This window comes from Lissotriton helveticus, chromosome 1_1 (assembly GCF_964261635.1).
Source record: "Lissotriton helveticus chromosome 1_1, aLisHel1.1, whole genome shotgun sequence".
Classification (NCBI taxonomy): Eukaryota; Metazoa; Chordata; class Amphibia; order Caudata; family Salamandridae; genus Lissotriton; species Lissotriton helveticus.
This window is the reverse complement of record NC_136057.1, coordinates 1480581355-1480725533: the sequence shown is the minus strand read 5'-3', so window position 1 is coordinate 1480725533 and position 144179 is coordinate 1480581355. Positions and strand designations below refer to the sequence as shown.

Below are 144179 nucleotides of genomic sequence, written 5' to 3'. Positions count from 1 at the left end.
TACTATAAAAGTCTCTAAATGTATTCAGTTGTTCAGGGAGGTTCCTATGTATGATACCTTGCGAATCTTGTATTTCTGTTACACAGTTGGAAAATGTAGGGGGCCTGGTCGCAGTTGCCAGAGCCTTCCCTGGTCAGTCGCCTTCACCATATACCCTTGCCATATGAGGTTTCCCCCAAAATTGACCTTCCCTGTCAGCCAGCTCTTTGTATTCTGTTAGCGTATTGCGCATGGTGGCTCTAAGTGCGTGTTCGTCAGGGTTTGTGCTGATGTCATTTTCCAGCTTTTTAAGTTTCTTTTCTAATTTGGAAAGGTCGTTACGCAACGTTTTAAGGATGCCTCCCCCTTTGGAAATGCACCACCCTCTGGCCGTGACCTTGAACGCTTCCCATACTATTGTGATGCTAGAGAGAGATTTCACATTACGTTCGAAGAAATCTTGTATATCTTGCTCAATTTGTTGAAAATTAGTACGTTTTGGTGAACATTATCTGCGCCATCTTGCCTCTTCCCCTGATGCCACACTTTTGTCGTGCACACCCGCCATTTTAAGATGCCCCGATCAGAACGAACCCTTTTGCATGCCGCTGGCCCCTGACATAGCCCTTCGCCTTCACTAAACCTGCACGCTGACCAACCCCCTGCTTGCACCTGCCTAGAATCATAAACCCCTCTTCGGCGCTGCTCTGCCCCAGGCCCTCATCCTGTTCCCAGCGCGACACCTCCCTTCTTCCCTTTCATGATCTCCGGCCCTTAGATGCAAATCCCCTTTTTCCCCGTGTGCCCGTTTGTCTTCCCCGTTCCCAGGCCGACACCCAGCTCTGCCGATACCATTCCTTGCCCCTCCCTGTACAATAGAAAGCTTCCCCCATCAAAGGATCCCCGGGTTGATCAAAGCCCCCACTCCATGAGATCCGATCAAACCCCCCACGTTCCGTGAATCGACGGAATATCCAGCTGCGCGATACTCATCACCTGGTGTGACTAGGGTGGGGACTTCAACTGTAAATGCGTGTGGGAACGGGCCCAAAGGGGAGTTCCGGGAATGTCTTTTCCATACATCAAAGTTTTAACATGAATATGTAATCTGCAATAAAGTCATAAAACAGTGTATAAGAGGCCAGGCCTCAGAAATGTAGTTAGAGCACCTCAGAACGATACCTTCTGCCCGTTTTGTTGTGTTCTCCTCCGGAGAGAATAAAAACCTTGTTTCCTGCCTTCCAGTCTCCAGCGCCTGCCTCTTCATTGATTAAATAACTAGAGGGTCACAGAGGCAATACCGCCGGGCAAATACCGATTGTCCCCGACCCACACCAGGTTCAACAATTGGCGTCCCAAGCGTGGGGCCCATCAGCGACTCGTGGATCCAGTGGGAGAGGTCCCGACGACAGAGTGAACGACTGCAACGATCGGGAGAGCTCTTGCCCAATAGACCCTCGTCTGGCAGCCGATCATCCGAACTTCACTAGTTCCGAACAGACCTCTCTCGAGCGATCTACGGTCCTGACTGGGAACCATTAGGAGTGCCGTGAGAAATACGAAAAAAAAAAAAGGACGAACGGGCGCTGGATTCGGAAGACAAGAAACTGTCCACATGGTCCGGGTAAGGTCGTGTAATCACGACAAGTTGCGAAATGATTGCTTGATTGTTTGATTGCTTGATTGTTTAAAAATACTAGTATTGCTCTTTATTTATTTGGAGATTCACTGTCTACAAACGGAGAAACAACGGGCTCTCTCTTTGCAAGCAGTGGAGGATAGGTAGGGCAGCAGCCGTGCTTATTTTTTTCTCCCCCACTCAATAATTACTTGAAACTGAACTGTTGTTCGCAAAACTATTGTTTCCTGGAGATTCCCTGTCTGCAAACAGGGAAGAGACCACCCTTTTTGCAGATAGTGAAAAGGGTAGGTAACGCAGATCTTTGCGGACCTACTCATTCTCCCCATTGTTATTTATTGGTCTTTTTGTTATTTTTGATCCATGAGGTATTCACTGCCTGCAAACAACGTAGAATAGAAATATTCTGTCCAGTCTTTGCACCTAGTGATAAGATAGGCAGTGCTGACTTTTTAGTCCCTCGTTACGAGCCGTCATGTCTGTCTTCTCCCCACTGATTAGTAGCCTGTTTAGCCCGGACCGTGTATTAGAGGTGGACCATATAGCTCCACTAGAAGGCACCCCTAATAAGGACATGTTCATAAACTATGGATTAGTCACCATAGCCTATAATAAATTGTGGCACAGGTATACCGAAGAAAGTCAAGACAAACAGTGGCCACTGGCAGGATCCTTTGACCTTGATAAAATAGAAACGTTAGAAATAGCCCTTCGAAATAATAAGACAACGCCTATTATGCTCGACAGTCTCGGTATGTGGCGCAGAGAGGCTATGCAACGACAGAGAAAAGACGAGGACAAACCAAGTAGAGAAATATACCGACAGGACAACCCCAGGACACCGCTACCCACAAGTTATCCCCCGACACTACGCAAAAGACGACCAGACTTAGGGCCAGACCAATGCGCTTTTTGTAGATATGTCGGACACTGGAAAGCCCAATGCCGACTCTACTGAGCGTGAGTAAAGGCAAAGGGCCGACAGGAACGACAGACCGGCAGTACGAGAAAAAGCGCGAGACAAAGAAGAACCCGACTTACATAGACAGACCGGATAGAACCACCACGTTTGATTATGCCCGATGGCACAGATTTCGCCAGGACAATTTCAGCGGCATGCTCAAGTTCTCCTAGGTCGGGCAACGTCAAGACGGGAACCCAGCCTCGCTTTAAAATTCACAGACGGACAGAGATAATTATGACCAATAACTGTTTTTTATTCGTCTTGGGTCTTTGTATGTCGTATTTGTACTGTCCCCCCGTCTGAGTTTGTGTGTATGTAATGTACGAATCTGCGTCATCCCTCTACACGTGTTTTCGTGTTACTCAACCTCTGTTAAGCAGAAACTTAGCATAAAAGCAACCTGGAAAGAAAGAAATGGTACAACAAAATCCGTAGACCATTGATGAACTTGAACTTTTAATTTAACACAGCAAACAAGAAATAATAACGGTAAACTGTAGAAAATGGAAGTCAAACAGAACATTCGCCCCCCCCCCTTCTGGAACCTTCCAAAGTAGGGCAGGGTTACGGCTACGCCCAACCAGCGACAACCCATATAAGGCGGGCCCCGCTGCCAACTCTTGGTCAGGAAATCTTAACATATGGGGAAGCCGGAGGAGAGGCAGGGGCCAGCGGAGTCCAGCCGCAGCGGCCCTGGACAGTTGCAGGCAGTCCCGCCACATGCCTCCTCGGCCCAGCCGCAACGGGCCTGGATAGACTTAAGTAGTCCCGCCACATGTCCAGAGAGGGACGAGACACCTCTTTCTTTTCCCTTCCGTAACAGCCGCAGCAGCTCTGGACGGCGGGATGTCCTGCACGTACCTCCACAACAATTTGTCCAAGTTGGGCTGGGAGGGAGAGGCGACGCGGACGAGCCTCTCCCACCTCCACCGATAGGAGGTCTCCCAGCCCCCGGCCCAACGCCGAACACCCCCAGTCAGGCGATGGTGCCAATACTTCCACAGCACCGAACACACCATGGTGGCGCCCCAGTATTTGCGCAGCACTGAACGTGCAATGGTGGCCATATTTTCGGAACACCGAACCTGCAATGACTGCACTGATACTCGTGCCGCGCCGAATGCGCGCCACAGGTGGCCATACTCCCACAGCACTGAGCACAAGACTTGGGGAACACCGGATGTGGAGAGACCTTCATGCGGGGCGATGAAAAAGAACAGCATGGAGTGCACCGGGAGAAGGAGACGGCGCGAACGAGTCTCCCTCGCCCCCCCCAGGTGGGGGCGTCACAGCTGCACCCCAGCTGAACGTCCCGCTTTCACACAACAGGGACCTCTTCCTTTCACTCCGAAGGATCTCTTCCGCTCTTGCAAATTCGACGAGAGTGGCCCCTGTAGGGCCTCAAAATGGCGTCTGGGTCCGCTGGAAGGCGGGCCCCGGCCACTAGAGTAACTTTGACCAGCAATATAACTCGGACATTTGCCCACAGGGGCACGAGCCCCCATCTCCGACAGCATCTCCGCAGCCTTGGAGACCCTACAAAAGTCCCCGGCGGAACCTTCGGCCTCTGCAGGCTTCCGGTAAGGGACGGCTGCCTTGATCGCCAACGAAACAAACATGACATTGCCACTCCTTCTGTTAGCATGAATTCTAGAACTGCCGAAAAGGACTCTGGTCCAAACTGCCAGTAATGGGAAACATTTCCCCCTGATGCTGCTTCCGGACTGAGCCGGCCCCGCCCAAAATGGCGCTGGTATCAATCGGAACTTACGAACACCTCGTGGTGTTCCTTCGCACTAATATAAACTTGATGTTCTGAGACTTTATATGATCCTTTGTACACTTGGCTAGAAAAGACAAGGAGAACTCACTCGACGAACAGTATGAAAGGATCCCCGTTAAAAATGTTGATTACAAATGTACAATGTATTATATTTTTATAGCTGATGTAAACCTCATTTACGACGCACACGTACGGTATGCATATAGGAAATCTGATTGCAACTATTATGATTATGCTTCTAAATTATGAAAATAAATGCCCCCGAACCCCCTGCCAATTAATAGACGTTTTAGTTTCTTACAAATGAATGAATAAAACTTTCCGATGTTTTTATTGCTGCAAACGACACCCCCCACTGTACGCACTTTAGCCATTGCCACGACCGGCCAAATACGACCGCACCCTCATAATCCACGTGCTGAAATGATTTTGCAAAATAAAGTTTTTTGAAACTATAGACGGGTATTGCATGCTTTATTTAAAAAAAAAAAAAAAAAAAATGTGGGATCGGTGGGAAAGTTCTTTTCTGTGCACCCTACTCTGCTCTCTCTTTAAGGTTGAAAGAAGATGGTTGCCCAGCCCTGGAGGACGGATCGGATCGACAACACGACACTCTGCCTTCAAAGTACGCGACTGACTCATGAACTCTCGCGTGGAGGAAGACCTTGACTTCCAAGGATGGGTAAAACGAACGGTGTAAATGAGGGAATGTAAAAGGAGGGTGAAATGAAATGATGTAAATGTTATAAAGTACAACGCTCCAAGGTATCAGGGAACGGAGCTGACCCAAGAACCGAAGAACCTTAGAACGCCACAGCGTTGAAAGAGGTTTAAGGATCCCGATAGTGAGATACATCCTTTGACTAGATACCTCGCACTAGGCACCTCTGGTTTCCTTTTTACGTTTTCCCCGCACACGACCTATAAGGACACACTGCCCCTCTCCCCTCCCGACCCCAGAAACCATACCCCCGGGACCCTGCCCCGAGGAGGAAAGACGAGTAAGAGGTAAGTAAAGGACTTATGAATCCATGTATCTGAATATGCGCGAATGCTGTCTCCCCCACCCTCCCTTTTTTCCTCCCTCTGCAGGTTACATCAGAGATTACGGCCGAGGTGTGGCGAAGATCTGAAGCCTTGCCATGTCTAATACACGAAGCAGACTAGCGCCGCAGGTGGTGCCTAAGCACGCCTGCAATCTACTCACGTATCGAACAAACCCGAGAAATTAGCACGACCTGATAAAAAGTGATCACCCTTAAACCAGACCGGACGAATGAACCCATGTCACGTATGATGCGAAACTATGAGAGAATGTGTGTGTGTGACCGAGGCGCTGACCCAACTGGTCGAAGGACCGAGAGTGCGAGAAAGTGCGACAAAATGGTACCTCCTTTCTTCTTTCCTTTTCTCAAGGCACGTCCCCTCTACCCTGTCTAATGCTCAAACTGCATGATTACAAGATTCTAACGCAGACCCGCGAATGTCCTTTACTGTGTAATGCACTAAATAGCCTTTCTTGAATACACTGCCACCCTCTCTGTTGCACGTGTACTATTTAGCCTGCCGTTGCACTCTCTCTCTCTCTCTCTCTCTCTCTCTCTCTCTCTCTCTCTCTCTCTCTCTCTCTATTTTTGCACTCCCACTCTTCCGAGCGATTAGCCCCGAAATTGGCAGACTGCCACCCCTAGCGCACCACCTAATTGGCTTCAAATACCGTCAGTATTTGCACAAAAACTTGTCTTTAATACAATCACCCTGAGACCGTGTCATTACCTCTCCTTTTCCGCTAGAAGCCAATGAACCGAGGTTGGGCCGTAAGGGAAAGGACAGGTAAGACGACAGAGGTTCCCTAATCTGGCCCGTAATAAGGGAACTACATGTCAACGGCTCCTATGGTATAAAACAAGGACCCCAGAATACGCGACCCTCCCCGCCCCGAATTGTCGCAATACCCAAACAGGAAAAATGATCACCCCTGTTACATCCCTTGTATCAGCCGCTCCAAATTGGAGTTATGAAACTACCCCTCATTCCCGGTTGTGAGAGATGGGTCGATTTACGCCCTTACCATAAGTTTTCTATGTCCCTAGGTGTCTTCCGATGAGACCCCTGTCTTCTCTAATTTAGTAATCCGGCCGCGAGAGGCTGCATAGGGACCAGAATGATGTTTTGCAAAGTTTAAGATTAGACTGGAGCAAAGAAAACCATTACACTGTACCATGCCGAAAGCGAAAATGTTTAGTTGAAAAGCAGGAGGCATTGATAGAAAATAAATGTTTAGCCTATGTTCGTCCATCAGCAAAATATCTGTTTAGTACCATGTCGATAGCACACAGTACCCTGGGTAAATATAAAGCCCTAGAGAACGGCACATCTTTGTCAAACCCGTCTTACGAAGGTGGGTCACCATCAGATGAACTGTCGTGACTGTAATAAATAATTGTGAAAGAAAGTCATAGTAAATCCAACAGGCTCGTCACCGGTCATTCATATGCCAGTTGTGAACATTAATATAACGGACATTTTCATTCTTTGCCTGGAGCTGGGAGAGAAATAGACTTTTTGATTATCTTCATCTGCAAATTCTCTAAAGACTGTCTTTTCAAACTTGTTTAAGGGTACTGCTGTTGGAGGAGAGAAGGACCGGATGTGGGAGCACGAGGCCTGACCGCAGACTAAGGAACACCTGCGACATTAGCCAAGGCGAGACCACGACAGAAAAGAGCTGCAGGACGAGGCACTGTTTTCGACAACATGAGAAGAAAGGGCCGACCTGATGCCCCTGCTCGATGTCCAGTGTTTGCCGACAAGTCCCCGCTCTCTGAATTCGGTCACACGCCCGCCTATCTGAAGTCTCTCGTTCCCCTAGTTGGTTCCTAATTTGGCCTTGCTCCATCCCCCTTTTCCTCCGACCTACCCTATGGACTGTTTTGTACGCTTTTCTTCCATCTGAACTTTCTGACAATCACCTCAAAGGACACAGGGCGAAAAGGACCTTTCCGACCAGGAATACGAGGGAAAGATCGTGCCCTGCAACGCGAGACCTAGAATAGAGCTGGACCCGTAGCTCCATCGCCGGTGTTCCACCGCGCCAACGAAAGACAACAAAGAATAATGAGAACTCGTTAACTTCGAACATTTTGATATCCTCAATCACCGTTTCTGCTATGCCTCATTTCTCTCCCAGCCGCCATTGTATTGATCATTCTCCAATCCGAATCTGATATATGTAATAACCTACCAGTTCACGTTATGAAATGTACTTGCTGCTCTCGCTACAGAATCGTTTTTTGTATTACATTTTTATGACTTTCCTGCTAAACAAATTGATCAAAGTTTATCAAATAGGTCCACCTCCTAAAAACTAGAAATGTTAAAATGTATTGTTTACAACTCTTTTTCATCTAGGGTTCCTACCGTTTTCTTTCTCATGCCCACCACAATAGAACCGAGTAGAAAATGAACCAGCAAGATGTCTTGAATATGTTAAAGGGAGGACTGTTGAAAATTAGTACGTTTTGGTGAACATTATCTGCGCCATCTTGCCTCTTCCCCTGATGCCACACTTTTGTCGTGCACACCCGCCATTTTAAGATGCCCCGATCAGAACGAACCCTTTTGCATGCCGCTGGCCCCTGACATAGCCCTTCGCCTTCACTAAACCTGCACGCTGACCAACCCCCTGCTTGCACCTGCCTAGAATCATAAACCCCTCTTCGGCGCTGCTCTGCCCCAGGCCCTCATCCTGTTCCCAGCGCGACACCTCCCTTCTTCCCTTTCATGATCTCCGGCCCTTAGATGCAAATCCCCTTTTTCCCCGTGTGCCCGTTTGTCTTCCCCGTTCCCAGGCCGACACCCAGCTCTGCCGATACCATTCCTTGCCCCTCCCTGTACAATAGAAAGCTTCCCCCATCAAAGGATCCCCGGGTTGATCAAAGCCCCCACTCCATGAGATCCGATCAAACCCCCCACGTTCCGTGAATCGACGGAATATCCAGCTGCGCGATACTCATCACCTGGTGTGACTAGGGTGGGGACTTCAACTGTAAATGCGTGTGGGAACGGGCCCAAAGGGGAGTTCCGGGAATGTCTTTTCCATACATCAAAGTTTTAACATGAATATGTAATCTGCAATAAAGTCATAAAACAGTGTATAAGAGGCCAGGCCTCAGAAATGTAGTTAGAGCACCTCAGAACGATACCTTCTGCCCGTTTTGTTGTGTTCTCCTCCGGAGAGAATAAAAACCTTGTTTCCTGCCTTCCAGTCTCCAGCGCCTGCCTCTTCATTGATTAAATAACTAGAGGGTCACAGAGGCAATACCGCCGGGCAAATACCGATTGTCCCCGACCCACACCAGGTTCAACAAATTTCCGCCTTAAACACTGTGTCCTGTAGATGTAGAGGATTAAGATGCCAGCTACTGTAGGGGGATTGTTTTAATGGGGCATGTAGCTCCGCCACTACAAGGAAATGTTCTGAGTACGTGTGAGCAAGATGTACTACATGTCTCAGCCAGTGCGCCATTCCGCGGATATGAACACGTAATCCAGCTTAGCCCAAGATGTGTGGACAGCTGAGTAGTGTGTGCCTTCCAGCAATGTAGGATGCATGTGTCTCCAAGAGTCGAGTAGATAATTGTCAGCTATGAGATCTTGCAGCGCTTTACACAAGTTAGTGTAGTGTACTGGGGAAGCTCGGGCCTATCCATTTGGGGCAGTTATGCTGTATTGAAATCTCCCTCTCATATTACATAAGTTGTGTCTATCTCCTGAATTCTGCTCCATGATCGGATGAGAGTCTGAGGCTCATCAGTGTTGGGGCCATAGTAATTGGTAAACGTCACATCATAAGAGTGAAGCCTCCCCCAGAGCAGACAAAACCGTCCACCCACATCTGTCTCTGCCCCACCGGGCACAAATGTCATCCCTCTGTAAACCAAGATAGCGACACCACGGGAATAGGTAGAATAATATGTAAAGCAGCAGTGTGAGGCCCATCTTGAGGCAAACAAAGGAGCAGCTTCAGGACACAGGTGTGTTTCCTGTAGCATTGCAATTGCAATGTGGTGCCTATCTAAATAACCCAGTACCTGCCTTTTCTTCCTCGGGTTATTCAGTCCCCGCACATTCCACGACATTACCTTGACGCTATTCATAGCACGTGTGTTGTCTGCCATTGCTGTAACTCTAATATACTGTACTCAACCATGCATCATTAACCATTAGTGATTGAATAAATTGCAACTTTGCACTCGAGTTACAACACCCCTCCTCCCACACCGGCATCCCCAGCTTGCCGGGTACATGATCCCCTCCCACCCAAGAAACCTTCATAATTCAACTATTACTTTCCCTCCTTAATGAGTTTTTAGGGGGTGCGCCCTCGCAGGGAATACACCAGGGGTACATGACCCGCCCACTGACCTCCATACTCACACCCACCCACTGTGCCGCCATGAGACAGACAGCTACGGCGGGACGGAGGTAAGTTGCCGAGCAGGTTATTTGGTAATACAATGAACATAGTTATACATCACCATTGTAGGTCAGTCCGTCAAAAGCAGAGTGTCCGGGAGAATCTTAGGAGGTTCATAGTGGATTGGGTACTTCAGCTCGGGTCCAATAGAGGAGAGTGAGATCTGGAGCGCTCTCGTGCCCCCGACTCCACAGATGTTGCCTTGCGGTGTCGCTTGAGATAGTCTTCAACCTGCTGCGGGTTCTGGAAGTAGTGTTGCTTCCCTTGATGAGTGATCTTCAATTTCGCCGGATACAGCATGGCGTAGGGGATGTCTTGCAATTGGAGCTTTTTCTTGACTGCTGACAACTTCCGTCTGGCGTCCTGTACCTACTGTGTGAAATCCGGAAAAAACGCCAGTGTTGTGTTCTCGTAGTAAACCTGTTTGCTTTCACGGGTCTTGCGCAGTACCACATCCCTATCCCGATAGTTTAAAAAGTGGTAATCACCGGTCGTGGTGTCGCCCCCGGAGGAGGGCGGGCCGCCAGAGATATATGCGCCCTTTCCACTGTAAGGTGTGTTGAGAAGAATTCCCTGCCGAACAAGTCTACGACCAGTTTTTCGATGAAGACCTCCATACGGCCCACGTTGGTAGACTCCGCCAGGCCTAGGATGCGTACATTGTTTCTTCTGGAGCAAGCCTCCAAGTCCTCATTTTTCTCAGCAATAATCCTGAGCAGCTTCTCCATTTGTGTGATTTGCCCTTTACTGGTAGTGGCACCATCTTCCAGGTCTGACACTCTGGTCTCTGCTTCCTTAAGTAGCAACTCATGCTGATCAAGTTTGTTGACCACCGCTTCCATTCGCAAGTTCATCGTGTCCATTTTAGCGTCGATAGATGTAAGACTTTGTTTCATTCCAAGCAGGAGCACTCTCCAGTCCTCCTCCGGCACATCAGTGGTATCAGATTCAGCCTGTTCCGAAGAGTGCGATCTGGGTGTTTTTTACGCGTTTCGAATGGGATCTTAGTTTGCTTTATGTCTGTGCGCCCCATGTCGTGGGCCAGCAGGGTGAGTAGCAGTAAAGGGCAGGCCCTCCTGAGGGGTCACCAGCACACGAGCACCGCACAATGTTACGAGATAAAGATTGAGTGCAACTCCCACGTAGAGGTCAGGGCGAGCAGTTCCAGCAGACCTGTAGGTCGTTGTAATTCCCCCTACGTCAACCGGAATACACACTGATCCACCTCCTCACTGGGTAGTTACAAGCGCTTGCACGTGGTGTCCATAAGATGTGCCAATGTGAAAGTAAACTCAGACCTGCGCAACAATAAACGGAGGTAATGAGTCCCAAGGGCTCACTGAAGAGCACTAGGATTCAGGCAGCTGAGTTGAGGGGGCAGAGGAGCATCAAGGTATAAGCGTCAGGGGCGCCGTTATATCAAAGGGTTCATAGCATCCGGAGGCAACAAGTATGTCCAAGTATGAGAGGGCACGGGAGCTGCGCGTGGCACCACCGAAAATGTGTGCAAGCGTGAGGCAGCCGTGGGGCAATGTCAGTGTGCAGCAAGCGGCTGCGCCTAGCTCCGAGGGTGCTGTAACCCTGCCTCGGGTATTATCGCAATGGCGAGTCAAAATGGCGGCCGCTTCATTCATCAACTATGGCAGGGTTTGACAGGGAGATCGGTGCAGGAGTCAAGACTGTGCATCCCAGGCGGCACTAATGGGATGAAATGTGCACAGTTTATTTCGATTCAGGGCCTCGTCGATCACCAACGCCTCAACGCTGTTTAAATAATTGCGATGTTCTGCTGGCGGCCCGCTCCGGGCCCCACCGATCGATTTCAGAAATAGTAACTGCACTTATATCAATGTATAATATGTACTGCTTGATTGGCTGTTATAACTAAAAAAGTATAAATAAAGCTTTAAAAAAAATGTGTGTAAACACCATGCCACTCATTCCACATGTTTCCTTGCACTAATGAATTTTCAAGCCTTATGGAGGAGATAATGAGGGGAGCCTTGTAATCACACAATGTAGAAAAGGTTTTATTAGTGCCTTAGTCCCAGGCAGGGCAATGTAGGTAGTTAAACATGGACATTATGTTTTGTATGTACCCAGTTACTTCGTCAAAGTTCTCTCCCTGTTTGCCAACCTACTTGTGCGTTTATTCTCCTCCCGGCGGTCACTGAAGCCGGTATTCTTCCAGGGCTGGACTGGGACCAGCAACCAGCCCTGGCAGATTGCTGCTCGACTGGCCCTTGGAGCGGGATTAGGGGTGTGTGCTAGTAAGAAGCAACACTCCTGCTTTTGTTACAGGGGGCCGATATTGCACCACTGCTGCAAACCCGGCCCATAGTGACAAAACCGGCCCACGCTGGAAACGCCCGGTGCCTGCCACGGCCAGTCGGGCCTTGTATGCTTCCACTATTTGAGAGTACGCTGCAACGCGGCGTTTAAGCAGCGTCACTATGTGCCCCGCGTGGGTGACCGTAAATTTAGTCATTGAAAGTCGCGTGGCGTATGTACAGCATGAAGAATTCATTGTGAATACCGGTATCCAGTACGAATTAGTAGACTTGGAATGGCCCAGAATAGATCGAGCACCCTTCTAGTTTATTTATGAGTGCTTGTGGAGGTGACTGTGTTTTGTGTGATGACATAACTATGCGCCTGGCAAGGGCGTTGGGTATTGAAGTCATCCCATATGTAATTATGCGGTCGTTCCCACTGTGTTATGGATTGTTCCAGGTGTATGCCCATGTGTATAAAGAGCAATGTGTTGTTGTTTTTTTAAAAACAAAGGAGTACATGCTAAATTATACTGCAATCTTCTCCATTCAGGAAGCCCACCCAAGAGTGGAATCAATATATTTATCAGACCCCCCAGGATATAGCGGCATGGATTCGCAAATTTAGCGGCACAAAAATGGAAATTTAGCGGCACAAATATGGAAATTTAGCGGCAATTTGCGGCATTTTATTTGGCCATTTTTCCTACAACAAATACAGATATCTTAGCTTTTTTAGTTATTTAACAACATGAAGCTATGTATATTTGGTTTAATTACAATGTAGACACTTTGTTTCCCTCGAAAAGCATGTACAGATATTCGAGTGTATCTCTGGATATGGGTTGGGAATTCTCAACGTGTCAAATCCTGGTGCTGGTCGTGGGGAAATTAAGTGGTGAAATATTCCAGGGTCGTGACGTCATTGGACAGTCCGCACCATTGGTCTCTTGAAGTGCGTGCTCTGCTTGTTGTCGAACCAGACCTGGAGTAGGTGATGGCGTGACCGAGCGAGATGTCAAATGCAGAGTTCACCCGAGTCCACCGTGATGCACACCCTTTGGCTCACGGCCCTACTTATGCATCATCGTGATGCACGGTGCACTTTTGGTTCTCTGCAGCTATATGTGTACTGTGAATGCCTCTCCTGTTTTTGGGTATTTTAATATGCTTCCTGCGTCTCGGACAGGGACATTTTGGCACTACGTAAAACACACAGATAAATATAAACAGGAAACATGATTGCCACAGGGCCTAGGCCAGCTCAATGTGCCTGGACTAAGCCTCTGTGGTGCCATTTCTTCCTGCTCTTTCGTGTGTACCCTCTTCATTCAGTGCCACCAGGACCCTCCTACAAATCATAACTTTGTAGAAGACAGGGGCAATGGAATTAACCAATTGCACAACCGCTGCATTGCCTGCATAATTATGAAGTGTCCCCACTTTCCATATAATATGTGCTTCATAACACACGTCAGCCATTTGGAAGCACTGAAAATAACCAGTGTTAATATCGCCTGATTTAATAGGAGTCAGTTTACCGACCTCGGAATGATCGATGTCTGAGTTGCCAAGATTCAAACTGTGAATAGGATGATTTACAAACAAATACCTCGTCAGCCCAGCTGAACCCTGCTGGGAGCACCAGTTACCCTTCCTGTGCCAGAAGGGGTCTGCTGTCCCCAACGATTCATTCTGCCAGGGTGAGGCACTTCCCCCGACTCACGTGAGGGGCGGATGTCTCCATTCATCCTCCTATAGGAGGTGCATGCAAGAAGGGACGTTTGGCACACCTCCGCCGGTTTTGAAGGGAAAAGGGCCAGCAGGGCTAGTAGTTGAAGTGCACCCTTCATACTCCAGGGCGTCGGTGCCACTGCACCTGTTGCAGTATCGGTAGCTCTGCCCCCTGCCTTTCTGTTCCTCGGTGGGGCTTTAGGTTTCTAAGCATGCCCACCTGGAGTGCCGTGTAAGGGGGTGCAAATAAACAAAAGCCTTGTGTTTCAGCTGTCCTGCGTTGCCCACAGACATTTGTGTTTCTCCAAAGCACTTTGCTTGAGAGCCCAACGTCCAAAGGAATTAAACATGTGGACATACAGTTGTGGGACACGGTGCGGGCAGCCCGGTGCGTAGAAAGTTGGTCATAAATCTGAACGAGAGCAACAACATCATTGACTCACTCACAATATAAAGCAAATAAAATGCCTACATAGGACTCACTAGATGGTATTTTACCAGTTAGAGCAAAATCAATGTTCAACAGATCAGCTCCTAGCTGGAAAGCTTGTAGTGAGGAGCACGTATGTTCACATGCGGTGGTCATGCATGCATGCATTCTCAGCTCTTGAAAGAAGTGCTGCCGCACATCACAACACTCACCAAGTTCGAGCCACCGCTTTACCCAACACCGCTCTTAGGACACCAGGTGAGAACAATGAAGGCCCACCCATCTCCAAAGGGACGGCTGACAGGGACGACTGCACTGCACATGCCCGGGGGCTCGGGCTGCCCCTTGCAAGAGACCAGGCGGAGTGATAGGCCACGGATGCCACCACTCTTGAGGACTTCCGGGATGTGAGACCGCGCAGCGGGTGTTAATGGTGCAGATGCGCCCGAGCCTGACACTGGGAGGGGGTTTCCACCGATCAAGGTCGGTAGCAGACCTCTATTACAGACAGCATCAGATCAGCCCCAAACCCGTCCGTCGTTACCTCTTTCTGAACACAGAAGAATGAACACAGGCTGCGACACTTACAACATATTCAATTAAACAGTCCGGGCCCAGCGTGCTTTCTCCAAGAGGCAAGGGATTATTTTACTGTGTTTTGACTTAAAAGCCTTTTTAGTGATTAACAAGAAGTGTCTGCCTGCTGAAAGCCCACTTTTAGTCAGACCCCCCAGGATATAGTGGCATGGATTAGCTTTTGTAAAAATACCGCGATTTCTACAAAAGTGCCGTTTTCGCGGGCACTTTTGTAAAAATCGCGTCATTTTTACAAAAGTGCTGATTTCGCAGCAAATCGCGAAATCGCGATATCCTGGAGGGTCTGATTTATAGATACTTGTGAAGATACATCTGGGGCGATAAAGGGTGACAAATAAGGTAAATCATAATAGTACCTAGCCCCAAGGCTTTAAGTAGGGCAAGTCCTGCTGGTGCTGAGCACCGGCAGTTCGTAAAAGCAGGTGCTGAGAAGGGTCCCTATCGGGGTCTCCATTTTTGCCCTCATCCTCAGGGGAAAAAAAATAATTCTCAACTTTGCAGCTGTAAATGTGGTCAAAGCCTTTAATGTGACTTGAAAGTGACTCGTTTTAGTTTTTTCACAGTCTGGTAATTTCAGAACTGAAGCATTTTCAATATTATATACAACAAAGCCATAGTTGCTGCTTATTTTTCTTATGCAACTAACAACCATTGACAAAGCCAATAGTCCTGGCTTCTTGTAGGTGTAATGTTACGTGTTGTATCATATATCTGGATGCAACAACAGAAACAGCAAAATACAAGTCGGGCGGCACACTATGTTAAGCACAGATTTTTAGCGTATGTGTTTTTAAGCCATGACCTTAATTACAACGGCCACGGCACAAGGAGAGACCCCCCTCCCCCCCAGATGTTTCATCCCACTTAACCACATCGATGCTCGATGAGTTCCAGCCCTGTGCTGGAATATGCAAAAACCCATTATACATGACGAGCTGGGCTCGTCATGAGCGTGTGAGCAGGCTACTGCATGACGAGCCCAGCTCGTCATGAGTGTGGAAGGGGTTAAAGCCCTGCCTAGCCCTATCTCTTGGATAGTAATCTCATCCCAGGGCTCTTTACAAGGGGGCCCAGGGCTTCATGAGACCCTGCATGGGCTAGAGAGGGCTGGCTTAATAAAGGGGTGTGTGTCTACCATGTACAATAAGCGTTCTTCTATAACATGGAGGTCAAGAGGTTACAGCTAACCAATCTCTAGCCAAGGTATATCATCATTCAAACCATGTATGTGTGTCTTCAGACGGTAAACCCACCGGATTCCTAGGACACCCTGCGGGTTACAGTGCCTCCCACCAGGCCTCAGACAGCGACGGTGACAACCACTGTGGGCTTGAAGCGCCGTGTCCGGAGGAACTGTGCGTTTTCAGGGCTCTGCCCCAACCAGGGTCGACCAGCCACGGCCGGCAGTGGGAGTACCTGTAGGGCGGTGACGTGGGGAGGGGGAGGGGCAGGGTGGAGGGTAGTAATGTATGGATTACGGAGTTTTACAGGTAAGTAAACATTTAAGTAAATAAAACGAATTTCGGTGTGCGCACTGCATCGCATTTAGGGATGCAGTGCACTCAAAGGAATTTGTTTTATTTATTTAAATGTTTACTTACATGGGAAGCTCCGTAATCCATACATTACTACCCGCCCTGCCCCTTCCCCTCTCCACGTCACCGCCCTGCAGGTACTCCTACTGCCGGCTGTGGCTGGTGCCGACTTGCCGTAGCAGGTATCGGGTGTTTACCAGAAGGCTGGAAGGATGGGGGCGGTTTTACAGCAATGGGGGGCTGCTCTATCGGCCGCGGTGATAAAAGCATCAGTCCTTCACACTTGCCGCCACCAGCTTTGGATTGGTAACACGGGCATTCGGGCAATGCCCGAGGGGCCGGTGTCAGAGTCCCTGCTGTGGGCTGCTTTTTTGAGAAGTCTGGGGCAGATTTGAACGGTGTCTTTATTTTCCGAATACAGCCAGCGGCCCAGTGGGTGGCTGAGTGGCCTCTGCGGGCGCTCATTACCACTCCCCGCCACCAACACCGCCGGTCCCCCACCCCCGGTTTAGCAACAGGCAGAGGTATTACTCCCTTTGTCTCGCGGGCCGGCCCCTTAATGTATGCACATACTGAGCGGGGCAGGGGGCCTCAGTAGAAGTGGCCTCACTTGTTTTCAGGTGTGTTTCACTAGTGTAAACTAATGCGTGCATTTTTTTAAAGTCCCCCTTTTTAATGCAATTACACTGAATCAGTGATTTGAGGAAAGGCATTATGCAAATTGGGGCCGATTTTTTTTGTGTGCCCGGGCCGATTTTCAATCATAATCCGACCCTGCCCCCCACACCCCCAAGGGCTGGTCCGACAAAACTGCCAGGGCTGCTGTGAGTTCCCATTCCGGCCCTGGCTCAAACCTCAGGTCGGGCACCCAGAGAGACCCCCTGGGCTCCAGGGCCTGAGCGCAGGCCGCAGTGGCTGCTGGGCCCGGGGCGCTGAGATCAATCCTTCCTCACATCCCCCGGGGGCTCATCGCTGGGTTGTCTGTGGTGTTTGTAAAGAGGTTGATTAACAAGGCCCGTAGATCGGGTTATCGATCGGGCTCCGGTCCCTTTAAGCCCGCTGTGTTCACGTCCCATAAATCTATAGTCACGTTACGCAGTTCCCAGGCCGGAGATAAATTCCCGATCGAAGCCTCGATTGAAGCTTTGCTCTCAATCAAAGCTCTGAATCTTCCCCGCGTTGGATGGGGTCTGTTGGGTTTTTCCTTGTGTGAAAGGCGTGTTCTAAGTCAAATCAAAGGCTGTGTTGGTTCCCACAAAAGGCCTTTTCTCAAGAAAAGACAACAGCGGCCCCTGGCTGACCTGTCTGACAAGTGACTTCACCCCAGACCCACCAACTGCCTGCCTGGCTAACGACCTAACTGCCAAAGCACGATGTTACTATCCTGGGCAAAATCAAAATGGAAAAGCCAATTGTCCTGGTGGAATTTCACATTTCCGGTGAATTGTTGTCTTCTGAAAAATCAAATTGAACAAAACCCGCCTTTTCATAGCAAAGGTGAGCTTTCCCGAGATCAACCCATCTGCCTGGAGTGGCAACTAGCTGTGTAGAAAAACCCAACTGTCCGAAGCAGTAGAATCCTGGAGCAAAACCCAATTGTTGGGACAGGAACAAACTGTATGGAGGAAGGCCCAGTGCCCTGAGCAAGACCGCGCTGTTTGCAATGCGACTGAGCTGTGTGGATTCTGGAATGACCCACCCCTAGGAGGAAAGAGGCTATGTCTAGGGCAGTGGCGTCACTAGGGGGGTGCGAGGGGTGCGGACCGCACCGGGTGTCACCCATCTGGGGGTGACACCAATCTTGTTAGTTAGCTGCTGCCTGGCCACTGCACTGACTACACTGACTACCTGCTTTAGACAGCGCGCCACGCATGCACCGCACCGCACCGCACCTCAGATCTCACCCCGATCATGTATGCGTGATGATCGTCACTGGTGTCTGGTGGTGCGATGCGGACAGACAAGCTGGCACTGGCAGTCATTCCGGCAGAACTGAATTGCACACGTCGCCGGCTACCGCTATTCGAATCAGTACTCTACGACCCAGCAGTTTGGGTCCCAGGGCTGTCAATCACTGGCTACTACCAATGACGGCCCTGGGACAGCCCCCGCGCGCTGTGCGCACTTAGCCTCTGACGTGTCACGGCGGTCACGCGCGCCCGCCAGGGAGAGTGCTTGCGTGGTGGTGCGTCGTGAGAATAAAGAAGACATTAATACCGACGCGACGACGAGGACACCACCGGTCCGGCACTATCTTAGTGTCTCCCCTTCAAATTGGAACGGTGAGAGAGACTAGAGAGAATTTGAGAAATAATACTGATCATTTTATAATATATATGAATACTGCATGCATGTCAAGTAAGTAATTAAAAAATGTGGCAGTGCAGTGGCACACAAATGAACTGATGATCAGATTCAATCAGTACAGTACAACATGCTTTCAGTTTTTTAATGGCACGATATGAAAACACGGCCCCTGAGGGCCCTCTTCGGGCGGGTGCACCACCAGGCTAAAGCTGGCTTTCTTCGTATGCCCCACACATGCCCTTTTCGAGGCAGCCCATCCCCCACCCTCCAGCGCTTCCAGTGCCACTCCCAGGAGATATTAACATGATAACATCTCCACAGGATCTGTATTCTCTCCAGGTCCGAAGGAACATTTCTTGGTCCTATGAGTGACGACACTGGCCGTGTGCCGCTGCGGGGATATTGTTGCTGTGAAATGGCATGCATTACCTCTCTCCTCTGGCAAAGACGACCGGGTATTTGATGTTTCTGATCCCTCACTGCTGGCGATACCACAATCACCCACTTACGGTTATCTTCTTGAGGAAGCCCTTCACTTACACGCAGCCAGGGGGACAGACACAAAACATCCAACAACACGGGAGAGGTTGTGGCTTAACGGCTACAGCGGCCGACCTTGAAGCTGGGGAACCAGGTCCGAGTCTGGCGAGGCTCAAACATCCTGTGCAAGTCACTTTATCTCCCCATGCATAGAAATGAATGTGTCCGTCTATAATATAACTGGTGCTCTTTTAAAGCGCATTGATTCCTCCGGGCCGAGTTCGTGCTATATAAAACTGCACAAAAAAAGAACCCCCACAAAATCATTGGCGTTGTAGAATGGAGCACAGTTGCCTCAATTTAATTGTCAGCTATATTCACTTTTTCTGGATATCCCTTATTCATAGTATGTAGAGGATGTTTATGAGGAGGTTCACCCTGCACAAAGACACTTGAAGCAGCAAAATAGGAATCCCAGAGGCCTGGATTTGCTCAGTGGATGGTTATGGCGCCAACGTACACTAGAGATGGATATCAGAACAGGTCCTCTTGACACCTAGGCTGCCGTGCCTGCTGCCTCTTTCATGAACAGAACTAGGTTTAAACTTCCAGTTCAAGAAGTTCACTTGTTGTGCCTTTATTGCCAATGCCAAACATTGCATTATAAGAAAGCGTGTGGCCGGTTTCGAGGATTTCTAACCCTTCAAAGGCAGGGATGGGTTTTTATGATCTGCTGCGTGACTATAAGCTATCGGGAAAGGTTGCTTTGTTATCTTCATTGAAGCGGACTCACTGTATTGCAGGCGTGTTAATAGATACAAAGATTCAATCTGTGAATATTATTTGACAGCTGACAGGGCCAGCCCAGGCACTGTTGTGCAGGCCTCGAGTGGGACCATTTCATGCCTTTGGATATACCAAGGCCAAGAGCTCTGCCTAGAACCGAGCGTGACGCCCGCCGCAGCTGCTGTCACATGTGGACAATGACAGCCTGCTGCCTGATCACGCCGACACCGGCAGTGACGCACGTCATAATTCTATTAGGCTTTTATTAAAAGGCTCGTCCCTCCATTTCAAAAACACGGATCCCTGTGCGTCTTGAGTCCAACCCCTGTACTGAGTCGAGAACAAAGGAGCAAGGTGACAGACCTCCATAGGAAAATACCCCTTGTTCAGGCCTCAGTGCGTGAAATGGAAATATTGAATTGCATGCACTCACTAATTAGAGTACCTGCTTGCTCCAGAGAAGTGCCGGTGCTCTTCCATTAAATATGTTACAGCAGTGCTGAGAGGTGCAGATACTCTACCCTTCACATTCAGGAAGTGCAGGCACGCAGTACCGGGCAGTATCTTCCCATTTAAAGCACTTCCCTTTTCTCTAACCACTTCACCGAGCCCCTAGAGAAGACTCCACCCCCTCTGCCTTCTATTTATTCCCTGCGTAGCATGCCCCCCAGAGATGACCTCTGCCTTCTACTCTCGGCACAGCACTGCCCAGAAAAGAAGACGCCTTGCCTTCTACTGCCTGCATAGAGAGTCCCCCCTCAGAGATGACCCCTTGCCATCTACGCCTTGCATGGCATGGTGTGCCCAATGGGGGTGATGCTCCAGAAAGACTATCAGATTTTGTGCACTTGATCCTCTTCAGTTTAACGCAGTGGGCGTGTGTGGACAAATCTACCTGGCTGGGTGGGAATATAACGATGCTCTCCAGTTGACAAAAAGGGCACCTTGGCAGATATTTCGAGTGAGTGTTGCCGGAGACTGCGCGGTAATGGCATTTTGTTTGCTTTGATACTTGTACAAGTGCCACCATTGCCTACGAACGTAACGTTTGTTCTTGTGCTCGAGTGTCTACCATATATTGCAGTATTATACCTCTTCTAATTATACTTTGTTTTCTCTTGAGCAGACTTCACTTTAAAATAGTTTATTGGGATTAGACTGTAGACACCTGGTGCAGAGAGATCTTTGTTTACCCAAGAAATTCCAAAGCATGGTAGCTGTAAGATAACTTTGGTGGTGAATACACTTGCTGGCGAGATCTGTGTGCAGTCTAGTTACAGCCCGCCTCACTCATACAAAGTATAAAGAGACATAGTTAAATGTGATGTCCCAGCTGCAAAGTGAAGCATGCACCATGCAGGTCACAGATTTGTATTTTACGTAGGAAGCTCAGCGAGTTACTGCTTTCATTGCAGACATTCTTGAGTGAGATAAGTCTCAGGTTACCACCTTGTAATATACCTGCTTAATGAATTATGAACCATCTTTAAGGAATTGCATGGTAACTGCAAGGTATAAGTTTAGAAACAGTGCTTTTTGCTCAGTATTTCATTATTCAAATTTTTCACAATAGTGTTCCTTTAGTATGTATAATAAAGACGCATTAGTAGTAATTGCTTTTATACACTGTTATTAGTTTAATTACTCGTGTAGATAATGCATCTGGCATTCAGACAGTGGATGTGAAGCTCTCAAATTCAGGGATTGGAAAATTCAAAACCTGCCTTCAGTCATCTTTTAAGGACTTGTGTAACCTGCACACATGTCACTTTTTCCTCCTGTAATGCACCGTTTGCAACCTCATGTATTTTGTTTGCTCACAAATGTCACTTTTGCCTCTTGTAACTTAAAATTTGCTTTTGTAATTTGTTCACTTGTAATTTTCTCCTCATGTTTCATTACTGTTCCTATTGTGAAGCGCTCTAACGCCTTTGGGTAAAGTCTGCGCTATATAAAAACGCATAAATAAATTGAAGACCAGAAGATCCTGTCTGGCCCTGCCCTTCCAGCCTCCTAGGCTAGTCCTGACCCGGGCGGTGTATTGTGCTTGCAGTTGCACACGGCCGGCTGCATGATTGGGTGCAGGCCAGGCCTTTCCTTGAACTCGTCATTTCACTTGCAGGTGGTTCACTTCACAGTTAGTTCACTTCATACGTATACTATGAAGTGAACTGCTTTGGCTGAAATATGCCTGCTTTGCTGGCGCGTCTTCATCCTGCTGCCTTATTGTCCATCCTGGCAGTGGCAGCTTTTATGTCCCTGTGCTTTTGGCTGTGGATTTGTGTTTCTGCTGACTTGTGATTTGTTATTTTGGTCATTCCCTCGGTTGGGGCCCTGCTTCTCTGGGTACACTGGCTGTGCCATTTCTGTTTTGGGTTTCTGGTCTGTTGGAGGTAAAATCGGCGTTATGGGGTTACCAGTTAGAAAATAGAGCATTCATGCTGCGCCTTTTAAGTGCCCACAAAGAGAAGAGAGGAACCAGATTTTAAAGTGAAAGAGACAGTCAATCACGAGATGAAAATATGGTTCTGTGATTTCATCACGTGCCGCAGTAAAGAGAAACTGTATGAACATATATATATTTGCCATCTGTGTCCACTGGCGGATTCGGAGCGGAGGAGGTCCGTGCGGTAAGTCGTGAGGGGGTGACACCATGAGTTACCGGCACCGGGTGACACCAACCCTAGTGACGCCACTGGTCTAGGGCAAGCCCCTATAGTGCAGAACAAGATCCAACTAGTCGGGTAAGGCTCAACGGTTCCAGAGCCAGACCCAATAGTGCTTTCTGACAAGACAGAAATGTCCAGGGGAAGACCCAACTGGCTAGGCAAGACTCAACTGTACAAATCTAGACTCAACTTTCCAGAGTTTGACCCAACTGTCGGCCCATTGGGGCCCAACTCTCCAGTGTATGACGTATATCTCAGGAGTAAGGCTTCTGAGCCAGACCCAAATGTCTAGAGCAAGATGGATCCAACTGTATCGAGCACGACACGACTGTCCTGGGCAGAGAGGCAGATAGGTACAGAGAGGCACAGGAAGTACAGAGAGGCGCAGGAAGCACAGAGGGACTCCAGACGGTAGATAGGGCCGAGGCATCACAGAGAGGCACAAAGGTGATAGAGGCAGTATGGAGAGGCAGAGGGAGCACAGAGAAGTACAGGCAGGCTCGAGCCAGAGCCTGGGAGCGCAGAGAGGCGCAGGAAGCACATAGGGACCCGAGGCAGAGGTAGCACAGAGAAGTACAGGAAGTACAGACAGGTTCGAGGTAGAGGGAGCACAGAGAAGTACAGGAAGTACAGACAGGTTCGAGGTAGAGGGAGCACAGAGAGGCGCAGGAAGCACAGAGGGACTCGAGGCAGAGGGAGCACAGAGAGGCGCAGGAAGCACAGATGGACTCGAGGCAGAGAGGCGCAGGAAGCACAGATGGACTCGAGGCAGAGGGAGCAGAGAGGCGCAGAAAGCACAGATGGACTCGAGGCAGAGGGAGCACAGAGAGGTGCAGGAAGCACAGAGGGACCCGAGGCAGAGGGAGCACAGAGAGGCGCAGGAAGCACAGAGGGACTTGAGGCAGAGGGAGCACAGGGAGGCGCAAGAAGCACAGAGGGACTCGAGGCAGAGGGACCACAGAGAGGCGCAGGAAGCACAGAGGGACTCGAGGCAGAGGGAGCACAGAGAGGCGCAGGAAGCATAGAGGGACGACTCGAGACGGTAGATAGGGCCGAGGCATCACAGAGAGGCAAAAAGGTGATATAGGCAGTATGGAGAGGCACAGGGAAGTACAGACGGGCTCGAGGCAGAGCCTGGGAGCGCAGAGAGGCGTAGGAAGCACACAGGGACTCGAGGCCGAGGTAGCACAGAGAAGTACATGAAGTACAGACAGGTTCGAGGTAGAGGGAGCACAGAGAAGTACAGGAAGTACAGACAGGCTCGAGGTAGAGGGAGCACAGAAAGGCGCAGGAAGCACAGATGGACTCGAGGCAGAGGGAGCACAGAGAGGCGCAGGAAGCACAGAGGGACTCGAGGCAGAGGGAGCACAGAAAGACTCAGGAAGCACGGATGGACTCGAGGCAGAGGGAGCACAGAGAGGCTCAGGAAGCACGGATGGACTCGAGGCAGAGGGAGCACAGAGAGGCTCAGGAAGCACGGATGGACTCAAGGCAGAGGGAGCACAGAGAGGCGCAGGAAGCACGGATGGACTCGAGGCAGAGGGAGCACAGAGAGGCGCAGGAAGCACGGATGGACTCGAGGCAGAGGGAGCACAGAGAGGCGCAGGAAGCACAGATGGACTCGAGGCAGAGGGAGCACAGAGAGGCGCAGGAAGCACAGAGGGACCCGAGGCAGAGGGAGCACAGAGAGGCGCAGGAAGCACAGAGGGACCCGAGGCAGAGGGAGCACAGAGAGGCGCAGGAAGCACAGAGGGACCCGAGGCGGCACGGAGAAGCAGAGTTAACATGGTGAGGGACAGGACGTACAGATGGGCTTCAGGCAGTACGGCGAGGCTCACTGAGCTTAGAGAGGCACAGGAACTATAGAGAGGCTCAAGCAGTACAGAAACACGAGGTTGATAGGCGAGTACGGAGGACGGGTGGGGCTGAGAATGGCACAGGGAAGCAGGCGAGCACAGACACAGGGAGCTCTGTCTAGTGCAGAAGGGCGAGAGGGGAAGGGGGGGGAGCTGGGAGTTATGTGGTGCCTGATGCCGGTGCCCTTTGACCCAATCTCTGCTTGTGACGTTGAACTCTAGAGAGGGGCAAAGTCTGCTGACAGATGCCCGCTGGGAGGGGCCAGAGTGCGCACACCTCAGCAGACTCTCACCTGTACTGCAAGGTGGCATGGCGGAGAGGACGGAGCGCAGGAGGGCAGAGTAAGTGATCCACAGCATGGCGACTATACTGCATCTTGCCACGCAACCCTTTTAGTAACTCCCGCTACCCCCCAGGTCTGCAGCACAGGACTGTTGGCACTGCTCCTGTTTCCCTGTCTGAACCGGGGACGCTGTCAGTTCATCTTACTGCCCCGTCATCCGTACTTGACACTATCCGCCTACGGCTATCTATATCAGGCTCTGACCACCAGAACCCACTGTACTGAACACTATGTCCACAGAGACGTCTGTCTCAGACTGTGTCCCCCTGACCTTGACCCGTCAGTCCCCTTTCCTGTTTGTTTTCCTGTGTAGTACTGGGACCTCTCTCCATTGACCTGACTGTACTGCCCATGCCTCCCCTCCCAGATTTCATATATTGAACCTTGTCTCCCAAGGCCTCTTTGGGGGCGGGCCCCGTTCTTCCAGGATTATATATACAGGGCCCTGACGTCCCAGACCTATTGTACGGTGTCCCGTCTGTCTCTCCCTCTCCCTGTCCGTTGTCTGTTCTGGGCTCTGTCTCATCAGAGATGTCTGTGCCAGGCCCAGGTCCCCATGACGTATGTGCCTTTGACCTTCGCCTAACATATCGTGAGTTTTAAAGCGGTCCCTGTTTCTGTGACAGGGCATTTCCCCATAGTGCTCTCTGTCATTGGCTCTATCTGCCTCAAGCTGTATACACTGAGTAATGTCTCCAGACCTGTATGTCTGTCCATACGCCCCGTTTGTGGCAGGTTTTGTCCGCTGTCTGTGCCGAAGTCCCTGCACGAGACTGCTCCCATCAGAGATGTGACTTTCGAACCCTCTCGTCCCCAGAGCTGCCTTTAGTACCCCCGCTCTGTAATGTGTGTCTCATTCAGAGCGGTCCTGGACCAAGCCCCAGCGAGTCTTGCCCTGAGACTCGTCTCGACCTCAATCTGCGCCACTGCCTTCCCAGCAGAGCTCTGTGTACCAGGCCCTTAGTTCCATTATAGGTGCAAGACCCCACCCACACCACAGCAAAATAGGCATGCATGAATAAATACACAACACAACTTTTGTTTGGAGAAAATATTGCTGCAGGTTTATTCCATGCAAAAGTATGCAAATACGGTGGGTTATCTTACGGGCGATCCAAGGGCAGGCAGCTGTACCAACCTATGTTGCCCTGCCCGCCTGATGAGCCAAGCACTGTGGAAAACCCAATCAGCGCTACCCTTATAGGGGTGATCCCCTTACTGGATCACCTGACACATTGATCCCATGTTACTCACGCCCCTTTCAGGGCAGAGCGTAGCAAGGCAAGCCCCCGGTTGTTCAGGCCCACAACCACCCGAAGGACTAATGGGTCGCCAATGTCATTGTTCCATGACCCTCCCTTGAGGCTCCTGGGATTTGGCTCTGGCACCCCTATTGTGCTCTTGCAGAGGTATCCTTCTGTACCCAAGCTGCTTTCAGATCGCCCTGTAACTCCGCCTGGAACGACAAAGAAAACATTACAACGACCTCTGTAGTTCGCCTGCCTGTCACATGCCGGGTACGCGGTAGGGTGGGAAACGGCGTGACAGACAACGAAGAGGATCTAAAATGGAGGGGGGAGGCCTAAATACCCTCCCCATCCCCCGGCGTGCCGGACATGACGTGACCTGCACGACCTGTAAGGGGACTCCTCCTGTAGTCCCGCAGTAGAGAGTGGGGGCGGGGAAGTGCCGAATGCCCAAGCTGCTTCCAGATCGCCCTGTAACTCCGCCACAGCTCTGGAGGTGGCCCCCGTCGCCTACAGAGCCCCCCACCAACCAGTTGTATTCTTGCTTGCCACCTGCAATTTCCCGGGCCTCATTCATGTCCAGTAAGAACAGATTCATGCCCACCTGAGCCAGGGGCACCCAACTTAGTCAAAATAACCTTTGGTGTTTGCTCTGTATAGCCCATGCTTGCTGAAGCCAAAGCCCTTGCTCAGCGAACTTGCGCATGGAGCGGGTTATCCTTCTCTGGGAATGTACCAGTGCCTCACATGACCTGCAAGACGGTGATGGCTTCCTAGGAGGGAGCTCTCTTTTAAACACCGCTATATTACCCTGCAAGCTGATGTGGCTCCCACCTCTTGCAACCTGTAGTTGCAGCCCTTCTAGCATTTTGTGCTCCCTAACGCCTGTTTCCCCAATTTATGGAACAGCAGCACACTTGCTTAGAAGACCACTTCCACAAACCAACCTATATACTCTGGCTATGGGGACGGGGCATGTCATGCATCACTGAAGCAGCTCGTAACCTGCCCTGGGAGCAGAGTGCACCTACTTTTTTACTTTGTTGGGGTTGACCAGACATGTGCACAGACTTTGCGATTAATAAACCATGGCGAGCAAGAATGTTCGCATAGCGCACGCCATTGCAGTCACAGCAAACATATGGAGTAACAACTTACACCAACTACCAGGCTTGCTTAACTAGGCTCGATCACAGATACTCACATACCTGCTAACCAGCTGTGACTCTTGATGCTCTATAGGTCTTGCCCCCACTCTTATTTATGCAGATTCCTGCAATGTACCCATCTGCCCCTGTATGGGCAAGAAAATACCTGTAACATTGCAAATCCCACTGCACTCACATTCTCAGGCAGTCCAGTGGGGGGGTCCTCAGCATTGGTTCTGCTACATTGCCTGGCCTCCTAGCCCGCAAGCACCCTCGTCTGACAGCAGACTATCTGCTGTATTGTCCGTGCAATAACCACACCTTGGCGCAAGACGTCCCGCTCTACGCCTCTGCTAACAGACTACCTTCAGAGGCTGGAGTGAATGGTGGTATGTTGTGCATCTGACCCTTGCAGGGATAAAATTCTTGCATCTGTCACACTCAACATAGTGGCAATGTGCAGTTCTTTTGCATTCTACACTTTAGAGTGGGACTAAATAACCCACGAGTCCACGGAGTCGTGTGTATCTTACCAATGATACTATTAGGATCTTAGGTTCCCAGTGTCAAGTGGTGACTATCCCGCCATGGAATATGTGACTTAAGCAAGGAGGTCTTTGTGTCCTTGCCTCCTGTCGTACTGTAATTTTGCCTTTATCGTTTCATCTTTGGTATTCACCCCCAGACTTCCCAGGCTGTGTAATGCTGGCCACGAGCGCATCTGCTAGCGTAATAAGGGACTCTCCAGTTGCAACTTGCAATAAAACAACGCCAGCTTGAATGTGCTACGTTGTAAGCAATAAAGTGCCTAATATATCTCTTCCCCTTGAAAAGATACCACAAACCGCACTGGTCATTAGAACCTTAAGCAGCACACCATTTTCACCTGGGCATAATCTAAACCACCATAAGGCCAGAAACCCCCATCTTTTTCACCAAGCTGTTGCTTGGTCAGTTTAATCTGTGGTGACTGCACCCAGACCTCCATAAACCATAATCATCCTGCACCATTAACAGATGTGCCACATGCACCCATGCCCTATCTACCTATTGCTGCAATGAGTGGCCACCCCCCTGGAGGCAGTGGTCTGTCTAATTATCCTCTGAATTCTCAGCTATGGAGGCTCCAGATAACCTCAGGTGTGAGAACAGGCTTTCTAACATAGCCAACTGATGGTTCATATGTTACGTAAGTGCTGCCCCCCTTGTAGTATGACCAAACCAAGGCTGACTCCTCCTGGAGTCCCACAGTAGAGAGGGGGGGGTGGGTAAGTGCCCAAATGGAACTAAGGGGAGCCGCCCTCTGAGGTGGCCCCCTGCGGGGGCCGTTGGCAGCCGCAGAACTACCGCGGGTGTCGGTACCGGTCTTTGTTCTCCTAGACTTGGGCTCTGTTTCACTCTTTCTAGACCTGTCTTTATTGCATCTTGTCTACCGAAATTCCGGATACAAATCTGTACCTGGCGCTACCGCCCCTCCCCTCCTCTCCCCAAAGCCTTCTGTACTTGTACCAGTACCCACCGAGCTATCTGTGTTGCTTTCGATTCCTGGCCCACATGAGCCGTCAACATTTGATCGTGTACACCTGGAGATGTCTCTTCTCCTCACTGTCACCCACAGCTGCGAGTTCGTACTTTTGTGTCTCCCCACAACAACCTCCTGTACGGCCCCTCTCACCCTAGAGCGTCCTGTACTGAATGCCCGGATCCGCAATTCTTGATATTGGAGGGCCAAAAAGAAACATGGGTAGGCCGTGAGCATGTTAGGAGGAGCAGGCAAAAAAAAGATAACAGGGTTGTGTGGAGATCGGGTGCTAGAAGTACTAAGCCTCAGGTCGAAAAAACTGGTCACAGTTTGTGACTATTCTTTGTGCAGCTCAAACTTATTATGTAAATCAAACTATGTATTGATTATTTGGTTCCCAAAATAATCAGAATGGGTCACAGTTGTCATGTCCTGCCTCCCAGGAACTCACACAGGACACGATGTGTATCTTACAGGTATTCTTTTATTGTTGGTTTACATCATGCTTGAATCATGACCTCCTGCCTCGAGGTCTAGCATCAGAGTGCCGTTCCTCTCCACCCCCTGACCGGATGTGGTGTCCGGTGTCCCCTCGCCCTTGCGCTGTCCCAGGGTCCTAGTGCCCTTGTTCTGGACACGATATCTCCCCCCTTGTTGCAAAACAAACATTTTTTTTTGAAGAAGGAAAGAAAGAAAGAAAGAAAGAAAGAAAGTGAGAGAGGGAGAGAGAGAGAGAGAGAGAGAGAGTACTTGTCATTCTACATTTCTTCATGAATCTAGTGTCTCCATCGCTTCCTTATCCTCTATCTTCCACCGTCCATGTGGCTGCCGTTGTCGCTGCCATTTCTTCTTCCTCCGCCTTCTTTGTCCTTGAAATGCTATCTGTTTCTTGTTATTCGTTGTTGTTCGTGGGCAGCCGTTATCATCGATCCTTTCACTTTCGTCACCGCCAGTGACTCTTTGGAGAACTTGTTGTCTTGTCATCTATATTCAACACCTTTGGTCCTGGCCCTACACTCAACACCTTTAGTCCTGGCCCTGAGGTGCCTCTTGCCTTTATTTCCTTGGTGTCGCTTGTCCGCTCTGCTCATTGCATGTCTTTGTCCTTTCTTTTTTTGCTGCTCTTTCTCCTGCGGTATGTCTTTTCGTGTTGCTCCTTTTTTACCCCTTTTTTTTCTAGGCTCTCCTTGTCCTTTTAGCCCTTTCTAGGCTCTCCTTGTCCTTTTCTCTTGTGTCCCTTTTGTGTCCTTTTTTTCTTCTTCTTCTTCTGTTATTCTCCTTTTCTTTTAGCCTTTTCTAGGCTCTCCTTGTCCTTTTCTCTTGTGTCCCTTTTGTGTCCTTTTTTTCTTCTTCTTCTTCTGTTATTCTCCTTTTCTTTTAGCCTTTTCTAGGCTCTCCTTGTCCTTTTAGCCTTTTCTAGGCTCTCCTTGTCCTTTTCTCTTGTGTCCCTTTTGTGTCCTTTTTTCTTCTTCTTCTTCTGTTATTCTCCTTTTCTTTTAGCCTTTTCTAGGCTCTCTTGTCCTTTTAGCCTTTTCTAGGCTCTCCTTGTCTTTTTAGCCTTTTCTAGGCTCTCCTTGTCCTTTTCTCTTGTGTCCCTTTTGTGTCCTTTTTTTTCTTCTTCTTCTGTTATTCTCCTTGTCCTTTTAGCCTTTTCTAGGCTCTCCTTTTCTTTTTCCTTTTTTCTTTGGTCCCTTCTTTCCTCGTTATTTTACTCCTCTTTCTTCTTTCTTCTTTTCTTTACTGCCTTGTAACTTCTCCTTTGCTCTTTCTTTGTCCTTGTGCAATCTTTGTCCTTTTCTTTCTCTTTGTTGTTCTGCTTTCTTTCCTTTTCTTTTGGTTTTTTTTCTTGTTGTGTCTCTTTTCTGTCTTTTATTTAGCCTTCTCTGGCTTCTTCCACTCTCTTATTCTTCTTTCTTATATATGTATATATTCTTTCCTTCTTTCTCTTTCTCTATTTGTCCTTTTGTTGTTCTCTCGTAATCTCTTTTCTTATTGCACCATCATCTTCCTTTGCCTTATTGCTCTTTGCCTTTTACTTATCCTTCTTTCTCCTTGTATGCACTTGTATTATTTCTTTGTCTCTTTCTTTTATTTCTTTGTCTTCTTCTTTTCACTTTATTTCTCTTTTTTAGGTGCGCCTTTTCTGGCACTTGACTTTTATTATAGACTTGCATGCATTCGCTGGCCTGCATTATCCCCAACTTCTTGCTCTGATGTCCTCATCCTTATTTTCTTCCTTTTTTGTCCTTTTATGTCACTTCTGTGACTTATTTCCCTTTAACTTCACTTTAAATTACCCTTTTTGACGCTTCTTTTGCACTTTTCTTTTATCACCACTTGTTGTTCTTGTATTCTTTTTTTTTCCACTACTTTTGTCCCTTTAAGTTACTACTGTTGCTTGTTTTCCTTTAATTTACTTTACATCACCCTTTTTTGACACTTCTTTTGCACTTTTCGTCCTTTCTCGCGCTTTGCCTGGCCTCAAAATGGCCGCCGCGCTGTTTCTCGCTTCCTATTGGCTCCCGCACCTGACTTACAAATGGCCGCCGTTGTTCTCGCGTTGTTTCCCATCCAATCGGGACTCTGCCTGGCTTTAAAATGGCCGCTCGTCTGTTCTCTGTTCCTATTGGCTCTCACGCCTGTTTCTAAGATGGCCGCCGAGACTCTCGCGAGAGCTCGCGCCCATTCTTTCAAGTCTTCGCGCTTTGCCTCGGCGCTTACCGCTTCACTTGGTCCTCTTTCTGCAGCGCTTGGGGTGGGCTCCCACGTCGCTGCACGTCTTCTTTCAGCACTTCCTTCTTCTTCTTCGCTGCACTGTGATCCAGGGTGGGCTCCTTGTTTAAATCACGATCTTTTCCACGTCGCTGCTGGCCTCCTGATGATGCCTCGCCTCTACCTCTTCTTGCGCTGGATACCGCATCCCACTCTTCGTCGCCAGTTGTCATGTCCTGCCTCCCAGAAACTCACACAGGACACGATGTGTATCTTACAGGTATTCTTTTATTGTTGGTTTACATCATGCTTGAATCATGACCTCCTGCCTCGAGGTCTAGCATCAGAGTGCCGTTCCTCTCCACCCCCTGACCGGATGTGGTGTCCGGTGTCCCCTCGCCCTTGCGCTGTCCCAGGGTCCTAGTGCCCTTGTCCTGGACACGATAACAGTCTGACCTGTTTAATTAATATTCACTGCGAGACTCAATCCAATTAGGGATAGTGGCCTGCAAGGGTCATCAGACCACCATGAATGCTTTTAAATTAAGAACACATTTTGTTAAAGCAGCCTTAAAGGAAATGGTGCTACTTTTGAAAAAATAGTTTTTGTTTTTTTTAAAGTTTTATTTACAGTTGCCAGTGGGGTCCCTGGACCACTGCCTATTCCCCCTAATAATTTTACACAAAGTTAAAAATTAGAAAGTGTCCATAAGGGACCCCATCCCTTTTGCAAATAAGTTAGCACCCCAACTTTGGAAGTGGAAACATTTCAATGGTGCTGTATACCGAGTAGTCCTTGGAGTAATCAATATTCACTATCCTGGTTCCCTTCAAGGAATACGGTCCCCTTTTAAAGAATATGGCAACAGTACTAAATAGTTGGATTTTAGATTTTTATTGTGCCAAACAATTAAAGAATTGAAATGTAAACAGGCTTGGGGGTTTCCTTCCTGGGTGTTCTCTTCCCGTGGTTGAGTGTCCACGTGGGGTGTTTCAGGCTTCCTTTTCCTCCGTTGGTCAAGTGGTGCATGAAAGAAAAGATAGTCACGAGTCAGTAAGGAACCCCTTTTGCGGTTATGGTAAGGAAGGGACTGTGAGGGATTCACCGAGCTCCACCACCGAATGAATAATCAGGAGAAAACAAACGGTGACCACCCTCAAAGTTTTACATGCTCCCTCCCTGTGGCAAGACAAACCCCCGTATGCAGCAACATACCTGCTCCAGCCACGCTCCTCCTGGAGAGTGGCGGGGCGTCGCGCTGTGTACTTGGCGTCCGGTACTCTCGGAGTTGGTCGATACCTCCGTGGGCTCTTCAATTCCTCCGACAGGTTGGCAGCCTCTCTCCAGCTCTCCTGGCATCTTCCCCACGCTCTCCGGTCTCCGTGCTGGACTTTCTACCACCGTCTTTCCATACGCGGCGTCTTCCGTCTTGAGGTCTGTCTCACTCAGTGGTAGGACGTCTCTCGGTGACATCATCCCTGGGCACTCCTCCTCCTGTCCTTTGCAGTTCTAATTAAAGGGGCCGCTCATTCCCTGTGTGCGAAGCGGGAACATATCAGTATCTTCATCACGGCACTGGTCCTGATCCCCAAGGACCTCCTGACACATCTCCCCCTAGGATTTCCACGATCGGGGGAAAGAGGATAACAGGATAGATAGTCGGCGTTCCCTTGATCTATGCCTTTACGGTGGCGAACCTTGAACTGAAATGGTTGGAGGGCCAGGAACTAGCGAAGAATACTGTCATTACAGCCTTTGTTCCTTTGGAGCCAAGTTAATGGGGCATGGTCAGTGTATAGCAAGAAGGGTCTACCCTCGAGATAATAACGAAGTTTCTCAATTCCCCATTTGACTGCCAGGCACTCCTTCTCAATTGTAGGATAGACTCTCTCCCTAAGAAACAACTTCCTACTGATTAAAAGGATAGGTTTTTCAACACCCTCACTATCTTCTTGGGATAGAACTGCTCCGATGCCTATCCCCCGCCGCATCGGTTTGGAGAATGAATGGTTTATTGAAGTCAGGTGTGGTTAACACAGAAGAGGTGGTTAGAGCTGTTTTGAGGTCCTGAAATGCTTGTTTTTCAAGGACCGAGGAGGATCGGAGGTGGCTCGGAGAGTTCCCCTTTTTTAGTATGTCGGTGATAGGGGCCACAACTTCTGAGAACTGGGGAATAAATCTCTGGTAGTATTCTACCAATCCCAGGAAGGCTCTAAGTTCGCGTTTTGTAGTGGGAAAAGGTGTATCCTGTATCGCCCGTACTTTTTCTGCCTGGGGTTCTATTAGACCTTCTCCTAGGATGTAACCCAGATACCTCACTTTCTGAAAAGCGAATTTGGATTTCTTGGCATTTATGTGCAGATCAGCCTTTTGGAGGGCAGAAAGGATCACCTCAAGATGAATTAGGTGGTCCTTCCATGACTTACTATAGACGATTATATTGTCCAAGTATGCTGAGCAATACTTCAGGTGGGGTGCTAAGAGTGTATCCATTAGCCGTTGAAAACTGGTTGGGGCCCCGTGTAACCCAAAGGGTAACACTGTGAAGTGATAGAGCACATCAGGAGTTGAAAAAGTGTTTTTTTCCTGGTCGTCTGGGTTCAGGGGTATTTGCCAATAGCATTTGGTGAGGTCGATTGTGGAGATGTAACGGGCATCCCCAAGGAGTTCTATCAGCTCATCAACCCTAGGAAGGGGATATCCATTCTGCTTTGATATCCGGTTGATAGCTCTAAAGTCAATACAGAACCGGAGGCTAATATCCCGTTTCGGTACCAGTACCACGGGAGAACACCAGTTGCTGCGGGAGGGCACTATGACACCCATCTTCAACATCTGGGATTCCTCCTTCCTAAGAGCAACTCGTTGGGCTTCTGGGACTCTATATGGTTTTTGCTTGACTATTTTTCCTTCTTGGGTGGGGATGGAATGTGTTGTCAGGTACGTTCTTCATGGTTGGTCTGAAAATATGTCCTTAAAGGAAAGTAGAAGTGTGTGTACTTCATTACTTTGGTTTTCAGTCAGCTCGGTAATAATGGTCGAGGCATCAACCGTATGTGGAACGTCTTCTATAGTGGATACATTAGGCGTAACACTAGGGAGGGGACCTAACCACTTTTTTAGTAGATTGATCTGGTACATTTGTGTTTTAGAAATTGAAAGGGCTAAGATATATATGTGGTCTTTCCTATTTTCTTTTAAACTTGGAAAGGACCCTGCCACTCCTTCTTCAATTTATGTGTGGAGGAGGGTGATAAAACCAAAGCCCAATCCCCAATATCTAGCTCACTCCATTTTTTTCCTTTATCATAAACGTATTTTTGTTTTTCTTGGGCTTTTTCCAGAGAATCATAGGCCAGGGTTCTGAGTTTGTATAATCTGGTTTTTATCTGGTTAGTATAATTCAGTAGGGCACGAGCATCCTGGGTTTCATCGGTTTCCCAGCTTTCCTTAGTTATCTCAAGAAGTGTGCAGGGTTTTCTCCCAAAGAGAAGCTCGAAGGGAGAAACCCCAAGGCTGCTTTGTACCTGGCTTCGGAGAACGAACAGGGCCAAAGGGAGAAGTTGGTCCCAGTTTTTACCATCCCCAGTTAACATCTTCTTGAGGGTAAGTTTAAGATGACCATTATAGTGCTCTATAGGGCCACCAGTCAGGGGGTGATAGACAGATGTTTTGATGTGTTTTATACTTAGCTGTCTACACACCTGTCTCATCATACAGGATACAAAGGGGGTCCCTTGGTCGGTAACGATTTCTTGGGGAAACCCCATCCGTGAAAAGACCTCTATCAGTCGATGTGCTATTGTGGTGGAGGTAACAGAGCATAAAGGAAGTGCTTCCGGATACCGTGTTGAATAGTCCACTATAACTAAGACATACTGATAACCTCTGGTGGATTTAGGAAGAGGCCCTATAAGGTCCATTCCGATGCGGTCAAAAGGTTTACTAATGATGGGGAGGGGGTTTAGTGGGACCTTCGAGGGACGTAGGTTTTTTTTTTTTGGCATATTGAGCACTCTTGGCAATACTTCTTCACTTGAGCATGGATTCCCGCCAATAAGAATTCTCAAGTATTGACTGGGCTGTTTTTTCTGCCACACAATGCCCCGCAAGGAGATGAGCATGGGCAAAAAAAAGGACCTGATCTCTGAAGTCGGTGGGTACTACCAACTGTGGCTCTTGCCCCTCTTTCGCTATTCTATATAGCAGTCCATTACGTTCTCTAAAACATGGGTAGGTCTGTCGAGGTGAGTCCTGTGCCTCTTTAACATTTTGCCAGGCATTGACGAGGCTGCTATCGTTTAATTGGGCTGTCCTAAAATGTGTGTCTATGTGTCATGTTCCCGAACGTACTATGGATGAACAGGGTGGGTTGCGGTCTAGCGCTTACAGCAGCGCAGTACCGCGGGTTACCACCAAACTACTTCGGGGTGTCGCACCATTAAGTAACGGATGGACGCTCATCCCGGTGCTTCTGATTCCACTTGGACGATATTCCTAGCACCCGAACGGGTGCTCTAGCCCGCACGGTAGCGCAGGAGTGCATTACCGTTACCTTTGCCTGATCCGCTTCTCGAGTCACGGTGAGCGCAGGAGCGCGTTACCGTCATCTTGCTTTTGGGTTGTCTCGGCACAGCACGGTGAGCGCAGGAGCGCGTTACCGTCACCTTGCTTTTCTGTTCCTGCATGCGCAGCACGGTGAGCGCAGGAGCGCAACACTGTACCTGGCCATGGTATTCTGGTAAGCGCTGGGCGTGTTACCGTCACCTTGCCTTTGGGGTTTTCTCGGCACAGCACAGGGAGCACAGGAGCACGTTACCGTCACCTTGCTTTTCTGTTTTCTTCTTTATCAGCACGGTGAGCGCAGGAGCGCAACACCGTACCTGGCCTTAGTGTTCCGGTAAGCGCTGGGAGCGTTACCTTTCTTGTCTTGAATCCACGGTGAGCGCAGGAGCGCGACACCATACTTTGCCCTTTGTTTTGCATCTCATAGACACGGTGAGCGCAGGAGCGCAACACCATACTTTGTCTTGTTGAAATTGGTAGCACAGGAACGCATTGTCTTTCTTTGCCCTGAATATTATTTTCCTGGTATCATCTTACCCATTTCTTCTACCGTTCAGCCGGACAACAAGCGCAGGAGCGCATTGTTCCCTTCCTCTTCACAACTAAGGATTGCCTTGACCCTTCCTTTCCTTCAGGTGACTATGGTTCCACTTTACCCTCCTGTTCAAATGTATGCCTGAGAACAATGTGCGTGCTCTTGTACGGATTGTAATTGTTGGCCTTCCCTCAGGTTCCGAGGCAGGAAGGCATATTCACCCAGGAGGGTCCCTTATTGTTTAACCACACCTTTAGACACCTCATTTCCAGGATTCCTGCCCCCCGGCTGTCACCACGCCCCGGTCTGGTACTATTAAGGTAGGACAGGGGAGTAGGTAAGAGACGGGGGAGGTTATTCATGTCATCCCTGCAAGACAACGCTATAGGCAGACGGTAAGGCTTGTGGGGTCTGTGACATTATGGTCCAGGGCTCGGAGGCTAGCAGGCCATCATGGGGGTTCTTCAGAGCGGGGTTATTCTGCAGGTTCCCTAACAAGAGATCAGAGAAGCAGGGCTTGTCTATGCCTATTATAAGAGGTTCAGGTAGAAAAGGCAGGACTCCTACCTCGGTCAAAACTTCTATGCCGAGTTCAGTTCGGAGACTGATTCTAGCTACTGGGTATGGTTTTTATATCCCCGTGAACACATCTGATCCTTACCATTTTCCCAGAGACCAAATACTTATGGGGAATCAACTCATTGTCCAAACTCTAAATCAGGCCCCAAATCTTTTAAGTCTCAACCAAGTCTTGGGGAGAGAATGGGCCTAACAGCTAGGGGGTTGACCTCAAATCTGGGGAACCGGGTTCGAGTCTCAGCAACAATGTTCAACATCCTGTGATTCTGAGCAAATCACTTAATCTCCCTGTGCTTAACAAAAATGAATGTGTCCTTATGTAACGCAACTACTGCTCTGATACCTTTGCGTTAAATTTGCGCTATATAAAACCCTGGAAAAAAAATCAACCAAAGGAATACACTTCTAAGTAGGCCCTGGTGTGTCTTCAATCACACTGGTATAATCAGAGTAGGCTCACATTACTCTTTGATGTGAAATCACAAATAATAACCTTATTATGCCTGCTCACATAATTAAGAGTAACTTGGGGAAAAACAATCCTACCACAAGAACACATTTAGTAACCATAAATAGCTATTCTTATTAATAAAGAAAAACCCCCACCATGGTGTTACGTTTTAAATTCTGAGAGCACGCTCACTATTTGTGTTCTGCTGCATTTTGAGCAAAAAAATAGCGCTAGATGCCAGAAGTAAATTGGGCAAAAATCTTACCGCAACGGCACATTTAGAGCTATGTCTGCGTAAAAGGCCTTCTCACTCCCAGTTTGGGCATGAGGAAAGCATTTTGCACTAAGAAACAGAGTTTAATGGCCGGGTAAATTGGGTGAAAATCCTACCCCTAGAGCACATTTAGCAAGTGTGAGTTGCCGCTCGTGCTTGCCATTCATTTTTTTTTGCATTTAGCACTATTTCTTAGTGCAAAATGCATTCTGGCACCCATTTTGGACATGAAGGGGCATTTTTGATTTAGAAAATAGCGTTAATCCCAAAATTAGTCTGCTCGCTGAATTATGCATAATCTCACGGAATTTGTAAGTAAATCTGCGTGATTACAGAACACTGAATTACACAAGTTATGTCCACCTCTACATCTAAGGCAGCAGGACCTTAAAGGAAGTGCTTAGAGACTCACATGGTGTCAGGCAGAGGCCACCAGCAGGGTCCAGGTCAGGTCCAGGTGCCAAAGCTCAGCTGGGTACTTCCAGGAAAAGGCCTCTTGTATCTTGTTGTCTCCCTGTAGCCACACAGTAGGTCAGCATAATGACCCCTTCTGTCCAATTCTTTGCCCTTTGCCCTGCAGTGGTTTTTAATAGAGCAGTCCCTGACCTCCATGGTCTAGATTGAGGCTCCCACACTGCCTTACATCTCTGCCAGGCGTTTCCAGTTATAGTGACTGCACTGCAGTCCCCTGAGCCCCACCCCTCGGTTTGGTCCTGCTGTGGGAACCACGCCTGCCTGTAAATTTAATTTTATGGTGTAGTTTTGTCTGTTGTTGCCTTGGTTTGTTTTGCCCCCTTTCCACTTCTCATTTGTTTCTATGGTACTTGTTTTCAATGTAAGCCTCTTTAGAGTCGTTTGCTATGTATTGCTGTCACTGCTTGCCGCTCACCGAGTCCCCCACCATTTCTGCTGCTTCCCTCACTCCTGCCTTCCTGCAGGTCTCTCCTACTTCCCAGGACTACTTATGGAGGCGGCTGTGTGACTCCTATGAGCAGTCCTTGACCTTCATGTTCTAGTTCGCTGCTCTCACTCTGCCTCGTATCTCAACTGCGCCACAGTCCCCTGAGCCTCCGGTTCAGTGACGCTGTGGCAACTTTGCCTGCCTATAATTAAACATTTCTGGAGTAGGTTTGTCGGTTGTTTTCACTTCTCATTTGTTTCTTTGGCACTGGTATTCAGTTTTAGACTCTTTAGAGTCTTTTACTGAGTATTGCCGTCACCACTTGCCGATCGCCAAATCTCTCACAATTTCTGCTGCTTCCCGCTCCCTCCCTCCCACCCTCCCTGCTGGCACCTCCCACCTCTCAGGACTACTTATGGAGGCAGCTGCGTGGCTGCGGCCCGTGTGCCGAAGGCATGCTAAAGGCAAGCCTATCTGCACCGGTCCGTGCCTGGACCATGCTCAGCTCAAGGGGCCTGCCATCCGTCGCTACACCACCAAGGAGCTCTGGATCCTGGACACCAGACCACCAGATGAGGCACGTACTCCCCGCAATCAGTCAAAGGACCCTTCACCTGCTACCACTGCTGCTCCTCCTACAACACAGAACTGCCAGCTCGCCCGGAATGCCATGCCGCTTCCATTCAGAAGACCAGGAACGACCTGGAATCGCTCCAATGCATCCTGCTCAACGCCCGCTCCCTCTGCAAACATGCTATGGAAATCTGGAACACCATCACCACCCTCTCCCCGATGTTGCCTTCATCACCAAAATGTGGCTCAGCCCCTCCCCGAACCTCCAACATTGCCACTGCAACACCTGCTGGCTACAAGATAATACACCAAGACTGCACTAACAAACACAGCGGGGGCATCGCCATCATTTTTAAGGAAACCATCCGATGCACTGTCATTAATGATGACCCCACACCTCTCATGGAACACCTAAACTTCCAACTACAGACAGACAACAACATCATGATAAGAGGCAACCTTGCATACAGACCTCCGGGATTCCAAACTGCTTTCTGCAACGCCATCCCTAACCTCATTGCCCGCCTAGCCATCGACTCCGACCACTACATCCTGCTCGGCGACCTCAATTTCCACTTCAATGATACCAACTCTACCACCCTCCTGGAGAACCTAAAAAATATTGGCCTCACCCAACTGGTCACCGAATCCACGCACAAAGCTGACACACACTCAACTCCATCTTCAGCTCCAGCGCCAGAGTCAAATCCAGCCACGTCACAGAACTCACATAGACTGACCACGGCGTCATTCAATATGCTATCTCCAACTTTCACTACACCATCACCAAGCACCATAGCACCTCCCACAATAGCTAGGTCAAGATAACCGAGACACAGTGGGCACAGGCCCTCAGCACCACCCAACCCGAAACTTCATCAGACGTTGACCAGGCCGTCCAGAAATTTTCCACACGGATCACCAAATGCATCAACAGAATTGCCCTGCGGAAACCAGTTAAAACCAACAAAGTCTCCAAACAAGGTTGCTGGTACACTCCTGAGCTCAGAGCCATCAAGCGCAACTGCCACTGACTCGAGAAATAATGTCACGCCACAAAGAACCTGTCTGCCCAGAAAGTAGTCCTCAGCCACAACCACCTCCACATCAAGGAAGCCAAGAAAGACGCCAAAACAGCCTGCATCGACCCTGCGGCTAACCACATGAAGAAACTCTTCAAAATAGTCAAGTAATTCTCCAATCCAAAAGCCATAGAGAACATCATCCACCCCTCCTAAGAACTCTGCGACACCCTCTTAGACTACTTCCACAGCAAGATTGCCACCATCTACAACAATTTCAACCTCCAACTCAATATTCTCAAATTCAACAACCTCAACCAAAAAGTGCCCACCTGCGGAATGATCACCACCTAGTCCCCGCTCACCACTCAGACCACCTTGGCCATCATGTCTTCTACTCACTCCAGGGCACCCAGAAACACCTGCCCTTACAGTCTCCTCAGCCTTGGATCCAATCCCATCAGCATGGAACTCATCAACATCATCAACACCTCCATCTCCACAGCAGCATTCCCTGACAGATGGAAACACGGCGAAGTCAGACTCCCCCTTTTACTCCAACAATCTAAAACATTATCGACCTTTCTCCCTGCTCTCCTTCCCAGCCAAAGAACTTGAGAAAGCCATCAACCAACAGCTCACCGAATACCTGGAACAAAACCACCTGCTTGATACCTCACAATCAGGGTTCTGTGCTAACCACAGCACTGAGACAGCAATGATCGCTGTCACAGACAAAATCAGAATTCTGCTCGACAGTGGAGCAACGTTGGCTCTGATCCTCCTTGACCGCTCTGCTGGGTTTGACACCATCTCCCACCACACCCTCATCGACAGGCTCTACAACATCAGCATAGAGCAAAACGCCCTCTTGTGGATCGCCTCCTTCCTTACTGGATGCACACAGAGCATCCTACTGCCTCCCTTTGCTTCCGAACCCAAGGATATAACTTGCAGCGTACCCCAAGGATCATCCCTCAGCCGCACCTTCTTCAACCCCCTACATGACCCCCCTCGCAGATGTAGGCAGATCCCATGCCTCAACATAATCCCCTTTGCTAACAACACCCAAAAAATCCTCTTGCTCACCACCTAGTCCCCGCTCACCACTCAGACCACCTTGGCCATCATGTCTTCTACTCACTCCAGGGCACCCAGAAACACCTGCCCTTACAGTCTCCTCAGCCTTGGATCCAATCCCATCAGCATGGAACTCATCAACATCATCAACACCTCCATCTCCACAGCAGCATTCCCTGACAGATGGAAACACGGCGAAGTCAGACTCCCCCTTTTACTCCAACAATCTAAAACATTATCAACCTTTCTCCCTGCTCTCCTTCCCAGCCAAAGAACTTGAGAAAGCCATCAACCAACAGCTCACCGAATACCTGGAACAAAACCACCTGCTTGATACCTCACAATCAGGGTTCTGTGCTAACCACAGCACTGAGACAGCAATGATCGCTGTCACAGACAAAATCAGAATTCTGCTCGACAGTGGAGCAACGTTGGCTCTGATCCTCCTTGACCGCTCTGCTGGGTTTGACACCATCTCCCACCACACCCTCATCGACAGGCTCTACAACATCAGCATAGAGCAAAACACCCTCATGTGGATCGCCTCCTTCCTTACTGGATGCACACAGAGCATCCTACTGCCTCCCTTTGCTTCCGAACCCAAGGATATAACTTGCAGCGTACCCCAAGGATCATCCCTCAGCCGCACCTTCTTCAACCCCCTACATGACCCCCCTCGCAGATGTAGGCAGATCCCATGCCTCAACATAATCTCCTTTGCTAACAACACCCAAAAAATCCTCTTGCTCACAGAGGACCCCTCCGAAGCCAAAACCAACTTATACTACGCCATGACTAACATAGCCAACTGGATAAGAGAAAATTGCCTCAAACTCAACTCCGACAAGACTAAAGTACTGGTCTTCGGGAGGCATACTTCTGTCTGGGACCCCAGCTGGTGACCAGCAGAACTTAGACCAACAGCCACACTGTCAGACCATGCACGCAACCTAGGCATTATCCTCAACAGATAACTGACCATAAAATGACAGATCAATGCAGTCACCTCCTTCTCCTTACACACCATCTGCATGCTCCTCCAAATCTCCATGTGTGTTCCTGTTAACACCAAAAAGACCATCACTCAGGCCCTCATCACCAGCTGCCTCAACTATGGCAATGCTCTCTATGCCAGCATCTCCACGCAGCTGCTCAGAAGATTCCAGACCATACAGAATGCTGCAGTTCGACTCATCCTGAATGTCCCCTTGTGGACCCATATCACCCCTCACTCAGAAACCTCCACTGGTTTCCCATCCATAAGAGATGCCAGTTCAAGATCCTCAAGCACGCCTACTAGGCCCTGCATAATCAAGGACCATCCGAAATCAACCATCAACTGAATTTCCATCTACCTGCTAGATACCTGTGCTCCTTCTCGCTTGCCCATGCACACCCCTCCGCATCCTTCACAGCCGCAGCGGGGGCCGGTCCTTCTCCTCATTGCGTTCAAGTCCTGGAACGACCTACCCCTCCACCTCCGAACAGCACCTTCCCTGGCCAACTTCAGGGAGAAACTCAAGTCCTAGCTCTTCGACTGAGATGTGGCACCCTCCATGCCCATATACCCTCAGGGGTTACAGTGTTGCGCTATACAAATACTGATTCATTGATAAACATCTTCTCTTCCTGTTTAGGAATTACTGCAGTGCATACCCCTCGGCGTCCGTACATACTCTGCAGTAATTACTGCAGGGTATGTAAGGGTGCCGAGGAGTATGCACTTGCACTGCAGTGGTTTGGTTTCTAAACCGGGGCGTAAGAGGGAGGAGTCCCCCGACGTTTTAAAAATACTGCAGATTAAACTTTAATCTGCAGTGATTTTTAAACATAGAGGGATTGCTCCTTCTTTCAGTCCTTTTTTTTAAAGCAACAACCACTTCAGATTAATTCTGCTGGCGGAGCAGCAAAATATATCAGTAATTCCACGTTATAAGAGAAACTTGCAATTACTAAATTCCTCTGATTCCACTGGCAGAATAAAAAATTCCACCCAGGCCTAGCATTGACCTACGGAGGGGAGTTTGGGTTTCGCTCATGAGTTTTGCTACACAGTTATTTAATAACTTTATTGCTTGATGGAATGCTGCAGCACCACATACTGTTGCGCGGGTGGGTAGGGAGGGAGGAGGTGGTGCCACGGGGGTCAATCTCCACAACATGAATCATTTGAGATACCACTGGCACTACTAGACAAAAATATAATATCCTCATGTGCAATGTCAGGGGTTTGGTTAATTATGTTAAATGATACAAAGTCCAGTTATTCCTGAAGCTTTGCCACATACATATGCCTTTGTACTGGAGACTCACCTCAACTGGGAGGAGGTACTGAAACTCTCATAAATGATGGAGTGGCATAGCGGTGGGGACTACATACTATAGATATGCTGGGCGGGCACTAATGTGGATAGCCCCGGGAGTTCCCTTCAAAGTGCAGGCCTCCTCCATAGACCCTGATGGTAGATACAGAGTGTTGGGAACCACCTTGGATGGGGCACCATTGTCACTGATTGCACTATACACCCACAACCCCAATCAAACATTTTTCATGAATTCCCTCATGCCCTCCATTCTCGCAAATGCATTCTCCACCTGTATTTGGGGTGGAAATTTCAACATAGCCCTGGCCTCAAACAGAGCCAGATCCAGCCCACCTTGTTCAGGGGGCTCAATTTATAACCACGACGGAGTGCCCTCAACAATGCGCAACACACACACAAGTAGTGCATCTTGGGCAACTGCTTTATTCGGAAATGAGAGAAAACTCCGATTACTCAGAGGTTCATGACCTACAACATCGCATAAACCTCTTTTACTGTACCCAGAAGGTGGTCAACAAGATGGGGAGACAGTGGAGTATCTGGGTCCCGTGCTGTCTGATCATAACCCACTTAAAGTGCCCCTAAAGTGGGGCGGGGGCTCCCGTCCCAATGAGGTGCCTCCACATAGAAGCACTACACGATAATGCACTTCAAGCTTCACTGGCAGAGGCAGTAGATCAATACTTCCTAGAGAATGCTGGCACTGCATCAGACGCCCTTGTGGAATGGGAGGCTTTTAAAGTTGTTCTAAAGGGACTATGCGTTAAATCAACCATTGGCAAGGGACTGATGCTTCATTGGGAACTCAGAGTGTTAGAGATTGAGATACACACACACACAAGCTCACTATTATCCAAGAATCTGATGCCCTGTCCCATCTGGCACAAGTGAGGCAGAACTACATTGCTGCTCTGTCTTGCCTATGCAAACTCGACTATAGAGAATATGTAGCCCATCGACACTCGGGGGCTGACAAGCCAGGATGACTACATGCATGGCTTTTGTGATCAGAGAACCCCTGTCTCCCAACAGTAGCAATATGAACCTAGTAGAGGACTTAATTAAATGCGCAAGATGAGATCAACAAGACATTCACCTCCTACTATGCAGGGTCATACACTGCACCCTCTCTAGAGAGATATCTGGATACCCTCCATATGTGAACGGTATCCCCCCTACAGAGGTGTACTTGGACGCGCCGCTGGTAGTGAAGATACATTAAACTATAAAACAAATGGCAAGTGGTAAATCCCTGGGAATTGATGAATTTCCCGTCAAATTGAATGCACCCTATGCGCAACAACTGAGCCCCAACTAACTGCAGATGTATGAGACAGTGCAAACACAGGGGTGAATACTGAGTTTGATGGCGAGACAATAATCATGGTCATTCCAAAACCCGATAGAGACACACTGTTGGCAGGGTCTTAGCATCTGCTGTCCCTTCTAAACTTAAATTATAAAAGTACTGTTTAACCGTCTGGTACCGTAGCAACGACACTGGTACACTTGGACCACAACAGCTTCCTTCTGGGCAGAAACACTTTCTTAAATCTACGTTGCTTGTTTATGTCCATGGACTGTGCGCTTCTCTAGGACTTGGCGTGGGTGGCATTTCTTGATATCGAGAAGACCTTTAGCACTCTTGAATGGCTATATCTCATGGGGGTATTTTGCAGGTACCGCATGGGAGGGGTTACTCTCCTGGGTCAGGCTACTTTACTCTATTGCCAACTGCCAGAGTGAAATTGGCATGTAATCTCTGACCCCTTTCCGATAGGGAGGGGCACCCGTCAAGGCGGCCGTCTCGCTGATCGTATTTGTGCTCTTCATGGAATTGGCCTGTGAACTACTAACCAGAGAGGGCATGACTGAGGGTTACAGACAGAAGGTGGCACATACTATCTCTGTATGGATATGATGATGCCCTGATTTATCTCAGTGAGGGCGGAGATAGCGTGGAGCACATGGCCGCTCTATTGGAGGACTTTGGCAGGGTCTCGGGCCTCCGGATCAATTGGCACAAGTTGTGTCTTTTCCCTCTGACGTCTTTGACTGAAGCCCAACACATAGTGCTGCCACATACACCTTTCCAATGGCAATTTCAGACCATTAAACATCTAAGGATCCGTAGCTATCATTCAGAGGGCAATGTGATAGCTGGCAACCTTGGAAGGACATTGATTGCCGTAAGGACCTCAACTCCCTTCTGGTGCAAGCTGAAATGATCCCACATATAATGCATTGCAGTCTCCAAGATGTTGGTACTTCCCTGGCTGTTGTTCTTTTTTTCTCCGCAATTCCCGCATTGCCTGGGCAGAGTTTCTATAAGGAACTATAATCTCAACTGATTGCACTTATATGGGGCACAGGTAGACATCAAGTTGCTGTCCCCAAGCTATATGCCCGATGACCTAAGTGCCCCAAACTATTACTCTTAGTGTATAGTGGCCCAATTACAATGAGCCATGCGCTGACTAGATGGTGACTCTTCGGGACTTGAGACACTGCTTTCTGGCCACATCCATGGGCCCCATCCTTGAGTGGTTGATGCGTGTGGCACATCTCACTTGGAAAACGAGACTAAACGTCATGAGAGTGCACACCCCATACACTCCGGATCTACGTTAATGTCTGGTACTCGAAAGGAGGGAATTGTGCGCCCTACACGATACCCAACTCTGGACAGATGTGGGGCTTTTTCAGTGAGGAAGCTGTTTACAGGTGGACTGCTCCACATGTTTGAGGGTTTAATGACAACAGCGGTACTCCCCACAAGCAGCTTCCTTCTGTATTCTGCCTTTAGGGGTCAACTCTCATTAATTTAGAGCAGAATGCAAGATGCTCCAGTGACATCGAAGGAATTGCAAACCTTATTGACACATGGTAGGACCCGGAAGAGGTAACAGCCTTACAAGGTGCACGCGAACTGGAGAGGAGCTGCTGCACACTAAAGAGGCAATGGGAGGGCGACATAGGGCGTGAACAAACAGATGCCCAATGGATGAGCTGCTTATCCATGGTCAAAGGCATCTCAGGGAATGCCTGTTTACAATCCACTCACTTGAATTACCTCCACCACACCGGCCGCCTTGTGAGGATGTATCTGAAAGAGGCCTATAATTGTTGTAGGTGAGCAGATGCACATATTTACCATATGGTGTGGCTCTGCCAGCAGATCACAAGGTACTAGGCGAAGTGACAGCAGTCGTATCTGATATAAGAGGCACACCAATCCCTACAGACCTCGGGCACTGCTTGCTAGGCCTGGTGAAAAGCACCAAGGCCACCAGAAACATACAACGGTACTCAGACCATGCTCTTGCACTCGAAAATGTAGGCTGACGATGGCTTGGAAATCTACATCAGCCCCCCCCCTAGCAAGTTTGCTTAGAGACCTCAAAATGGGGATGTATTCAGAACAGGATGCTGTTGTGTACAACCTGGAGGCACATGGGATTCAACGAACCCAAAGCAGTGTGAAATATTCCTGATTCAAACCAAATCTGACGACCGGCCGCCTTGGTAGATAGGCTAAACAGTGTGTTGAGTATGTTTAAATCTAGGGGAGAACTCACAGCCCTATACTTACCTCAAAAGGTGTGCACTCAAGGCCTTGGTGCTCACCCCCACGTTGCTCCCTCTGCCCAACACTTCTAGTGGGTTGTATTGAAGACTGCAATAGGCACATTGACTCTCCCAGTACACCATTTACATCTGGGATACATGCGTTAAACACAATACCAGCTTGTTTGTTTTAAAATCAAGAAAGAACCACAGTGGGAAAAAGAAAAATTATAACAGGTGAATTTGAGGGATGCTATGCTTTAACAGACATTTTTCGCCTAATTATAACGTCACTTTAACCTTCGCTCCTTAGTGAATTTCTACGTATTTTTTTATGTAGAGTAAGATATTATTGTCATACCTAACTATAATGTCAGTTTAACTTTGTTTTTTTTCAGTGAATTTCCAGAGTTTTTGTAACATAAAGTTAAGCAATACTTTATTATCATAGCTTATTATACCAACACCACACCAGAGCCGTGCGCCCAACCCCACCTCCATGAGCCCCCAACCCCAGCCCCTAGTGAGCACTAAACCTCCTTGTGCACCCAACCTCCCTTTGTTGGCCAACCCCCATGGTCGTGCAACATCCCAAGGGCCCCACTATTATTTAGTTTGCTACGCCGTGGCACTGCAGTACTTTAGTGAATCTTCATGGTGGAGGGGGGTAGCCTTTGCGGTACTACTGTAGCACCGCGATGCAGCAAAGAAAAACATAAAATAATGTGACCTCATGGGACACTTCCTGCAAGGCCCTACTGGTCAGTGTATGCTTACCCTGCCCACATATTTCTTTTTTAAAATAATTTTCTGCAACATGGGGACCATGTCCCCTAGTCAGAAATGAAATAGCAGTTACAACATTTTCTTTAGGTTGCAGCAGCCAATCAGATCGCTTGTTTAGAGCTAGGGGTAGCACAATACTCCATGGCAGTTCCGCACTGTTACAGCGTAACTATATATACATACATTTTGAACCTATAATTTAAAAAAACTACGGAACTGATTTAAACCAAATCAGAAAAAGCACTCTTTCTGGAGAGAAACCTAACTTTCTGTCAAATTTGGTATACTCGCACCAAGAGCCGGGCAGGAACCACAGCCCCCAGGGAGCCAGCAGCACGCAGGTAGCGTCACTGTCTTCGCGCCTTGTGGCGCTTAATAACGAGGCACAATCGCAGCTGCGCGGGCCGCAGCCGGGCGCGCCCGTCACAGCTGTTGTGTTCCCGGGGTGATAGGCTCCGGGAACTCTGGAGGATGGGGGCACTATAGTAATATTATAAGGCCTAGAATGAATGGCTCGGACACAGGGGTTGCTGCTTATTCGATCACTCCGCCGTCACCAACTGGCGGACGTGCGGACGTGACGTCCTTTATTCACACGGGTCACGTGAGCATGACGGGGCACGCCTGTTACGCCACAGGCGGAAATACAACATTCCTCCCCAACCAATAAAAAAAACAAAAATGTAATTGTGTAAGAAACGTGATCTTCATACGCCATTCACAGTCTATCGCTCATCATAACAACACACCAACTCTCGCAAATAAGCGCTAAATAACCGGAACAGTCTTACGTGAAGTAGTCTCTCAGGCGACTGGAGGGCGCGGGATTCCTCCACAGCCGATGTTGTGTTGTACTTCTGCTCGGGACTTCAGCTGCAGCAGGACTTGGCGGATTTGCTTCACTCGCGCCTTCAGGCCCGCTTTCTTGGTGGTTAAGACTTATATCTCCCGCTCCTTGGCATTGGCTGGGCACCTCGTCAGTAGTTGGGGATCCTTCCATCTGACTGGACACGTCCATAAAATCACTGACGTTGGCCTTACCCCTGACTGGTGCTCTGGCGGGGGAGACGAGGTCTTCTCCGACCGGTGTGGAGGGGGCACTGACGCTCCCGGATTGATATTTCTTGAAGTATGAAACATTTCGAGTCACAGTCTCTCTCTCTCCCTCTGGTGGCAACTATTCGGGTTCCCTTGACGTTGACTACTGTCCACGGCTCTCGCTCATAGGGCAGTCGGAATTTTCCACTGTTGGCCCTATTCTTGAGTAGTACAACATCTCCCACGACAATTTGGGGTGGCCTGGCCCTTCTCCGTTGGCTGACCTGAGCATGCGTCTTCCTGCGCCGGGCTTCCACTTGGTCATCATTGGGAGACTCAGGCTGCCATTGCGGATGGTGAGGAATGGAGTCCATGATTACTCGACCCATAAGCAGGTGTCTGGGAGCAACGCCCGTTGTGGTAATAGGTGTTTGGCGATAACTCCTGAGAAATGTGAACAGGGCCAGTTCGAGAGATTGCCCCTTGTCATGCGCAATTCGGATTACCTTGTTAAGAGTTCGCATGAATCTTTCTACCTCGCCATTGGCCTGGGGCCATCTTGGAGTGATTCAGTGAAGTTGGATGCCCAAAGCCCGTAGGTAGTTAGCTAATTCTTGGCCTTGAAAGGGAGGCCCATTGTCTGTTTTTAGTTCTTTCATCAGTCCGTGAGCAGCCATTATTTTCTCAAGCTTGGGAATTACCTCGGCAGCACTGGGGGTGGAGATGATCTCGACTTCAGGATATTTGGAGTGGTCGTCAATGGCTACCAGGGTGTGGCGGCCATCTGGGAGGCTGCCAAAATCGAGACTGACACATTCCCACCGTGACTTTGGCCGAGGTTCCACTAGGATAGGAGCCGGTCGAGGCGTTTCTCCGGCTGTTTGACAAGCCGCACAAGATCGGACCGTGGATTCAACTAGGTCATCCATCAGTGGGAACCACACTTTTGTGCGAAGGCGGGACTTTGTTTTGACCATGCCTTGATGGCCGACATGAGCCAATTGGATGACGTGTTAGGTCAGGGATGAGGGTATTACCAGACGATGACCCCTCAGCAGACACCCAGTGCTGTCTTCATTTAGCTCCTCTCTCACATGATAAAGGCTGTCCAGAATTCGTTGCGCCTCACTGGTCAGGAATCTCCACTCCTCCTTGGCTTTATGCCAGTTGCCGTGTCGCACCGCAGCAATGGCTCTCTGGAGACAGTCATCTCTTCGGGTTGCTTCCGCCAGTTTCTCCATGGATATTGGTAATGGGCAGGATCGAGCGGTGATGCACCTCACATATTCCTCCGTGTCAGCTGCGTCCTCCATTACTTCCCGAGTTGCCGCTCGAGGATGGCGTGATAGATAATCAGCGGGGTTTTTGGATCTGGGCTGGTATTCTACCCGGCAGTTATAATTCTGGAGTTGCAGCATCCACTTTTCAATTCTCGGAGGGGGCTTAGAGGATGTTCCGGAAAATAAGGCTACAAGCGGCTTATGGTCCGTTGCGACTACAAACGGCTTCCCGTAGACGTAGAGGTGGAAATGGCGGCAGCCCCAATGTATCGCTATCGCTTCCTTCTCAATCTGGGAGTATCTCTGCTCCGTTTCTGTGAGCGACCGGCTCGCAAACGCCACTGGCGTCCAGTCTTCTTCCACCCTCTGTCTCTGCATCAGTACTGCGCCCAATCCTGTGGGACCGGCGTCCACAGCCACGAGGGTTAGCTTCCGCGGGTCGAAAAAGGCCAGGGTGGTTGCTTCGAACAACGCCTCTTTGATGTCTTGAAAAGCCTTGTCTTGTTCCGGGCCCCATCTCCACGGGGTGGCATCCTTGGTGAGTTCTCTCTGCGACAATGTCAAATTGGCCAAGTCGCGAATGAACCTGCCACAATAGTTTACCATTCCCAGGAAACTTCGGACTTCCGTGACAGTCGTGGGAGGATCGGCTTCTTTGATGTCCTTTACCTTCTCTGGATCAGGGTTGACGCCATCAATCGAGAAGGTGTACCCAAAGAATTGTAATTTCCTTTTTAGAAATTCACACTTTTCGTGGTGCAGGGTGAGTCCGGCATCCCTCAATCTTCGTAGCACCTGGGTTAACCGATTGTGATGTTCTTGGACAGTTCTGGCATGAATCATGATGTCATCACTGACATTTATCACTCCCAGGATGTCCGCTATGAGTTCCTGTATCACGTTTTGGAAAACTTCTGCGGCACTGGATATCCCGAAACTGAGGCGAATATATCTCCGGAGCCCCAGGTGTGTGGAGAAAGTGGTGATGTTTCGCGATTCCTCATCTAGGACTAGTTGGTGATTGTCTATCGTGGGCGTGATGTGGCGTTCGCGCTTGATTGCGACGTTGGGAAGTCGCATGTCCACGCATATTCCCACCGCTCCCGGTTGTTTAGGTTTTTGTGTGACTACTATCGGCGAAACCCAGGGGGTGGGACCGGTCACTTTTTCTATAATCCCTGCCACCTCTAGTTTCTTAAGTTCCTACTCCACCAACGGACGTAGGTGAAACGCTATCCGGCGGTGCCGCAAAGCGACTGGCTGGACTGTATGATCAATGTGTAAATGCACCTCCTTCCCTTTGAATTTTCCAATCCCTTGGAAAACTTCTTCGAATTCCGCCAGTAGCTGTTGGATTGATTCTTGATGGACGCCAAAAGCGAAGGTCACAACTCCCAGATCTTCGGCTGCCCGGCATCCTAGCAACATTCCTTGTCCATCTTCAGATACGAATATGTTGGTGGTTACAGACCGGTCTCCATGTGATATGGTGGTCCTGAATTTTCCCCGGATCCGGAGAGGTGTATCTTGTCCATATGCAAAGACGTGATGGCTGATGGGGTTAGCACTGGCGGTGGATTGAGAGTTTGGTGTAGCGCAGACGCCATCAGATTGATGGTGGCACCGGTGTCAACCACTGCCATGACTTCATGGGCCCCAATCTGGATTCCGCACTGGGGCAAGCGTCGTGCCGTCAGAGTCGCCGTGCCAATCATATGTACCTTGTGCACCGTTCGCTCCTCTTCCTCATCATCGTCCATATCGCTCGGACTCGGATCCCCTTCGGGTACTGTGTTCACCACCTGTCTGGGCTTGCGGTATCACTTTGATCGGCATACTTTTTCAAAATGGTAATAGCGTCCACACGCCGAACACCACTTTCCTTTTGCCGGACATTCTGCCTCTGAGTGTGGCATTCCTCCATAGTATCCACATACTTTTGGCGGTCCCAACGTGGCTGTCCCCGTTCCTTTCTTAGTCCACTTTGTCGGTGACTTTACAGTTACTTTGTTAACCGGTTCTGCTTTCACGGGAGCCTGGAGAGCGGCCTCCATATGGGCGACTCGCGCCTTCGATAGTTCCTTGGTGTGCGCTAGTGTTAGTATGTCTGCCAACGACTTGCCCGATTCTTCCAGAATCCATTCCCTCAGTTTGACTGATGCGCAGCCTTGGATGTATGACGGTACAACGCGTACCGTCACAACGCATCCCTTTACCACGCATCCCTTACAACGTAAGTCGTTACCACGACTTGCATTGGGGGTGCGGATTTTGAATAGTTTAATTTACTATTCTAACACCAGTCCCCGTGGACCCTAGGGAAGGTGTTGGGATAGTAAATTAACTATTTTTAATCCTTTAGCGCCCTCCAGCGCAAGTCGTGGTAACGACTTGCGTTGTAAGGGATGCGTGCTAAAGGTACTGCGTTGTGAAAACATCGTGGTAAACGATGTTTACCGCAGCCTTGGATGATCTGACCGCGGATCTCCTCTGTGGCATCAGCAAAACCACATGTGGATGCCAGGTTTTTTAGGCGAGCGTGATACGTGTCCAGGGATTCCTCTGGCAGCTGTCTAGCCTGTCTGAAAACGAACCGCTCATAGTCCTGGTTGGCCATTGGCTCGAAGTGGGCATTCAGGGCATTTATATGTGTGTGGTGGTTCTTTGGGGTGACCTCCACCAGGGTTTTGGCAATGTTATGCACATCTTTGCCTCCAAGATGAAGGACCATGGCCCTCTTTTGGTCTTTATGTACTTTTGTGGCCTCAAAGAATATCAGCAGGCGATCCACCCAATCCTTCCATTTGGGCGCAAGTGAGGAAAGTGAACCTTCTACTACGAATGGCTCTATCGGGGGTATTGTGGCCATTGTGTGTGTCAGGTGCGGGATTAGGCGTGTTGACTCCGCCCGACCCCTCTTCAGTGCCTCTCGTGGACAGACGCTGACGTTATGCCCCCAAATCTGCTTCAATGTACTCGCCGGCAGTTGCAGTTGCCAATGCTTGTTGGCTCTGGGACCCCCTTTTCACGGCCGCTTTTGCCGTTGCCAATGCTTGATGGCAGTGTGAAGCTGCTTATTCCCCTTTTCAGGACAAAACGTTCTGATGGGCAGGTCCCCACTGAGTAGGTCTGTGTCCCTTCGTACCTTGCTAGCAATGCGTGACTCCTCCTGATTCGGGCCTGCAGGGCGTGCTCCAGGGCCTAGCCACGTGCGTGCACTGTGTCCCCGTTCCTGCGCCGTGCAGTGGGCCGGTCTATGATGTACACGCCTGTCGGGCGCCGCACCGCACTGCAGGGAACACACGTGGAGCCAAATTGCAGCTACGCCGGGGGGGGGGGGGGGGCGATGCTCCGCACCTGACGCGCTCCCCGGGTGCGGGAGCGCTTCCTGCAGCGTCTTCAGGGGCCGTTGGATCACCCGCGGCTCCGGCCGCACAGCGTGAACGGTGCCGGGCACGAGCACCGCAAGCCAGGTGTCGGGCTCGCGGCCGCCGCACAGCACGGCGTGAGATCGGCGACCACCTGCAGCGAGGGCACGCCCACCCTCGTCGCCAGCTGTTGTGTTCCCGGGGTGATAGGCTCCGGGAACTCTGGAGGATGGGGGCACTATAGTAATATTATAAGGCCTAGAATGAATGGCTCGGACACAGGGGTTGCTGCTTATTCGATCACTCCGCTGTCACCAACTGGCGTACGTGCGGACGTGACGTCCTTTATTCACACGGGTCACGTGAGCATGACGGGGCACGCCTGTTACGCCACAGGCGGAAATACAACACACAGCCTGGAAGAGGCTGGGCTGGGCTGGGCCACCCCCCTGAAATCTTCCTCATAAGGACTACGGATTTTTTCTGCTCCCAAGGTACTGTGCATTATTTCATAGCTATTCAAAAGACATAACCGTTTTCTTTTCATTACCGGACAAAAACTGCAGCTTTTCTTTTTTTTACCTCCGGACATTATGGGGAAAAGGAAAGTGACTGGGTGGTAGGGAGGGTAGGGATGGTAGGGGAGGGCGTGATGGACTGCATTGACAATATACTGTTAGACTGTGAGGAGCTTATTGCACCATCTGTTGACACTAGTGCCCTCATTCACAAGGCCTCTCGCACACACACCACCATGAAATCTACCAGCTTAGGCATTGGGAGTATACCAAGCTTATTCAAAAAGGTAGTCAATAGGAAACAGCCATTGAAAGCTACAGAGGAGCATCCCACTACTCAATCTAGTGATATTAGCACCCAGTATGTGACAACAACAGATTCCCATTGAGCAATAGATTTTCACCTCTTGCTGACCAATCAGTAATATCCGATATGGCCATTATCAAAGGGGTCCAGGTAGCCACGGACATAGAAGCTAGCAGGCTAGATAAGATCCCCCAAGCTAGGGGTGGAGGGATGGAGGGCTCTGACGAGGCTATTAAGAATACAGCCATTTGGGGCGTGGCCAAGCAGCATGGCCGACAGGACGTGAGCTCCTCCGGCTCCCTGCATAACGGCCCAGAAATCCTGTAAAAATATCCTGTGAGGGCTCATGAGGGGCCGAATCGATCACGCCGCGACTTGCTAGCGCCTGGGGGCATCACCGGGAGAGATTTCAGGCACCCCGTGCCTGGTGACGCCGAGGGATTTCACTGAGCAGAGGAGCCCCGGACTGGGAATTACGGGAGGCCGAGGATTGAGGCCTGAGACCGGAGACAAAAACAACGCCTGGCGAGAGAGGGCCTGCGGAGCTCTGGTGGGTCCGGGAGCCGCACCGGCATCAACGTCTCGCCGGATCCTGCTCTCGGATTGTCACGGCCCTAAGTAGCCTTGCGGGGGTCCCGACCTGGTAGGTGAAGCCCCCCCCATCCAGAATCGCAGCAGCGGTGGGCGCACTCAGGGGAGCGCCTGGGAGGACTTGCCAAAATCTCTGAACCTGCCCCGGATTTACGGAGGGGCATAACGGCGGGGACCCGACCCCCCCGCGGGTGCAATCGGATGCGGGGGAGGTCGTGTGTGGGACCGGCAGACCCAGCAGTGAGGCGGTGTGGCGGCCTGACGCAGGGCGAGGCCCGGGACATAGGCCTGTGTACCTGGAGGCGGAGGGCCCCGGGATCAGCAGACAACAGCGTTCGCGGCCGGGCCAGAAGATCGGAGCCGCCGGCGGGGGGCCTGCTGCTCGCATGGATCCCAGGGCGTAGGGGCCAGGCGAGTGGGACGATCGGCGCGGTGGTGCGGGGGTGACTCCTTACGCCGGCTGGCGCAGGGGGTGGTAGCGGACCTTAAGGGCCTGGAGGTCGTGATAGGCCCGATTGCACCCCCTCTGGAGGATCCTGGAGCAGACTGTCGCCGGATTCGGCTCAAGGTGCAAGACCTGCCCCTGAACGGCGGACTCAGGTAGGGGAGGCCTGGAGAGAGTGGACGTTTGGGGTGACGCACTGCCGCGGAGTCCCCTTCAACCCGGGCCCCCGATCGCGGTCCTGGGAGCAGGTGTAGGACCTGGCTGCTGTCCTTGATCCCCCTGCATTGATTGGACTGGCCACACAGCCTGGGGACACGGTCCAGAGTGGCATCGGTGTGGGACGCAACGCAGAGGTATAAGCCGCCCCTGAGGGAGGGCCGGCGAAGAGCTCTCAGCATAGGGGCTTGCCTACAAGACGCAGCCTACCAGGGGGCGCCGGCTGTGAGCGGAGAAGCGGTTGGGCTGGCCCCCCAAAGGACCTTAGCGGAGAGGGCGCTCCCCTGCGAGGAGGGGCCCGCGGCGGCGGCGACACCAAGTGGAACACACGAGGGGTGAGGCCTACCTGCGGCCCGGGGGGCCTCCTCCCTACTGAAGCGGTGGTGCGTGGTGAGTGGAGAAGAGAGGTGGCACGGCCATAGATCATTGGATGTGGTGGCTAAGGACAGTGGGGGACACCTCGATGTAGTGGGGTGAGACTGGTCAGTCACTGACCCCTGGAAGAGTAGCGGTGGCTGATATACGTGCGGGACTGCGTGGAGGTTTCCTGGGACCTGGGGTCCAACACTGCCCTAAAGGCGGTGTAGTCAATAACCACTGAAGGTCTGGCAGCCCACCGGGGAGTAGAAAGGGATACCCGAGGCACCCGAAATGCGTAAAGACAGAATGGCACGCTCCACGCAGCCGAACACCATAACACAGTATACCACTCAAAGGCTCCCATCCCAGAGGATCACGCGACAGTCGGGTCAAGAAGAGGGGGTGGAGGCGCCCAGGGAGCCCTCCCGTGCGGAGCTCTTGAAGGCGATCCAGGGTTCACACTCAGCACTGGGACGCCAAATAGAGACTGTCTCAATAGATGTCAATTTACTGCGGACGGACCTACGGAAGGTGGCCGACAAAGTTTCCGACGCGGAGGGCAACATAACACAGCTGCAAGGGGAGGTAGCGTCTCTCAAACAAACTGTTGCTCAACTCAAGGTTACGACCGGAGAACTGGAGAGAAGAGCGGAGGACGCAGAAGGGAGGGCGTGCCGCAGCAACATCAGGGTCCTAGGCGTGCCGGAGCGGGCAGAGGCTGGAAATGCGGAACGCTTCCTAGAGGACTGGATTCGAACGCAGCTGTGCCCGAGGGGTCTCTCGGAGGTCTTTCTAATAGAGCGAGCCTACAGAGTGCTGGTCCCTCCGCCGCGGCCGGGGGCTCCTCCGCAGGCCCTGATTGCCAAAATTCTCAATTACAGAGACCGAGAATGTATTCTTAAGGCGGCAAGGGAATCGGCGAACCTCTCCTATGAAAACAGCAGAATCTCCATTTACCCGGATAACACCCAGCAAGTCCAAGAGCAAAGGAAATCCTTCCTGGGAGTCAAACAGAAACTCCGGGAGATGGGCCTACAGTACATGTTACTATACCCGGCCAAATTGAAGGTGCTGGCCCAGGGGAAGGCTCATTTCTTCGAATGCCCAGAAGAGGTCTGGGAATGGTTGGAGATTCGGGGGGACGACCTGCCGCCTGGCGAACGGGGAGGAAACCGCAGCACGTGGGGAACTCGAGCCCCGAGGAGGCGGACGAACAGAAGAAGACGACAGTCCGAGGCAGCTGTAAGCGGGGAGAGGCGTTGAGTGCTGGTGGGAGCGGATGGAGCCTTGCTGCTGGAGCCTCCTCGACGTCCGCGGGGAATGAAGAGTTCTTGGTCCCCAACACACTGCCGGTCCCGACAGAGGACGTGTCACTAACTGCTGCGGCGGTCCCTGAGACTGCGGAGGTTGGGACTCCTGAGACGGTGGATCCTTCTTGAACTGACTGTGTAGTTGGGGATATGGAGTGTATGCTAAGGGACAAGAGCTTCATTCTTTGTGAGAGAGCCTCAGGAAGGTAGGGGCAGGTTGCATAAAGCATGACGTGAGAGGGGGGAGGGTTTTCTAGTGGGCATGGAATGAGTGAGGGGTAGGGGGTGGTAAAGGTTTGAGGACGTGGGAGAGTAAAATGTCTGGTAATTGATGGTATGAGCCCGGTGAGGATGTCTTGAATTGGGCCTTGCAGGGAGTCGGGGTGGGGGGGTGGGAGGAACTTGCTCTTGTTTCTGAGTAAACTTTGCCTAGTTGGGCGAATGGGGTGGCTGTGTACGTCCTGGCACCGGCCGGGATTGGGCATATGGGCATGTTTGGTTGTTGCCGCTATATTGCTTGTGGGAGGGGGGAGGGGGGACTGCTTGAATGGAATGTTTACGGGGACTGTTTTTGGCATTGATTGTATCACAGATCGGGCACCGGAGGGGGATGGCTTTGGAAGCGAGAGGGTGTGGCGGGACGGGATGGGGTACGCATTATGGGTTACAAGTTTATGAGCTGGAATGTGAGCGGGTTAGGCACGTGCACTAAGAGATACAGGGTCCTCTCCTTCCTCTGCAGACATGGGGTGTCTATTGCTTGTCTTCAGGAGACCCACCTGGTGGATGACGGGGCGCAGAAGGTGGCCAAAAAATTGCATGGACAATTGTATCATGCGTCCTTCTCTACATATGCCAGGGGGGCCTAATCTGGGTGGCCCCGGGGGTACCGTTCGCCATGCAGTATATGGAAGCGGACATCAACGGTCGATACCTGCTCCTCCGGGCTAAACTGGACGGCAGGGAGATTGTCATTTTAAACTCATATGCACCCAACACTGACGACCCGGCCTTCTTTAGGGATTTGCAAGATGTCATGGTTCATGATCTGGGGACCCCGACACTTTGGTTTGGGGATTTCAACTGCATTTTGGACCCAGCCCTAGATAGATCACTGCCACGGGGGGAGGGGGCACGAAACCCCATATGACTGTGCAGCTCGGGGAGGTCATGAGAAACATAGGGGCGATAGATGTTTGGCGCCAGCGGAACCCAACACAAAAGGTATACACTTGCTTCTCCCCCACACACAATACATACAGCCGCCTGGATAGAGTCCTGGTAGCGAATGCTGGGCTTAGCATTGTAGTGGAAGTTAGTCACCATGCGCACTTTTTGTCGGACCCCTCACCGGTGGCGTGCATGGTTCAGTGGGGGCCTTTGACAGCTCGCCCTCGGCCTAGAGGCTCCCGGTAGATAAACTCAAGGATCAAATAGGAAAGGCGCATGTAGGAAAGTCCATTGGAGATTATGTGGACCTTAATTGGGGACAGGGGAATTTATCCGCAGCCACTAGGTGGGAGGCCCTGAAGGCTGTGGTGAGGGGAGCTTGTATGGGGCTCACCTACGGAGTTCGGAAGCAACTCCTCCGAGATCTCCAGAAAGAGGAGGTCACCCTACTGCAGGCTCAGCTTGTAAAGGACCCCAGTGCCCTGCAGTGGTGGGAGGAACTGGACACCCGCGCTAGGCTACATGATGTACTAGATAGACTTGATAAATATACACTGGGCCAGTATAGGCAGCGCCTTCACAGGGAGGGTGATAAGTCAGGTCGGCTCCTGGCATGGATATTGAGGAGAGAGCAGATTCCAGAGCGTATCGTGGCCTTGAAGGACCTGACCGGACGGGTGGTGTATTCGGAGCAGGCCGTCCTTGGGGTCCTCCAGTCCCATCTGCGGCAAGTCTACACAGCGGACCCAGCCGTTTCGGAGAACTCATATCTCCCGTATTTGCAGGACCTGCCTGTGGCGACCCTTTCAGATTCAGACAGGGAGGAGTTGGATGCGGCCCTGACGTTGACAGAGGTCCGTGGGGCGTGGGCCCGTTTACTGCGCGCAAAGTCACCTGGGAGCGACGGATTCCCGTCCGAGTTTTACCAGGAATACCAGGAAGTCTTGCCTCTGCTCCTTCTCCAGGTCTTTCATGAGGCGTTCGATAGTGGAGTGCTCCCGCAGAGTATGGCCCAAGGGGAAATATGCATGCTCCTGAAGCCGGGAGGGACAAGCATGACCCCTCGTCATATCGGCCGATAACCATGATAAACGCAGACGTCAAAATACTGACCAAGCCCTTGGCCTTACGGCTGGCGCCCCAAATAGAGCATTTAGTTCATGAGGACCAATGTGGGTTTATTCCCGGGCGGAATACGGCCATGAATTCAAGACGCTTGAATCATATCCAGCATGAGGTAAGAGACAGGGACGAGCAGACGGTCTTGGTCTCTATAGACCTGGCCAAGGCGTTTGATACTGTTGACTGGGGCTACTTGCAGGAGGTCCTTAGGAGGATGGGCCTGGGGCCCAACTTCTGCCGTTGGATTCGCATCCTATATAGCTCTCCTCGAGCCAGGGTGCGTCTGGGAGCCGCGAGGTCGGAGGAGTGGCGGCTGGAGCGGGGCACGAGACAGGGGAGCCCCCTCTCGCTGCTGCTTTTCGTCCTCGCAATCGAGCCCTTTGCTGTCCTACTACGGACCGAAATGAGTCAATGGGGCATACAGGTGGGTGACACGTGCAACATACTGTCGCTAGATGCGGATGATGCCTTGTTTTATCTGGCATCACTGAGGGAGGCACTCCCGAGATTGCTACACCACCTGGACCGATTCGGCGAGGCGTCGGGATTGCGGATCAACCGGAGTAAGTCCCTAATTTTCCCACTTTCGGGATTTGAAGCGGTCCCCCAGGAGGAATGGCCAGAGCTGGGGCTCCGATGGGAGCACACTAGTTTCCGCTATCTGGGCATTCATGTGACCTCGTCAGTGGAGCAGTCCCTGGCCCGTAACATAGATCGGGTCATTACGTCTCTCCGGCGCTCCGTGTCCTTCAGGAACACTCTCCCACTGTCCCTAATGGGGCGACTGGCCATCTCCAAGATGGTAATGCTGCCAAGGACGCTGTATGTTTTTCAGAACACGTTGTGCCCGCTTCCGCCTAGGATTTTTTGGACCCCCAACACCCTGCTTACATCCCTGCTCTGGGCGGGTCGGCGGAGCAGAGTAGCCCTCCGTACCCTTGTGCGTTCCTTTGAGGAGGGGGCACTGGAGGCACTGCGATTTTATCTTTATTATTATGCAGCACAGATTCTTCCGGCGGCCAGATGGTTTGTGGACGCGGATGTGTGGGAGACGCAGTTATTAGCAGGACGGGTGACAGTGCAGGAGCTACAGCAGGCACTGATGCGAGGGGCCGGAGCTGATGCCGAACTGCCTTACGTGGTCAGACACACAGCAGGCGTATGGCAACGTTTTATAGAAAGGGCCCCCTTCCATAGAGATCTGCCGCTCTGGATTGTGGCCCCTATAGTAGAGATAGATCATCAGATGTCCTTCCGAGAATGGAGAAATGGGGGCTGCGAGGTCCTGGCTGACCTATACCCTTCGAAGAGCTTCGTGACCTATGAGCAGGCAGTGGAGTCGTTTGGCCTTAGTGGCGGACAATACATACATTACCAAGGGCTGCCCTCTATAGTGCACTCAATCTGGCCGCAGTGCCCGGAGATTCCTCCGATGACCCATACATTACATATCATACTGTCTTGCGGCAGAGGACGCAGATTGATAACTTTGCTGTATGCAGCTATGAAGCAGGATTCTGCTCCTCCTGTGCCGCCGGCATGGGCGGCCTGGGAGGCAGGTCTGGGAGTGCCTCTGGATCAGAGTCAGCGGACACGTGTGGGGGCCCTCACGCGACGGCTCTCCTGTAATGCGCGATTTAAACGTATTCACTTCAATTTCTTGCACCGCACCTACCTTACCCCGAAGTCGATCAGCCAATTCTCGGATAGCGGTGGGGACAATTGCCCCAGATGCAGTGCAGAGGGGGCGGGGCTCTTGCACCTGGCCTGGGAATGTCCGTTAGTAGGGAGCTTTTGGTCAGCGGTAATAGCCCGGGTGAAGGCTACCACGGGCCTCCGAATCGATCGTACAATGTCGTTGGCGTTGGTCCCGAGGCCAAGGAAACAGAAACTCTCTTACAAGTTATTACAACTGATGCTAGTGCTGGCTAGGCGCAGGGTTCCCATTACGTGGATGGGACAGCGGGCCCCGGACGTAGATGCATGGCTTAGGGATATGAGGGAATGGGCACTAGCGGAAGAAACACACATGCAACACACTAGGAGGGATGAGAAATTGCAGGAGGATTTGTCTGCGTGGCGAGCCATGTGCATGACATGGCTGGAGACGGAGGGGCCCTCGTCACCCAGTGACTCTGAGGGGACAAGTGGGGAGTTGTTCTCTGAGCACGACTCTGAGGGGGAAGGGGAAGGGGCCCACTGTGGGGTTCCTCGACCTATGCATGGAGCTGAGCCTGACCTGGTTTCCTCACGTTGTCACATGTAAGCTGCTGATTCCACCGCTTAACTGCATAGCCTTGTGTACTTTCAGATGTTGTCATACTACGTAACTGTGCCATAATGAGTCCATCGATCTGTGTACAAATGTTTTTAACGATGCCATGGGGAGGGGGGTGGGGGGGTTAACTTGTAATTTCCAACAAAACTTGAAAAATAAAGTTCAAAAAAAAAAAGAATACAGCCATATACTGGATTAGGCACACAAGGGGGTGTAGATTTGTGAAAAGGGAGGACATCCTGAGAGCAAAAAGATGCATCTTGACTGACAGCATTGTAGACGCAGGAGAACTTACATTTGCTGACGAAAGCCTAGTGCACAATCTAATCTCCCTAGAAGTTAGAACTTACCCCCAATCTACTGGAAACATCCAACTTAAGTTGAATATTCCTAGTCCTGCGGCACAACCTATGTCCACTCTGAAGCCATTAGGGGGATCCCCATCCTCGTCCCTATCCCAGAATGACTGCCTACAATCAGCATTCCCACACAAATATGTGTTTGTTACAACGTCTGACCCTGACCTCATTATGGCTTGTTCCCCTCATGAGGGGTTACCTTTAGAAATCGAGCCAACAAAACACCCTCCCTCCCACAGAGGTTCCTGTGTGCGGGTGACGAGTACCAGGTTGGAGATAAAACCACATGCATCTACACCATGCCCCCGGTAGTTGAAATTGATGTCCCATCTCCCCACCGGGATCTTCTACAGCCCTCAGACCAGAGGCAGCTTAAAATTGCCTCATGGAATGTGGTTGGAATAAGGAGCAAATTATGTCTACCCCAATGGCTTGAGCTCATTAACTTGCATACTATCTGCATTTTGCAGTAAACCTGGAGCCTGACCCCTATTCACATTCCAGAGTATGAGACACTCCACAAATCGGTAGTTCCATCTAAAGAAGGCCGCCATTCTGGAGGGTTGATAACCCTGATCAGTAACACCAAGGAGCTTTCCACCAAAAACCCAGACATCCTTGGGGTTAGGCAAAGGGGTAAAACAGGCAAGAGTTTAGACATTTACAATGTTTATGCAAGGAGCTATAGAGGGGGCAGATCTCCAACTATAGAAGTCTTAGATGAGATGTTGGATGCAAGGCAAGCTGTCTACCCCTTAATTGTGGGTGGCGACTTCAATGTTACATTTGAGCCCCTTGACAGGGAAGATATCCAAGAGGCTAACGAGGAGGACAAATTGTCGTTGGTCCCATCCCTGGAGCTTCCACCAATAAAGAAATTGTCCTAAGTAGCCCTACAGCTGAATGCTTTAAATTTAGAATATAGGCTGTTGTCCACGAATGGAAGAACCCATTCTGATAAAAGAGGGGGGTCTACCTACATTGGCCCAAATGATGCCAGTCGGATAGAATATGTACTTGTGGACCTTATCCTACGGCCATTCGTAGACGATATGTCCATAGTCCAAAACTGTGAAAGTGACCATAACCTATTAAATTTGACACTTGAACATCCATGGAGTAAAAAGGATAGGAGAGCACTTGCCAAATTTGCTACCAAAGAGGTGATACCATCAAATGACAAACGTCGCCTCAAATGGCCCATGATTACGATGGACGAGTCAAAGCTTAACACCTTAAAAAGAGACCTTGAGACGCACTTGGCAATGATACAATCTACATCAGATGACCCAACACCATCGGCAAACACCAGTGCCCTGCACTCCAAGTTTTTGGACCAATTGGCTCGAAACTTTATTGTTCTTTTAAAAAACCACATGCCAAAACAGGAAGTATTGGTAAAAAGGCGGCAAACTACTGGTTTACAAAGGAGTGCAGGTCCCTAAGGAGATGCCTGGCTATAGCCATAAGACATAGGGATATGACCCTGATACATGATCTAAGGAGGCAATATAAATTGTCTCAAACAAAGGCAAAGAGAGATTAGGATGAGGTGGGAAGAACTTCGGGAGGTTTGTTCCCAACTGTATGTAAGAAAATTCTGGGCACTTGTGGGAAAGGGCAATCTTGAAAACTCACACGCTCTTGCTAACAATATACCACCTAATGCGTGGCAAGAGCACTTTGGCGCCTTGTACATGACTTTCCATAGCCATGACATGGGGCTACTCCCCTTTGACCCACTCCAATCTACACAACGCCTCTCGCTTACCAAGGAGGACATTTTGACCCCTATAGAGGCAATTGTACCTGCCAAAGCACCTGGACCGGATTGCATACTGGGAGATCTTTTTCGTTTTGACAGGGAAAATGGGGCCCCCTATATATTGTCACTTTCCAACGATATTGCTAGGGGGGTATCCCAGAATTTTGGAAGGGGGCTGAAGTGATCCCCATCTTTACAAAGGGCGATAGGAGTAGTCCTTCCAACTACCAGCCCATCAGCCTGATCAATTGTGTCCAACATTTTTTCTGTCACTCGCTTTTAGTGAAGGTCCAGGGCTGGATGGATGAGAATCATATTCTTTCACGCCGTCAAGTGGGGTTTCGCCAGAAAACTGGAACAATAGATCAGGTTTTTCACCTCCTTCTCAATTGGAAGGTGGTAGTGCTGGGCAACGGGAGTTTCTATATAGCTTTTTTCGATCTGAAGTCAGCATTAGACCTTGTGCCCAGGGATAAGCTCTGGCGGGTGCTTAAGGAGATGGGTATGCCCTTGGAAATCCTGGCCTTGTTAATAAGATTACATGAAGAAGAGAACTTTGCCACGGTAAGATGAGGCTGCCAGGTCCAAGTTACTGATCCCATTAAAACCTAGCGGGAGTCCGCCAGGGTAGCGTCCTGGCTCCAACTCTGTTTTCACTATATATCAATCAAGTAGTTGAATTCTTATCTGCCATTCCAGTGGACGCTCCCTCTTTAGCGAATCAGAAAATCGCCACTCTCCTATTCGCAGACGAGATCCTTTTCATCTCCAAAACACTAGCCCTTCTCATCTCCAAAACCTTTCTCATCCTAACACAATTACTAAATCAATTAAAGTTCTTTTGCAGTGAGAGATGCCTCGAAATAAACACTACAAAGACAAAACTGATGCTGCTGAACCCCCATAAATCCTTCAAAGGGAGTTTGACCCTAGATAACATCCCCTTAGAGAGAGTGAGCTACTTTGATTACCTGGGAATTAAATTGTCCGAAGGTATGGCCTGGAAACAACATCTCAATAAGGCCTACCTCAAGTTTCACAGGTAACTGGGGCTCCAAGAAAGGAACCTTGTCTCTCCCATACAAAACCAATTGCACCAGCCCAGAAGTTATACAATTTCGTAGCTGCTAGTAGTGCCCTATAAGGTCTGAGCTCTGGGCATGAAAAAAGTAAGCAATCTCACAACATCTGAGCCCAAGTTCCTTAGGAGCCTGGTGTCCCTTCTGTGAAGCACTCCACTTTGCCCACTAAAGCTCGATATGGGCATTAAATCAATCAATGATCTAGCAAAGCATCGCCCCCTCCTATTTTGGCAGAGGCTCGTCACCACCTTAGAACTGACATCATATGCAGCTGCTTTCAATGAGGGTTGTGCCCTAGTCTTCACGAACAAAATAGGCTGGATTAAGTACATTAGAAACCTTATGTCTAGTATTGGGCTACCAGGGCATAGCATCATTTGCCCATCAACTCAACCAAAAAACAAATTAAAACATTATACTGGGAATGGGTTGAGCAGAATGCTCATAACAATAGCAAACAGGGCAGATTAACAGAACAATTTAGAGACTTTAAGGCCATTTGCTCGTTAGAAACCTATCTTGATTTTATCAAGGTGCCAGCCGACAGGAAGCTCTATATTCAATTTAGGCATGGCAATCTGCTGATTAATGCATTTACAAATGCCCTTGCTGCCCTGCCTTGATTGAATCAAGAGGCTACGTTCCTTTTGCACGCAGTAGATATACAAAACCAAGGGGTAAACGGTTAATCCCCATTTGCAGGCGACTTTAGAGTGGCCTTCCACATACTAAAATCTGACATAAAACCATTATTTGGGTGCGTAACGCGAAATTCCTGGGCCATTCTTGGGGGATTAAAAGGAAGGCCCTTATGCCAGATCTGATTTATTCTTGAGATGCCTGGACCATGCCAGTGAAGGAACTCAAGTTGCTGTGATTATCTTCTGACATTGTTATTTATATGGTCTACTGATTACATTCCATTTTAAATGTAAATAGCTCTCCCTTTCACTTTATATAACAATTTCTAAAAGGTTGTTGTATTTCCACACTAGGTATTATTAATTAAACTGCAGGTAGTAATATGCTATTTTTGCAAACCGTGATATGGGGAGATTAAGTTTGCATCAATGAATTGTTGTGTTTTAATCATGTGAATATCTACATTTTTTTATATGTATTTTAAACCCTGGTCGTGTAATATTTCTGTATCGTACTCTTATGGTCTCCTAACCGAATAAAGTTTTTAACGATTATATATATATATATATGTCGATACATTTGTCCTATTTTTATGTCAGTGCTTAGAAAGCAAGTGATCACGTTGTAAATATATAAAAAATGGCCGTTTCAGGTGTCCCCTCGTACCACCGAGGAAGGCAAATGCCGAAACGCGCCTATTCTCTACGGCAGAATCTCCCGTGGGTTAATTTCTCCGGGTGCGAAGGAACTGTTCAGATACAGAAACGTACAACGAACAGGCCGAATCGCTTGAGAAAAAGCTAATTGACCTACATTATCCCAGAAAGATGGTGAGGAAAGCTAGGAAGAGGGCCAAAAATAACAACCGGGAGGCACTTCTCGAAGATGTTCCGAAAAGAAAAACTGTCAGGATTGTTTGTGTGACCACATATACACCAACATCTAACACCGCCCAAAACATTATTTGAAAAAACTGGCCATTCTGAATGGTGCGAAAAAACTGTGGGAACCACCCTTGTTCGCATTCAAAAGAAATACAATTCTGCGGGATGAATTAGTACATGCGAAAACACCTTCCCAGTAGAGAGAACAACTTACGCTCTGGAAACATCAGAGACCCATGAAACACTACCCGTGTGGTACTTGCATCTCATGCCCACTAACTAAAACTACCAAGGAAGTGGACATAGGCACTGGAAACCCATGGGAACTCAGGAGTTTCAGTAATTGCAACACGGAAAATGTGGTGTATCTCCTCACCTGCCGTTGTTGTCTCATGTACATGAGCATAACCACGAGAAAAATCAAGATCCGGATTAATGAAGATCGAAGTATCATCTGATGCAAGAAAACCAATTCGAACTCACCCACCATTTCTTAGAACATAACCACAAGGATACTGAATTAAAATGGGTGGTCCTTGAGGTCATGAAGAAACACAAAACCCACATGGCAAAACCCTTACACATTAGGGAACAAAGATGGGTTTACCAACTCCGCTCATGGGAAATAGGTCTCAATGATGAGATCCCATGGCTACAGATGGCATGGTAGAACCCCGTTCCTAATACGGCCCTTCGAAAATCTGACCACCGACAGGCTGACACAATCTGTACCCTTTTATCATGTTTTTCTAATACACTGTTCACCTGATGCACCTTTTACAGTTTAGTATGACATCACCCAAAAAAACCCGGTCTAGGTCTAGGGTGACCTCATCATCTACATATGGTACTAAGAGTACCCTTAGACAATGGTAAATTTAGTCTCAGCTCTCCCTTTCAATTTATATAACAATTTCTAAAAGGTTGTTGTATTTCCACACTAGGTATTATTAATTAAACTGCAGGTAGTAATATGCTATTTTTGCAAACCGTGATATGGGGAGATTAAGTTTGCATCAATGAATTGTTGTGTTTTAATCATGTGAATATCTACATTTTTTTATATGTATTTTAAACCCTGGTCGTGTAATATTTCTGTATCGTACTCTTATGGTCTCCTAACCGAATAAAGTTTTTAACGATTATATATATATATATGTCGATACATTTGTCCTATTTTTATGTCAGTGCTTAGAAAGCAAGTGATCACGTTGTAAATATATAAAAAATGGCCGTTTCAGGTGTCCCCTCGTACCACCGAGGAAGGCAAATGCCGAAACGCGCCTGGTGCGTTTCAGAGTTGAAATAAATCTATGACTCTCCCCCGTGAGCGCTATGTCTTTCTTAAGAAGTAAGGAGACGAGAAGCGTGATATATCAATATATATATATATATATATATATATATACACAAAAAAAGGAAGCAGAGAACTCTGGGTTGTTCTCAAGTTTAGGTGGAAAGCAGCTCCTGTATGGAGCACTCTCAACACCAGCGACACTCTAGATCTGCTCACCTCAAATGTCTGCTTTTCTATCAAAGTCTTTAAGCATAGGATTAGCACAGTGCCATCCACACAGAGATAGAAAGGGACAGAGTCTTTGGCCATTTCTACCGAATTGATTACCAGAAATGAGGCAGAATTCCTTGTGAGCAAGACTCCAAGAAACCTGAGATTCTACACTCTCCCAAAAATCCTTAAGAACAGAATGCCCCTTTCAGGAGGCCAATAGTGTCAAGTATTGGATCCATTTTGGAACCATTATCGCAATTTTGCGATTGGTTCCTGAGACCCATTGTGCAGAAATCTCCTTCCTATCTTAGGGACACAAAGGACGTCCTGTGCCTCCTGCGTGATCTAGAGATCAACGTAACTGAAGACCTCTTTATCACGATGGATATAGAGGCGCTGTACACCAGCATTCCTCAGAGACGTACGCTGGCGGTAGTGGAACAGATTTTACTTGACATGGATTGGCACTTTACTACCTCTCCACAGTTTATCATGGAGTGCGCAGAGTTGGCATTGACAGAAAACATTTTTGAATTTGAGGATGTGATTTACAATCAAATCAAATGCACGTCCAAGGGCAGCACCTTTGCCCCCAGCATGGCGTGCCCTTATGTTCAACAATTCGAGGAGGACCACATCCTTAATCAAAGTAATCTATATGAAGCGCACATAAAAACCTGGACGCGTTATATAGATGATGTTTTCATTGTATGGCATGAGAATGAAGCAGAAGCAACAACATTTGTGCAATGGGTCAACAGCAAGGATGAACATTTAAGGTTCAGGCACGCCACCAAGAAGAACTATGCCATCTTCTTGGACCTGGACATTACCATGACAGCTGAAGGAGTAAGTACCAGGGTTCACAATAAAACCAGACAGAAATAGCCTGCTTCAGTATGAAAGTTATCACCCCAGGGCTCTACGGCAGAATCTCCCGTGGGTTAATTTCTCCGGGTGCGAAGGAACTGTTCAGATACAGAAACGTACAACGAACAGGCCGAATCGCTTGAGAAAAGGCTAATTGACCTACATTATCCCAGAAAGATGGTGAGGAAAGCTAAGAAGAGGGCCAAAAATAACAACCAGGAGGCACTTCTCGAAGAATTTCCGAAAAGAAAAACTGTCAGGATTGTTTGTGTGACCACATATACACCAACATCTAACACCGCCCAAAACATTATTTGAAAAAACTGGCCATTCTGAATGGTGCGAAAAAACAGTGGGAACCACCCTTGTTCGCATTCAAAAGAAATACAATTCTGCGGGATGAACTAGTACATGCGAAAACACCTTCCCAGTAGAGAGAACAACTTACGCTCTGGAAACATCAGAGACCCATGAGACACTACCCGTGTGGTACTTGCATCTCATGCCCACTAACTAAAACTACCAAGGAAGTGGACATAGGCACTGGAAACCCATGGGAACTCAGGAGTTTCAGTAATTGCAACACGGAAAATGTGGTGTATCTCCTCACCTGCCGTTGTTGTCTCATGTACATGAGCATAACCACGAGAAAAATCAAGATCCGGATTAATGAAGATCGAAGTATCATCTGATGCAAGAAAACCAATTCGAACTCACCCACCATTTCTTAGAACATAACCACAAGGATACTGAATTAAAATGGGTGGTCCTTGAGGTCATGAAGAAACACAAAACCCACATGGCAAAACCCTTACACATTAGGGAACAAAGATGGGTTTACCAACTCCGCTCATGGGAAATAGGTCTCAATGATGAGATCCCATGGCTACAGATGGCATGGTAGAACCCCGTTCCTAATACGGCCCTTCGAAAATCTGACCACCGACAGGCTGACACAATCTGTACCCTTTTATCATGTTTTTCTAATACACTGTTCACCTGATGCACCTTTTACAGTTTAGTATGACATCACCCAAAAAAACCCGGTCTAGGTCTAGGGTGACCTCATCATCTACATATGGTACTAAGAGTACCCTTAGACAATGGTAAATTTAGTCTCAGCTCAGCAAACCAACTAAAAGCCTTCTTCGCTTCCAAGATCTCTAAGAGCTCGTTCGGTGTATGATGACCATACGCATTATGCTTGATACCTTACAAACCTGTATTTACTGTGAGACCCCATAGGGCTTGGTCAGTTCTTGGCATCAAAAGCACCTTTTCCGTAAAATAACACTTATCCACTTTTTAAATTTTCCCTGGTTTGATATGCCAAACATTAAATAAAATATCTTTTAAACACTTGGAGCAAGTTGCGCTCACGTGACCGGAGACGGCCTCAGTCGATTGGCCCATCTGCCCAGTGTCACTAGTGATGTGGACCTATCCAGGTTCGCAAACGTGGTTTCAGCCACGCCCAAACCACACACTATGGACGGCCACAGTCGGACTTGAGAATGACGCTTCTTTCAGCTTTTGCAAACCCACGTGGGAACAAGTCCGCCCCCCGATAAAGGTTGCGCCCGGATTGGTGGCTGGGGGTTTCACCTACGTCCAGGCTCCCACTCGCCGTCTTCCATATTAGGCTCGCACAGACACCGGAAACTTGCAACACCTAATTGTGCGACGACTTTACCACTCCGCTGAGAGCAGGTCAGGCATTTTTTACATACTTGTATTGGCACATTTTGGGACACCGGATCCCACACCCTGGTAGACACTTATTCAATTACACTGCCAATTATACCGACCTGCCCAATTAAGAGCGCTTTAAAAACCACTCTCCCCACATCAATTTACTGTTGGGGAGGAGAGGAGCACACGCATAGGTGCACTTACGGGAGATGCACCTTGGTGCTGTAGGTGGGTGACTGAAAAGATTGTTTAGAAAGGGGGTACTTTTAAGCTCTTTTCAACTTCCTGTAAATTACATTTTTTAACCTGAACTTGTACAATTGTCTGTTCTTAAATTTCTTCCACTTCCAGAGTTTGACTACAGGGGTCTTCCCTTCTTTTGCCCTCCTCCCATGGGGCATTTAGGTCTCTACTCCAGGGTATGATATACCCTCTCTCACGTATTATGTTTAAAAAATGTACACAAAAGAACGTCATGTGTAACACATATAGCCATTGAACACGTAGAGTACAGTTCCTAAGGGGATGATGAAAGAGGAAGGGGGGAAAGACAAAACATTTGTCTTGTTGCCCTCGCACACCCCGAGAGGTGTCATGCTTCATCATTGGGCCTTGCTCCTCGTCGGGCCGGCGCTGCAATGCTCGACGGGCTCACCGTTTCCGGGGCTCTTTGTCGGAGATCTTTTCTGGAGAAGCCGTTGGGTGCGTGCGGGTGTGGGGGCAATGGGGGGTGGTGGGCATATGTAAGGTGGTTTAAAATAGGTCAGGGTCGATCCTAATAGCAATCAATTTTAATGGTGAAGGTAGATCCTGCCTAACTAAAAATGGGTGAACGCCCTATGGGAATGTAATGTTCCTAACAGGCCATCTCTATAGTGGGGTCGACATATTTCGTGCCTATTTGTTCCAGAGGAATCGGTTAGCACTTCATCAGGACCAATGTGAATTCAGGTGCACAAAAGGAAAATTGGCAAAATGGGAGTACATGCACCAAGACGTTTGGAAGTAGCCTGTTGTGGGGCCCTAGTAGTTCTGTTTCTGGGTGAACTTGACACCTGTGAAAAGATTAAGAAACAGATTTGTAGGGCCCGAAGGGGCGGGGAGAAGAACAGGAGGGGTGGGGGTTGGGAGAGGTAGGAGAGAAGGGGAGGGGTAAAGCCTCAATTAAAAACTTACAATACATTATTGTAAAAGCTACAATGGACTGGGTAGCCCCTAAAAGTAGGTGGAACCAAGGTTGAAGGAATATGTACAGGGTGCTTTATCCTTTCCAACCTATGGGGTATTGGGCATTAGGTCAAATGTAACAGGCCCTCAATGAGCAATCACCCATTAGTGGTAAATCACATAGATCGAGAGAGTTCTATGGACATTTAATTCAAATTTCAGACAGCCGTGTTTAAGCAACAAGGCAAACCACAACATGGCAGAGTTATTGGTGTGTTTGGGAAACGAGAGGGGGGTACCCTAGAGACCAGATAACTGAGGTATGGGGACCGGTTAGTAAAAGAATATTAGTACCAAAGTAATCCTCCTATGTTGTCAGGGCATTTAACGTGTTCATTTCAGACCCTACATGATCGATTGTCACAATGCAGCTGCGCCCCTTAATAAGACCTGTCCTCAACCACATGAGCACACACACACCTAAAAGGACAAGATGAAATCGAAACAGTTGCGATGCATAATGTGAGCAAAAATTGATAGATAACACACTTGGCAGTTGGCGGCGTAATCACATTTTTACATTTTGAAAAGCCCACTTTGAAGGTTGCAGGTGGGTGGCTCACCGCATGAGATTTAATGGCAAAGTAATTAACCCCATAAAAATGTCACAGGGTAAGTTAACATGAAAGCAAAACATTCCAGAGAGTACCCCATTCAGAAGGACAGATAATTATGAGGGAGTAGTAAAGTCATTTTATAAGATTGTTATAAATGGAAAAAGCAATTATAACGACTTATTATCTCCCTCTGGTGCAATAGTTCATGTCACTTGCAGGACCATGCTGCAATGAAGCAGTTAAACATGAAACCACCGTCTTCGGGTTATCCCTTAGTTTGCTTAGCCCATTTGCTAACCTCTTTGTAAAGAGTATAATTCATGGTCAAGATGAGTCCAAGGATGTTGTTATGTCTATGGGGACTACTGAATAGAGGTACAAGGTCTAGTACCTGGTCAGGAGTATTCTTAGATAGTCAGGCAAAGGCTGCCACATTCTAGGTCTTAAGGCATAGTCAAGTGTCTATGTAATCTAACAAATGAGAAAGGGCACAAGCCTACAAAATTACAGGCTTGAGGATATAGGTGAGACATATAGAAGGACTTCTTATCATTATCATGTCAGATCAACAAACAGCTGTACAACAGAGTGTTCAGTATCTTTGTCATATTTTTTCTCTCACATTGGTTATTTACAACTGGCCTGTCAGCTCAACAGTCCAGGACATATACAGTTCAATTCATAAAGGCATATCATAGCCAATAGTGCCATTCATTTTCTTTGTTCAGGCCGTTCTCCACTGTACCAAACCTGATTATAGGGGCGCTTTCTTTTTGACGTAATCGGAGCTCCCAATTGCCACCTCTTGCATGTTATTTTACTTTTTCAAGGCCGCAAAAAGAGAAGGTGCAATTGTGTGGATGATTGGTTTCAAAATGTTCCACCAGTGGTTGTCTTTGGTCCGTTTTATGAATATTCCTGAAATGTTCTTGGATACGTGTTTGAAGTGGGTGGATGGTACTCCCTACGTAATGTTTTCCGAAGGGCAAGTAATAAGGTAAATTACATTCCGTGTCTCACAGTTTATGAAGTCCTTAACCTGAAAAAGGTGCCCATTTACCATGATTTTTTGAGTTTTGGACTTTTCCAGTTTGCAAATGGAGCAGTACGAGCAGGTTACCAAGCTACATTTATATTATACAAGAAGGTACTTGATTACTCAATCTAATGTAAAAATGAAAATGTTATGCTCCTCTGTAAAAATAAGAATGCCTAAATCGTGGTAAAACACAAGATGCATGCTAAATAGGCAAATATCACGAATACCAAATACTAAGTAGGACAAGATCTCACTTTGCATGTTGCAGAGACATCTTGCTGCTTTATAACTAGCTTGCACAAATGACTTTTGATTTTAACTTCAGAATATAAATTCGTTTTTCACTAGTACTAACTACTCTAATATCTACTAACACTAAGACTCCTTCCTTTTTCTAAACTTCGTCAACCTCTCTTTGCTAGAAGATAGATAACTAAACTTGTTTTAAACAAATTTCGTCAAAAGCCACCTGCTATACCACAGGGGGTCCTTTTATTTACTCGCCTTCATCCTGTTTTTTCTTTTTTTTATTCTTCGCACCCTCACTGCACTGGTGTGAATGCACACCAAAACTTTCTTGGGACTTTTTTGGACTATCCTGAAGTAACTTTTACTGGGATTTTTGGTGACATTTTATCACCTCGATATAACATCATGTAATCTTACTTTATTTGTTTCAGCCTTGAAAAAGCCCAGGTCAACTTGACCCAACGGGCGAAACACATGTCAGCTGACATCCTTTGCCTTATTGAGATTTTGAATAAATTGGATTCTTTTTAAAGAAGATGCATTGAAAATAAACACAAAAAGATACTCTAAAAAAGGATTTGAATTTTTTCTTTTTCCTTTGCTTTTCCCAAATATAAATGGAGGAGTGCTTACTCAAAAAACTGTTTGGATACCCAAGAATCCTGGGAAGATGAGACACTCAAGCATGACGAGGGGGGAGGACGAGGAAGGGCCATGGCTCACAGAACACGAAGGAGGACATACAGGAACAAATAAGGACGAACCTGTAAGGGAAAAAAAAGTGGTTAGTCAGCAGAAATAACCATGCTGCAAGTAGTAATAAATCTATAAAACATCTCTATGTTAACCGACATTGTTTTCAGGAGTAAGAAGATATTTGGTAAATTCAAAAAAGAAACAGCGAAGGTCTAGAAATTCCTACAGATCTATACAGTCTGAGAAACAGACGATCCCGAAAAATCCATTGTTTCTATCTTGCAGGAGTTGATAAATCTTTTCAATCTGATCGGGTCCTCATAAGTCATGGTTCTATACTTGTAAGCAGCTTTAAATAGACAAGGATGGAAGAGACCATATCGAGCTCCAAGGGATCTGAGATCAGGTCACAAGTTGAGAAACTCCTTACGTCTGTCAGCTGTGCTTTTAGCGTAATCTTGAGAAAAATACATAGTGTTACCAGAACATACAATGTGTTTGATTGACCTAGCTGCTGAAAGAACCTTGAGTAAGTCAGTAAATTCTAAAAAATATAGAATAACAACTCTGGGATGCCTTGCATTGTTAGAGGAGGCTTGTTGACGGCCTAGGCGATATGCACGTTGGATATCGAGAAAGGTTTCTGGTGGTATATTCAAAATCTTTGGAATGAAAGACTTGAAGAAAGCAAGAGGATCGTTGCCTTCCATGCCCTCCGCCAGCCCATTAATGCATAGATTATTACGCCTATTTCTATTTTCAAGGTCCTCCACCTGTTTCTTGAGCAAATTGACTTGAGACTGAAGAGAATTAACCTTACCATTGGTGAGTCTGAGTGAGGACACGTTACTTTCTAACACAATAAGTCTTTGACCAATTTTCTGTGAGAAATTGCAAGTTTGATATTAGTTTCTTCAATAAATGGTCGCAATGAGCGAATCTCCTCTAATACCATATCTAATGAAACAGGAGAGGATGGTTTCATTGGTGATGGTGGGTCTTTTTTAAGACGTTTCGTGGAAGCCTTCCCTCAGTGACAGGAGCTGATATCGATCAGGAAGAGCCTTTCGATACAGGTGTCAGACAGTAATTTGTAATTTTGTAATTTGTAGTGGTATTTTTAAAGCGCAACGGTCGCTCCGAAAGGAGCATCTTGGCGCTGACATTTCCCTGTAGAGGATCAGATTAAGTAGTGGGGGGAAAAGAAAGTTATATGGCGGATTTGATGTAATCATCGTTAAAGCTGAAGATCCAGGTTTTGAGCAGTTTTCCACTGTTAAAATATTTAGAAAAAACTGTAGAATTTTTGATGAACGCCTGCTTAGGACAAGCAAAGGAAGAACTCGCTCTCCTCAGTTTTCCCATAAAAAAAGAAGAGAAAGAAAAAAGTAGTTGCTATACGGTCTCTAAGAAGGGTGCATTATTGAGCAAATACACCAGATCATAAATTTCAAAGTATAATAAGGCCGCAGACAATGGTGACACTGGAAATATATGCATACCATGCGCCAATGACAAATTATGCATATAGGTATCTTGTTGAGACAGCATGACAAAAAGCTGATGCAGAAAAACTACGATACTCAGCTTGAATCAAAGGAAGAGCCAATATGTTTGCAGCAGCCCTCCTGACATCTCCAATGTATATCTGCAATGAGAGAAAGTACATCAAAAATGACGGTCGCATGTATCACTATCTTGAAGTATGAAAGACCAATTTCAAATTATGTAAAAGTAGATTGTAGAGGCGTTCAGGAAATTCTACCCTTCCATTTGGAGCAGGAGAAAAGGTGCAGAAAACGGAAGTCCGTAACATTTTGCTCACACGCTGTTTACCTCAGACGCGCCTTCTTATTTAAAATGGCGGCCATGACCACAGCCATTCCTTGGGAGAAACTTCAAAGGAGGAATTTTGTGTCCCAGGTTCGCAGCAGGGCCCGCCAAAGGCATCCCCACGTTCAGAGTGACATCTGCAATCGCCCTGGATCCTCCGAAGGTATAATGATATCGCCACGGGGTCCGCCCGTGCCGCCCAAGGACCTCTACTCGGGTGCCGCCATCTTCTCTGGCGGCTAAGCCACGCCCCCCCCTTGCTTAGTGTTTTAAAGTAAAGGTTTAACATTGACAACGGCCTAAATTCCACTGTGTCATCTACCTCCTTCTTGGTTTTCGGCAAGGGAATTACCAGCGCCTCTCTGACCAATGGTGGTAGATGTTCCTCACCAAATGCCGCAGCGTACATTTGCTCCTATTTTTGTTCATACCAGAGGCGAGAATGTGAAGGAACTTTTAACTAAACCTCCAACTGCTGTCTCGAAGACAAACTATAAGGGGACTCTACCTTGTTTAAATTACAGAAATTGCAATAATGTGATCAGAGGCACATGGACTACTCCTCCCATGAAAGGAACACGTATCAACCTCCAATTGACAGCTACCTGTGACACTACCAATGTGGTGTATCTTCTCAAAAGCCCATGTGGGTTGCCCTACGTGGGCAAGACTGAAAGAAAAATCAAATCTAGAGTGCACAAGCAGAAAATTAATATCAGAACCAAGAACTCAAAATCCACTGTTGCCACCCACTTTACAGACAATAATCATAACATCAGTCAATTGAAGTGTTTAGTTCTTGAAACTGTGGAGAAGATTGAAGGAAGAAATAATAACAATTACCTACTACAGAGAGCGAATTATTGGATCAAGGCATTTTGGTCTGGTGGCTCAGTGGACTAAAGCAACCACTGCAGGGGCCTGTGTTCGACCTCATGGTCACAGGTTCGAATCCCGGCGAGTCCACTCAGCCTTTCATCCATCTGAGGTCGATAAAATGAGTACCATTGAGTTGGGTAACAATAAATATCTGTTATTCAGCACCAGGACACCTACGGGTAATCGTGCGCTTTACAAATACACTTGGTATGTTATGTTAATGACAGAATGGAGTTTGCCTGCTATCTCTAGCTCCTTGGTTTCTCTAAACCTGCCGTGAAACTCTGATTATATGTGTTCACTATATATTATTTGCTTCATATTTCCTCTTGTTATTGGTCACACTGTGTGGTGTATCTTATAGCTGTTTTTCAGTTTTTTCATCTTTGCATTTGTTCGTTTTATTTTTTATTTGTTCTCTATACCATAGTTTGGATTAAGCCTTTCATGCAACATTCTCCTTTGTCTTATTTGGTTCATACTGCCTATTCAGCCCATTTACTTTCAGCCCATATGGCTCTGCTCTATCCTTCACTCTGTAGTATATTCTGTTCTCACTCATTATGGTTTACATTCGTTTTAACTTCTCGATGCACCGAACATGTCATTACTAGCATGATCACTTTCAATGTAATGCGTTTACACTGCACCTTTTGCACACAATGTTTATCCCTTTGGGTTTTTATCTGGTTCACTTGTGCGTCGGTTTGGATGTTCTAAGATGGCCGCCGTTTTTCTGTTACACCCAGCGTTTCCCAAACTGTGGTCCGTGGACCCCCAGGGGTCCGTGAGACATTCCCAGGGGGTCCGCAGGACTCGAGTGCCTGTCGTCGTAGTGAAAAAATGAAACGCCCTTGCGTTCTCACAACACACAAGAGCTGTGAATGTTGGCGCAGGGGCGGCGAAACCACAACAATACAATTGGGAGGCGGGGGCAACGAATGGGCGGTCAGGAGGGCGGGCCGCATGGGGCACAGCAGCTGGGGAAACGAGTGGAACAGAAGGCAAAAGGGGCACAAAAACAAGGAAAAATCGAGTGGCACAGAAGGCAGAAGGGCACAAAAAATGAGTGGAACAGAGGGCAGAAGGGCACATAAAACGAGTGGAACAGAGGGCAGAAAGGCACAAAAAACGAGGGGAACAGAGGGCAGAAAGGCACAAAAACCGAGTGGAACAGAGGGAAGAAGGGCACAAAAAACGAGGGAAAAACCAGTGAAACAGAGAGCAGAAAGGCACAAAAAAACGCGTGGAACAGAGGGCAGAAAGGCACAAAAAACGAGGGGAACAGAGGGCAGAAAGGCACAAAAAACGAGGGAAAATGAGTGGAACAGAAGGCAAAAGGGGCACAAAAATGAGGGAAAAACGAGTGGCACAGAGGGCAGACGGGCACAAAAAGCGAGTGGCACAGAGGCAAAATACAGAAATATAGGGGCTGCTAAGAACAGAAGGCAGAACGGGCAGAGAGGCACAGGGGCAGCGAGGGGAACAGAAGGGAAAACAGGGCAGAGACACGGGGCAGCATAGGGTACAGAATGAAAGACCGGACAGAGAGAGCACGGGGACAGCGAGGGGAACAGAGGGAAGAAAAAGGGGCACGGACCACGTACAGGCAGCAGGGGAAGACAGACAACAGCAGTCACAGACACAACAATGAAAATACAGGCAATACACTAAAAGTAATAAAGCATTGAAAGGCACATGTGTATAGGTTACTGTTACTTGGCATGCAGGTAAAAATAGATGCAGCCAGGATCAGCAGTAGGATTTTCGTGCTGCTGTCTGATTGCTCACTTTTCACAAGCCCTTAATTATGTGTGCTGTTAAGCTTTCATATTCAGACATACCAAGCTCTTATTCTGTGTAGCCTTTGCAGTTTTTTGTTGGCAAGGGACGGGGCAGTAGGCATCCTAACAGGAGAGGGGTCATGTCAGGTGCCACGCGTGGCCTCTCTGAAATATGCCTTAACTGCACTGCTCACCCCTTGGTGGTAAACTGTTGTTCTGCTGTCTGTGACTAAAGATTATGTCTAACAGGGGTTTATGGTAATTGGCATAGCATTGTGCCATGATCTCGCTGAAACAATATTCTTCCTGTGCAGATACCTTCCTGCCATCTCTTGCACTTCCATGATGAACTCCTAATATAGACCTTGAATTTGCTCTGTACACTGGACTCATCGCTTTGTGCACCATCTTGTTAGAATTTTCACAATATTAGTTGCTCCTTGGGGCATGTCTTTATTATAAAATGCTTCATAAATGTATAATATTTTAGACCTTCTTAAACTGTAACTAGGTAAAAATGCTAATAATTCACAATCATTCAACCTGTTGCTGTAAGGAAGGGTCACCACTCCAAGGCTCTGGAATGAGAATGTAGAGGTGCTGCTGTGGCTGAGAGCAGGAGACTTGTACCACTAAATAATACACTGCTGTATGCATACATGTCCATGCCAATAGACCCAATTCAGGCTGTCTCCCTCTTGAAATTGCCTCTGCTTCAAAAAGCGTTTTTTAAAAGAAATTTAAATTGTACAAATTGCTTGGGGGTCCCAGGCTTCCAGTACTGATTCAGTGGGGGTCCTCAGAAGTCAAAAGTTTGGGGACCACTATGTTACACCCTTGTACATCCTAGTCCTCTTTGTATTTTATATACCCGCACGCTTCTCATGGCGTTTTCTATACTTCGGACACACTCTGCAGCCCATGTAGATGCTGAATCATATTGAACAACAGTGAGTGTCTACTTTTTGAGTTTTCTTGTTACCATGCATTTAATTCACGGTCACTGTAAAATTTTATGCACACTAGTGTGGTTACTCTTATATTGATACCTAGCTTCACTATATGCACTGTAGGGGCACTGGCTAGGAGCCTTTCAGAGTCATGCCACTTCACATCCTCTACGTTTGTTCACTATCACTGCATACTTTTTTATCGTTTCTTGCAATATGCAAGTTTTTTGGGTTTTGTTGACTCTGACCTCAGTTTTGCCATTTGCACTTTGGCACTTCAGGCAGTTCTTACTGCATGACACAGCGTTTCATGTACACAGTTTCAGCATCAGTGATTTCCCTGTACTCGCTTCACTTATTACTCTTTACCTGTATTTATGCCATATCAATGCTGGAAGGAATGTGTTTTTTCATTGTATCCTTGCTGGTTATTTTAGATCATTTTTCCCCTGACGAAGGGCTTTGACAGCCCGAAATACATCGGAACCTTGAAATGCTTAACATGATCTTCTGATGATTTTCGTCTTATTATGAACAAATATGGGATTGATATGAATAATGGAATATCAATGACCTATGCATATTAAAACATTGGAACTTCGCAACTTGGGATTCAAATCATTGATTGACACATGAGTGTGTGCATTATTATTTTCACATCCATTTTTTGTGGACTCTTTCAGTGCTCAGGGGGACGTCCCCTACATAGGTGACGCAAACCTGTAATGAAACATCACTCTAGTGAGAACGCCACCTCCAACTCCAGTGGCGGTACACACTGGTGGGGGGGTTGAAAGAAAGGTCAGATACTTTTGGAGATGGCGTGACAGCTGTCCGGTCCCATTTGTAGTGCGGGGGCAACCCCCTTCCCTCTCCAGTCAACAAAATCAGCCATTCAAAAAAGGAGTCACCATGTAGTGTTATTTTGGGTGACTGTAGCCCCCTGTCGTTAAACAATGTCGTCTGCAGAACATGGGATCAATTTTGGCAGCTCTGTATCATTCCCGAAGTTGTCCTCCGAATTAGATGAGTGGATTACTTGGACGGAAGAAGAATCCCTGTTCTGGTCTTGGTCTCTGGGCGACATCAGCTGTGCCACCGCTTTCAGCGCAGCTTCTCGTTCTTGCTGTGTCTGGGAGGTAGAAGGCCTCTGCAGTGCTTTTGACTTCTTGGGGCGACGTAGCCAGACCCTAGAACTGCGTTTCTCCCTCCTTGAGCCCGGCTGCGACTTGGGCAAGGGCGCCCCTTTCCCATACACTTCCAACCAGGCCCAAGTGTCCTCTGAAGTGTTGCAAAGTGAGTGGTACCATTAAGTATAATCGGGAGCTTCGCCGGAAACATAACCGACGATCAGGGCTCCACAAGATGGCGGTGTCCCCAGACTTGCCGCTAACCTCCGTGCACCTGGCCGTCTGAGGACCCGTGTTTGCTACCGGATGTTTTTCTATACAGCTGGCTGCCCAATCTGCGGAGTTACGCGGAGCAGGCCAATATGATGCTCAGCTGCTGCCATCGATTAGCACTCATTAAGTTTAAGTTTAAATTGAAATTAATAAGATTAAATGAATATGGCGGTGACCAGATCTCCTCAGCCATTGAGAAGTGCTCATCAAAATGGCGGTAACAGATCTCCCCAGTCATGCCTTCAACCTACGTGCGCCTGGCTGTTCTGGGGGCCCCCGCTGTGTTGCGGCTGCACAATCTTGAATTCTAACTAATCGCACTGTGCCTCAATGCAGCCTCTAGCCCATCTCTGATCTCTGACCTCCGCTTTTGCCCTTTAGTCAATCCTTCCCGCTGAGAGCACTTTCAAATGAGCCTATAGCATGGCTTTCACTCACCGTTATCTGGCCTCAATGCAGCCCTCAGCACATCTCTGGACCTCTGACCCTCTGCTGTGCCCTTCTGACTACCCTTACCACTGAGGACACCTCCAATTGTTCCTGAGGTAAGACTTAAACTCACCCTTATCATGACTATGTAGAGCTCACTAGCTGCACCAACCCCTGCAGAAGAGTTGTCCCTCTAATGAAACCCTAAAAGTGTTGAGGCCCTTTGTGAAATGCCCATAGCCTTAGCCTTACCTCTTCTGGGCTCTCTTTGTGTGCTCTGTGGGCTCGATGGAACTATGACGACGCCCCTTGGGTGGATACCAAACCTGCTTGTACCTACTGTAGAGCCTGAGCAACCTTGGCCGATGCCCGGTGGAGCTGTCCTATGCAGCTATAGAGGAGTCTGGCCCTTTGGCCGTCACCTACCCAGCCAGTCATCTGACATTGTTTTCCTCATCTCCCCCGTTTGTGTCACCTTCCCTCCCCCTCCTCCCTCCTCTGTGATTCTTTTGATTCTAACTGATGTAACTATGTATCCTGTAACCCACTGATTCAACTGATGTAGATACCTACCACGGAGCTGGAGCAACCTTGGCCGATGCCCGGTGCAGCTGTCTTATACAGCTATAGAGGAGTCTGGCCCCTTGGCCGTCATCTACCCAGCTGGTCATCCAACATTGTCTTCCTCGTCTCCCTGTCCATGTCTCCTTCCCTCCCCCTCCTCCTTCTCCCTCTGTGTTTCTTTGATTCAAATTGATGTAACTATGTAACCTATAACTCGCTGATTCAAATGATATAACTATGTATCCTGTAACTCTCTGGTCCTCATGTAAAGTGCTCTGATACCTCTGGGTCTAGCCAGCGCCATATAAACCTTTGCAAATAAAAAACAAATGTTTTTAAATTGCAGCCCTGCCTCCTGGAGTGCTTTCTTGGCTGCTATGAAGGAGTCTCTCTGCACCTGCAATCTGGCGGTAAAGTCCAGATAAATTGACACTTTGCTGTTGTCCATTGTGTAAGGGCCATGGGATCTGGACTGTTGCAATATGGCATCTCTTTCCCTGTAATGCATGAGCTTGGCAAGCACCAGTCGTGGGGGCCTCCCAGGTGCCAGCAGTTGTCCAAGTACTCTGTGTGCCCTCTCTGGGGTGAAGAATTGAGATAGTGTGCCAACCAGCATCACTTCCTTAAGCCACGTTTTGAGGAATGACAGCATGTCCATCCCTTCCGTGGTCTCAGGAATCCCCACTATTCGGACATTGTTGAGCCTGTTTCTCTCGTCGCCATCCTCTGCCCTCCGTTCGAGCTCCATCGCTTTAGCTGTAAGGTCACCCAGCCGAGCCGTCCCTTGCTTTCGTTCCAGCACCACCTTCGTAAGAGAGTTCTCAACCTCCGTGACCCTGTTCGCCAGCTAACAGTGTTCTGCCTGCAGAAGACCCAGTCCCACTGACACAGTCCCTATATCCTGCTGCAATGCCGTTTTGGTGTCTGAGATCGCCTCCAGAATCTTGTCTAAGTGGAGGTGGAGCGAAAGGTCCTTATCAACTGTATCCCCAGTGTCTTGACCACTGTGTTTGGGGGAATGTAACCGGGTGTTGGGCAGGGTATTCCCAGGTTTGGTTATCTGGCGCCTCATTTTGCCCCTAGGCACTAGTCCAGGAAACAGAGAGCCCCTCTGACTGTCAGGCCCGGTGTGGGGCTCCAAGGCCGACTGGGACCTGGGCGTGTGCCATCTGCGGCTTCCCCACTTTCCAGTACCCTTCCAATTGTCCTGGAAACCTGTACCAAGAGAGAGTCAGACAGAGGATTCCTCTTCCGTCTCCCAGTACTTCCATTATCCGGGCGTCAGCAGGGCCACAACGCCTGTTTCAGGTGCCCAGTGGGTGATGTGGGCAGAGTGGGCAAAGTGGGCAGCATGGCCGAGGCCCTCGCGCCTCCCTTCTGAGTACCTCAGACTCTGTACCCTTCGGCTCTGCACTGGCTTATTGTCCGTACAGGAGGGGCCCCTGTGCAGGCTGTGTCTTCAGGCCCCTGGTGCATGAGTTGCGCTGCACCGGGCCTCTGTTACTCCATCTACGCCCCTGAGTCAGCCAGCCAGGCTACCAAATTCTTATGTGCCAGCTTTACGTGTCTTCACCCGGGGGGCCTCGGCCTGCTGTATTCTGGGCTATTCGATCCCCAAAGGTCTCTCCATGTCTTTTTGCCCTCACAGGCTGCTCTGCAGTGGCCGCAATCCAACGTGGGGCCAGTTGTGCATTATGTGGCCTTCAGGCCCACTTTTATGCCCCCTTGTCAGTCCTCACAGCACTGCATCTGGGGATACACACTCGTCCCCGCTCTTTCTGCTGCTCCGATTTCTAATGCCAGGCCGCTCCATGCTGTATCACCGTATTGCGGGCCACCCTGGAGGCTGCTTGTTGCCGCTTTTACCTCCAATGTCTCAGGGCTTGCCCCTCTGGTCTCCCCAGTCACTGTGTGTGGGCTGCTGGCACACACCTCAACCCTGTTGCTGACTTCACCCAGCCTCTGCTGTCAACTCGACCATGCCTCGGGCCCACAAGGGGAGCAGGCCGCAACGGGTAACCACTGTCAGCCGTCCCCAGCTGGGCTGGCTTTCTTCGCTCCTCAGCGTGGGGTCCCAGGCAGACCAGTGCTCTCGTCACTGCTGTTGATCTGCTCTGGCCGCAGGCCACGCCGCCTCTGCCCACCTTCACCGACGTAGAAGACGGTCACCGCCCGGCTCCGCATCCTGGGCCTCCAATCAGGGGCTTGATTTCATGTCGGCTCCGGTTTCTCCGGACCCGCTCCGGCTCGGTCACAGCTCTTTTCTCTAGGCCTGCGGATCTTCCGAGCCCTGGCCCAGGATCTTTCCGGCAGCGGAGACTAGCCTGTCCTCCTGGCCGCAGGATGTGGGACAGCAGGGATGCCCCACTCCCGTTCCAGCAGGATTATTGCTGTCGCCATGATCGCAGTCCAAGCCACGCCCCCGAAATAAGATGATTCATGTAATTTTTAAATAAATAGATGACAAATACAACAATAAGTGGCGCACCATGCAGAGTGGTGCACCATGCAGATGTAATGTTCAATATCTAATTATAGAAAAAAAATACAGGGATGTTATAATTATGAAAAAGAATGTAAAAAACTTAGAAATTCACTGGAACAAAACAAAGGTTACATGAATGTTATAGATAGGAAAGAGAATTTTAAAAAGTTACAAATCCACTGAAAAATACCAAAGGTTTCAGGGATGTTATAGACATTTCACTCGTACGAAACTAGAAAAATTCAGCAGTCATCAGTGATATCACTGACCATGTCATGAGTGATGTAATATGTGAGGTCATAGGCAGTGCATTGCGGGGCGTGAGTTATAGTTAGCTCAACTAGCTATAACTGCTGAATTTCTCTGGTTTTGTACGACGCAAATGTCAACCTAACTATAGCGTCCCTGTGACCTTTGTTTTTGTCAGTGAATTTGTAAGGTTTTTTAAATTCAATTTCCTAACTATAACGTCCTTTTAATCTTTTTTTTTTCCAATGAATATTTATCCATATTTAGTTTTTTTTCAAAAACCAGACTTCACCGTTGCCACTTCAGCTCACCCTGGGTGCTCGCTCCTGCGGTGGTGAACCGCTACTCATTCATTAACAGAAGCAACCATCTCTCACTCCCAATGGAAAACACTCACAAGTGTAGTTTCAGCAAAAATGCTTTATTGTGCAGAGCCCCCTGCACTGACAGGCGTGTTTCGCCTTGCGGGATGATGGCTGGCTGCGATAAAGAGGTTGTCAATAAGGCGAGATACATTGACGACCTCTTTATCGTTTGGAGAGGGAGTCGTTCCTCAGCTGAGGACTACATAACCTCTCTAAATGATAATGAATATAATTTTAAATTCACAGGCCATATAAGTGACAAATCTGTCAACTATTTGGACCTAGATGTCTTCTTTGAAAATGATGCTCTGTCTACACGCCTCCACAGAAAACCTACCGCTGGAAATACTGTTACATGCAGCCAGCCATTATCCCAAAAGTCTCATAAGAAATATATTGCACCAACCAAAGAGACTTTGTATCAGCTAAAACTAAAACGATAGAGAGGTTTAAAAGAAGAGGGTACACTAATACCACTCTCCAGCAAGCTGAATAAAGGGTTGAGAAGGGAGACAGACCCTGTTGGTCACCAAAACTAAGGCTCTAACCGAGAAGGAGCATGCCAGGATGATCACAACCTACAATAACAAATCTAATGAAGTTGAGAACATCTTCAGGAAGAACTGCCATATTTTGCAAACAGATAACATCTCAAGGAAACATCTTCCCAGTCACCCTTTAATAACATACAAATGCCGCCAGTCTCTAAGTGACCATTTAACACATAGTAACTAGGAAGACCTTACAACGGTCAAAAACAGAATTGATGTTGTGGGTTTTTATCCTTGCCTTCACAGTAAAGCCTGTAAAAACAGCAATAAAGTCACTACTTTTAAGGGGAGACCGGGGGATCCTAGGCCTCACAGACAAATCAAAAAACTTTTGGATTGTAACTCAGACTTCGTTGTATATTGTTTGGAATGCCCATGCTCCAAACGGTATATAGGGAGGACGATACACCCGGCAAAAAAAGCGCATCCTCTAACACATGCGCGCCATAACAAATAAAGATACCAACTATCAGATTGTGCAACACTTTGAGCAATTGCACCAAAGCAACCGAGATTTCTTGAAATACTACTGTATAGATAAGGTAGCAAAAGATGAGAGAGGAGGGGACAGAGTCAAGAAATTATGGGTTTTAAAGTCCAAATATATCATTGATCTCCAGAGAAAGACTCCAACAGGATTAAATAACAACAACGAGTTATGGGTTCATTTGAAATGAAAGAGTATCTACCATGTATTGTCTAAGATAAACTGTGAAAATGTAATATTGGGGTAGGAATTTATAGAATCCAGGTTGCTGTAAATCCTCCAATAATATCGCTGACATTTGTCCATTCAGGGGCGTTGGGGAACTTTCCTATAGTAGGAAATGTTTTCTTATAAGTATAATCATGTAATGCTGCTAAACGACAAAATAATATGAAATGAAGTCAAGATTGATTAGCACTTACTTAATATATGAATTGTAGTCCCTTTTGAGGGACCAAATGTTTTAATATTTACCCACTATGGACTTTATACTTCACTTTATGGCAGTATAATACCAGTGTATTTGAAAAACATCATTTAAGATGACCGCCATGCTTTTGGACAGTAATTAATTGTTAGTCCATCATCTATGTCATTGTTTAATCATGTGACACACTGATGAAATACTGCTGGTTTTGCATGGGAAAACTGACATCGAAAAAGCTGCAAGGCGAAACACGTCTGTCTGTGCAGGGAGTGTCTGCACAATAAAGCATTTTTGCTGACATTACACTTGTGAGTGCACATAGATAGATAGATCGATAGATAAAAGATAGATAGACAGACAGACAGACGATAGATAGATAGATAGATAGATAGATAGATAGATAGATAGATAGATAGATAGATAGATAGATAGATAGATAGATAGATAGATAGATAGATAGATAGATAGATGGATAGATAACCCAGTGACAGTTGCCATCTGGCAGTTATAGTTAGGTCTGCATTTCCATAGGAAAAGCCTTTTTTGTGTTTTTAATAACTTTGGCCCCGTTAGACAAATCTCCACGAAACGTTAAAAAAAGATGCTACTTTTTGACTAGTTTGTGCATTGAAAGTGTCAGGGTGAACTGTAAAGCAGGGGCCAAAAAAGGGGGTCCCAAAACACAAAATCCCCATGCATTTTCTGTAGACTTCTTTAAGAAGGGCTACAGAAAACACTGCTGAACGAAATTACACCATATTTGGTAGGAAGCTAGATCCTGGTCCACATATTGAGATTTTTGTGATTTGTTGTAAATTTGTTCAGTAGCTTTTGAGAAATTAAGGTTGAGAAATAAATGTATATCTGGACAGTTGGGTCAATGAGAGCCTCAAGAGACTCTAACAGTAGCGCCAATTTCAAAATAGAGCATTCTGATTGGCCCAGGGAGCTTTATTTCCCTTGGGCCATCTTGATCCCACAGGAGTCAGACTCCAACTGGAGCAATTGCTCTGATTGTCTACCAGCAACATCAGAAAAATGTTGCTGGCAGCCATTACAGGACCCGAGGGCTCCCTAGGCTGCATGGGGGGATCCAGAGGAACCCCCTGGTCCAAACACAAAACATCAGCAAAAACTGCCACGATCCAGCGAGACTCTCACAGGACTGAAAAATAAAAAATGGCAGCTGGGATGCATTCATTAATTTTAGGCCCCGGGGAGCCGAACCCCGGGGCCATATTCAATAAAGGGAAGGGGGCTACGTGTCCCACCCTCTATGACATGAGCCTCCAAAGGCCCGGGGCTGATTTCCATTATAAAGGGAAGAGGGGCCCCCTCTCCCTAAGCCATGTCAGGCCAGAAGAGTCCATCCCAGGTGCCAAAATGTATGTATACGGGCAGAGGGGACATGTGCCCCCCTTTTGATGAGCCATCGGAGGCCCCAGGGTCATCCCACCTCGGGCCGAAATGTCAAAAAATGGGGAGGGGGCTGCACGTCCTGCCTTCCCTGAGTCTCTAAAAGCCCCAGGGAGCACACCCATGGGCCTGAAATTACTGGAAATGGGGAGGGGGCCATGTGACCCCCCTCCCTGAGCCATTAATGTCCCCGAGGACCTCAATCTCCAAGGCCATCTCACATGCTATGTCCCGGGTAGCCCACCCCCAGAACACAGCAGGTTCCCTGCCTGCACCAGAAACAAAAAAAGTCTGCTCCCAGCGGGCGGGAGCTTTAAAAATGCTGCTGCCAGCTGGGAGCAGACTCATGATCCATTTTCCTATCCGCACTGATGCGGGCATGGGAACAGATAAAAATATTGCTGCTGCCCAGAGGGAACAGCATTAGTAGCTTCACCTTGTGGGTGGGAGCAATGCCGGTTCCTTCTGCATGTAGGGAGCTATCTGGGGGCTTAGGGATAACAATGGATGGGGTCCCCGGGGCCTAACAAGGCTCAATGAGGAGAGCAGCATAACCACATGGCCCTCCTCCCCTTTAAGAAAAAAAAAGCGCTCAGGGCCTAATAAGGCTCAGGGAAGGGGTTATTCGACCCCCCTCCCCTTTTATTAAAACATACTGGCCCTGGGGAATGGGGTACCCAGAGCCTAATAAGGCTCAGGGCCTCCAGTAACAGGTGGGCTACACACACAGTGCGATTGCTGAGAGGTGATCGGAGACCACACCCCTTTTCCCACCACTCTGCAAACACACCTCTTGTGCACTGCTGGTGGGGCAATGAGGTCCTCTTGCCTCCTGAGGCCCCCAGGACTATAGTGGACTTCATCCCCCAAGCAGCAGTGTGCCAGGAGGCGCGTTCGCAGAGTGGTGGAGAAAGGGGGCATGGCCTCTGACCACCTCTCAGCAATCCCGCTGTGTGGGGCTTACTAGAGGTAACAGGTGGGCTAGTTGGCCTCAGGGACCCTCAAGAGGCAAGGGTACTTCATCCCCCAAATATTAGTGCTTCAGGAGGCGCACTTGCAGAGTGATGGAGAAAGGGGCATGGCCTGTGACTACCTCTCAGCAATCCCACTGTGTGGGGCTTACTGGAGGTAACAGGTTTACTAGTTGGTCCCTTAGGACCCTTAGCAGTGGAGGGGACTTCATCCCCCAACCAAGAGCATGCCAGGAGGCACGTTGGCAGAGTGGTGGAGAAAGAGGGTGTGGCCTGCTATCAGAACTCAGTAATCCTGCTGTGTGGGACTTACTGAAGGTAATAGGAGGGCTAGTTGGCCCCCAAGGATGTTCTTGGGGGCCAACTACCGCTTCTGTTACCTTCAGTAGGTCCCACACAGCAGGACTGGGGAGAAGTTATCAGAGGCCTCGCCCACTTTCCCCACCACTCTGTGAATGTGCCTCCCGGTGTACTACCAGGTGGAGGATAGAATCCCTTTGGCTCCAGATGGACCTTGGGGGCAAAGAATCCCTCCTGGTACCTCCTGGAAGTCCTACGCAGTGGAATTGCTGAGAGCTGGTTGTAGACTCAGCCCCCTTTCTCCACCACTCTGCAAATGTGACTGCTAGTTAAAAAACTTAAAAATTCACTAAAAAAACAAAGGTTACAGCAGGGGTGTGGAATTTATTAAAATATCTACTTGTCCATGGGGCAAGTTGCTTCATAAATCTACTTGTCCTGTAACAAAATCCACTTGTCCCTTTGGTGCCATGAGGTTCGGCGACAAATTATGGCAGCAATCTCATTATATAAGAGCTCTTATATAGCCTCTCTGATTATGCCAGGGCTCATACCATAGTAGTTTTTGAATACTAGCAATCTCTTTATGTTGCCACGTTTCTGCAGATCTACATGTATGTATGTATTGCATACTTATATAGCGCAACATTGTCACCCAAAGGGTATCCTGGCGCTTTGACTATACATAACTGGTGCACACCTACAAGGATCATACTGCTCTTGGAAAGAGATAGGTCTTCAACTCTCTCTTAAACGGCAAAAGTTCTCCCTGACTCCTCAGGGAAAATGGGAGAGAGTTCCAAAGCTTGGCAGCTGAGAACCCAAAGGAACGGCCTCTCATCCTTAACCTCTGGATCCTGGGGACAACTACCAGACAAGCCGAAGAAGATCGTAAAGTTCGAGAGGTAGAATACCAGGAGAAAAGATTTTGCAACAAGACAGGTCCCTGTCCATGCAAGGCTTTAAAAACCAAGCAAGATGCTTTGAAGAGAATACGCTGCTGAACAGGCAGCCAATGAAGGTCTAACAGCGCTGTAGTAGAAGAGGCAGCCCGCGGTCGAGAGAGTGCAAGTTTGGCTGCCATGTTTTGTATGCGCTGTAGCTTACCGATCAGATTCTTTGGCGCTCCCAGAAGCAGTGCGTTGCAGTAATCTAACCTGCTAAGAATAATCCCGCGCACTACCTCTGGTCTAGCCTGTTCCGGAAGCATAGGAAGAACTTTCCGCAGCATACACAACAGCATCATGCATGTAGCCACCGTTTTATTAGCAAATGCGTCCAGTTGTAAATTGGGGCCAAACATGACCCCCAGGTTACGAGCAGATTCCGCTGCTGTCACCGCTCCCAACGAAGAAGTAGGCCAGAAGTCCTCTGGCAAGGGGCGCGGAACACAGTCGTTTGAGCAGTACAACACCTCAGTCTTAGACCCGTTGAACTGTAGAGAGTTAGAACGCAACCAGTCTGCTGTTGCTGTCATACAGCGATGGACAGTCTCTAAGGGTACCGCATCCTTGCCTTCCAGAGAGAAGACCATTTGAGTGTCATCGGCGTAGTTAATCACCGTGACACCAAAAGATCTTATCAGGTGGATAAAAGGGCGGAGATATAAGTTGAACAAGATAGGGCTGATGGCCGAGCCCTGAGGCACGCCCTGTCCCACTTTACGGACTCCTGATCTAAAAGGAGGCAGTGCCACCACCTGTTGCCTATTGTGGAGATACGAGACTAACCAGTCCCGTGCCAACCCTGTTACCCCAATCTCCTCCAGTCTACTAATAAGAGTAGAGTGGCTGACCGTGTCGAACGCGGCCGACATGTCGACATACATACTGGGTCTGAAGGTAGTGGTAAGCAATAGTTCCAGGGTTGCAATGCAAATCTACTAACTTGGATGTTTTAAGGGTTTTCAACAACTCTTCTCTAACCTTTTCCCATACTGCGAAATGTTGGAAATGTACTCCTGACAATGGCAGGCGTAAACCTTCCAGAGTTGGGAAAAAAGTGGTTGATGGGAAAATGACTTTGCAAACACTCGGGTTTTCGCATGAGCAAATCTACACATGCCTATTTGGTCATGATAAACTGCAGTTCACAAATATTTTCCAGGAGTACATTTCTTGCCCTACTTCTATAAATTATTGTAAATTCACGAAAGCCATACAGCTGCCCCTAATTTGGTCTGGCGTTATATTGGCACACAAAGTAGTTTTTATCAGTGGCAGTAACTAATGTGGCAGTGTGTGCTTTTTTTAGACCATTTTTTTTTGCTTTTGCCAATGTTTGTTATAATGGTGAGGGCCCGGCAGCTCTCACATCAAGTAGGCGTTACAAAAACCATGCCAAAGCAAGTCACGTATTGGCAAAACTAAAAAGCTGATCACTAATTTCAGACCTACTGACTTTGCCAGTGCTTGTTTATTTTTGTTTCTCATAATCTTATTGAAACTGGTTACACTGATTTTCCAAAATGAATATGTTTGCGAAATACTAGCATGCATCAACACATTTTACTAAATGATGCTGCAAAGAAACGGTACCTGAAATGTCACAGTAGTTTAGCAAAATGTTTTTTTTCCTACTTTCATTTTTTAGGAACATTTTATATTGAAAGCACAGTCATTAATCTTGCTCTCAAGCTTCTGCAAATATTTGCATCTAATCAGAGAGCATTCTGGGAGCATTATGCATAGCCTCATATTGCTAAACTTTGAAACCGTGAGTACACAGTTTCATACTGTAACCACTGTCAGTAGTGCGATCAGAACTTACATTTACTTAGAGCGCTCACCCGAATAATAAAGGCTTTCAATTATTGAACCATAAATACAAGTTTGAACAGCATTAACATAGGCACACAAATAATAACTTAACTTCAGGCAGTGCCCTTCCCTGGCCCTTATTGTGCTACTGCAAACTTGCAGCCAAAGGGTTTGTGCTGCAGGGGGTTGGGCCTACTTGTCCCAAGGACAAAATACACATTAAAACTTGTTGCCCTTGACCCCAAACAATATGTCCTGGGAGTCGGGCTATAGGAATTCCACATCCCTGGGTTACAGGGACATTATAGTTATCAATACAATTTTAAAAAACTTAGAAATTCACACAAAAAAGCAAAAGTTACAGGGACATTATAGTTAGCAAATAGAATTTAAAAAACCTTAGAAATTCACACAAAAAACAAAGGTTACAGGGACGTTATAGTTCGGAAATAGAAATGAAAAATTCTTACAAATCAGTGATGTCATTAGTGATGTTACTGACCATGTCATGAGTGATGTAATATGCGAGGCCATAAGAAGTGCATTGCAGGAGCGCAAGTTATAGTTAACTCAGCTAACTATAACGACGGAATTTCCTTCGTTTTGTATAAGTGAAATGTCAGCCTAACTGTAACGTACCTGTAACCTTTGTTTTTTTAGTGAATATATATATATATATATTATATATATATATATATATTCACTGAAAAAACCATAGGTTTCACACACGTTATAGTTAGGAATTAGCATTTAAAAAACCTTAGAAATTCACTGAAAAAACATAGGTTTGTCATTTGAGATGTCATCAGTGATGTCATGAGTGATGTCAATGACCATGTCAACAGTGATGTTATATGTGACGTCATCAGCAGTGCATTGCGGGCACACGAGTTATAGTTAGCTGAACTAACTATAACGGGGGAATTTCAATGGTTTTGTATGAGTGTGATGTCCAGCTAACTATAACATGTGTGAAACCTATGGTTTTTTCAGTGAATTTTTAAGGTTTTTTAAATGCTAATTCCTAACTATAACGTGTGTGAAACTATGGTTTTTTCAGTGAATTTCTAAGGTTTTTTAAATGCTAATTCCTATCTATAACGTGTGTAAAACCTATGGTTTTTTCATTGAATTTCTAAGGTTTTTTTAAATGCTAATTCCTAACTATAACGTCTGTGAAACCTATGTTTTTTTGTGAATATATATATATATATATATATATATATATATATATATATATATATATATATATATATATATATATATATATATATATTGCTCACGAGCGGTCCTGTCGCAGAGGGAACAGCTTTGCGAGTCGGTGCTAGGTTCGGGACCAGGGCCGGGTCCCGTGTTGATTTTTGCTCAAAAGGAAAACCAGCACTCCGCTTGTTGGATGCAGTTATATTTTATTCAAAACACTGTTGTAGCCTACGCGTTTCGAACCAGATGGTTCCTTCTCACGGCAGTGTTACAAAGTTGTCCTATTTCACTTTCAACTATTTATATACTTGTAAGTTTAATAGTGCATTATGGGACATGCAGTATTAAATTTGTTATTTAATTCATAATGTTTGTATTTTTACATATATACATGGCTCATGATTGTCCAGCTAGCACTTTTGTTTGGTGTCTAGGCAGTGTATAACTGAGCACATTTCAGGAAACTGTTCATCCATTCTCATGGCCATGACGTTGGTCATTGATTCGGCTGTGCTTTTCAGTTTATGTTACTAGGGCTGAGTGCCCTTGCCACTGGCTACGTTCAGACACCTGAAGTTTAACTTATTCATAAGAGAGCATATAGTCTTTGGGTTGTCCATAGTTTAACACTGTTCATAAGAACATTCATTTTACAATTGCATGTTTCAAAGTACAAATGTTCAGAGATGAAAGTACAGTTCTTCGTCCCCATTCAACCCTGTTGGTTGCTTGGTTTTAAAACGCATGATCAGTTTCGATTCCAATCTTCTTAGGTTTAATTTTCTGTTACCACCTCGCTCATGCTGACGAATCATGGCTAAGCCAAAGAATTGAATGTCCTTCCATGTCTTGTTCATGTGTGTTGTCATGTGTTTAGCCATTGCATAAGTTGAGTCTTTATTTTGAATGGCTCGTATGTGCTCCAAGATCCTTTTCTTTAGAGCACAAGTAGTACTGCCAATATATTGTTTACCACAGTAACATTGTAGCATGTAAACCACGAAGCTGGTTTCGCATGTTATGTATTCTCTGATACTGTACGTTTTTCCTTTTGGGTCAGTTAATGTCTTTGTGTTTTTTCCTATCTTACAGGCCTTGCACACACTGCATTTGACGAATCCTTTCTTGGTTTCTGTTAGCCAGTCCTTGGCTTTTTTGTTCTCATAGTGGCTGTGTACTAGATGATCCGAGAGATTTGGGACTCTTCTATATGTCATCAAAGGTCTTTCACCTACATTTTTGCCTATGTCTGGGTCTTTTTGGATCAATTGCCAGTATTTGTTGAGTATCTTTTGTATTTTGTAACATTCTTTATTGTAAGAGATGATCATCCTTGGTGGTTGGTTCCATCTTTGTTTGTTTATTGCTATTAGAAGCTGTTGATTTTGGTAAGAGTATGTCGGATCTGGTTTTGTTTCTGGCTTTTCTTTCTCCCTGGATAATATCTTGATGTTGATATTCACGTTGTAGGAATCTCTCTTTGGTCTCTTCGAAGTTCTTTTCCATTTCTCTGTCTTCAGAACAATTTCTTCGCATTCTTAATAGTTCACCATATGGAATGCTTGTTTTCAATTTGTCAGGATGGAAACTTTGTCCATGCCAGATACTGTTAGTGGCAGTTTTGTTTCTGAAGGTTGTTGTTTGTATTTTGTTGTTACATACATAAACTTTGGTGTCCAAAAATTCAACTTCTTTATTGCTGATTTTGTATGTGAATTTTAGACCAACAGTGTTATTGTTCAGTTCTTCAAAGAAACTTAAGAACTCTGCTTTCGTTCCTTTCCACAGCACAAAGAGGTCGTCGATGTAGCGTAACCATAACGCCACATTGGCCATGTATTGGTCATTTTCTTCTCTCCAAGCTATGCTCCTCTCCCACCACCCCATCATGAGGTTAGCATAGCTTGGAGAGGAGGAAACTCCCATAGCTGTTCCGCACTTTTGCATGTAGACCTTCTTATTGAAGAGGAATACATTGTTGTATAAACATAGTCTTATCATCTCAATCACCATTTTGGAATGATCTTGTTCCTTGATTGGTCGCTGCATGAGGAAATATTGTATTGCTTGGATGCCTGTCTCATGTTCTATAGATGTATAAAGAGAGATGACATCAATGGTTGCTAGCATGTATGTAGGTTGCCACTGTGTATCCATTATGACACGCAAAAAGTCTTCAGTATTTTTAATGTACGAGCTCAAAGTGGGTACTATTGGGGCAAGAAAATGGTCAACATATTCAGACAAATGTTCATATAGGCTTCCACAGCTGGAAATGATTGGTCTTCCCGGGGGTTTGTTAAGACTCTTGTGAATTTTGGGAAGGAAGTAGATGGTTGGTGTTATGGGATGTTCCACCATCAGAAATCTCTTTTCTTCTTCCGTTATTAATCCTTCTTCCCTCCAAGTTTGTAATTTGATTCCTAGCTCATTTTTGAGTCTGGGTGTCGGATCTTGTGTTGTGCAGGCATAATTTTTTGTGTTACATAATTTTCGCATGGCCTCCTCAACATAGTCTACTTTGTCCATAATTACTATGTTGCCACCCTTATCGGCTGGTTTGATCTCTATCATAGGGTTTTCCTTCAAGGTTTTAATTGCCAAACGTTCTGATTTTGATAAATTTTCTCTTCTGGTGTTTGCGGTTTGTTCCATTTGTTCTAAGTCTGCCAGCACTAATTCACAAAAGGTATCAATTTTGTTGCCAGGATTCATAATTGGGCAAAACTTGGATATGTTTTTGAATTCAGTTGGTCTTCTTTTGCCTGTTGTCACATCCATTTCTTGTAATAGTTGCGTGTCTGTCATGTCAGTGGCTTCTATTTGGTTGGCTAATTCATATGCTGTTCGTAGGCATGGAATTTCGTTTGACATGATGTCACTGGCTGTATCTGCGGAGTCCTGAGTTTGTTGGGAAGAGGGTATGGGTGGTATCAGCTTTTTTTGTTGTGGAAACTTACTGAAGTGTTTCTGTAGTTTAAGTTTCCTTATGTATTTGTAAAGGTCTATTTTCGTTTCCACGATATCTTGATGAGTCTCAGGGCAGAATGATAGGCCTTTATTCAGCAATCTGCATTCGTCTTCAGTGAGTGTATATTTGGAAAGGTTTGTAATTAAATTGGGTGGTTTTCTATAGCCTTTGTTGCTTATTTTCTGGGGGGTTTGCGGTCCCGCAGGTTGTATCCGCTTGTTTTTGCTCCTTCCTCTCCTTGTCTTGCGTTTTGTCCTTTTGATGGATAGGTACCCCTTCCCATTTGTCTCATTGGTTGGTAATTTCTCTTTCTGGTTCTTCCTCTTGGGGCTTGTTGTTCCTGGTAGACCAGAGTCAATTCGTCTAAAAAAGAAAACTCTCTGATGTTTCTATTGGTTCGTTGTTCTCCCTCGCTGACCTCAGATTCAGGTTCACTGGATGATGGTGTTGTTGTTGGTTCACCGTGTGGTTTCCATTGTTGTTTGTAAATATCATATTTCTTGGCAAATGTGAGTACTGTGCCAAAGTCATAATCGTCTTGGTCTCTGCGAAATTTTCTTTGTTTTCTCAATTGGACCTCCTCCTCATGTTTGTCTAGATTTTTATCCATGTCAATGCGCAGTTTTTTAACATTTCCACTCTCTTCTTTAAGGGCACTGATTTGGTTTTCAATGTCCCTTATTTTCTGATGGAACTCATCTACGTCCTTTCTTGCATATTTAATGATGATCAACATCATGTTACGTGAGCAATCCATATTATTGATGCCCCATTCTTCTAACATCTCCGGTTTGGTGTCTGGATGATTAGGAAGAGTGAATATTCGCAAGCCTCTAGGAACCATTTTATGTTCAATGTATTTTTCCAGGGTGATTATTTCCCAGGACCTCGATATTTCCTTTCGCATTACTTTTTCTAGTTGCATGAACAACTGTTTAGCTGTAACTGTTGTGGGTTGCGATTCTTTTCTTGTTTCCTCTCTCCCTCGATCCCGTTTTTCGGTGCTTGTTTCAAACAGGCTTTCTGCAGCTGTTTGTCTTTTGGCGGCACGTTCCTCCATGGCGGCCAGTTCAAGGAGGAGATCCGTGAATAGATTACGTGGTGTTAGCTCTCAAACTAAGTAATTGAATGTAAGTTTCGGGCAGCTTTTCACAACATTCGTTAGAAAAGTCGTTCATCAATTCCCTTGACGGGTTGTTTAAGAGACAACAGTGTTATTTGTTCCAACAAGCGAGGTCTTACTTGGAATTAGAAAAGGTTTCGTTCCAAGGTTGTCTTAATATGGTAAACATTCAATTAATGACCTTATTCCGACATATTACGTTTCACTTTCACATACCGTTCCTCTTACCTGGGAGACTCCCGGTAGTCGCCGCGTCCTCCGACCCAGCGCACCGACGCTCTACCAGTGGGTATGGATGGAATCTTGCTCGTTTGTTTGCTGAATCTACTGGCTGCTGCAGAACGCCCTCCTCTGCCAGCTCAATCCTCGGCGCTGAAAGGTTTCGGGCGGCGTCTCCAATGCAAATTCACCAGTTGATTGCGAGTATGTCGGGTTCGCCTCTGTTTGTTGAATACTGCTCACCAGCGGTCCTGTCGCAGAGGGAACAGCTTTGCGAGTCGGTGCTAGGTTCGGGACCAGGGCCGGGTCCCGTGTTGATTTTTGCTCAAAAGGAAAACCAGCACTCCGCTTGTTGGATGCAGTTATATTTTATTCAAAACACTGTTGTAGCCTACGCGTTTCGAACCAAATGTTTCCTTCTCACGGCAGTGTTACAAAGTTGTCCTATTTCACTTTCAACTATTTATATACTTGTAAGTTTAATAGTGCATTATGGGACATGCAGTATTAAATTTGTTATTTAATTCATAACGTTTGTATTTTTACATATATATATATATAAGGAGCTAAGTGTTTCCAGCAACATTTAAGCGAAGCAGGTCTGTTGGGGTGAATTGATGGACTCTTGTTAGTGCAGGGCGCTGAAGAAGGCAATATTCACTCCGAAATGCATTCGCCGCCACTAACCTGTATACTTACGCATTAAAGTGCCTTCAAAGGAACCCCCTCTGGCCTCTGCTGTTTCTCTCTGGGGAAGGAGTTTTTGGAATATTTTCTGCGCTTAGCCAGCAGCGCAGTACAGATGGCCCTGCTATACAAGTGACCGGGACTGACTGACATCACACTGCCTTGCAGTGTTCGGAAGGCTCGAGGGATCGAGAGTACCGGTGTCCACCGTGACATACATGAGGCATATGCGGTGTGAGGTATTTGACCTCTGTTAGGGCGTTATGTAGCTGCATAGCTGCCCCCGCACAGCGACTTCATGGAATGCAAGGTTGTAGCAGTCCGAGGGTACCGGAGGAGGCGCTTTGGTTCCTGGGTATGAAAATAGGAGTCACGGCATTCAAACCTGCACAGACACGTTAGCCGGTAACATCATGGCATTAGGCATACCCCTCACACCGCTGACCCAGATGCATGAACAGGTTACATTCTGGGAGTTGGAGTCTGCTTAATGGTTTGCAACCTCCAACAGGTGAGCTGACTCTGCTTGGGGAGGACCTAAGTGTCGCCAGCAACATTTAAGCGAAGCAGGACTGTCTGAGTGAACTGATGGACACTTGTTAGTGCAGGGCGCTGAAGAAGGCAATATTCACGCCGAAATGCATTCGCCGCCACTAACCTGTATACTTACGCATTAAAGTGCCTTCAAAGGAACCCCTTCTGGCCTCTGCTGTTTCTCTCTGGGGAAGGAGTTTTTGGAATATTTTCTGCGCTTAGCCAGCAGCGCAATATAGATGGCCCTGCTATACAAGTGACCGGGACTGACTGACATCAGTGGCGTCACTAGGGGGGTGCGAGGGGTGCGGACCGCACCGGGTGTCACCCATCTGGGGGTGACACCAATCTTGTTAGTTAGCTGCTGCCTGGCCACTGCACTGACTACACTGACTACCTGCTTTAGACAGCGCGCCACGCATGCACCGCACCGCACCTCAGATCTCACCCCGATCATGTATGCGTGATGATCGTCACTGGTGTCTGGTGGTGCGATGCGGACAGACAAGCTGGCACTGGCAGTCATTCCGGCAGAACTGAATTGCACACGTCGCCGGCTACCGCTATTCGAATCAGTACTCTACGACCCAGCAGTTTGGGTCCCAGGGCTGTCAATCACTGGCTACTACCAATGACGGCCCTGGGACAGCCCCCGCGCGCTGTGCGCACTTAGCCTCTGACGTGTCACGGCGGTCACGCGCGCCCGCCAGGGAGAGTGCTTGCGTGGTGGTGCGTCGTGAGAATAAAGAAGACATTAATACCGACGCGACGACGAGGACACCACCGGTCCGGCACTATCTTAGTGTCTCCCCTTCAAATTGGAACGGTGAGAGAGACTAGAGAGAATTTGAGAAATAATACTGATCATTTTATAATATATATGAATACTGCATGCATGTCAAGTAAGTAATTAAAAAATGTGGCAGTGCAGTGGCACACAAATGAACTGATGATCAGATTCAATCAGTACAGTACAACATGCTTTCAGTTTTTTAATGGCACGATATGAAAACACGGCCCCTGAGGGCCCTCTTCGGGCGGGTGCACCACCAGGCTAAAGCTGGCTTTCTTCGTATGCCCCACACATGCCCTTTTCGAGGCAGCCCATCCCCCACCCTCCAGCGCTTCCAGTGCCACTCCCAGGAGATATTAACATGATAACATCTCCACAGGATCTGTATTCTCTCCAGGTCCGAAGGAACATTTCTTGGTCCTATGAGTGACGACACTGGCCGTGTGCCGCTGCGGGGATATTGTTGCTGTGAAATGGCATGCATTACCTCTCTCCTCTGGCAAAGACGACCGGGTATTTGATGTTTCTGATCCCTCACTGCTGGCGATACCACAATCACCCACTTACGGTTATCTTCTTGAGGAAGCCCTTCACTTACACGCAGCCAGGGGGACAGACACAAAACATCCAACAACACGGGAGAGGTTGTGGCTTAACGGCTACAGCGGCCGACCTTGAAGCTGGGGAACCAGGTCCGAGTCTGGCGAGGCTCAAACATCCTGTGCAAGTCACTTTATCTCCCCATGCATAGAAATGAATGTGTCCGTCTATAATATAACTGGTGCTCTTTTAAAGCGCATTGATTCCTCCGGGCCGAGTTCGTGCTATATAAAACTGCACAAAAAAAAGAACCCCCACAAAATCATTGGCGTTGTAGAATGGAGCACAGTTGCCTCAATTTAATTGTCAGCTATATTCACTTTTTCTGGATATCCCTTATTCATAGTATGTAGAGGATGTTTATGAGGAGGTTCACCCTGCACAAAGACACTTGAAGCAGCAAAATAGGAATCCCAGAGGCCTGGATTTGCTCAGTGGATGGTTATGGCGCCAACGTACACTAGAGATGGATATCAGAACAGGTCCTCTTGACACCTAGGCTGCCGTGCCTGCTGCCTCTTTCATGAACAGAACTAGGTTTAAACTTCCAGTTCAAGAAGTTCACTTGTTGTGCCTTTATTGCCAATGCCAAACATTGCATTATAAGAAAGCGTGTGGCCGGTTTCGAGGATTTCTAACCCTTCAAAGGCAGGGATGGGTTTTTATGATCTGCTGCGTGACTATAAGCTATCGGGAAAGGTTGCTTTGTTATCTTCATTGAAGCGGACTCACTGTATTGCAGGCGTGTTAATAGATACAAAGATTCAATCTGTGAATATTATTTGACAGCTGACAGGGCCAGCCCAGGCACTGTTGTGCAGGCCTCGAGTGGGACCATTTCATGCCTTTGGATATACCAAGGCCAAGAGCTCTGCCTAGAACCGAGCGTGACGCCCGCCGCAGCTGCTGTCACATGTGGACAATGACAGCCTGCTGCCTGATCACGCCGACACCGGCAGTGACGCACGCCATAATTCTATTAGGCTTTTATTAAAAGGCTTGTCCCTCCATTTCAAAAACACGGATCCCTGTGCGTCTTGAGTCCAACCCCTGTACTGAGTCGAGAACAAAGGAGCAAGGTGACAGACCTCCATAGGAAAATACCCCTTGTTCAGGCCTCAGTGCGTGAAATGGAAATATTGAATTGCATGCACTCACTAATTAGAGTACCTGCTTGCTCCAGAGAAGTGCCGGTGCTCTTCCATTAAATATGTTACAGCAGTGCTGAGAGGTGCAGATACTCTACCCTTCACATTCAGGAAGTGCAGGCACGCAGTACCGGGCAGTATCTTCCCATTTAAAGCACTTCCCTTTTCTCTAACCACTTCACCGAGCCCCTAGAGAAGACTCCACCCCCTCTGCCTTCTATTTATTCCCTGCGTAGCATGCCCCCCAGAGATGACCTCTGCCTTCTACTCTCGGCACAGCACTGCCCAGAAAAGAAGACGCCTTGCCTTCTACTGCCTGCATAGAGAGTCCCCCCTCAGAGATGACCCCTTGCCATCTACGCCTTGCATGGCATGGTGTGCCCAATGGGGGTGATGCTCCAGAAAGACTATCAGATTTTGTGCACTTGATCCTCTTCAGTTTAACGCAGTGGGCGTGTGTGGACAAATCTACCTGGCTGGGTGGGAATATAACGATGCTCTCCAGTTGACAAAAAGGGCACCTTGGCAGATATTTCGAGTGAGTGTTGCCGGAGACTGCGCGGTAATGGCATTTTGTTTGCTTTGATACTTGTACAAGTGCCACCATTGCCTACGAACGTAACGTTTGTTCTTGTGCTCGAGTGTCTACCATATATTGCAGTATTATACCTCTTCTAATTATACTTTGTTTTCTCTTGAGCAGACTTCACTTTAAAATAGTTTATTGGGATTAGACTGTAGACACCTGGTGCAGAGAGATCTTTGTTTACCCAAGAAATTCCAAAGCATGGTAGCTGTAAGATAACTTTGGTGGTGAATACACTTGCTGGCGAGATCTGTGTGCAGTCTAGTTACAGCCCGCCTCACTCATACAAAGTATAAAGAGACATAGTTAAATGTGATGTCCCAGCTGCAAAGTGAAGCATGCACCATGCAGGTCACAGATTTGTATTTTACGTAGGAAGCTCAGCGAGTTACTGCTTTCATTGCAGACATTCTTGAGTGAGATAAGTCTCAGGTTACCACCTTGTAATATACCTGCTTAATGAATTATGAACCATCTTTAAGGAATTGCATGGTAACTGCAAGGTATAAGTTTAGAAACAGTGCTTTTTGCTCAGTATTTCATTATTCAAATTTTTCACAATAGTGTTCCTTTAGTATGTATAATAAAGACGCATTAGTAGTAATTGCTTTTATACACTGTTATTAGTTTAATTACTCGTGTAGATAATGCATCTGGCATTCAGACAGTGGATGTGAAGCTCTCAAATTCAGGGATTGGAAAATTCAAAACCTGCCTTCAGTCATCTTTTAAGGACTTGTGTAACCTGCACACATGTCACTTTTTCCTCCTGTAATGCACCGTTTGCAACCTCATGTATTTTGTTTGCTCACAAATGTCACTTTTGCCTCTTGTAACTTAAAATTTGCTTTTGTAATTTGTTCACTTGTAATTTTCTCCTCATGTTTCATTACTGTTCCTATTGTGAAGCGCTCTAACGCCTTTGGGTAAAGTCTGCGCTATATAAAAACGCATAAATAAATTGAAGACCAGAAGATCCTGTCTGGCCCTGCCCTTCCAGCCTCCTAGGCTAGTCCTGACCCGGGCGGTGTATTGTGCTTGCAGTTGCACACGGCCGGCTGCATGATTGGGTGCAGGCCAGGCCTTTCCTTGAACTCGTCATTTCACTTGCAGGTGGTTCACTTCACAGTTAGTTCACTTCATACGTATACTATGAAGTGAACTGCTTTGGCTGAAATATGCCTGCTTTGCTGGCGCGTCTTCATCCTGCTGCCTTATTGTCCATCCTGGCAGTGGCAGCTTTTATGTCCCTGTGCTTTTGGCTGTGGATTTGTGTTTCTGCTGACTTGTGATTTGTTATTTTGGTCATTCCCTCGGTTGGGGCCCTGCTTCTCTGGGTACACTGGCTGTGCCATTTCTGTTTTGGGTTTCTGGTCTGTTGGAGGTAAAATCGGCGTTATGGGGTTACCAGTTAGAAAATAGAGCATTCATGCTGCGCCTTTTAAGTGCCCACAAAGAGAAGAGAGGAACCAGATTTTAAAGTGAAAGAGACAGTCAATCACGGGATGAAAATATGGTTCTGTGATTTCATCACGTGCCGCAGTAAAGAGAAACTGTATGAACATATATATATTTGCCATCTGTGTCCACTGGCGGATTCGGAGCGGAGGAGGTCCGTGCGGTAAGTCGTGAGGGGGTGACACCATGAGTTACCGGCACCGGGTGACACCAACCCTAGTGACGCCACTGACTGACATCACACTGCCTTGCAGTGTTCGGAAGGCTCGAGGGATCGAGAGTACCGGTGTCCACCGTGACATACATGAGGCATATGCGGTGTGAGGTATTTGACCTCTGTTAGGGCGTTATGTAGCTGCATAGCTGCCCCCGCACATCGACTTCATGGAATGCACGTTTGTAGCAGTCCGAGGGTACCGGAGGAGGCGCTTTGGTTTCTGGGTATGAAAATAGGAGTCACGGCATTCAAACCTGCACGGACACGTTAGCCGGTAACATCATGGCATTACCCCTCACACCGCCGACCCAGATGCATGAACAGGTTGCATTCTGGGAGTTGGAGTCTGCTTAATGGTTTGCAACCTCCAACAGGTGAGCTGACTCTGCTTGGGGAGGAGCTAAGTGTCGCCAGCAACATTTAAGCGAAGCAGGACTGTCGGAGTGAACTGATGGACACTTGTTAGTGCAGGGCGCTGAAGAAGGCAATATTCACGCCAAAATGCATTCGCCGCCACTAACCTGTATACTTACGCATTAAAGTGCCTTCAAAGGAACCCCTTCTGGCCTCTGCTGCTTCTCTCTGGGGAAGGAGTTTTTGGAATATATAACAGTGAGCAAGGGCGTTCACGCCCGAAACGCGTCTGTTCGACGTTCCTTGATTTGCACCCCCGCACTTTATGATTGATTGAATAAACAACGATGATTTAAAGACTGGCCTTGGAACTTCATTTGTAGTCTGCGCACTGGAGACAGTGCTCGGGAGGTCTCTTCTGCACCGAAACCAGTTGGAGGTACATATATATATATATATATATATATATATATATATATATATATATATATATACAGGTGTTCTGACCAAATAAAATAAATAAAGACAGAAAACAACCTATTTCTTGTCTGTATATATCTTTAAATATGGAACACTATAGATTTTCTTTAGGACAATTCTCACAACTATCAATTATGAGTGCTACGTCAATAGTTGTATACATAGACATGTAGGGTAGTTAAAAAAAAATATATATATATATTTCCTAGTGAAGCTTAAATAACTACAGATGCACAGCTAGATAAGCTGTTCTACAATGCAAATGTTTTCAGATGACTACATTATACTATAAATGGCTAAAACCAATTGGACACCAAAACATGAGTAAACATTTGTTGGTGAAATAAATTCGAAATATACTCATTGCAGCTTCGTTTTTAACACTAATCACAAAATAAATACGGATAAAAACAGATTAAATCAACAAAAATAAATATGTATAAATATAGACGACAATGTCAATATATAAATACCATTTTATTGTGTCAGTTAGGAGCTGGAGTCTGCTCATTTGCTAGTGACTTTTGCCTCTCCTATCGTTACATTTTTAACTTGTTAAATGGACTTTGTTCCCTCGAGCAAGTGTGGGACTCAGTTTGACCTGAATCACCATGCATCTCTGCCACAAATTGGAATTTACCCACAGTTTCTTCTTTGCTTTTGAATAATGTATGCATCACTCTAAATTTCATAGTAGTTTGGTTTCTCTTAAGACTTGATAGTGCTTTGCTAAGAGTGGCATATGACACAAGCCATTGCACATAATGAATTGCCCCACTATTGTATAACAAGGTATCCCATATCTGCCCCATATGTTTGAACTGTCACTGTTTGTCTTCCCCCTCTACTGTGTAAAATCTAGGGTATAGTCCTCCTTCTGCCACTCTTCAGCACCTTTCTATGGTACTGGAGTCCTCTTTCACCCTTTCACCCTGTAAGCTACCCTCTGTTGTTACCCATAGTCTATGCCACCAAGTTGACTACCTTACACCTTGAGTCACTCATGGAATCATCACATCCTTCTCTTGCAGGTTGTACAGAAGCTGATGAGGCCTTGATCACATGTACGGACGTATTCAACACAGGACTGGCAGAGCAGAGTGGGCACCCCGAGCCAGTCTCCAAAACCAGGAAATACTCAGGATCTATTGAAAATGCGTGTCACAGGGTCGTCATAGCCTGGTAGATCTTTCTTCTCAAAGTGTTTCTTCATGCTCCTTGTTCTACAAACAGTCTCGCTGAGTTTCCAGTCTGAAGTGATAAAAGAGTACATTTGTTTATTCAAACAGTGATAGCTCATCCATAAGGGAACATAGGTGGCACGGGGGATCTTTCAAGAGCAGCATATCAGTGGACATTGATAATCCATCAAGACTACAGGTGAGACTACAGCTGATCCAGCAAGAGCCTTGGGTGATATTTCATGGACTACTAGTGATCTATTGAGGGCTATAATTGATCCACCAGGGGTCATAGACTATAGATCAGGCCAACTGATGTTCCATCAAAAACCAAAGGTCATCTGTAAAGGTCCACTGTGATTCATTGAGGGCTATAGGTGATCCACCAGAGATCACAGGACTCTGTCAAGGCAATAAAACATCCTTAAAGAGCCATAGATGTGCCATTGAGGTCTAAACGTGATCATTCAAGCTCCACAAGTCATGGACCACCAGTTGCACCTATACTATTCAACCTTGCCTCTAGAAGCTAATGATTTAAGTTACTTCAAGAATACAATATGGCTAAGAGCCTCTTGAAGACCTATGCCCTCTGGTCTTTTGGTGGACCCTTCGGGCTGCACCACATATACCTGGGCAGAGACAGTCATGCCCTGCTCTGGATGCTAACCTTTGGTGGTTTTGGCATGGGTTGGATGTGGGAGTTCTGGCGCATTCCCGGTTTTGTGGCCCAAGCCAACAGGAAGTCTGCACACCAGAGCAAACTGCAGAATGGGGTGCCAGAGATGAGTGTGACATGGCTTTTTGGCCAGATGGTTGTTGGCATCTACTTTGGAATTGTGGCAGTCATCGGCCTATCCTCATTGGGTAGCTTCTATTTCATCGCCCTGCCCCTGGCTGTGGGACTTGGTGTTTACTTAGTGGCCAGTCTAGGTGACCAAACCTCTGACCTGTGGAAAACCATGGTGGCTGCATTTCTGACATCACCGATATTCTATGGCCGCATCATCGCCATGTTGCCCATCACCATTGTGGCCTCTGCCACAGCCCAGCAGTGCAGACGCTACAAACGTCCCAGAACTGGCACGGAGGAGAACATGAGCCTCCGCCTCTACCGCCTCGGCCTAGCATACCTGGCGTTCAGCACCCCACTGGCATACAGTGCCTTCTACAACACCACAGTCACCATCAACTACATCGCAGAGAGTATTGGGGCCATCCTGGACTGGCTTAGCGTGTTCCCTACACTTAGTGCTCTGCTGGAGGGGGTCCTCCTGCTGCCTTACCATTGCTGGATGCTGATAACTGGGGGCAGGGGCTTCGGAACAGGCTACTTCCGCGAGTGGGAGAACATCTATCAGTTTGTGCACAGTTTTCAGCAGGAGAAGAAAGAGATGGCCTACAAGGTAAGTCCAGCCTCTCTGATATTGCCTTCCACACTTCTACACAGCCCTGTCTTTGCAGATCTCAGCTACTAAATATACCACTGTTTCCCCAATACATTATAGATGAAAAAGAAATGTTTGGGTATAGGTGATATCTGGGCCCCTATTGTCCAACTTGGGTCCATATTGATGTATACATTTCTGATGTGTTCAAATGGGGTTGTACGTTTTCCTAGTGCTGCCAGCAGGTATGCCAATTTACCAAAATACAAGCGATAGCGGAATTGACATTGTGTACCCTTTGACCCCATGCCATTACAGGTTTGACGCCTTATACCCCCCTCGGGCCCTCTAAGGCCTCTCATTTGCTGCAGAAAGGACAAGGGAAGGCAATGAGTGTACACGACAATATGTAAACATGGCTCTAAGAACTCTGGTTACTTTCTGTTCTTGGCACTGTCTTGACCCGGATGTATGACGTTACAACGCATACTTTTACATCGCATGCCTTTACAACGCGGTTTTTACAACAAAAACTTTTACAACGCATAGCGCTTTGGGGTGCTGGATAGTGAATAGTTTAATTTACTATTCCAACTCCAGTCCCCGTGGACACTAGGGAAGGTGTTGGACAGTAAATTAAACGTATTCCCTATCCTAGAGTGCCCCCCAGCGCAATGCGTTGTAATGGTTTGCGTTGTAAAAGTTGCGTCGTAAAGGCACTGCGTGGTAAAAGTTGCGTTGTAAAGGATGTTTCCCTCTTGACCCATGAGACTAGAGGCAGTAAAGAAAGTGACAGGATTACCAAATGGAAATCCATGGTTAGCAGCAGTTTCTTTTGGCAGGTTAAAGGATAGCTGCAACAAAAGTAGGCAGTCATTGGCATAATTAAAAACGTGGATTTAAACGTAAGTTAATCAATTTGATTAATTATATAAATGAAAGGAAAGAGGATGTAACAGTAAACCTTCCATGTCCTGCACATAGTAATAAGGAACTTGGCTGTTCACAGTTCTTGAAGAACACTCTATATACAAAGATACAACCACAAACAAACATGATGGTTTGTGGTAAGATAGTTTGAAGGGTCATACTGCAATCAGGGGAAATTGGGCTTAAATTGTGCAGATAGAACTCTTTGGCTGTGGCCCACTTTCTATTGGACCAACCATTGAGCATCAACTACGCCCTTTTCGCACTTGACCCTCAGGACAGCAAAGAAGCTCAAGGCTTTCTCGGGGAGGTGGTATGGGCTCAAATTTCAAACTCAGCAACTTCACGCAATATTAAGTAATAAATCAATGTGGAGTCAGTCCTTTTATTTGGAAAAGTACTTTAGCCGACACATACAACTAAATACTACACCTGAAGTAATACATAAGGAACAACGGAATAAAACACTGTACCCCCTACTGTTTTCTGAAACAAAAGTTTGCACAGTTCACATATGGCATTTGAGACAGGGTTATAATGATAATGATAATTACGCACTTATATAGCGCACAACTACCCGGAGGCATCTCGGCGCTTGTACGAATACCGCCGAGGAACCCTTCCTGGCCTTTCCCTGTGAGGAGCCCACTCCTGGGTACCCCGAAGGTGAAGTCAGGCATCCTCAGCGTTGTTGGGGCCGTTGTAGAGGTTAAGCAAGCTATTGCCCAGAGGTGCAGAATAGGCACCGAGGCGAGAATTATCAGGTCCGAGGAAATTGAGCCCGAGACCCGCTGAGTCGGGAATTGAACCCTGGTCCCGGCCAGACTACTGCATCAGGGTCTGCCGCTCTAACCATTGAGCCACACTTCTCACTATATGTTTGTCGGTACCTGCAGTCTTTGGCACAGGGTTATATAATATTACAAGCCCTTGCCTGCGGTTATTAACACAGGATGTTTGCAGTTGAAAAGCCCTGCTTATTGTCATTGTCACAGTTCCTTCACTATGTTATAAGTCCCATTCGTGCTGACCATATCACAGATCCTCAAGGGGGAAGGAAAGATAAGGTTCACCATCAGGATTGGTGGTCAGAGTGGCAGGCAGGCAAGCTCCATGGTGTCACACTGCAGCTGCGGACTTGTGCTTCTTTTACGAAAGTCCCCTCAGCTTGGTCAAGCCCTGCACCCCGCTGACCAGATCTTGTAGTCTTTTCTCAAGCCCAGGCACAACCCGCCACCGAGAGTGAGAGGCTCACCATCCGCTGATCCTTGCACCACAAAGGTAGTGAGTCAAAAGGGGAGGACACAACAGTGGGGTAAGGCAGGAATCTGATGGGGGATTACAAATGTTCTCAGGTGCCAACATAATGGAGTCCTTGAGCTTCTGTGGTGAAAAAACAAAAGTGAGAAACTGTTGAAAACAATTGGGGTGTCTCGCACCGCTGAAAACAATTGGGGTGTCTTGCATCATACGGTTCCAAAGACATCCAACAGGAAAAGTCCTACTCATGGTTGGCTTTCCCTATGCCGATTGGACCCACAAAGCAGGAGCACATGGGCAAAAGCAAAAGGACTCATGAGTCGGGTCGTTAAAGTTGAATATCTCCACCGCCACTGCATGGAATTTCATGTAGATTATGAGTTTCCATTCAGCAAAGCCTTGTCTACCAACCACATCAACAAGCTCATGCCAGAAGGAAGGGCTGTCTGGTGTTCAGGGACAAAGGCAGCTTACCACAGATATCCTATCAGAGCCAGTTATTCCTCTAGGCCACATGCAGGATTCATGGTGGTGATTCTATTTCCTTTCTGCATAAGTCCTTCAAGACAAAGCAGCTAGGATGTGGGGCTTCTCTTCTAGGTAGTCTTCTTCTGCAAGGGCACCTCCAGTATTTCCTTTCGCTGCAAGCGAGGCTCCTACGTTCAAGGCTGCATCACGCAGTCCTTGAGGTACAACACAAAACCTCTGGTTCAGTTCCCAATCAGGCAGGGGAGTTCGCAATCAGAGAGGTAGTCTTCTTATCTACACGGGTGTTGGGAGATTGGCCCTGGTCAATGAGTTTTCCATTCATCATCCGTCGGGTATATGCCCAAAATGTATCCTCAGGCTGACCAATCAGTTTCTGCTCCATGTTCAAATTTTGGGGGATCCCCCAATCATGACATGAGGAGTCAGTGTGTTATTTCCAGGAGCTCTATTTAGAGCGGTTTGGGTCATTTCCTGATTTTTTTTGTATATTGGACTCAGGCTGATTAAGCACAGCCTTTGTTATGTAGATGATGTAGAAAGAGGTGCAGAGGCAAGACTGCCCTGATGGCCTACCTATAGGAGGCTTGGCTTCAAAGGGAAGGATATGCCATCCTCGCCTTTAGCTACTGAAACCTGGCCACAAGAGAAACATCTGAAGAAGTGGGCAGGAAGTCTGATAACTGATCCCAAACCGCAAAGGAGATGATTTAGCATGATCCTGCTGATGCTATTTTACCTGATAATCCAAGATAAAGCTCCAACTCAGGATCGGAGACCAGGTTAACTTCAAACTGCATAAGGCAATGTGTTACTACAGATATCAGATTAAAAGCTAATAAATCACCATAGTTTGTTAAAAAAAAGTCTTGTAACAAAAAGAGTCTTGAGACTTCTTTTAGGTTGAAACCGTCAATTGCATTGTAAATCATTATCGGGAATTAGCATACGGCGCAATCAAATGCAGCAAAGAGAATGACAAGACGCCAAGTCTCAGAGTAAAATATTTTTAATACAATGGAAGTGACAGACTGACATAGGTCTAGACTCAAAGCTCACCTCCAGAAAAAAACTTTTATAGGAAAATACACAGAAAAATGTCATTGTCAGTATGAGATGGTCGTGTCATTTCACAATTAGACAAACCAGAATACAAAATGTAATACAGCATCATCAAATTAATATTAAAACTACCCATTTTGATCTAATGTCTTTGAATATGTCAGTAAAAATCTCTTTGCACTAAAAAAATGACAGTCTCATATTATGAATAGGCCTATAGTTACACAAACAGGAAAAGCCTTGAAAGAAGTAAAAGGCTTCCTCCTTAGTTCTTGAGAACAACAGGTGCATAATATATGCCCGGCAGCAACTGCGACGCAGAGAGGCCCCACATCTCCAGGGGGGGCCCTATTCGGCCAAAAGCCACTGAATATGTCTAGGATACAGGAGACCCGAGGGTCCCTCATTATATCTTGAAAGGGAGGGCACCATTTTGTCTTACACTACTGCAGGATGTCAACACAGAGCATTATAGCAGTGCACAGTTTGCTATGTATGACGACAGAAGATATTAAAACACACATCATGGCTGTTTTATAATTCAAGATGGAGTATAGTCCTAGATCGGGCCTAGTTTAGTCAACCAAAGGAAAATATGATTATGCAAAGTGCAGCTTTTTCGTTGTACTGCAAAATGCTCACAACTATAGCCTCACAATGTTAATGGATCAGAATCATTTTTATCATTGCCCACGAGTTACTAGAATCCAGGTGCAGTAATACCTCTACAGAAGAGTCGGAACTGATTCAAATTCCGCTTGCAGGTCAAACCAGGAATCTGGGCAGGCCCTGCTCTGTCCTCCATTTTGGGTTATAATGTAGACAAGGGAATTCCAACAAGGATTTATGTGCACTATCCTGATCTCTGAGCCATGCTTACTCCATTTGATGGGGAGGCCTTTCATGAAACCGTGAATCTGTGTGGGAAACAACCTTTACAACGCAACTTTTACCACGCAGTGCCTTTACGACGCAACTTTTACAACGCAAACCATTACAACGCATTGCGCTGGGGGGCGCTCTAGGATAGGGAATGTGTTTAATGTACTATCCAACACCTTCCCTACTATCCACGGGGACTGGAGTTGGAATAGTAAATTAAACAATTCACTATCCAGCGCCTAAAAGCACTATGCGTTGTAATGGTATGCGTTGTAAAAAGCGCGTTGTAAAAGCATGCGTTGTAATGTCATACATCCATCTGTGTGGTTGTCGTTTTCATTGAGGCACAAAATCAAAAACCCATTCATTGACTGCCTTCAGGGGAACAGAAAGGACAGGACCAGGCTCACCAGAGCCATGCGTGCAAAGCGAGCTGCAGAGAGAAATCTGGTGCTGGGAGGGGGGAGGGGGCACAATTCTTCCCATCATGGCGCTCATTTTTGAATTTTATTTTTTGTGTAGGTGCTTGGTTTAGACCAGACCGCAAACCCTGAGGACATCCAGCACAGCTACCGGGAGCTTGTGAAGCTGTGGCACCCGGACCACAACCGTCACAGGGTGCAGGAGGCGGAGCAGCGCTTCATTGAGATCCAGGAGGCCTACGAGACGCTCTCACATATGCGCAAATCTAAGCCATCCTAGGGGCCACCAGGACCTCTGAGCCATGGGCCTACGGCAGCTAAGCCTTCAACATTCCCAGGGCTGCAAACCTTCTTCTGATTAGTGCCCCTGGGCAGCATTGCAGCATGCTGGGAGAACAGTTCCTGCATTCCAAGCCAAAAGGAAATGGACGCCCCAAATCTCCCAGCAGTTCTTCAGACAGCAGCAATTGTTGGAGAATTGTGCTCTAAGCCATAATTAGCACTTGCAGAAATATTGAATGTAAGGATACAAAAGCCCACTTAACCTTTTGTGTGGAAAAACAAAGTGGTAATAAAGAGCCTGTGATTAACGGTAAATAACATCAGCTCAATACTTTACATTGAAAAACACTTAAGAAGTACTTGACTGTGATGAATGAAAAAAGCCTGAACACCTATTAATGTTGTTGTGTGAGGTGCTCACAAATTCAAACGCAAATTGCTGTTTGGGAAGCTGGAGAGTGAGTGTATTGGTGAAGTACTGCTTGTGTTAATGTATGAACGGGCACACGGCAGAGACACATTAAAGAAAAGTGACAACAAATAGACAGGCCAGAAGAGGAGAAAATGGCGACACCCACTTCTGCACCACTGAAAGAGTAACCCACCTCTCACCCCCCCCCCCCCCCCCCCCCCCCCCACCGGAGCCCCGGAAATGTTCTGGGAAGGCAATCCAATCCACTCCACACGTTCTGTTCCCTAAAAGCCTCCCCCTTTTTAAAGTAAAAAGGAATTCAGACAAGACTATACTTTCTTTTTAAGATATTTTTTGTACAAAAAAGCCACTATTGGTTCAATTGCCTCACACAGTTGAGTTATAAGTTAAAGGTATTGTATAATGTTAATAGTTCACATAACAATTAAGTGTATGACAGTGTTCTAACATCTGCAGTTTAACTGATTTACTAGAATGCAATGGGTTTCTTAAGTTTAGTTCAGAATTAGTTTTTTCCATCCACAGTTGTATTTACCACAATGAGCATTACATTGTTGATTTTAGGTCTGGTCAGAGAGGTTCGGTTATCCCTTCAGCCTCATGTAATATTACATTTAAAAAAAGATCATAAATAAAAATACATATATCGAGGGTCTTTGGGTCAACTCTCTTCAGCCATTGGTCTGTTCAGTTGTTATTCACAGATTGCTTTCACCCTACACAGTGTACAGCATGGGGTAGTAGAGGGACATCCGAATTCTGGCATAGCCTTTCTTGCGCTGTCGTTCATGGCATTTCTCCTGATCTCATGTGCACATCTGCTTAAAAAGATCACTACAGGGCCAGGTCTGGTGGACCTTTACTTTGCTAATGCTTTTTTCTCTCTATGCTTTAGCCTATTGTTATTGTTTTAGAGTGTTCAAAGGGCCTTATATAGATCTTGGTGGAGGGGAATACTCCGTTATAAACGTGATGGATATCCCTTCTACCGTATTACAATCCCATTATATCCTATGGAGATCGTAATACGGTGGATGGGATGTCTGTCACGTTTGTGATAAAGTATTCTATCCGCCAATATGTAAATAATCAATAAAAACTGTAGTGAGTTCTCTTAGGTAAGAACAATTGCTTAGCAGAACTAATTACTAGTTGGCGGTATTTGCCCTAGACGATACTAGATGTCATGGAACAGCAGTGGCGGCTGATGGAATTTGAAAGTGGTAGGGCGTAGGAGCAATGAATGAAGTATAGTGCGTGTGAGAGAAGCAAGCACACATCACCTCAAGGTAGTTTTAAGTGGTGGTTGGCAGGAAATTTCGAAGAATTCCCTTTACTCTTTCAGGATGTACTTTATTTTAGCTGTTGGCAGTCACTTGTGCACACTGATTCGCCATGAGTGTTAGTAAAAAAAGCGGATGGAATTTAGTTGTACAGAAATGCATCCCACTGCACTGGCGGTATAGCGAGAACTGGGTATGTTGCTCTGTGTCTGCAACTGAAGTGCTAAGGGGGAGTGTGTTTAATTGGAGCACGTTAGGAGACAGCATTCTAGATTGTGCCAGACTGAGACTACGAAGCAACCAAGACTGAGGTTTCTGAAAAGAGTCATGTATCCAGCATGTACCGTTTTGTGTTTAGAAAGCTAGTTGCCTAATTTAATGGGATTATGTAACTCACTTTATAGACACAGAACGCAAAAGTTCTGCATATGTGAATTTCAGAATAATGTTTTATTTATTGTTTTTTTCAGCCTGGCACAGTTTAAAATGGTTATGCTGCCAAAGGCCCGGCAAGTGCCTAATTTATTTCCTGCTGCAGTGCTGTGGTCTTTACTTTAACTTTCTAGTGCTAGTTTCTTTCTGACTGCCGCTGCTGCTAAAGAGAAAGACAGGGAAAGGAAAAAGCGGGAAAGGAAAAGCGAGAACAGATCAACAGGAGAAGGAGTCCAGGACAATGCGTGAAAGCAAGAAAGAAAAGTAAGGACGACAAGCGAGAGGTTGGGATCGCAGACAGAGTTACTGCACACCATCATCCGGACCTGTGGCGTTTCTGTTTCTCACAAGGTGGCAGTGTCTTGGCTTCTCCCCCCGCACATGCCACGAAGTAAAAAAAATAAATATAAAAGTCAATAAACTTACTTACCTATACCTTCCCGCCTTCAAGTTCCGACTCCAGACTCCCGATTCCCACCGTCCTGTTCCTGTTCTTGAATTCCCATGGTGCTCGTCGTCACGAAGGAAGGCTGCAGGCAGCCTCCCTCCCCTCCACCACAGCACAGCGCTGTGATTGGTTCGGCCGGCTGCCCCAACCACGTCATTTCTCTCTGTATGCTGCAGCATACAGAGAGCAGGGAGAGTGGGAGGGGTTACTCGAAGGCAGGGGGGAGCGGCTTGCCCACTGTTCTTAATACAGTTAATACTGTCTGTTTGGACAGCCTCTCAGGCTGCCCAAACAGACAGTATTAACAACAGTGGGAAAGCCACTCCCCCTGCCCTCGAGTAACGCCACCCACTCTCTCAACCAGGAACTCCTGCTTTCTCGCCGTGCGAGAAGGCAGAAGCAAATGGTAGGTCTCAATCTCTACTATTTGTTTCTGCCTTCTCGCACGGCGAGAAAGCAGTGGGGCGGCGCCCAAACACCCCATGGAGGATCCGCCACTGTGGAACAGTCTAATCATTTCTCTAGACAGAAATTTAGAAATCAAAACACGGATCAAAACACACCAGAAACGAGAAATCAGTTAGTTTAAAAAAGTTGTATGTATTATTTATGAAGGTTGAGATTATATATGGCTGTATCATACACAAATGGTAAAACAAAAAGAAGAAAGTGACTTTGCAAAATAGGTGATATAAAGTGCATATGTGCTTAAGGAAGATAGGCATGTGTTTTTTTCCCAACACTGTACCTTGCACCCCCAATTGGCACCTCTCTGGACACATAACATTACATGGGTATTTGTAAAGCACACATTCACCACTACAGGTATCTTGGCGCTGAATAACAGATGTTTGTTGTTACCCAACTCCATGGTACTCATTTTATCGACCTCAGATGGATGAAAGGCTGAGTGTACCCGCCGGGCTTTGAACCTGTGACCATGAGGTTGAACACAGGCCCCTGAAGTAGACTCATTAGTCCACTGAGCCACCAGACCCGGCATGTCAGTCCTTTTTAGGTCGAGGACCGAAGGCTGGCTTGCCAGCCGGAAGTCGGAGAATTATTGTCTTCCAGTGTTTTTAGAAACGGGGCTTGAACCCGCCTCTCTCATCCATTGGCTGGCTTCCTAAACGGAGGCCAGCCATTGGAGGAGAAGGGAGTCACTCCAATTTAGCCCCGTCTCTTTCGGATTCGAGGGCGTGTTGGTTCTGTTCTTTCCACTTTTAAGCTCCGCCCCTTTTGGGGCCGGCCAAACACGCCCCCGAACTCGAAAATTTTCGGCGCTTTGGGCCGCCATTTTTTATTTTTGTTTTTGTTTGCAGGAACAGCCTTGCTGGCCCTGACTAATATCCAGACAAAATCCTGCTCCTCCTCGCCGCTACGCTGAGACCTTGGCACCGAGTTGGTTCAGCCGGCTCTAGAGCGTAGACTGCGTGGGAACCTGGAGCCGCCCCAAGCTGCGACTGCACCGGCAGCCGCCGCCCACAGCCCTCAGCAGAGCGCAGGGGGCCCGGGCCGCCCACCGCCACTCTCGCCGTCCTTCCTGCTGCGGGTCTCTCCCTCGGCCGGTCTCCCCACTGTCATCAGCCTCGGATAAGGCCCCACGGGGCTCTAAGAGCAGTCTCACTGCACACTATGCTGCTGAATGCCGAAGAAAACAACCTGAACTGTTGGCGCTGCATGTGTGTAAAGTGCTAAAATCATAGTGAGCAAACATAACAGCGGGCACGTGAAGATGGGCCTCAGGTCACCAGTCGAGCCCTCCCTGCGCAATCCCCGCGCTTTGCACCATCACCAGTGAAGTCCGTGCCTGCAGTGTGCACCGAACACATATTGAGGCACCACAAGTGTGATCCACTGGGGAGCCACCACACGTGATCCCTTCCCTCCCTGCCTGCTCTACTTAAATGCATGATTATTGAATATTTGTGTACACTTGCAACGAAAGGCGGAGTTAGAAACAAAAACACAGAGCACACAGTTGTGTTCTTCCTGCAATCTTCACAACTTACTCCAAGGCGTTGTGTAACGAAAGAACAGCGAAAGTTCACTTCCTTGCACGAACAGCCCCAAGCCCGAGTGCATTCCATTTCTTCGCTTTAATTTGCACTAAAATGTTGTGATGTTGAATGCAAGCAGAACTATAAGACGGTGGCTCCCACAGGTGCAAAAGAGATCCAGTGCAACTCCAAAACATAAACAGAGGTCAGCACGGCAAAGCCAAATACAAAAGTGGAGAGCTTGTGCAATGAAAGAGCCCTGCTCTGTAAAAAGGGGTCTATTTAGAGCCTGCAGGCTCTCAGTATGAGCAGCCCGATCTTTTCTGATCCCTCCCCGTTGCACAAAGAGGTCCCTCTGGATTTTAAAAGGTGCAATAACTATCACCTCCTCCTGCAGAGGAGTTATCGAACGGCCAACTGGAGCTGCCTGCAGGGCTGTCCACTTATGGAAATGCATCTGCCTTCCCACACAGTGGAGATTTGGAACTGACCTCTTCCTTGTAATTATTAGAGACTTATTCCGCAGTTCTTGCCTAACCCAGGGTACTTATTTTAATACCACCTAAACAACAGCCACATATAGATTTAACGGAAACAAATGAGATTGTACCATAAATGTGACACGCACTGTCTCTGCCCCATACGCTGCCCTCTTTAGGTCAAAGACGCGGAGTTAGCGCGAAATCATTCCTAAAACCTAGAAGCAGCCTTGTCGCGCACTCCAGCGCCTGAGGGTTATGCCGCGGCCTCTCCACCGAATCCTGCAGCCTGAACTTGTCAATCATAAGCTCAGACAGTGCCTTTTGAAAATGCAAAGTCAGTGGTTTCAAACTTTCACTTTAAAAATTATATCTCCTCTGTACAAAGTGACAGTCGTGCAGTACCCCCCTTCAGCCCCCTCTCTCCCCTTCCAAGGCCCCCACCCCGACAGCTGTCCCCATTCAATGGCATTTCTGGCAATCTTATCGGCAATGCACTCAACCTAAATTCTGACCCTGACTAGCAACAGCTCTTCTGTCTGAACAGCAAACACTGACAGCCCGATCTGTTTCTAGGCGCTTGAAAATGCCTATTATAGTATTTACACAAGCGCTACTAAATGATATGCGCGTGGGCTTCCCTCCCCCTGAAAAGTCATATTTGTATAAATCTTGATAAAAAAGTGCATCAGCGTGTTATTAACGGTAAATGTTGGTGTTTCTCGACTGTGGTCACAAGATCGGTTTCTAGGCGCTTTGCTTTCTGTTAGGCACGGGGAGATGAAGGGATTTGCCCCGAATTACAGGATGTTGTGCGTGCCTGTAGAGACTCGAACCAGGTTCCCCAGCTCCAAAGTGGTCAACCCCTGCCGTTACGCCATATCTGCAGTTTAAGTATCTTACATGCCTGTCCCATTATTTGTTGTGTAAAGTGCTGTATAGATAACTTCGGTGTGCTATATAATTTCCCCTCGTTTTTTGGTAAAAGAGAGTGGGGGGGACAAATCAGTGTTCACGCCCGCGCTGCAGGGGCACTTTTTTACGACCCCAGGGCCCTTAATTAGATAAATAAAATGACGGCCCTGGATTTCCACTGCATGCGTCCATACAGAGCAGGGTTGTGAGTAGGTCCCGGCTGGGGCAGGTGGGGGGCCTGCCGTGCCATGTGCTGCAGGCATGGAGGCCACGTGACTTAGCAACGACTACTGGTATCAGGATGAAAGAGCTCTTCCATATTCTTCAGGGAGCCTGCAGGTACCAAAGATTGCAGGATGAAGGAGCTCTGCAGTAGGCTGCAAGGAGCTTACATTGGGTACACCTTGCAGGATGAGGGCGTTGTCAATAGACTACAGGGAGCCTGTAAACACTGTAAGGGTCAGAATTTCTGATGCTGCATGCTTGCTACAGTTACTATAGGTAGCATGATACTCTGGGAGGAACTAGCATTAACAATAGGTAGCTGGATTAAACGTGAGCTCTACATGATACTGCAGGGAGCTTGCAATATCTAAAGACTGCAGGCGAGCTCTGCACAGGCTACATGGCGCCCAGAGTAATCCGGTTGCAGGGCAAGGGACCTCTGCCAGAGGCTGCACAGAGCCTGTGGTGACTACAAGGAAGAGAGCACTCTATCGCTGAAGCGCCAAGCGCATTGTCTGATGGGTAGCTCGCTATACCGTGAGAGTTTGCTATATTTGAAGTGTGGTCAATTTGCCACTCATTTCGGTGTTGTGCGTGATTAACCAGAGGGATGCTCTTATTCTGTCTTTGGTCTAAGTGCCTAACACTGGCGGCAATTGCGGGACATCACCTGCAGTAAGTGCTGCACCATTCAAGTTAGGATCACAGGCAGACGCTCAGGAAGAAGGGTGCTGATACATTGTTTTTAGGGCGTTCACGATTACCGAGCAGGGGCCGCGGAAGGCGCGGCAGCCCATCTCCCCGCAGGAGAACGCGGAGCCCATCGCCTCACCGGCCCCGCTCCTCTGCTCGGAGGTCCAGATCTCGCTCGAGATCACCCACTCGCCGACCGACATCCCGCTCTCGGTCGGCATCCAGGGGAAGAGCCGAGCCTGCCTCCAAAAGTCGCTCCGTCTCCATGTCTGTGTCTCCCAGGAAGTGATCCGCCATCGGGGAGGCCCACGAAGAAGAGGTAAGAGACATACAAAAACAAGCATTTACAATGCAACGGTTTCGCCTTTGGAAAAGTTTGAGCTATTGGCATTGTAAATGACAAACTTTTTATTTATGTGTTGGTTTTGAAAACAGATAAATAAATGGCATTGTCATTTACAATGGCAATAGCTTAATTTCTCGCAAATGCGATTTGTATTGCAACTATTTCAGTTAGCATTTTGCACTACGATGAAAACTGGCTAAAGATAGATACAAAAAACAAGTCTTAGCTAGGAGGTAATACTCACCAGACAGAGACACCCGGCAAAAATGACTTCACTTAAACTATCATATGTACAGCACTAAACATTGCACATCCTTCGTTGAATAACTGTTTGTTTACTGCACTAAAGATTGAAGATTACTCTAGTGTTATTTCTATAGTGCTCACATGCTTCAGAGCAAAGAGGACTTTAGGAAAAACACTTGTAAACAAATAATCATCGTGGGGGGAATTATAGTCAAACATTGTAGAATTACAGTTCATTTTGGAGCATGTAAATGCTATAGACGGTAAATGGTTAAAGGTGCTGGTTCAGAATTTGTAGCTGTGGTTCTGTGCATTTGCAACGGGTGCATTTAGTCGCAAAGTTTCAAACTAGAAGACATGGAATTCATTCCTAGCCTAATAAACTGATCAAATTGTGTGATCCTGTGTAAATCATGTTTTGCCACTATGCTCTATTTCACTTTCGAGTTTGTGTTGGGCATGAAAATACATTATTTTTTTAGAGGGGCCGGGCAAAGCTCCCACTCAGCCTGACCCAGGCTGCATGTCTCTTTCACAATAACTACAGAAAAAAAAGGCAACAGAGGAGAAGAGATCAGAGGAGCGCAGATCAGGGCACAGAGGCAACAGAGGAGAAGAGATGAGAGCGCAGAGGCAACAGAGGAGAAGAGATCAGAGCACAGAAGCAACAGAGGAGAAGAGATGAGAGCACAGAGGCAACAGAGGAGAAGAGACGAGAGCACAGAGGCAACAGAGGAGAAGAGATCAGAGCACAGAGGCAACAGAGAAGAGATTAGAGCACAGAGGCAACAGAGGAGAAGAGATCAGAGCACAGTGTGAGTGTGCGCTGCACACTTTAAGCGTACTGCGTAACGTCTGCATCCGAAGTGCAGCAGTGGTGTCTAGTATCGTGTTTATGGTGGAATGAGTTAACGGTCAGGCGACATCTATACACACACACTGACGCGGGTATATGCATTTAAAGTCCAGTGATTGTGCACGAGCGTAAATTGAAGGAATGCATGAATTTAAAGTGTAAATCAAATAAGTAATGTGCTATGAAAGTGCTGCAAGGTGTACGTTTAAATACGTTTCTAATCACGCGCAGCTGGCATGCGTGCGCTTAAAGTGCCGAAGGGTGTATTCGTGTAAAGTGCTGTGAGAAGGCAGCCAGTTCCTCACCTATAGGGACAGTGCGTCCATTTAAAGTGCAACAAATAATGTTTGAGGGTGCAGTATGTAAAGTGCAGCATGGGTGCATGATTTTCGAATGCAGCAGCAGTGTCTGCACCTCTTCTGTTCCAGTGATGTACTAAAGTGCAATTGATGAGTGTAGTAGGGGGTATAAAGTGCAGCGAGGGAGTACAAGAGTGTACTGCCGCATTTAGAGTACGGTGAGTGCGTGCATTAAACGTACAGCTAGCAGGGTTTCGTTTGAAGTGCAAAGGTCGTTGCTGACACGTCAATTGCAGTAGTTGGAGGTCGTCGGAAGAGGATACACTGCGACGATTCTGGACTCTTCATATGTAAGGAAGCCTCCTGTATTGTCTGTTTTTCAGGCGTGGGTGAACCGAGATCTTCCCGTTCTAGTAATATTATATATTACACTCTTACTTATGGGGCCTTCAGGCAGCCCTCTTCGCCCATTGGTCTGTTGTTGTGCCATTCACACTTCTCTACTGCTCGCTAGCTTGTACCACTTGGGCCAGCACACTTCAGCCATTGGCTTACTGCATCCTGAGTGAGGGAATAACCCTGTCACAATGTACACATCCACACATCCTTCAGGGGCCACTATGACACTGTGTTGCTTTAGAGAAAGAATGCGTGTTTCTATTTTTTAAAATATATTAGTGAATGCTGGCAACTCCCACGGTGACGTTTTATGCAATTGATCGATGGCAATACAGAACAACTACTAACCAAACCCAAAGCCTGGAAGCCAACGCTAGGTGGATTGGCTTTGGTAATGCTTGCTTTCCTAATGCTTTGCTGTGTTGGTCATTCTGTTGCGGAGCTCCAGTTTCATAGAAGTCCGAGAGAGATACTCTGCGCAGTTTCTACAAGTGTCTAAACCCTGCAGCTCTCTCGATATACAGGAGGAGAATGAGAAACAGCGAGAAAGTGCGGAAAAGATGCGATGCGTAAAAACAGTTAACAAAGGATAGAAATACATATCTATCCGCTTTAAATCGCATTCGGAGGTCTGTGCCGGTTATAAACTTCAAGAAATGTGCGCTTTGAAGTGGCGAGCTTAGAGGGGGTGTTGTGTAAGGGAGAAAGGGGAGGGTGTCTTGGCGCTATCGGGAGGGGTTATTGTTATTCTTTCTTGTTCTGTAAGAGCAGCTCAGTTAGGACTGAGCCCTGTTCGTACTCGTGCACCCGTTTTACAGAGGGAGTGTCCTGTAAAGCGTGTAGTGCTGTTTTTACGACTCCTAAGAACTAGGCGCTAAGCAGAGCGGTGAATTCCCGGCTGCCCGCCCCTGACGGCGACGAGACTGCCATACAGACTCGAGGGGCTGGGCTGCCAGTCCGTTCTTTCACCAAAAATATCCATTTAACTGAAGTCGTTTGTAAATAAAACTTAAACTGCTAGGTTTAGTAAGTAGAAAGGCATATTTTTCTACAACCCATACACTTTAGAAACATCTGGTACTTTATATATATATATATATACACAGTGCATTTACGACTGTAGATTATGAATTTCCCGGTCTGACTCCGCTTTCTGCGCTCGGATGGGTGGTAGCAGCCAGGTAGGCTGGAGCCCTTTTCCTCTCGGCCTCCGGGAGTTCCACATGTATAATCCATGGCACGCGCCATCGTTTCAAATATGACCTTGGTGAACCTATTTCACCAGGATACAATAATACTTTTAGAAGCCGCTCCCGCTGTCCCTGCGATGGGAGGAGAGAAGGTGTGCAGGCAAATGTCCCCTGGAAGTGCGCACAGCGCTTAATGCGCTCTCGGTGCGCTTAAAGCGCTACACGTCTCAATAGGTTCATACGGTCTCCGGGAGGGGGAGGGACGTGTGTTTTGTGTGTGTGAGCGGCGTGTGTGCTTTGTTGTGTGTGGGCGCGCTTTGCAGACTCAAATCCAGGCCTTAACAGGCACATCTAATAAGCGCTCTACAGACTCAAAAACAGGCCTTAACAGGCACGTCTAAAAAACGCCATGGAACTTTCAAGCTCAGTCTTTAACAGGCACATCTAAAAAGCGCTCTGCAGACTCAAACACAAGCTTTTAACATGCACGTGTAAAAAGCGACATATAGATTCAAAGACAGACCTTAAAAGGCACGTCTAAAAAGCGTTCTGGAACTTTCAAGCACAGGCATTAACAGGCACGTCTAAAAAGCGCTCTGTAGATTCAAACACAAGCTTTTAACATGCACGTGTAAAATGCGCTTAGCAGACTCAAATACAGGCCTTAACAAAAGGCTCTATAGACTCAAAGACAGGCCTTTACAAGCACATCTAAACAAGTCAGGTCCCGGGCCGGCAGCCAATCACAGCGCGGCCCGGGACAAAGGGGCGGGGCTTAAAAAAACACCGCGAAACGCCCCCGAATCGCGTTTTCAAGAGAAAGCGTGATTGACAGCCTCTGTCTCCCAATGGCTAGCCTCCATTTATGGAGCTAGCCAATGGGAGACCGAGGCGGAACCAAAGTCAATATGTAGGATCATGAGGTTTCGCCGTGGGAGGAGCAACTGCTACGCAGTTGCAACTCCCAGGTCGAAACCTAATAAAACGTTTTTTTTTTTCTGAAAGCCGCTTTAGCCTTGTTTTCTTGATGACACGAAGACACATCGTTAAAGAAATACAGCAGTAAAGCATCTACATGTAATATTGAGGCTGTTCTGCTGTGTTGTCAGTATCCTGCTGCAAACACGACATGAGGAGTCACCTCTTCACACTTAAACCGAAATAGTGGTGTACAGGGTGAATTCTTAACGCGTGCTTCATCAGCCAGAGTCGTTGATGTCTCCTTTGCGCTCGTCGACTCGTGGAAGTGGTGATAAACCAATCGTTTGCTCTTCATTGACTTTAACAACACCATGACCATATTTGATGTTTTTTTTATTATGAATTTTGACCCAATTTAAATCCAGCATTCAGTTTTCAAAGCAGGTGCTTTGTCATTTTGATTGCAGACATACAGGCGGCGCCACTGAAATGATGCACTTCTGCTTTTGCAGTGTTTTCTGCATAAATATTTATTTACCCCATGTGCCAAATCATCAGGCATCGCTGCATGAATTGCACATTTCACCCCCAAAAGTTGCTTTTAGCTCAAATATATTAAAAGGTACCTCAAAGTATGTACCAAAGATGTAGACCCTTTGCAAATGTTAGCTGGTCATCTTTTTATTTTTATACTCCGGCTGTAAACTGGTACTATTGAAAGGAAAATATTACCGAGGTAGTGTTTGTTAAAGTTTCAAAAAAGTACAATAGTGACACAGAATAGGCCACGTTGTGCCAAATAATGTGACTTTTATTGTTCGCATAAGTTAGCGAACCTTGCCACATAATTAAATCTTCCGTTGTTGCATAGTGTCAGTGGCCCTGTGTGTTGGTTGTTCGAATCGAATGTACAAAATTATTCTTCAGGTTTTTCTTTACACATTAGACGGTGTAAATACAGAGGAATGAATGTAGAAAATGAAAACGTCTCTCTGACTGTGCCCATCCTCTGTATGTGTGTGTGTGGGGATCTGTGTGTGTGTGGGGGGATCTGTGTGTGTGTGGGGGGGATGTGTGTGTGTGTGTGTGTGTGGCTCTGTGTGGGTAGCTTTTTTTGTAGGTGGCTCTATGTGTGGGTGGCTCTGTCTGTGTGAGGGTGGCTGTGTGTGTGTGTGTGGGTGACTCTGTGTGGGTGGCTCTGTGTGTGAGGGTGGCTCTGTGTAGGTGGCTCTGTGTGTGTGGGTGGATCTATGTGAATGACTCTGCGTGGGGGGCTCTGATTGTGTGTGTGGCTCTGTGTGAGTGTAAATGCAATAGGTCATGCACATGCGAGCGATTAAGCTATTGCTATTATAAATGACAATGCCATTTATTTAACGATTAAGCTATTGGCAATGTAAATGACAATGCTATTTATTTATGATTTTAAAAAAGTCATGAGCAATGCCAATAGCTCTACCTTTAATAATGCCGAGACCATTGCATTGTAAATGCTTGTTAAAAGGTACCATGGGTACCAAGGGCACTGTGGCCAGGGAAGGCCCCTAAGGGCTGCAGCACTTATTGCGTCACCCTCAGAGGCCCTGTACCTTTACACACACACACACACACACACACACACACACGCACACACTGCCATTGCAGGCTGCGTGTTTAGGTGCAGGACAAAGTGAAGAGTCAACATGGCACACATCCCTGTGTGCCATGTCTGCAACCAACTGTCCTGGCATAGGTCAGCCACCCCTATAGCTGAGTGCACTATACCAGTGGTGAGGGCACAGGTGCATTAGCCCTGTACCCCTACAGTGTTTAGACTAATTCTTAGACATTGAAAGTGCAGTAATGCCATAAAGAGTATATGGTGCTGGGAGTTTGTCATTAGGAACTCCACAGCACCATAATGGCTCTACTGAAAACTGGGAAGTTTGGTGTGGTCACTATGGGCAAGAAAGAGGGACTTGTATATGCAGATGTCCTTTATTACTGAGGCATGCTACCATATTCCCCACATTTGGGGAAGGTCTCCATCAAACAGTAGTCCCACTGAATCATCAAGGCAAGGTAAACCACAGCATATTCCTGATGGGGTTTTAATACAATATCCATTAGTCGTTGAAAGGTGGTGGGAGCACCATGAAGACCAAAGGGCATGACCTTAAAATGGTATAAACCTGAGAGTGTTGAAAAGGCTGTTTTCTCCTTGGCCATGGGACTGAGGGGTATCTGCCAATATCCCTTTGTTAGATCAATGGTGGACATTACCCTCGCCCCCAAGTCTTTCTACAAGCTCATCCACCCGTGGCATGGGATAATTGTCAAATTTGGAATGGGTATTTAGTTGGTGAAAGTCTATACAAAACCTGAAACTACCATGAGGTTTTGGAACCAGTAGTACAGGTGAACACCAGTCGCTTTGGGATGGTTCAGTGATGTCGGCCTGCAACATAGCTTCTACTTCTTGTTGCACAGCCTGTCACCTGGCGGCAGGGATTCGGTAAGGTCTTAGTTTAATTACCTTTCCCACCTCTGTGTTAATATTGTAGGTGACCATGGAAGTGCGTCCTGGGTTACTGGAACTCAGTCCAGGATACTGATCTAGTAGGTCCTACAGTTGCTGCCTTTGCAGAGACGATAAATTCCTGTCGATTTGTGGCCTTTCTGGCTTTACCTCAGTAGCGGGTGGCAAAAATATCTCGAGGGGTTTTGTAAGAGTGATCTGGCTAATAGTCGTTAAGGAGGTCTCACCCTGATGGTTAGGGGCTTCCCATTTTTTTTAACATATTAATGTGGTAAATTTGTCCATTTCATCCTCCTTGTGGTACAGCCACTCTATACATGACTGAGGTACTGGGTTTTTAAGAACCGGCACAGAACCGGTAACCCAGCGGTGCCAGGGAATCAACACCCAGAGACCTCGGGTTCTTCCTGATCCAGACCACAGAAACTCAGAGTCTTCTAGGTGAAGTCAAAGATTAGTTTATTGGCTGCAACCAAGGTAACAAGTGTCCTAGAAGTACAATACGGGTATGTTCTCAGGAGACTGCACACTTTTACAAAGTCAGGCTTCTCTTCTTATACACAATTTTGGGCTCCAGGCAAAACATTCTTGGTTGTAAAGTAAATCGTTAACATATTTCTAGGACAAAGAAAAAGCAGAGTCATGATGACATGTCCATATTTCACTTCGTGCTGCCTACAACAAATCATTTGGCAAGGCCCAACATTTCATCAGATATCACTGGACCCCTAATAAAAACGGGCACCTCCCCATCATAAAGTAAGTGAAGCAAAAGAGTGGAAATAGATGGGAGCGAGATATGGCAGGTGTGCGCGCTGAAATGGTTTTATGGTTTGTTGAACCTAGATGCTATCTTGCTCGGCCACTGGGAGGGGAACTGACCTAACGAGTTCGGCCTGGGGCAACGGTTCCAACTTGTACAGGTCATGGAAAAGTCGATTAAGGAGTATGTGTCCTTGTGGAATCGAATTCAGCTGGATTAAGGCCTATGTAAAGGGCAACACATGAATGAAAGCCAAGGGTTCAGAATGTAAGTGACGATTTCGAGGTGAAATCGTCGCTCGAATAGGCTGAAAATACATGTACATGATGTACTCGTTATTCTCGGTCTTTTGATACCAAATTCGTCATGTTTCGACAAAGTTTTAATTCTCGAGTCCAGAACTATTATATGAATCCAGATTTTCAGAACCACAAACCCTCCTTTTGCCCTTACATAGGCAATTAATCTATCCTCATGTTAGTCTGAGTCCAGATCTATATTTCTAAAGTCATTGAGATGTTGCTGTAACATCATTCTAGTACTTAGTTCATCTCTTGACACAGGCTTCCTTACACATGATGTAACACAGAGGCCACATATTGCAGGAGCACACTGTATGCACAGACAGAAAAGGAAAAGAATGGCTAAGACCATCCCAATGACCATCAGAATTTTCCATCCCCAGGCAGATATCAGTTCCCAGAACCATCCCATTAACGACCAATCTCCTTTATCCACATGAATAGATTCGGAAATTTTATGCAGTTTGGAGATGGCCCTGTACACTGTTGGAGCATTATCTGGGATGAAAATGCAACAACTAGACTGGATCAATTTGCATACTCCACCTCGGTCTGCAAGTATAACATCCAAAGCGACCCGGTTCTGAAGGGTCATAAGTCGATCCGACTGGAGCTCAGCAGTCAAGTTACTAAGGGCACCAGCAGTTTCGGTCACGGTGGACTCAACTACCCTTGTTAATTGCCTTATGTTTCTACTGTTAGCCATGGATCCCCAGAACGGCAGAAAACCCTTTGCAAAGTCTCCAAATTCTTGACCTGCAGTGTCTTCTTTACTCAAGACACCTCGAACTACCCTTGTCCGGTGGTAATCCGCCGCTGCTGTGTAGGTGGGAGGCAACAGGAATGAAACAAAACATGAGCCCGAGAAGTCAGGGGGCAACCATGTGTAGGCTCTATCATGGCAGATGAAATAAGTACCCTTAGCGGCTAGAAACGCAGGGGAAGTCTGAGATCCAAAAACATACGTTTCTGTACAGATACTCTTCCCTAGCTGAGGTCTGGGATTCTTGCCAATACCTTGCAGACACAGGTGACCTTGATGGGGTACGATCCAGATAGGGGACGATCTTTTGGCTTGCTGTTTCTCACTTAAAGTAGTGCCATATCCGGTCACGTTCCAACCTACATATGCAAGTATCTCATCATCCGGAGTATCTTCATAGGAAGTTACTTCCTTGATCATGTCAACTATACCTTTGACTAAGGCGCTAGTCTTGAGGTTGTCTTTTACAGAACGTAGGGGTTGGACCTCTCGTGCATATATGAACATTGTCCTATATGCCCATACTGAACCATTGTGACTAAATGGCAGGACCAAATAGGGGATACCTTTATCCGTTGTGTGAGGCATGAGACCGCACACCCAACAGTTAGTTGTGTTCATTACAAGTTGGTGTTGGTGTAATAACTGAACAAAGGAGTTATTAACGAACTCTAATCTCCTATTTGATTCGTGGTCAGGCAGAGGGTGGAAAGAATGAGAAGAAATGGTAGGAGGAGGTATGGGTGATGCAGTGGGTGCAAAGGTTACATTGAAAGAGAATAAAACATAACTTATCAAAAAGATCATTACGCTGGATAGCATAAAAATACACAATATTATAAAACTTTTCTTTGTCATCGTGTTACACAGTCTCTGCTTAAAGTTCATTTGTTTGGCAGGTCTCTCCACATCAGGAAACTCCATCCTCTCTAAGGTGCTGCCCGCGGTGGGAGGTTGATTCTGCTAAAGGATGCTTCCGTCAGTCTAGGGCAACTCCCTTGGACCAACCAGAACCACCGACCTAACGTCGTCAGCTGCACCCAAAAGACTTTAATCAACCGCGGCCCTAGCAGCGGAACCCGGATGGCGGTTCGAAAAACAAAAATAAGCAAGTTACCTAGATGGGAGATCTGTACTTTCAAAAATAGGACTTGGAGAAAAAGAAAATATCTTTTTATTTGTTCATGGATCTTTAGTCTCAAATTGCAAAAGAAAGTATTTTCTTAGTTCGTTTTCCTCGGTCTCAGATTGTACCGTCGTTTCCCAGGTATTGTCTGATCTGGGAACAAAAGGTCAGGCTCCAAAGAGTTCAATCGTTCTGATGGTGGCACAGTCTCTTGAAAAATGTTCTCGCTTTCACATTCAGGGTTAGTTTCTTTTACACGGTCATCGCTGAAAGGTATGACATGTGGCACAGTTGTAAGCTCTGAGTCAGTGACACCTTTCTGGACCCACTGGTCATGTGGCGGAGGTGAAGGGATTCTCTTGCAATGGACCCCGTGGATCCAGTTGGCCTTCCCCTCCACTCGAACGGCTGACCTTGTGGAAAGAAGGACGAGGTGCGGCCCGGTCCACCTTGGCTGGTCGTTCTTTGTCCTTTGAAAGTTCTTCACGAGAATCCAGGATCCAGGGACAATGGAGTGACCTGGAATCTCAGAGACCGGAGGCAGGGTGTTGTGGACCTGTTGATGTAAAACACGCGATTTAGCCGTCAGCTCATACAAGTAATCAAGCAAAATAGGGTGTTGTAGCTCGCTGAACTTCGTGGGCCTAGGCACTCCCCATATGTTGGCTGGCCGGCCAGAGACAATTTCGTAAGGGCTGAGTTTCACTCGCGAATGCACAGTCATTCTGGTGGATAGGAGTGCTAAGGGTAGAGTGTCAGGCCATTTAAGACCTGTGCTCGCTTGGATTTTGGCCAATTTAAGTTTTAAAGTGCCATTGTAACATTCTACTAATCCAGCTGACTGGGGGTGATTTGCAGCGTGGAACTTCTGCCTAATGCCTAGCCCTTCACACACTCTTTTCATCACACGACCCACAAATTCACTTCCGTTGTCAGACCAGACCATTCTAGGCATTCCGAACCTGGGGAAGTACTCTTTTACAAGGGCTTTTGCTGTGGACAAGGCAGTATTGTCTTTTAGGGGATAGGCTTCTACCCATCTTGAGAAAGCACAAACAACAACGAGCACGTATTTTAAGTTGTTGCACCTCTCCATGTGTATGAAATCTAGCTGCAAAACCTCGAACGGATACGTAGGAGGTGCAAAATGACCAGCTGGAGTTGGGGTTCCCCTACCAGGATTGTGCTTCAGACATACCATGCAATTCTTGACAACATTCTCTGCACACTTGGGAATCCCTGCATTCTTCCATACTGGGGCCAACAACTCGCAAATCCCTTTCACGCTGATATGAGCCATTCCATGAGCCATTGTAACCACTGCAAGCACATATGCATCGGGTAACAACCATCTCTGATGCTCTGTCAATTCAACCCAACAACCATTTGCATCCATTCTACCTGTACTTTCTCTCCACGTGCTCAATTATTTCTCTGTGGCCTCAGCTTGGATGGATTTCACACTCTCTATCGTGTCCTCACATATTCCAACATCACCATTCCATCTTTCAGGGCCTGCAACATACATTCGGCTCATCACATTCTTTGCCGTTTCTTTAGCGATCTCATCAGCAAATGCGTTCCCACGCCCAACATCATCAGTCACCTTCTTGTGAGCACTACATTTCACAATCGCCATTTGCAGAGGTAAGGTCAGTGATTCAAGAAGCTCATTCACCAATTGACCATGCTGAATCTTAGCTCCATGCGAAGTCAGGAATCCACGTTCTCTCCACAATCGTCCAAAGCTGTGAGCCACTCCAAACGCATACTGACTATCAGTGTAGACAGTCACTCTCATTCCTTTAGACAATATACATGCTCTCGTTAGTGCAACTAATTCTGCGGCTTGAGCTGAACCATGTGGTATTCGTGCAGTTTCAACAACTGTGTGCAAAGTCGTGACAGCATATGCTGCAGTCACGTCACCATTTGGGAGCTTAAAACATGAATCATCCACCCATAATGTACCATCACATTCAGCAAGAGGAGTGTCAAATAAATCTACTCTCCCTTTTGTTTCTTCCTCTGTTGCGAGAAAACAATCGTGTTGTTCTAAAGCATCTGATTCTTCTGCAATAGGTAACAACGTGGCTAGATTCAAGGTACTGCACCTTTTTATGTGCACATGGCTCGCTAGCAGCGTCAATTCGTAACTGGACAGTCGAGCACTAGTTAAGTGCTGTGTCTTGGTTCTATTTAACAATGTGTCTACTGCATGCGGGATCATCACGATAAGTGTATTATTCATTACTAGACCTGCAGACTGTCGAATAGAAACAGCTGCTGCTGCTGTGGCTCTTAAACAACTTGGCAATGCTTGTGCTACCGGATCCAAAGTTGACGAAAAATAGGCGCATGGCCGCTGTCTACCTCCAAATAACTGCATCAACACAGACAATGCACAGCCTTCCTTCTCGTGGACATACAATGTGAAAGGCTTACTGTAGTTGGGGGTACCTAACACAGGAGCCGAACATAATGCTGTGCGTAATTCGAGAAAACTTTTCTGACACTCTTCAGACCAAGGAATGGGATTGGGTGTATTTTTACACGTTAATGCCACCAAGGGTTTGGCCAATAACGAAAAATTTGGAATCCACTGTCTACAGTACGATGTAATGCCCAAGAAAGCACGCACTTCTCTCTGTGTTCTTGGCACACTCAATTTCGCTATTGCCTGAATTCTTTCTGGGGTCAGTTTCCTTCCCTCCTTCGATAAGAGGTGACCTAAGTAGGTCACTTCTTGTCGGCAATATTGAAGCTTGGAAAGTGACACCTTGTGATGCAGATCACACAGATGACGCAATAATGTCAATGTGGCCTTTTTACAAATTTTCTCAGTGTCTGCAGCAATGAGCAGATCATCCACATACTGTACAAGAGTAGCACCTTTAGGTAAAACAATCATGTCAAGCTGTGCTTTCAAAGCTTGACTGTATATTGAGGGGCTTTCACAGTAGCCTTGAGGAGCGCGTTTAAAGTGGAAGCTTCGACCTCCTAAACTGAAGGAAAAGATATCCCTGCTCTCCTCAGCAATTGGGATGCTGAAGAAAGCATTCTTTAGGTCAATCACCGAAAACCACGAAGCAGAAGCTGGAATCATAGTCAATAATGTGGTAATGTCGGGGACAACTGGGAATTGTGGCACAACTATCTTATTTACTTCTCGAAGATCAATCACGAATCTGTACACAGGTGGCTGAGAAGGGTCAGTTCGTTTCAAAACAGGCAGAACAGGACTATTGCAAGCATTGCCTCGTGTTTCCTAAATCACATCCTTTTCAATCAATTCGTAAACAATCGCTAGCAAAGCTTTTTCACCCTCATTAGATATTTTGTATTGGGGAATTCGTGGAATTTTGACATTGGACTTCAATGTTACAACATATGGTGGAATTTCTAAAAGACCTACATCATTAGGACCAGTGGCCCAAAGAATATCTGGGAGAAGTGACAATTCTGCTGGAAGTGCATCTCTCGACAAATACATGGGAGAAACCACTTTCTTACCTAAAGTAAGTTGTACTCCTGAAGGAGAACAGTACAAAGTCGCATACAATCTTTTTAGCCAATCTAATCCTAGCAAATTTTCACCACAACCTGTCGTCAGAATAAGGGGTGCTTCGAATTCACAAGGACCAACAGAAAGAGATAAAGGGTCAGAAATCGGATTTCTAACTGGGGCGCCGGAAAAACCTACAGAAACGGTCATTTCGCCAGACAAAGGTGCGCCAGGGAGTTTGGAGTGCATAATAGAACTCTTTGTAGCACCAGTATCCAACAGAAAAGGTTCTGACACACCTGATGTAATCACCTCAACGTAAGGTCCATTCTGATCTACTGGAACTGAAACAACTCCCTCTCTTTGTCTATGGCTGTCCTAGCAATCATTATTCTCCCACTGCTCATCTTCTGTGTAATAATCATCAACGTAGTATTGAGCTGTCATGTCAGATACGTTATTTTGCTGATCAAACCTGTTCATAGAGTTTTGTGGTGGAAGGGGACGTGTGTCCTGAGGGGCGTTTCCACGCCCTCTACCTCTAGGTGCTTGCTGACTGCCACGACCTCTAACACCAGAAACTCCATTTGCACGTTGTAATAGAACAGGACAATTATACTTGTAATGACCCTCTTGTTTGCAATATAAACACTGGTTGGGGCCTACAGGTACACAGGGTTGAGTATACTCGAATCTTTGCGAGTTTCTCTGATACTGTTGAGGCTGCTGAAAAGTATTTTGGTAGTGATTCTGACCATTATTATTTTGATTACCACCACCACGTGGCGGATAGGCTTGCTGTAGCAAAACCTTCGTTTTTAGTTCTCTAGTTTTCTTCTCCACTTTATCTTTCTCATCTTTGTCCCTATTCTCGTAATATTGTGCGGTAGCCAATATCTGGGCTGAAGATGAGACTGCCCAAGAACTTTCTGAATCTTTTAATTTTTTACACAATTCTGGAAGCAGATTGTGCACGAATTTATCGACAAATAATCTCTGACCACCTTCTGTGGTCATATCTTGACCGCTGTGGTTGACAAATGTTTCTTCAAATCTGGTGAAGAAATCGGAAACAGTTTCTTCTTTCTTTTGCTTGCATGCAGACAACTTATCCCAATTTATGCGTATTGCAGGCATTATCGTTTTCATGTAATCTACTATTTTACCAGGGAGTTCTGCTATCAAAGGCTCAGGCTTGGCACCACCAACTTGGCGGGCATCTGCAGCAGTAATATTAGCCCATGTGTCACCTAATTCCTGGTCATGATCTATATGACGAATTTTACCCCATAAAGGCTGTGGAACAACATTTCCAAATAACATATCGATATCGGCTAAATTCATTATACATGACCCAGCAGTTTGTGACAACTCTTTATAGTACCCTGCAGGATTTTTACGCGGATCTGGTAATGTTTGTTTGAGTGCTAAAACTTCAGCTCGCTTCCATGGGACATGTACCATACACGCTGAAAGTGTGGCAGAATAGGTGGGACAGCAGTCGTGTCACCCTCTCTCCATTGTGGGGGAACTTCCCTCATAGGGTATTGTCGCGCCTTTTTCCTACTGGATGTATTAGAGTCAGATGGTGACCCAGAACTGCTTCCCTTACTCCGATATGATAACAACATTTCAACTGCTTTCTCCACATCTGGACCTACAATCATACCCTCTCCGAACCTAAATCGTACACGACACATTTCTCGTGGGATGCATTCCTGATCATTGTCTTCTAAATCATCGCAAAGGAAAACACACATCTGTTCGAAAACATATCTCTGTGTCGCTGCTTCCCATTGATGGAAGACTTCCATGACAGACTGTACATCATATTTTACGGTGTCCATGACCCATTTCCGTGCTAAACTATTCAGTGAATCTCTCTCTTGATAATCGGGTAGTTGACTTCGCAACTGTCTTCTTTCCATGTTAGGGGTCGTAGTAGGCGACCCGAAATGAGGTAAAAGAAGATTAGTAACAGTGCTGGCCATTTTCTGCCGAATGGAAGGTGAAACTGAAGGACAAACAGATGGAGAAACGGGGTGAGATAAGGCCGGGGTAGAGATAGCAGAAGAGGTATCAGGGGAAATAGAGGGGGCACTAGGCAAAATCGTAGAGGGGGCATTAGGAGACATGAAAAGTACAGTAGGCAAAATCGTAGAAAACACAGGTGAAACAGAGGTGGTCGGTGGGCCTGAAGGAGGCTGCACCGAAGAAGTAGGAGTCAGCTGAAGAACAGCTGGTGGGTGCTGTGGAGGAGCAGGAGGCGTAGTTTGCGCAACTAAAGGTTGAAGGGGTGCTGTGGCATTTTGCGCATAGGGGGGTGGTGAATTTAGTAAATGCGACATTAATGGATCTTTTTCATGTTCTTTTGCTGCCTCTTTCTGAAGAGACGGCAAAACTGGATAACACTTAGCTATTGCCATTTTACGTTGCCTGTGCAACTGCTCATTCATCTGCTCTTCTTCATTATCTTTAAACTGCACAGCAGCTTGCATTACTGAAAGTCCCCCTTCTCTCTTATTTTTCTTAGCTAATTTAATTTCTTTTTGTTTGGCTTCTTTAGGCCATAAGCGGAGAGTCAAACATCGCCGGCCGGGCTTTCTTTTTAAAGAGTTTAACTTCAAGGTTGTCTAAGATTTCGGAATCAAAGCTACCATATTGGGGCCATTTTAGAACACCATCTTTCCTGGTGTATTTAATCCATACTTCGTTGTAGGTGATGGGGCCTACCCCATGTTGTACATATAGCTCATAAGTCGGAGTTCCAACTGGAGGAACCGGACATGAGTCCTCCAATCGGGAGTCCCTATTATTACTACCAAGACAAAACAAATTCCCAAGTCTAAGACTAGGCATCTTCGCTCTCTAGTCTAGTTCCAAACTTCAAAGGATTATCGATTACGATATTTCTCGTGAATACACGAGTCCTTCGGTTTTGGTGCTTGCAAGTACCAATACAAAACTTTGTATCCCAAAGATACCCAAAACTAAGTCCAACTAAGGACTGGGAGACGCTCCACTTATACTTAACTGAAATATCGATGACGTCACCAGAAGACTCGTCTCAGTGTTTCGCTCTACCAAACTTCAAGGGTCCAAATCAGGGCGATAGCCAGGGCAGCAGTCCTTGTAGCCGTCGGGAAGCAGGGAACCTCGCAGCAAAGACCTTCGGACCACGTCGACATGCAGGGGTCGATGAGGTGGTTGGCCGTCCTCCGGAATTTCCACACGAAGCTCCTCACGATCTTCTGGATGACTGGTACCACTGGAATCGCCCCAAACGTTGGGCGCCAACTGAGGTACTGGGTTTTTAAGAACCGGCACAGAACCGGTAACCCAGCGGTGCCAGGGAATCAACACCCAGAGACCTCGGGTTCTTCCTGATCCAGACCACAGAAATTCAGAGTCTTCTAGGTGAAGTCAAAGATTAGTTTATTGGCTGCAACCAAGGTAACAAGTGTCCTAGAAGTACAATACGGGTATGTTCTCAGGAGACTGCACACTTTTACAAAGTCAGGCTTCTCTTCTTATACACAATTTTGGGCTCCAGGCAAAACATTCTTGGTTGTAAAGTAAATCGTTAACATATTTCTAGGACAAAGAAAAAGCAGAGTCATGATGATATGTCCATATTTCACTTTGTGCTGCCTACAACAAATCATTTGGCAAGGCCCAACATTTCATCAGATATCACTGGACCCCTAATAAAAACGGGCACCTCCCCATCATAAAGTAAGTGAAGCAAAAAAGTGGAAATAGATGGGAGCGAGATATGGCAGGTGTGCGCGCTGAAATGGTTTTATGGTTTGTTGAACCTAGATGCTATCTTGCTCGCCACTGGGAGGGGAACTGACCTAACGAGTTCGGCCTGGGGCAATGGTTCCAACTTGTACAGGTCATGGAAAAGTCGATTAAGGAGTATGTGTCCTTGTGGAATCGAATTCAGCTGGATTAAGGCCTATGTAAAGGGCAACACATGAATGAAAGCCAAGGGTTCAGAATGTAAGTGATGATTTCGAGGTGAAATCGTCGCTCGAATAGGCTGAAAATACATGTACATGATGTACTCGTCATTCTCGGTCTTTTGATACCAAATTCGTCATGTTTCGACAAAGTTTTAATTTTCGAGTCCAGAACTATTATATGAATCCAGATTTTCAGAACCACATGACAGGAGTTACTTTTTCTCTGACTTCATAAGGCCCCTGCCAGGTTGCTAGGAGGTTTTTTATCAGAGGTTGGTTGTAGGATCAGTGCTTTATCTCCCACTGTTAGGTCTCCTAACTTGGCGCCTCGGTCATAGTACGCCTTTTGTTTCTGTTGAGCCCTCTCCATGTTGTGGTGTACTTCTTCCCAAAGTGTAGATAACGTTTTTTTTAAAGAGTTGGTGTATCCAAACAGGAGTTTCCCCTTGTCCTCTTCTTTGGTCCACTGTTCTGCGGCCAAGAGTGCAGGGTTTTCTACCAAACCAAAGTTCAAATACGAGACGGGCCAGCATGGCGGACGTGTTTTAGCTGTGCTGCGTCCAGCCCGATAAATATCCTACTACTAACCTGAATTCCTCCACATTGCTGTGGCCCCGTGGGCGACATCTACTTACTGGTAGCCTGCTGCATCGTTTCCCCTGCGTTTTGAGTTGTCTGGTGGGCTCGGAGGCCGGTGCTGGGTTCTCCCACGTGGTGCGGCCTGGTGGAGGCAGTGGAGCCGGGGCCTCGAGTTTGGTGATCCTGGTGGTCGAGCTGGTCAGGCGGACAGGGGGCAGACGCTTTGGACGGTTGGCCCCTGTGGTGGCGGGCTCAGCGGCAGGAGGTCGGGGGGCATATCATCTCCCAGGGGAGATCTCCGACAGTAATACCGGAGAGGTAGCGATCCGAGGAAGAAGCTGTGGTGGGTCCCACTGCCCGGGAGAGATCAGGCGGCAGCAGCGGAGACCGGGGCCCGAGGTAGCAGGCGCGGCCGCCTGACACACGTCCCTGCACTGCGGATGTATTGGTCTTCCCTCGGCATCTCCGCAGTCCCTCGGTGGAGGCAGCTAGACACCCTTCGCTGGACGTGACAAGTCCTTCGGCGCTGGGCGAGCTGGCGAGTCCTGTGCGTGGAGAGGCCTGGTGTGCCGTGAGGGAGCCGGTAAATGGATTTTGGAGCTCCCCGTGACCGTAGTGGACTAACGTCTCCGGGACCAGATTCGCCCGGTGAGTGTCTGAGGCGGCGGGCCTGGAGACTGGAGGCCCGGGACACATCGGGCCCCCCCCCCCGTGGATCCTGTGGTGCGGCTGAAGCGGAGCAGCCTGGGGCAGGCTCGGGGCCTCATCGGGCGCCCAGAGGGCAGTCAGGAGTCTGAGGAGGAGCTTGGGGACCGGGGCTGCGGGCCCAGAAGATCGTCATACCATCCTGAGCGGGGGTTTTTGAATGGTCGGCGACTTCCCCGGGGGAAAGAGGGCCCCCTCCTCTGGGTCTGTGGCCTCCCCGCAGATCGGCGGCGGGGTCGCGCCATGCTGGGCGGTCTGCACGCTTCCTGTTGGCTGGGCCTGGCACCGACCGCCATAGTGGACTTTGGAAGCGGAGTGGCAGAGCCCGGTGGTTTTGGCGGCATTGGGGATAGCGGCCTCCCTGGTTGGCTGGTGCCCGCAGAACCAAGAGTCTTCACTTCAAGACAGCGATCCGGGGCCTGGTGGTGGTCGTGAGGAGGCCCTGCAGGTGGCGTAGGCCTAGAGGGAGCCCTGGAGCAAAGGAGTTGGGCTGCGCAGGTGAGAAGCGGAGCCGGGAGGTGGGGCTCCTGCGGTGTCCCGTAGCCCCGTTTCGGCACAGGCGTCATCCTTGCAGTGGGCCGGGCGAGAGGAGGGTGCCGGGTGAAGATATCTGCAGTGCTGGCTGACGACAGGTGGATTGCGGGCCCTTGATCGGGGGCGCCTTCCTAGGGAAAGCGGTCAGCGCTGAACGTGAGGGTGCTGGTGCTGATGCTGGCGAGAACTGGTGGGACAGTGGGCCGGACTTGAGTTGCGTCAGTGCGGGGTCAGCTGCTGGTGGATATGACGAGGGACAAGGGCAATAGTGGAGCCACAAAACATGGGCCCATAGACAAATTCACCGGTCCTGGTGGCGGGGCTGGAGCAGCGGGAAGACAGCAGGAGCCCGGTCCGGACAATGCGGCCTTGATGGTGGCGATCACCCAGTCCAGTGATGTGCTCCACGCCGAGATTGGTGCAGTGGGCTCCGATGTTATCCTACTGCAGCAAGACTTACGAAACGCCGTCACCCGCATTACGGAGGCTGAGACCCGGATCTCCGGGGTGGAGGACGACGTGGCGGCTCTGAAGCGACAGGTGGCCAGCATGGCTAGTACTCAGAAGGGCCTGGTGCTATGCGCCGAGGATGCAGAGGGGCGAGCGAGGCGGAACAATCTACGCTTCATCGGCTTTCCGGAGGGCTGTGAGAAGGGCAACATGGAGAACTTCTTAACCAAGTGGCTGGAAAGCTGGCTCCCCCTGACGCTATGTCCCGGTGCTTCGTGATTGAGCGGGCCCACACAGCACTTATTCAGAAATTCCCGGTTGGGGCCCACCCACGACCGGTGATTGCGTTGCTTCTGAATTACCATGACCGCGATGCCATACTGAAGCAGGCCAGACTCAAGGAACCCTTGCTGTATGAGAACCGGCGCAACTTGATTTTACCAGACTACACACGCCTGGTGCAGCAACAGCGCCAGTCGTTTATGGCCGCTAAAGCCGCCGTCTCAGGGATCTCAAGCTCCCATATGCCTTGCTGTTCCCGGCCCGCCTGCGAGTAGTGTTCCAATCACGCACTAATTTCTTTAATACGCCGGAGGAAGTCTTTAAGTGGACTGATGAGACAGTAAAGGTACGAGCGCACACGTCACCAGGGCTGGACTCAGACTCTTCGGTGAGCGAGGCACAGTAAAAATCCTCCAGGGGATCACGCCGTCGGGGCAACTGGCGGTCCCGATCCCGGCGTCGCTCTGTGTCTGGTGAGGCCTCTGTCCGTGGGGCCCCGGCTACTGGACAACAAATAGCGGACCCTTGACTTGTGTTACCTACTGTTATATGATGTTTCTTTGTTCCTCATGGGGAGTCACTTGCTATGAATGCAGTCTCTGGAGGGAGGGAGTTCTGGTATGGGCTGACTCCCCTTCAGTCTGGTACTCGTGGGGGGTGAGCTAGGGTGTTATGGGTTGTAGGGTAGGGATCCATTGGCATGGGGGACTCTGGGCCTCACGTTGGGGGTCGGGAGCCAACATGGCCGCGACAGGTACTTCAACAGTTTTGAGGTATGGGGTGGGGGGGTCAGTTTTTTGAGGGGGGTTTGTTCTGGTTGGGCAGGAGTAAAGATACCACGAGGGGTTCCCTTCATTTGTTCTGTGCACGCACGCATGGCCTGATGTCCATGCAATGACCCGATGTCCATGCGATGACCCTGGCCGTTTCCTGATGGCGAATCCCACGGATAAGGTCTCAGGGTCCCATGGTACCCTTCGGATCCTCAGCTGGAATGTGCGGGGACTGTTAAATAAAATCAAGAGGGGAGCAGTGCTGACATACTTTTGCTACAAGAAACCCACCTACTGGGTACTAAGGCCTTGTGCTGACAGCGCTATGGATTTCAGCAGGTCTTTTATGCGGGGTTTGTGAGGGGTTCTAGGGGAGTAGCTATCCTAGTGCACCACAGAATTCCCTACATTCATTCCAAACACACAGGGGCGATATTTGTTTATTAGGGGCATGGTCGGGGAGGACCCCCTGGTGCTGGGCTGCGTCTACGCTCCGCCGCCCTTACAGTGGTCGCTGATCAAGAAACTGTTCGCGATCTGGGTGGACATCCCGGACACGCTGTCGGCAGTTGGGGGAAACTGGAACAATGTTCTGGACCATGCCAAAGATAGATATAGGCCGGGGGGAGGCCCGAGTGTAGGTCATTCCACGAGGCTGGGAGACATGGTAGTGGGGTTGGATTGGGACACGTGGTTGCGCATACACGGGAACAAACGAGAGTACACATTCCTTTCTGCCGTACACAAATCCTTTTCTAGACTGGATTATATCTTTGTCCCTAGGGAAGTGGAGGGAAGGGTTGAATCGGCAGCGATCCTCCCGCGCCGCCTTTCGGATCATTCACCTATCTCCGTGGACCTCCGGATGGGCAGGAGAAGGCAACCATTTCGTTGGCGCTTTTCAGTGTGGCACTTGCAGCAGGAACATAATGGGAGGCATATAAGTGAGGCAATAGCTGACTACTTGGTCGGGAATTTAGGCTCCGTTGCTAGCGCTGGGACGCTATGGGAAGCATTGAAACCCACGCTACGGGGGTAGATAATGCTTGGTGTGTGGCGACTCGAAAGCAGCGTAGAGCAGACCTAGTGCTCTTCTTGTCCTATCTGCATCTTCTCTACACTGATCTGACGGCTTTGGTTCGGGTGGCGGGAGCGATTTCATCCTCCTTCCCAATTCGGCGTGGTACCCGCCAAGGCTGCCCCCTCTCGCCCTACTTATTCGCCTTGGCTATGGAGCCGCTGGCGGCGTGGGTATGCATGGATGCGCAGTTGAGCAGCTTTGAGTGGGCGCAGGGGCCGTCCGATAGGATTGCACTGTATGCAGGTGATGTCCTCTTTTTCCGTACAGATCTCGACAGGTCGGGCCCCGTCTCCTACAAATTATGCAGATCTTCAGCGAGTCATCGGGGCTCTACATGAATCCTCGCAAGTCCACGTTATGGGTGCTGGGGGGGCGGACACGGGTGGGTGACTGGGTAACCGCATTACAGGTACCAGTGGGGGGTCTCAAGTATCTGGGGGTCTTTCTGTCGGAGGTCTCGGCTGTATCACGGGAGCTGAACCTGGCACCGGTATGGGAGCGAGTTCGGGCAGATCTCAAAACCTGGTCACGTATGCCGCTTACTAATTATAGACGCTCGGCAATTTTTAAAATGGTGGCACTCCCCTGTTAGTTATATCGGCTGCAAAATCACCTGTATCCTATACCGCCCGGATGATTCCGGCAGGTTACTCTGCCTTAGGACAATTTTTGTGGGGGGGTGGTGCGGTGCGTGTAGCTATACGCACATGCTTCCTCTCCACGTATTGTGGCGGGTTAGCGACCTCAGACATCCTGAACGAGTGATGGTATGGTGACAAGGGGGATCCGGCATACGCTATGGAGCGTTACCTGATGGGCTCCCATACACTTCATACCATTCTATATACGGCGTCGGTACGGAGTGCGTTACCAGCAGCCACTCAGCTGGTGTTTCGCATTTGGGGGGAGGCTTTGCGCCGGATGGGGTGGTGGAATACCCTGACGGGAGAAACCCCCATGTGGCACAATGGGCAGCTACCTGGCCTGGCGGCATTGCAGGGCTTTAGGGGATGGGACAACATAGGTATCTCGACCTTGGGGGATGTGCTGAGGGGTACGACTCTTAAGTCCTTTCAGGAACTTCAGGAAGAATTTGATATGCCTCGCTCCCAGTTCTTTAGATACCTCAGGTTTCGCCATGCATTATCCGTCAGCCTGGAGGGGTTAGAGGCCCTCCCCGAGTTTAGTCCGTTGGAAGCGAGAATATTCTTGGGGGATTTAGAGACAAAGAAAAAATCCTGCATCTATCAGGCACTGGTCACCCACTGTTCTCCTACACTGCAGAGGCTCCAGGATCAGTGGGAAGAGGATGTAGGAAAGCTGGAGGAGGAGGACTGGAGGGAAGCTCTGGCCGCCCCCAGGGGCGCGGCCATAGCAATGTGTCTCCATCTTATCCAATTTAAATATTTACATAGAGTATACTTTACCAGGGTTCGGCTGTGGAGGGCGGGGTTGATTGCCTCACCGGTCTGCCTCTGCTGTAACAGGGAGGACGGGACGTTTCTGCATACAGTGTGAAGCTGCGAATCCCTAAATCGGTTCTGGAGGGGGGTCCTGGCCTGCATGTCTGAGGTGTTGGGATGGGTGCTTCCCCGTACGCCACAGTTTGCCCTGCTGCATGTTATGGAGGGGGTGGGGGGCAACCCCTACAAAAGACACCTGATGTTACTTGACCTTACATTGGCCAAAAGAGACATTGCTAAAGGGTGGAAAGATCCACAAGCCCCGTCGGTGGTCGTCTGGAAGAAGGGGTTAGATTTTTGTATGGGGTTGGAGCAACCGATCTTCGTGGCTAGGGGGTGCTCGCGAAAACATTATAAAATCTGGAAGCGCAGGCGGATTATAGGGGCCTGTGGCTTGAACCCCCCGTGGAGCAGGTTGATCTTCCTGGGGTGGGATGATGGCTGCGGATAGTGTTGGGGAGCGGGGCATGGGGGCCTGGGAGGAGGGTGTGCATATACTGCGAATATGTGTTTTCATGTGTTTTTATCACTGTGTGTGGGTAAAACCTGGTGGGTTTGTGCGACTCCGGGGGGAGGGAGTCGGGGGGGGGAGTTGGGAGGACAGGGGTAGCGGGGAGGGGGTGAGAGGGGGGGCTTCAGTTTTATGTGCTTCTCCTTTAGCATGTTTGTACTTGCAAAGAAAAAGTTGATTGCCGTTCAGATGATGTAATGTTTTTTCACCTGCAGTTATCCCTGGAGTTCAGGGGCCTGCATAATATGTGCAGTCTGACAATAAAATCAGGTTTTTCTTTTAAAAAAAGGACTGAATACTGTTGAACTCGGTTCATGGGTTCTGATGGCAAATAGGACAAGTGGAAGCTTACGGCCCCAGTCCCTACCAGTCTTGGTTATACTTTTTTTAGGATTGTTTTTATAGTTCTATTATATCTCTCTACTAATCCGTCTGTCTGCAGGTAATACACAGCAGTCTGGATTTGGTCGTCCCCAAGGAGCTTGCATGCTTCCTTCATTAACCATGACATAAATGGTGTCGCCTGGTCTGTCAACAGCTCACATGGGAAGCCAACCTGTGAGAAAAAGATACCATGGCCTCTGCTACTGAGAGGGTGGTTATGCTGGTGAGGGGAATGGCTTCGGGGTAACGGGTAGAATAATCTACCAAGACTAGAATGTATTAGTGCCTGGGAAACATCCATTACAACGCAGTCATTACAGCGACCTACCTTTACTACGCAACTGTTACAACGCAACTGCCTTTACATTGCATGCTATTACATTGCATGCTATTACAATGCATGCCATTACAATGTATTTCACTGCAACGCATACCATTACAACGCATGCCATTACAACGCATTATAAGGTA

General features: G+C 47.7%; 1 protein-coding gene across 1 annotated transcript; it reads left to right on the top strand.

Annotated features, from left to right (window-relative positions):
- Positions 1 to 24727: 24727 nt before the first annotated feature.
- Positions 24728 to 113151, top strand: DNAJC22 (DnaJ heat shock protein family (Hsp40) member C22). The gene is made up of 3 exons (XM_078686472.1): positions 24728 to 24853; positions 105975 to 107530; positions 112655 to 113151. Exons 2-3 carry the CDS (start codon positions 106685 to 106687, stop codon positions 112832 to 112834), a joined length of 1026 nt encoding a protein of 341 aa, XP_078542598.1. The 5' UTR covers positions 24728 to 24853; positions 105975 to 106684; the 3' UTR covers positions 112835 to 113151.
- The last annotated feature ends 31028 nt before the right edge of the window (positions 113152 to 144179 follow it).

Coding starts and splice junctions, on each gene's coding strand:
- DNAJC22 (XM_078686472.1), top strand. CDS start 106,685: ATGGCTAAGAGCCTCTTGAAGACCTATGCCCTCTGGTCTTTTGGTGGA. Junction 107,531..112,654: donor AGAAAGAGATGGCCTACAAG/GTAAGTCCAGCC, acceptor TTTTTTGTGTAG/GTGCTTGGTTTAGACCAGAC.